Here is a 144179-nt window from a genome sequence, read left to right as displayed (position 1 = left end):
GGTTAGATGTAGCTAAATTGCATACTGGCTAGACACAGGCTAGCAATGACTGCTTCAAACACGTTATATCTGCAGTAGAATCCCCAGAGAGAGTCGTGCTGCAGCAAAGGAAGATGTACCAGGAGGGAAATATTGTTGGGAAGATCTGATGGACTGTTTTTTTTTACTTAAGCTTGAGGAAGATAAGTTGTAAATGATAAATCAGTAAGAGATCAGTGCATTTTGTGTGTGTGTGTGTGTGTGTGTGTGTGTATGTATGTGTGTGTGTGTGTGTGTGTGTGTGAGTGTATGTACTGTATGTGCAGTGCATTGCTATGTGTAAAGGCTTAATTGTTAGCTTGATGCTCAACCCATCATGGATGGAAAGCATGCAATGTGTCATTCAGATTTGAACCTGGGACTACTCCTTACGAGGTCCGTTGCAGATGCCACAACACCACCAGCCGGAATTGTGTACATATGCGTGGGTAGAAAATAAGCTGTAAATGGTAAATCAGTAAATGCTCATGTGCTTTGTATGTGTTTGTGTGTGTGGGGGGGGGGAGGGAGGATGACATGTATGTATGTGTGAGGGTGTGTGTATGGATGTATATGTGTTTGCATGTGTGTGTCTGTGTATCGATTAGTGTGTGTGTGTAGGTGTGTTGTGTTTGTGTGTGTGTGTGTGGTGTGTTTGAGTATGTGTGTGTATGTGTGACAGAGTGCCAGACAGAGAGAGAGTGAGTGATATGTGTATGGTTTGTGTTTGTGTGTGCGGGGAAGATGAATGGATGAATTCAGCTTTCAGCCTCATAAGGTGAAGATATCTGATTTTCTGAACACAGCCACATGTCTTGATTTTCATGAGGTGCTGGACTCCAAGGCTGTCTGGTCAAACAAGGTGCCCAGTGCTAGTTCTGGAAGTAGGGATGGTGTGCCAAGTTCACTGAAAGAGAACAAGAATAATCTGACAAGGACAAGGTTAAAGTTAGGTGAAAAACCTTCCTCCATCTAGCCTCATGGGTGAAAAGGTACAGACAGTCTCAGTGACAGCTCTGGAAGAGTGGGGTGCTTATTTCTCTCTGAGTCATAATGCCTGTGGCTATTGGTATTTGTATTGATTGGTGATTGACTGGTGATTATTCATTATTGCCACATCTACTGAGATACAGTGAAAGCTTTTGTCTGTACACTGTCGAACAGGTTATTCCATACATAGGTATACTGAGGTGGTGCCAAACAGATCATTCCATAAATAGATTAAACATTCAAAATTCAAAATTGTTTACTATCATTTCCTGTACTCGTGTAAAAAAGAACAAAATAATTGTTACTCCAGATCCGATGCATCACAAAGAAATAAAAGACACAATAAAAAAAAGATATAAATACATCAGTGAGCTTAAATACAGAGATTGATTGTAGGTCCATAAAGTGATGCTAAGTATAAAAGTGTCTGTACATTAGGTGACACTGACATTTATCATTAGGAAATGATAAAGTAGTGGTGATGGGAAGTGTTGCTCAGCCTTACTGCTTGGGGAAAGTAACTGTTTTTGAGGCTGCTAAATCTGGTATGGGTGCTACTTCCCTGATGGGAGTGGAACAGTCTATGAGCAGGGTGTGTGGAATCCTTCAGGGTGGGTACACTGAGCTAGTGAAAAACAATTGCAGAATACAGATTATGTTGCTGTGGTTTCAGAGAAAGTGTGTTGGAAGTAGACAAACTGTAAGTGGAGGTTGGTAGGTTCCTCATTAGTAAGGGCGTAAAAAGTTAAGGGAGAAGGCAAGAGAATGGGGTTGAGGGGGTAATAAATCAGCCATGATGGAATGGTGGAACAGACTTGATGGGGCAAATGGCCTAATTCTGTACCTATGTCTTAATGTCCCAAGGCCATATGAAATGTAATTTCAAGAACCTGGTAACAGTCCATTGAAGCTGATATTGAGCTTGGTCTCTGTCTCTGTCTGTCTGTCTGTCTGTCTGTCTGTCTCTCTCTCAAACACACACACACACACACACACACACATACACACACTCTAGGGCAGGCTGTCTGGACTCTTGACTTCTAAATTGTGGCCCTAGACTCCTTGACATTGGGCCTCTTACTTGGAAGAGCTGAAGCCTGAAATGATCAAGAACATTTATCAATCAATATCACTATACTAATTAAAATGCTTTATTCTTTTATGTGAGCTTGTTTTCACTTTGCTTTTAGTCCATTCTCTAATGATGTGGACATTGCATTCTAAACCAACATTCATCAGCCATTAATAATTGGCGGTGGTTTAACAGTGGGGAGCATGCTCTGTGGATACATCACTGCGCCGTCTGGAAACTAGTCTGCTCCAAGACTACAGTAAATTGCAGAGAGCTGTGAGTGCAGCCCTGTCCATCACACAAGCCAGTCTCCCCTCAATTGATTCTGGCTACACTTCCCTCTGCCTCAGGAAAGCAGACAACATAATCAAGGAGCCTTCTCATCAGACAGAAGATACAAAAGCCATGAACTGCCAGACTCAAGCACAGCTTTTATCCACTGTTATCAGACACTTCTTGGATAAACTTCTCATCTAGTACAAGATGAACTCTTGATCTCCCAATCTACCTCATTGTGGCCCTTGCACTTTATGTGTCTGTCTGCACTGTACTTTCTCTGCAACAGCAACACGATATTCTGCATTCTTTTTTGAAATTATTTTCTTTTTATTATGTCTATGTAATTATACATGACATGATTTACCTTGATGCTGTGTAGAAAAAAAGTTTGTTACTACATCTCAGTACATGTGACAATAATAAATCAATATTGATACCAATACCTACCAATGGATCCAGATTCCAGTACTGGCCAGACCAGGTGAGAGTAAAACCAGGGAGGTTTAAAAAAATCAGTGACTTCACATGATTAACACCTCAATGAAAAAAGAAAAAGATTATTAACTGAACTAATTTTCACTGCGTCCTCTGTTTGTCATCTATCTGGATGACTGGATTAGTTTTGTCCCTCCACAAGCATAAACTGACCAGCAGGAAATCTCTCCAGCTCAGCATTTCACATTTTATATTCTTTCATTCAGGTTCCGTCGCTTTGATGACTTCATTAACTATCAACCAAATACCATCACCATGGCAACTCTAATCTCACCCTGTTCCATTTATCCTATCCAAACCTCTCCAACCTGGCTGCAGTTGGAACTGCCTTGTTTTTTTCTCTTGCCTTGTTCTGATAAGTCTGCAACTTGAACTGTTAATTCTGCTTCTTCATCTTTAAATGCTTTCTGATTAATTCCAGCATTTTCTGGGTTTATCTTTGAATTGTTATTCAGGTATTATTGACCAACACACACACACACACACACAATCACACAGTACTGGTAGAAAACCTATCAGGTAATGGTTGACTACTGTGATGGTATTGGGTTTACTGACCACAACATTCTAAACTGAAACAGAGACCTTAAGCTCCATTGGATATAAATAGCCATGAGCACTTTCAATAAGGGGAGATTATACTGTAACTACTAAGCTTCAAAAGTTAGTTTACTTCCCTGTTTATTCTCCATGGTGAGATTAGCTGACAGTACTCACTATTTGAGCAGTGAAAAAAGACTTCCAGCTAACAAAATAGCTTAAAACACAGTTCATTTGTTTAAGTTCAAATGATATTGTTAAAACACTTTTAAAACTCACAGAGGATTTCTATCTTAAACATTTTCAAATGCTGTATTATATATCAGGATGCCAATGATTTTTGCGTAGTGCTATATTTGTCAAGGTGCAATGGAGAGCGAGTTTGTAAATCTGGCAGAGGCAAAGGATGTTGGGAATGGTGAAGGTGGCGTCCCGCAGAGGGGTGTGGGACAGGAGACAAAGAAGGAAAGCCAGGGGGAGGAGATGCTGAGGGTGAAGCCAGACTCAGTCTTGAGACACAAGGCAAGATCACTTGATTCCAAACAGCTGTTTATTGATCATTACAGAATGTCTCTCTGGTGCTTCCTGCTCTATCCCCTAACCCTTCCTCTTTTCCCAACAATAATTCCCATCTCCCTGCCCCCTTCCCACTATCAGACCACAATAGAAACCCATACCAAAATCAGATTTATCTTCGCTAACACATTGCATGATTTTTTGTTGCAGCAGTACAGTGCAATACATGATATCTCTACAGTGCTGTGCTAAAGTCTTAGGCACCCTATAAACAATATATGATTTTATATATTGTTTATATAGTACTGTATAAACACATCAATTATTGATATTCTAAAATATTATCCATCTGTTGTTCAACCTTCTTTGAACTAAGTAACTTAAGAGTCAGCTTGCCTATAAACCCAAATTAAACAGCCCATTGTCTTATCCTTCAAATTAATAAGTAATAAAGCAAATGTAGTGCTAGCATTGCACTCACAGACTCAGTGTCTGCAAAATATAGAGCTTGTTTGCAAAGCTATTCTATTGAGAATGTTTTTATCTTCAAGCTGATTACTGCTTTCAATTTAATTTTTAAGAACTGAAGACTGACTTCTAATTATGGCCAGAAACTAAACAAATTGTTAATTGGAAGTTTATTTACAACAATATGTGATCTTACAAGTAGCAGATACTATGTTTGGAAAACTGAGCTTAGCAAATTAAAAGCAAGGTTAGCAAACAACCAAGAGGTCTACTGGCCTGGAGTGAATATCCATCATAGTACTAGGCTTGTGAACTAATCAATGCACCAGACACCATACCATCCATTAGGCCTCCCCACCACACTCTCATGTCTATGAAAAGGACCTGAATGTACATCTTATTTCTGATAAGTTTCTGGTGGATGGAAAATTTGATATGATGCTCTTACTGACATTTTCATAATCCACAAGAGAAACAGGAGAATAAACAGCCTTTAAATATAATTACACCATCAACGGGGCTGGCATTAAACCAAAGCAGAAGTCCAGGAGAAACAGTTGTCAAAGTTAGCCTTTTTTCTGGCATATGCACAAGAAGCAATGTCAATGATTTACTTCTCACTTGTCATGCAGTTTTATTGATTGTTCAATACCATATATTCTCAGGGCTTTTAAAATTGGAAGACGATTTGGTATCATCTTCAAAGTTGAAAATTTAAACTGTGGTGCCGTGTAGATTAAGTGTGTAAAAAGAATTAAGATGTCCCATGGTAATTCTTTTCCCCATTTAATTGCATTGCAGCTCATAAAATGTAATTAAAATATTAATAAAAATAGTCAATGAGAAACACTCTCATCTATCACATACTAAGTGAGAAAGTGCAGAAATGGGAAAAATTAGGCAATCACGATGACAAACCACAGTTAAATCTTTATTTTCCTGTTTATAGAGGGGAATTATTAAATGATGGTAAACAGCACGAGACCATTTTACCCATCAGATGTATGCTAGCTCATTGAGAAATCAATTTGCGATCTCTTCTCCATTCCTCCACTTTCATCCTTACCGCTCATAATGAACCTACACTATCCACAACAGTGTATGGCTTGGAGATAACTTCCAGGTGGTAGTGTTATATGCTTTTGCTGCCCTTGGCAACACACACAAAATGCTGGAGGAACTCAGCAGATCAGGCAGCATCGTCAGAGGGAAATAAGCAGTAGATGCTTCAGGCTGAGACTCTTTATCAGCACTGGATCAGGTGGAGCCTCACCACCATCTTTTATAGCTGCACCCCATAACTTCTGAACTTCTATACTCAGTGCTCTGTGTCATAAGGATCAGTGAGCTGAAATATTTCTTCACCATCCTGTCTACTTACTTAATAAAGACCATTGTGCCAAAAGCCTTCTTCACCATTCTGTCTACCTGCTTAATGAAGACCAGTGCACCAAAAGTCTTCATCGTCCTGTCTACCCGCTTAATGAAGATCAGTATGCCAAAAGGCTTCTTCATCTTCCTCTCTACCTGTCTCATGAAGACAAGTGTGCTGAAAGCATTCTTGACCATCCTGTCTATCTGTGACGTTGCATTCAAGGAACAATGAGGTCCAAAGTCTCTCTGATTCATGGGGTTATCCTTCAAATGGTCCAAATTTTCAAAATGGGCTTAATGTTAACAAACCTTCATCTGGGGACTCCCTCCTCCTTCCGTTTGGTAGGTCATATATGATGGCAAAACATAGCATTAATGGCAAGACTCTTGGCGGTGTGCAGGATCAGAGGGATCTTGGGGTCCAAGTTCATAGGACACTTAAAGCTGCTACACAGGTTGACTCTGTGTTTAAGAAGGCATATGGTGCATTGGCCTTCATCAATCATAGGAACCAAGAGGTAATGTTGCAGCTATACAGGGAACCGGTCAGACACCACTTGGAGTACTGTGCTCAGTTCTGGTCGCCTCCCTACAAGAAGGATGTGGAAACCATAGAAAGGGTGCTGAGGAGATTTACAAGGATTGGGGAGCATGCCTTATGAGAATAGCTTGAGCGAACTTGGCCCTTTTTCCTTTGAGCGACGGAGGATGAGAGGTGACCTGATAGAGGTGTACAAGATAATGAGAGGCATTGATCTTGTGGATAGTCAGAGGTTTTTTCCCAAGGCTGAAATAGCTAGCAGGAGAGGGCATAGTTTTAAGGTGCTTGGAAGTAGGTACAGAGATGTCAGCAGTAGGTTTTTTACGCAGGGAGTGGTGAGTGTGTGGAATGGGCTGCCAGCGACGGTGGTGGAGATGGAAACGATAGGGTCTTTTAAGAGATTGCTGGATGGATACATGGAGCTTAGAAAAATAGAGGGCTATGGGTAAACCTAGGTAGTTCTAAGGTAGGGACATGTTTGGCACAGTTCTGTGGGCTGAGGAGCCTGTATTGTGCTGTAGGTTTTATATGTTTCTATGTTTCTCCGATGGTCCAGTCTCCTCTCCTACCGGATTCTTTCTTCTTACCTTTTCCAATTCTCACCTCCCAGCTTCTCACCACATCCCATAAGGCCAGAAGTCCATAAGACATAGGAGCAGAATTAGCCCATCTGGCCCACTGAGGCTGCTCCACTATTCAATGATGACTGATCCTTTTTCCCTTTCCTCAGCGTCATTCCCCAGCCTTTTTCTGTCATCTTTGATGCTGTGTCCATTCAAGAACCCATCAATCTCTGCCTTAAATACATCCAACGTCCTGGCCTCCACAGCTGCATGTGGTGACAATTTCCACAAATTAACCACCCTCTGGCTAAAAAAATGTCACCGCCTCTCTGTTTTTAATAGATGCCCCTCTATTCTGAGGCTGTGCCCTCTTGTTCTAGACTCCCCCACTACGGGAAACATCCTTTGTACATCTAGTCTGTCTAGCCATTTCAACCTACCTTCCCTTTCACCTGTCTTCACCTATCATCCTTCAGTTTGTACTCCCTCCCCGCTCACCACCTTCTTATTCTACCCAGTGTATTGACTGGGTGCAGCAGGGCCTGGTATGGAAACACCATTGAATGGAAAATCCTATAAAAGGTTGTGGATTCGGCCCAGTACATCACAGGTAAAGCCCTTCTAACTGTTAAGTGCATCTACATGAAATGCTGTCATAGAAAAGCATTATACATCATCAGAGATCCTCACTACCCAGGCCATGCGCTTTTCTCACTGTTGCCATCAGATAGAAGGTACAAGAGCCTCAGGACTTGCCCCATCAGGTTCAAGAGCAGTTACCACGCGTCAGCCATCGGGCTCCTGAATAAAACAGGATAACTACATTCACTTGCCCGATCACTGAGGAATTTCCCACAATCAATGATCTCACTTTAAGGACTCTTCATCTCATTATCTCATGTTCTCATAATTTATTGTGATTTATTTAAATTTGTATTTGTACAATTTTTTGTCTTCTGCACTCTGGTCGATCTTTTATTGATCCTATTACAGGTACTACCCTCTAAATTTGCTGAGTATACCCACGGGAAAATGAAACTCAGGGTTGTGTATGATGACATGTATGTACTTTGATAATAAAATTTACTTTGAACTTTAAACTTCCTTTCCAATCCTGAAAAAAGATCCCAGCCTGAAATGGTGACTCTTTATTCCTTTCCATGGATGCTTCCTGACCTGCTACGTTCTTCCAACATTTTAAATGCGATATTTTGAATGTTAGCTCTCTGTGCAGTTGGATTCCAAGAAGGAGGGGGTTAACAGAGGAGCAAACAGCTCTTTGTTTCATCCTAACAGGGAATTCTTAGTCTTTTCTTTCTCTCTGAAAAGGATGCTGCATATTGCACTGTCTGTTCCGTTCAGCTGAATTTATCTTCTGTGCCTCCCGCCACCAGTATGCACAGTGGACCCTGCCTTGTACAGAGCCTGAAGCCAATTATGTCATGCCATGGTTTGAAAACAGGGCTTCCTTGTAGCTCATTTTTGTCCATTCCAATAAGTCTCTGTGTTATTAAACGTGACTGTGTCTGGCTGAGATGGGGGTAGATCTGGGGAGGAGACTATCAGCTCCTCATCTACTCCTTGGGCCTTGTCAACAGCAAAACCATTGTTTGTGTGATGTTGGCCTATTGACTGCACAGGCAGGAGCTTGAGTGCAAATGATTTTCCACTCACTTAATCAGAATCAGAATCGTGCAATTTGCTTATTGACTGGAAAAAAATCAAAGCAATTTCGGACAGCTGTAGCACTCTTGGATTTTTTTTTACAGTTTGCTTAAATTAATACTTTTATCAGGTTTATTAACAGGTAAGAACATGGTTGTGGTCAGAGATTGATTCAGTAAGAGAAGGTTGTGATTATGGTGTCAAGTTGTGTCTTCACGTCCCATTCCAGATTCTTCAAACCCTGAATTGAGTCATAGTTTAATACAGCGTAAAAACAGGCCCTTCAGCCCAACCCACCCATGCTAACCAAGGTGCCCACCAAGTTGGTCCTATTTGCCAGAGTTTTCCCCACATCCTTCTGAAACCTTTTTGTCCATATACTTACTCAAATGCATGATCCTGATTATATGTGTGTCAGTCCTTTGACAAAGTGCCACACATAAGGCTGCTTAACCAAGTTAAGAGCCCATGGTATTACAGGAAAGTTACTGACATGGTTAGAGCATTGGCTGATTGGTAGGAAGCAGTAAGTTAGAATAAAAGGATCTGGTTGGCTGCCGGTGACTAGTGCTGTTCCACAAGGGTCGGTGTTGGGACCACTTCTTTTTATGCTGTATATAAATGATTTAGATGATAGATCAGATAGCTTTGTTGCCAAGTTTGCAGATGAATACAAAGATGGTTGGAGGGGCAGGTAGTGTTGAGGAAACAAGTTGGATGCAGAAGGATTTAGACAGATTAGGAGAATGGGCAAGAAAGTGGCAAATAAAATGCAATGTTAGAAAATGCATGATCATGCTCTTTGGTTGTAGAAATAAATGTGATGATGCAGAGGGACTTGGGAGTCCTTGTGCAGAACACCCTGAAGGTTAATTCGCAGATTGAGTCAGTGGTGAGGAAGGCAAATGTCATATTGGCATTCATTTCAAGAGGTCTAGAATACAAGAGCAAGGATGTGATTCTGAGCCTTTATAAGGCACTGGTGAGGGTCACCTTGAGTATTGTAAACAATTTTTGTCTCCTCGTCTTAGAAAAGATGTGCTAGCATTGGAGAGGTTCCAGAGGAGGTTCACAAGGATGATTCCAGGAATGAAAGGGTTATCATATGAGGAATGTTTTATGGCTCTGGGTCTGTACTTGCTGGAATTCAAGACTATGAGAGGGGAGTCTCATGAAAACCTTTCAAGTATTGAAAGGCCTAGAAGGAGTAGATGTGGAAAGGATGTTTCCCATGGTGGGAGAGTCTAGGACAAAAAGACAGAGCCTCAGGATAGAGGGGTGCCCTTTCAAAACAGAGATGCAGAGAAATTTATTTAGCGAAAGGGTGGTGAATTTGTGGAATTTGTTGCTACATGCAGCTGTGGAGGCCAGGTCGTTGGGTTTTAACGCAAAGATATATAGGTTCTTGATTGAACATGGCATCAAAGGTTATGGGGAGAAGGCCAGGAACTGGGGTTGAGGAGGAGATTGAAAAACAAGCATCAGCCATAATTGAATAGCTGAGCAGACTTGATGGGCCAGACGGCCTAATTCTGTTCTTATGTCTTATGGTCTTATGGAATTGTGGGAATGCTCCATTATTGTTGGGACCATACTCTGGATGTAGTGTAAACAGAGTTCTTGAGTGCTGCTTTCTATCATTGTCTGTAGCAGGAGGACAGCTCTGCCATCCCTGTCAATATTTATCACTCAACCAACCTTGTTAATGTATAACTTCTGGTGGTTACTACGTCACTGTTTGTGTGAGCTTACTGTGTATAAATCGGCAGCCATCTTTAAAGATTCAATGATTCCAAGTATATTTATTATCAAAGTATGTATGCAATATACAACCCTGAGATTCGTCACCCCACAAGCAGCCCCGAAACAAAAAAAAACACCATGGAACCTGCTCAAAGAAAAACATCAGCCACCCAATACACAACGAGAAAAGAACAAATCATTCAAATGGCAAAATGTGCGAAAAACATAGGTTATAAAAGATCAAACCACAGAGTCATTGAAGCAATCTAGCAATGTTCAGTTGAATTTAATGCTGTGTTGCTCGTTGACTGCAGGCCAGAGAGCCAGTCTTCCCTGATCAAAATTGCACAAAAGAGCAATTGATTAATCCTTGCCCAAGGCCCAGTACTCTGGCACCATCTTTCAGCAGCATCGAACAAAAGGAAGAGAGAGATCGGTCAAACATCTTCCTCTGGGAGCAGCAGACAAGAGCAAGAGCAAGATTGATTACATGCAGGCACCTTCCTTTAGCACTAAAGAGGGACAGAAAGACCGGTCAAATGCAGAAGAAGGTATTGAACACCCACTCACCCTCTGTTCTTGGCCTCTTACTTCAATCTTGCTCGATACTTTAATTGGCGAGATTGGTGAGAAATTGAAGTCAAACATGGGCTTGCGCCCAGCCTCCAGGCTTCTTGGCCTTCAAGCTGCACACTCCACTTGAAAACTCACCAAACTCCCTCAGAGACAGCAAAGTGCCGGATTGCTCAATCAGCCTGAAAGCATACCAGCAAAATGTAATTCACAGGTTTCAATAGTAGCAGAATCATAAGAAGAAGTAAAAGAACATTACAACAGCTACCATGGTTTCATAAAAATAATAGGCCTGTTAAGTATTGGACTCTGGACTTCATGAGACCTAGAAACAGGGAGGTGAGATGAGGCATTTTAATTCCTGGCCAGCATTACTGGGAAACTTAGTCTTTGATCTGTTCATATTTAGTGGAGAATAAGAAGCTAAACATTCTCTGGTACCACTCCCCAACTCATTCTTGGTTACATTGATATTGATGCTGCCTTTTGCAGCCGCTCAGAACTCATCATTGTTATTACCTTTTCTACCAACTAATATGTTTTGTAACTTCAAAAACATTAAACTAACTCAAGGGAAGACAAGAGAGACTGAGAATATGGGTCTAACTTTGTGTTTATTTTAACCGAGGTGTACACGTATCACATGGTAGCACATTGATGCATGCAATTCATGTATTCTTACCTATGATCTGTAATGAATTAGTTAAATGAAAAAGAATACTTAAACCAATATATAAATACAAGACTATGCAAATATAACTGGAATATTAAATGCAGAACAATAACTTCTACCCCTTTCTCAAGTTCACTTACACTCTTTGTGTCACTTCTCTCACTTTACTGGATACCTTTTTGTCTCCATCCCAAGAGACAAACATTTACTATTAACCAACTGATGCCCACTGCTACTCAGACTCTACCCTCCCACATGATGTCACTTGCAACAATATCATTCGTTTATCCCATTTTCTCCATCTTCACCGCATCTGCCCTTTAACAGGAAAAAGTGCAAAGACGACTTACGAGAATGTTTCTGGGACTCCAGGGCCTGAGTCATGTGGAGAGGTAGGGTCAGCTAGGACTTTATTCACTAGAGGGTAGGAGACTGAGAGATGACCTTATAGAGGTCTAAAAAATCATAAGGAGCGAAGATAGCAGGAATGCTGACCGTGTTTTTTCTTCGGGAAGGGACTCAAAAGCTAGAGGGCATAGACTTAAGGTGAGAGGGGAAAGACAGAAAAGGTACCTGAGGAATAATGGAGTATATAACTCTAGAGCCAATTCTATGGACCAAATGATTAGGAAAGGTTTAGAGGAACATGTCCAGCATGATCAAATTCACTCTAAAATTTGAGAAGGAGAAGCTAAAGACAGATGAATCAGTAGTACAGTAGAGGAAAGGGAATTGCAGAGGCATGGTAAAGAACACTGGCAGGAATGTTAGAAATAACTGGGAAAATTGTAGATTAGGAAAATCAGTTTGGTAATAGATCTCAATAGAGTGAATCTGTTGAATGCCTACGAGATGGCGTTTTAGAGCAGTTCGTCATTGAGCCTACTAGGGGATCAGTTATATTGGATTGGGCATTATGTATTGAAACAGAGGTGGTTAGGGAGCTTAAGGTAAAAGAACACTTAAGAACCAGTGATCACAATATGATTGAGTTCAACTTTAAATTTGATAGATACAATTTAATGCGGATAAATGTGAGGTAATCCACTTCGGTGGCAAAAATAGGAAAACAGATTATTATCTGAATGGTGGCCGATTAGGAAAAGGGCAGATGCAACGAGACCTGGGTGTCATTATACACCAGTCATTGAAAGTGGGCATGCAGGTACAGCAGGCGGTGAAAAAGGCGAATGGTATGCTGGCAAGAGGATTCGAGTACAGGAGCAGGGAGGTACTACTGCAGTTGTACAAGGCCTTGGTGAGACCACACCTGGAGTATTGTGTGCAGTTTTGGTCCCCTAACCTGAGGAAAGACATCCTTGCCATAGAGGGAGTACAAAGAAGGTTCACCAGACTGATTCCTGGGATGGCAGGACTTTCATATGAAGAAAGACTGGATGAACTAGGCTTGTACTCGTTGGAATTTAGAAGATTGAGGGGGGATCTGATTGAAACGTATAAGATCCTAAAGGGATTGGACAGGCTAGATGCAGGAAGATTGTTCCCGATGTTGGGGAAGTCCAGAACGAGGGGTCACAGTTTGAGGATAAAGGGGAAGCCTTTTAGGACCGAGATTAGGAAAAACTTCTTCACACAGAGAGTGGTGAATCTGTGGAATTCTCTGCCACAGGAAACAGTTGAGGCCAGTTCATTGGCTATATTTAAGAGGGAGTTAGATATGGCCCTTGTGGCTACAGGGGTCAGGGGGTATGGAGGGAAAGCTGGTGCAGGGTTCTGAGTTGGATGATCAGCCATGATCATAATAAATGGCGGTGCAGGCTCGAAGGGCCGAATGGCCTACTCCTGCACCTATTTTCTATGTTTCTATGTTTCTATAGGGAGAAAGTAAAGTCTGATGTAGCAGTATTTCAATATGATAAAGGAAATTACAGTGGTATGAGAGCGCAGCTGGCCGAAGTAAATTGCAAAGAGATGCTGGCAGGAATGACAAAAGAGCAGCAATGGCTTGAGTTTCAAGGAATTAAAAGAGGAAGGTGCAGGATAGATGTATTCGAAAAACAGAGAAATGATCAAATTGCAAAACAGTGCAACCATGGCTAATAAGGGAAGTCAAAGCTAATGTAAAAGCAGAAGAGAGGCCATACAACATAACAAAAATTAGTGGGAAGATGAAGGATTGGGAAACATTTAAAAACCTACAGAAAGCAACTAAAAGAATCATTAGGAGGGAAAGTCTGCTTTTGCATGAATTTAATCTATTCGATATACATATACTGTAATTGACTTATTTATTTATTTATTTTTACTTTTTTTTCTGCATTGAACTGCTGCTGCTAAGTTAACAAATTTCACGACACATGCGAATGAGAATAAACCTGATTCTGATTAAATAAACCTGAAGGGAAAGATAGAATACGGAAGTAAGCTGCCAATAATATCTAAGGGGATACCAAAAGTTTCATCAGACACATAAATGTAACAAATAACAAGCAGGATATTCAAAGGGGAATCACTTGATGTTGTGTACTTGGACTTTCAGAAGATCTTTAACAAGGTGCCACACATGAGGCTGCTTATCAAGCTACAAGCCCATAGTATTACAGAAAAGATTCTAGTATGGATAAAGCAGTGGCTGATTGGCAGAAGGCAAAGAGTGGGAATGAAGGGAGCCTTTTCTGGCTGGCTGCCGGTGATTGGCATTGTCCCACAGGGCTCTGTGTAGGACTGATTGCTTTACATTATATGCCATCAATTTGGATGATGGAGTTGTTGGCTCTGTTACAAACTTTGCAGACATATGAATAGAGGTGGAGGGGCAGATAGTTATAAGGAAGTAGGGAGTCTACAGAAGGACCTAGACTGAGTAGGAGAATGGGCAAAGAAATCATACATGGACTACCGTGTCAGGAAGTGTATGGGCATGCACTTTGGTAGATAAAATGAAAGGATTGACTACTTTCTAAATGGAGTGAAAATGAAAAATAAAAACTGAGGTGCAAATGGATTTAAGGTTAGTTTGCAGGTCGAGTCCATGGTGAGGAAGGCAAATGTGATGTTTGAATTCATTTTCACGAGGACTAGAATATAAAAGCAATGATATAATGTTGAGTCTTTATAAAGCACTACTGAGGCATTTGGAGTACCGTGAGCAGTTTTGTGCTACTTATCTTGGAAAGGATGTGCTGAAACTGGAGACAGTTCAAAGGAGCTTCACGCAGATTATTCCTGGATTGTTGAATGGCTTATCACAGTGTTTGACTGCTCTGGTCCTGTATTCACTAGAATTCAGAAGAATGAGGGGTGAGCTCATTGAAACCTATCAAATCGTGAGAGGCCTTGATAAAGTGGATGTGGAGAGGATGTTTCCTATGGTGGGAGAGTCTAAGTTCAGAGGACACAGCCATGATGAAATGGTGGAGCAGACTCGATTGGCCTAATGGCCTAATTTTACTCCTATATCTTATGGTCTAATATGGGCTCATCATGGGCAAATGTGACTAGCTTTGTTAGCATGAACAAGTGGGGCTGAAAGATCTTTTGCCATGCTGTATTATTCCAAGACTCGAAGTTGAGGACTTCATTCTAGGACATCTGAAATACTCTCCTTTTTCAAGAAACATATAGTAGCTTCTCTTCTACTGAACTTCTTACTGCTATATTGGGAATTCATTCATGGCAATGTGGAAATTCATTCATAGCAAATGGAGGATTCATTCATGGTACATAGGGTTTCATTCATGGTGATGTGGAGATTCATTCATGGCAATGTAAAGGATTCATTCATAGCAATGTGGAGAATTTATTTGTGGCAATGTGGGGATTTATTCATGTGTGTTCAGATTCATTCATTGCACGTGGGGATTAATCCATGGCAATGTGGAGGATTCATTCATGGCAATGTGGGGATTAATTCATGATATGTGGGAGGTTCATTAGGTACAGAGGAGATGTCAGGGGTAAGTTTTTTACGCAAAGAGTGGTGAGTGCGTGGAATGGGCTGTCGGCGACGGTGGTGGAGGCGGATGCGATAGGGTCTTTTAAGAGACTCCTGGATGGCTACATGGAGCTTAGAAAAATAGAGGGCTATGGGTAAAGCCTAGGTAGTTCTCAGGTAGGGACATGTTTGGCACAGTTTTGTGGGCCGAAGGGCCTGTATTGTGCTGTATGTCTTCTATGTTTCTATGTCAAAGTGGGGATTCACTCACGGGGTTGAGGATTCATTCATGGCAAAGTGGGGATTCATTCATGGCAATGTGGGGTTCATTCATGGCAACGTAAAGGATTAATTCGTTACATATTCAAAATAAAATATATTTTATTATCAAAGTACTTACAGTATATGTCACTATATACTCCATTGAGATTTGCTTTGTTGTGGTATACTCAATACATCTACACAGGATCAATGAAAGATCAACCAAAGTGCAGAAGACAACAAACTGTGCAAATGCAAATGTAAATAAATACCAATAAATATCGAGAGCATAAGATGAAGAGTCCTTGAAAGTGAACCCGCGAGTCAAGATGGATTCAGTCAATGAAAGACACCAGTGAGTTGGTCGCTGGTTTAAACTTTCAGTAGCCCAAAAAGGGTGAGTTGAGATCGATCCTGACTATTGATAAATGACTTTCAAAATTAAGAAGAAAGAAACTGAACCCATAGGCTGTGGGAACACTTCAATGATGGGGCAAGTGAAGTTGAGTGTAGTGATTCCCTTTGTAGGTGACTCTGGCAAGATACTGCCTATCCCAAGGTGTGCTGAGACAATGGCTACAGCCTGGGACTTAGCATGATTACCACATTGGTTAAACTGTGTTCTGTAATTTGGCATAAGAGAGTGGATTTCTGCAAAGTTAGGTTTGCTGCAGTTCTGAAGTCGTATATAGGCCTTTCAATAAGGTATATTGGTGGATCAGATGAATTTTTAGACTCCATTTATTTCTTCGTGGATGACATATTAATTTCAGGTTTATATAAATAAATTTGAATTCCTTACACATAGACCAGACAATGAAAAAATGACAAATTTCCTTTACTGAAGAGCATTTGTGAATTTCTATGACAGTCAGCCAATTTAATGGTTATTATTACTGATGCCAACTTTTTGTTCCCATTTTAACTATTGACTTGATATTCTATTTGTGAGATCATGCATCCCAATCAACAGTCCGGGACCACCAGAAAGCTGTCCATAATCCTAACCATTCTCCTATTAAGGCCGCTATGATAGCATTGTGGTTAGTGCAACACTATTACAGCTTGGGGTGTTCCAGACTTCGATTCCAGCACCATTTATGAGGAGTTCATTAATTCCCCCATTCTCCCCCATGAATCTTGTAAGTTTCCTCTGAGTGTTCCACTTTCCATCCACAGTCCAAAGATGTGCTGGTTGGTAGGTTAATTGGTCATTGTATGCTGTCCTGTGATTGGGCTAAAGTTAAATCAGGGGATGCTAGGCGGTGCAACTCGGGTTTATTCCATGCTGTGTCTCAGTAAATATATAAATAAACAGTCTATTTGCAGACAAGAGAATGTCTCCAGATTCTGGAAATCTAGCAACACACACGAAATGCTCCAGGAACTCAGCAGGCCAGGCAGCATCTATGGAAAAATGTACAGTCGACGTTTTGGGCCGAGTCCTGCCAAAGGGTCTTGGCCTGAAACGTCGACAGTACCTTTTCCCATAGATGCTGCCTGGCCTGCTGAGTTCCTCCAGCATTTTGAGTCTACTTGCAGGGTAGGTTTTGGGATGGTGCGGTTTGCTGGGTCAGAAGGGCCCGGTCCGCACTGTATGCCTAAATGAATAAAGTAAGTAAAGCTAAAAATATAAATTCCTCACACATGGAAGAGATAATACAAAAATGGCAAATTTCCTTCCTAGAAGAGTTGTGTGGTATCTCTAAATAATTAACTAAATATATAAATAAAGTTCTTGTAGATTTCTATGCCAATATACTTGTTTCATGGTTGTTAACACTGATGCCAATTTTAACTATTTACCTGAAATTTAATTTGCCAGATCATCCATCCAGTCAACATTCTGCGACAACCAGAAAATAGTCTGTAAGTCTAACTGCTACCCAATAGAGCAGTGTTTCCCAACCTGGGGTCTACATACCCCTCAGTTAATGGTAGTGGTGCATGGCATGAGAAAGCTTTGGGAACCCCTGCAATGGAGGGATGTGGAACATGTGCAGGCAGATGGAATACTTTAAATTACCATCATGGTCAGGGTAGGCATGATGGGCTTCACCTTTTCCATGCTGTGCTGTTCAACGTTCGATGTACCTCCCCCTCAGAGCAAGCTGCTGATGGTCAAGGAAAGGTAAACTGGCATTCCTAGTACATCATAAGCACACAAAGTTCTGCAGATGCTGGAAATCCAAAGCAACCTATACAAAATGCTGGAGGGTTTCAGCAGCTCAGGCTGCATCAATGGAAATTAATAAAATCATTCAACCTTTCAGGCTAAGGCTTTCATCAAGACTAGTAAGGAAGGGGGAAGAATGCAGAATGAGAAGTTGGGTGGAGGAGAAGGATGAAGTAAGAAGCTGGGAGGTGATATATAGAAAAGATAAAGGGCTGTAGAAGAAGGAATCTGGTAGCAGAGGAGATTGATTTCTCCACCTACCAGAAATGTTTCCTCCTTCCCCTTCTCACTTTTTCAATTCTCCACTTTTAGAGTCATAGAATCAGGGAACACTACATTCCCTTCTCCTCATCTGCCTATCACCTCCTCTGGTGTCCCTCTTCCTTCCCTCTCTCCCATCGTCCACTCTCCTTCTATCAGATTTCTTCATCTTCACTTCTTCAGCCCTTTACCTTTTCGTAGTCATAGTCATAGTCATACTTTATTGATCCCAGGGGAAATTGGTTTTCGTTAGTTGCACCATAAATAATTAAATAGTAATAAACCATAAATAATTAAATAGTAATACGTAAGTTATGCCAGGAAATAAGTCCAGGACCAGCCTATTGGCTCAGGGTGTCTGACCCTCCAAGGGAGGAGTTGTAAAGTTTGATGGCCACAGGCAGGAATGACTTCCTGTGACGCTCTGTGTTGCATCTCGGTGGAATGAATCTCTGACTGAATGTACTCCTGTGCCTAACCAATACATTATGTAGTGGATGGGAGACATTGTCCAAGATGGGATGCAACTTGGACAGCACCCTCTTTTCAGACACTACCGTCAGGGAGTCCAGTTCCATCCCCACAACATCACTGGCCTTATGAATGAGTTTGTTGATTCTGTTGGTGTCTGCTACCCTCAGCCTGCTGCCCCAGCACACAACAGAAAACATGATTGCCCTGGCCACCACAGACTCGTAGAACATCCTCAGCACCGTTCGACAGATGTTAAAGGACCTCAGTCTCCTCAGGAAATAGAGATGGCTCTGACCCTTCTTGTAGACAGCCTCAATGTTCCTTAACCAGTCCAGTTTATTGTCAATTCGTATCCCCAGGTATTTGTAATCCTCCACCATGTCCACACTGACCCCCTGGATGGAAACAGGGGTCACCAGTGCCTTAGTTCTCCTCAGGTCTACCACCAGCTCCTTAGTTTTTTCCACCTATCAACTCCTAGCTTCTTACTTCATTCCCTCTCTCTTCCTTGTACCTGGTTTCACCCATCACTTTCTAGCTTGTACTCCTTCCTGTCCCCTCATCTCCTTATTCTGGCTTCTTCCCCCTTTCATTCCTGTTCTCATGAAGGGTTATGGGCCAAAACATCAACTTCTCCATTGATGCTGCCTTACCTGCTGAGTTCCTCTTGCACTTTTTGAGTGTTCCCAGTACATTGCTTTTTCTGTCTCTGTCAAAGTGCCTGAATGTGCTTTACTGCCTACACAGTCATCTCCATGTGTAGTCATCACTGTAATTTATGCCGAAGTTTGTTTGAAAAATATTCCTGTGAAGTGCTAAAGGAAGTTTTACCACTTTAAAGGCTCTAAATAATTGTTTGTTTTATGTGGAGGGTTTTGTGATACTTATCTGTGTCGTGATAACACGTTGTATAAATAAGTCTTGATTTCCTGCCTTTGCTATTTCTGTGCATTCTCTTTGAGGCTAATGCACAAGACCAGCTGGTTGTATCATACCAGTGGCATTTTAGATAGTATGGCATTAATAATCACAGTGCAGGTGGTGCAGGCTATTAGCATATTAAATTACTGGTTGGATATTAAGAATAATTAGCTTGGCCTCATCTTCTTTGCACCTCTATTAAATATTCATAATGACAGTTCAGAATGATTTGCGCTGTCTCTGACATTTTGTGGAGTCATTGATATATATAGCGCAGAAACAAGTTCTGCAGCACAACTTGACCTGCTGACCAGGTTGCCTACCTGAGACCATCAGAACATAAGACCATAAAACACAGAAAAAGAATTATGTTTCTTTGTACAGGTTCTCACTCTCTAACGGTCCCCATTCCATTAGATATCAAGACCATAAAATGTGGGAGTAGATTTAGATTATTCAGCCCATTGACTCTGTTCTGCCATTCCATCATGGCTGATTTATTATCCCTCTCAACCCCATTCTCTTGCTTTCTCCCTGTAACTTTTGATGCCCTGACTAATCAAGAACCATCAACCTCCACTTCAAATGACTTGACCTGTCTGTGATAATGAATTTCATAGATTCACTACCCTGATCTAGTCCTTTTTTCCTGTATTTACACATATTCCTTGAAACGTCGACATACCTCCACTACTTCCTCTAGCAGCTCATTCTGTATACCCACTGCTCTCTGTGTGGAAAAAGTTGACCCTTTTAATCTTTCCCTTCTGACATTAAACCTATGCCCTTGAGCTTTATGCTCTTCCACATTGGTTATTCATCTTACCTGTGCATCTCCCACATAGTTTTATATAACTTTATAAGGTTATGCGTCAGACTCCTTTTATCCAGGGGAAAACCGTAGCCTAGCCTTATAACTCCTGATGTATTCCTAGTTTTGGTTGGCTGATGTGTGACAACATTGAACATGCAAGAAATTGGTGATGATCAGACTTGTGAGAGAACTGAGGATTTTCCCAGGAATTGATACCAGATACCAAAGCCTGAGAGTGGATCAAAAGTCCTGAAGTCAAAGACAGATGGCCAAAGGCTAGAGACTGGAGATGCGGAGGCCTGACCTGGAGATAGCTCTGTTTGTGTGGGATGAAGGGAGGGCAGAAAGGAACTTGTTTTGCTGTTGTTATTTTCTTGCTTGTTGCATTCTGTTTGGTTATATTCTGAATTGTTCTGCCAAGCCTTGTGGGCATGGAATGTTGGTACCCAGCATGTCCTTAGGTTGTGTTGCCTGTTATTGCAAATAACGCATTTCACTGTATGTTTCAAAGGGCATGTGATAAATAAATCTGATCGGAATCTGAATCTGGTTGCCAGTGGCTTTTCTCCCATGGTTATTGTCCTTTGGCAATCCTATTGTCCTGTTGTCTTAGTTTGAGGAATAGAAGCGATTCTTTGGGTACTTGTTGGGTATGGAAGCAGCTACATCGGCTGCAAGATTTTATATTGATGAGTTTTTTTAATGGGACTTTGGTGTGTTGGACGATAGGCTGTAAGATATAGGAGCAGAATTAGACCATTCGGCCCATTGAGTCTGCTCCACTATTCCATCATGGCTGATCCTAGAAACCACTCAACCCCATACACCCGCCTTCTTGCCATATCCATTGGTGCCCTGACCCATCAACTTCTGCCTTAAATATACCCAGGGACTTGGCCTCCACCACAGTCTGTGGCAGAGCATTCCACAGGGTCACCACTCTCTGGCTAAAAAAATTCTCCCTTACCTCTGTTATCAAAGGTCACCCCTTAATTCTGAGCCTGTGCCTCCTAGTTCTGGATACCCCCACCATAAGAAACATCCACCCTATCTAGTCCTTTCAACATTTGGTAGGTTTCAATGAGATCCCCACCGAGTGAGTACAGGCCCAAAGCTGCCAAACGCTCCTCACATGTTAACCCCTTCATTCCCAGAATCATTCCCGTGAACCTCACGAAGGTTCAGAAGAGAATGGTGTTGCTGTGATGTGAGGATTCTACATGATGTATAAATTGAGGCCTTGAGGCCTTGTGTTAGTCAGGGTCAATCATGGATGTGTGACTTAGCTGACTACATTCTTGATACGCAAACCAGCATGCAAGCCAGGGCAATACGATATGGAAGGCAAGCTATTGCCTATGCAACAGGATCCCTTCTCCTTGCATCTGATGAATCCAAAGGAACAGCAGGGACTGATACAGTTTGACACCAGCATCAATGCAGGAGTTGCCAGTCAGCATTGAACACAACGTTGGACTACCTTAGGGACTCCAGCTCCGGATTTTCCCTCAGGATTTACTTCTCTGAAGTCTTCCCCATGAGTGGGTATAATTGCAAGGCAGCAGACATTTGAGATCAGAACAATTATTGTTCAAAAATCAAAAATAAAATCAACTGTAAATGTTGGAAAGCTGAAATACAAACAGAAATACTGGGAGTCCTGACGAAGGGTCTCGGCCTGAAACGTCGACTGTACCTCTTCCTGGAGATGCTGCCTGGACTGCTGTGTTCACCAGCAACTTTGATGTGTGTTGCTAGAAATACTGGAAATGTACAATAGGTCAGGTCACATCTGTGAGAAGAGTAAGAGTTAAGTTTCTGGTTGAAGATTCTTCATCAGAACTGGGAAGAAACAAATATAAGCTGCAGGCTGCAGAAAGGAAGGTGACGTCGATAACAGGGTGAAATCATGTAGTCATGGTTTACAAGATGGTAAAGGTAAATGAGGTGAGTGAATTGGTGAAGTGAGGGAATCTAGGACCAGAGGTAACAGGCTCAAAAGAGAAGGACAGTCCTTTAGAACAGAGATGAGGAGGAATTTCTGTAGCCAAAGGGTGATGAATCTGTGGAATTCATTGTCGCGGATGACTATGGAGGCCAAGTTATTGGGTATATTTAAAGTAGAGGTTGACAGATTCTTGATTGGTAAGGGTATATCAAAGGTTACAAGGAGAAGGCAGGAGATTGGGATTGAGAGGAATAATAAATCATCCATGACAGAGTGAGTTGATGGGCTGAATGATCTAACTCTGCTCTTATTCTCATGGTCTCACGATCTTGTGGAATGGAAGCAGTTAGTAAGTGAGATCCTGAATGGAGAAACACAGACAAAATGATTATTTGTTTAGAAATACAGCAGGGTTATATGTCCCTACAGACTCAATGAGCCTGTGTCATCTAATTACACCCATGTGACCAATTAACTTAGTAACCAGTGCATCTTTGGAATGCGGGGGGATACCAGAGCACCCAGGGGAAACCCACATGGTCACGAGGAGAATGTACAAACTCCTTACAGGCAGCGGTGGAATTGAACCTGTATCACTGGCACTGTAATAGAACCATGCTAATCGCTACACTACAGTGTTGCCTCCTACTCCCTTGTGAAATACAGAGCAGGAAGACATACTCTTACCCGGCAGTTAAGGCTGGACATGTGCTTCACTACCGGTAAGACAAAAAAATGAAAAAGGATAAAAAAGCAAAAGAAATATTAGCTAATAGCACAGATTGACATCTGACCTGGAGACATGCAATTACAGAATTCAGTATTCATAGTACATAGAGCATAGAGCATTACAGCGCAGTACTGGCCCTTTGGCCCATAATATTGTGCTGATGTCATGGTTCCATTTGGTTGTTCCCCTTCAACGCTCCTTTCTCCCTGATTATGCCCTAATTTCAGCAATTAGATTTCCAATTGCTGCTAGTTTACTTAATTACGATACACCTGGTTTGCATCAGAGACTGTGAAATAAGTTTGATGGCGTCACTGCACAGGTTGCCAGTTTGTTGGCTATTCTTGTGTAATACTTTGTTCCCTCGTCTGCTTAGAACCATTAGTTCTAAGTTTAGTTCCAAGTTCTGCTCTAGTTTCAAGATAGTCCCTGTAGATCCCGTCTCCCTGTCAAGATTCCTCCGGTTTGCTGTTCTACGATCACATCTATGCCAGCATCGCCAACTCAGTCATCGTGCCGGTGTCCTGCACTTGGTTTCTCCTCAGTTGCCCTGTGCAACAGCTGACCTTTTAAGCTCCTCTATGATCTTCAGGCATTCCTTCCTCAGGAAGCAAAGACTGCATTGATGCACTGCAGGTGATAGTGAGTTTTATCATCATTGTCTGTCTACTTATATGGTGGCTTCCAAGGTTTGGGAAGTCATAGTCACAGAGTCAAAGGTTCAAGGGTTCAAAGGTCGAATTTAATGTCAGAGAAATGTACACAATATACATCCTGAAATGCTTTTTCTTCACAAACATCCATGAAAACAGAGGAGTGCCCCAAAGAATGAACGACAATTAAACGTGAGAACCCCAAAGTCCCCCCCGTTCCCACCCCCCTGCACGTAAGTGGCAGCGAGCAACAATCCCCCCTCCCCCTACCAGCAAAAAAAAAGTGCATCGATATTGTCACCAAGCCCAAGCGTGTGCTAAGCAATAGCAAAGACACAGACCAAATTTACCCCAAAGGCTTCGCATTTCATCTGATATTTGACAAACCACAGGTTCTCTCTCTCTCTGACAAGGGAGCGGGAGGTGTCCCCCATTTTCACAGCGACCAGAAGATATAACAACAACCCACTGGTTTACGATGTTAGAAGTCCGTTTTGTCGCTTTTTTCGAGCTCTGTGTCCGAAGATCACAGACCTTGGGTCTTTGGGCCCACAGTGAAAGATTTTCTGGCCTCCCTGACGACACACAAGTCTCTTGCCGTGACACTGACCCTCAATCCGCCTGTCTCCAGAGCTCCAGAGTTCGTAGGCTTTCAAACACGATCGAGACTCTCAGGCCAAACCCTTAGCATGCCGAATAGCGGCCAGTCGTGGAACCTCGAGAACAGGTCCTATTCCCACAAAGAACCGAAGCCTGCGTCTAACTCCAGGTCAGGGTCTTCAAAAGAACCCTGAAAGAGAAAAATAATGATATTAAAGGAGGAAATAGAGCTGTTTCCGAAGGTGCAAGTAAAGGAGTCACCGTTAGGCGCCATTATCCCTCCTAAGCTCATAGACAACAACAGCACAGAAGAAGAATCTTCAGACCTCGTCCGTGCACAACTATTATTTTGCTTAGACACATTGACCTACACCCGGACCATAGCCCTCCATTCCCCTACCATCCATGTATCTATCCAAATTTCTTGTGAACGTTGAAATCGAATCCACACCCAGAACATCCACTGGACCTACACTATCACCACCCTCAGAGTGAAGAAGTTTCCCTTCAGGTTTTTCTTAAACATTTTACCTTTCACCTTAACCTCCAGTTCTAGTTGTAATCTCATCCCACCTAAGTGGAAAAAACCTGCTTGCATTTACGCTATCTATATCCCTCATACTTGTGCATGCATATCTCTATCATATCTCCCCTTATTCTCCTATACCCCAGAGATTAAAGTCCTAACCTGTTCAAACTTTCCTCATAACTCAGGGCCTGAAGTCCTGACAACATCCTTGCAATTTTTCTTCTGCACTCTTTCAATTTTATTGGTATCTTTAAGAGACCAGACAACACACAATACTCTAAATTAGGCCTCAGCAATGTCTTATAAACTTCAACATAACATCACAACACTTGCACATAATACTTTGATTTATAAAGGCCAAAATGTCAAAAGCTGTCTTAGCAACTCCAGGCGGAATGGACCACATTTTCTAGAATCTAATTTTTAAAATTGAAATACAGCATGGAACAGACCTTCCAGCCCTTCAAGCCGTGCTACCCATCGATCTCCCAATTTAATCCTAGCCTAATCACAGGACAATTTACAATGACCAATTGACTTAGCAACCAGTACATCTTTGGACTGTGAGAAGAAACCTGTACACCTGGAGGAAGTCCACACGGTCACGGGGAGCACATACAAACTCCTTACAAGCAGCAGAGGGAATTGAACCTGGGTCGTCTTTATTGTAAACCGTTGTGCTAACCACTAAGCTACCGTGGACTTTTATTGCCACCAGCAGTGTGTAATGGACTATCTTGATGGAAGATACACTCTAAGCACATTAATACTTTTAATGCATCCATCTATTTTACAAAATATGAGAATGTAAAGATGCTTAATATTTTACTTGATCTGTGTCATCACATAAGTTCAAAGGTAAATATCCAGGAGGGCTTGATATTTTAAGAGGAAATTTCACTAATTAAATCAAAATAAACATCCATGTACAGTGCTGGAAAATGTTACAGGTTCTATCGGATAAATAGAGATCTTTTGTTTCAAGGTTTAGTTTCCAGCATCTGATCCCAGCGGATGTCTTGGAGATGCTGAAATTGTTTACTCCGAGGCCCCGGGGAGAAATTATGCAGCATCCTTGCAGGAATGGATGGGTTGAACCCTGAAAATGGAATGTGTGCATAATTTTGCTCCTGGGTCGACTTTTTTTTTTCTCAAGAGACTTTCCAAATCAACTCCAGTATGGCCTTGAATCTGCTTTGGCTCTTAATATTCTCCACTTTCCCAGAATGGACAGCTCAATGGCATCCATTATTTATACAGCGAGTATAAAGACAAAAAAAAATCTCATGACGCTTCACAAGCTTGCACGATGCCTGTGTGCAGGCACTGACACAAGAAGTTCATCTTCCATAGATGCAGACCATTTGGGCCATGCCATCATCTCACAGCTACCATTGGGCAGGAGGTACAGAAGCCTGAAGTCCCACAACACCAGGTTCAGGAACAGCTATGGGACATTAGAGTAGCGCAGTAGCAAAGCGGTTAGTGCATCACTTTACACTGCCAGCTGTAAGATCGGGGTTCAATTTCCAACATGGACTGTAAGGAGTTTGTACGTTCTCCCTAAGACCATGTACAGTAGGCTTCTCCAGTTTCCTCCCACATTTTAAAGATGCATGGGTTAGGGTGAGAAAGTTGTGGGCATGCAATGTTGGCGTTGGAGACATGGCAGCACTTCTGAGCTACCCAGCACAATCATCACTGATTTGGTTTGATCCACACATGCATTTCACTGCATGTTTCAATGTACATGTGACAAGTAAAGCTAATCTCTTTTTCTTTTCTTCCCATCAATGATTAGGTTCTTAAATCCTGTCATTACATTTTAGAACAGAGATGAGGAGGACTTTCTTTAGCCTGAGAGTGGTGAATCTGTGGAATTCATTTCCACAGGTAGCTGTGGAGGGTCAAGTCATTGGGTATATTTAAAACAGAGGTTGAGAAATTCTTGATTAGTCAAGAGATGGGAAGAAGGCAAGAAATTGGGGCTGAGAGGAGAAATGGATCAGCTATGATGAAATGATAGAACAGACTTTATGGGCTAAATGGCCTAATTTTGCCCCTATATATTATGGCCTTATTACCTAAGCAACTCTAATTTTGACCTCCGAAACCCCAGAGCCCATATCTTGCTCTATCACAGACTTCACTGCAATATAATGCCTTGATCTGCACATTTATCTTCATGGTCATGTATAAATTTTGTTCTGTGGATATCAAAATTGATATGCCTGTGTTGCTGCAGCAAACAAGTTTTTCAGAATCAAAATCAGAATCAGAAGCAGGCTTATTATCAATGGCATGTGTTGTGAAATAGCAGCAGCAGTATAATGTAAATGTGATGACATAGAAAGAAAGAAAAGTAAATAAGTAACATACATCAAAGTTGCTGGTGAACGCAGCAGGCCAGGCAGCATCTATAGGAAGAGGCGCAGTCGACGTTTCAGGCCGAGACCCTTCGTCAGGACTAACTGAAGGAAGAGTGAGTAAGGGATTTGAAAGCTGGAGGGGGAGGGGGAGATCCAAAATGATAGGAGAAGACAGGAGGGGGAGGGATAGAGCCGAGAGCTGGACAGGTGATAGGCAAAAGGGGATACGAGAGGATCATGGGACAGGAGGTCCAGGAAGAAAGACAAGGAGGGGGGGGTTGACCCAGAGGATGGGCAAGAGGTATATTCAGAGGGACAGAGGAGAAAAAGGAGAGTGAGAGAAAGAATGTGTGCATAAAAATGAGAAACAGATGGGGTACGAGGGGGAGGTGGGGCCTTAGCGGAAGTTAGAGAAGTCGATGTTCATGCCATCAGGTTGGAGGCTACCCAGACGGAATATAAGGTGTTGTTCCTCCAACCTGAGTGTGGCTTCATCTTTACAGTAGAGGAGGCCGTGGATAGACATGTCAGAATGCTTAGTACCTCCAACGGGATCCCACCACTAAGCACATCTTTCCCTCCCCCTCTCTCTCTGCATTCCGCAGGGATCGCTCCCTACACAACTCCCTTGTCCATTCGTCCCCCCCATCCCTCCCCACTGATCTCCCTCCTGGCACTTATCCGTGTAAGCGGAACAAGTGCTACACATGCCCTTACACTTCCTCCCTTACCACCATTCAGGGCCCCAAACAGTCCTTCCAGATGAGGCATCACTTCACCTGTGAGTCGACTGGGGTGATATACTGCGTCCAGTACTCCCGATGTGGCCTTTTATATATTGGTGAGACCCGACGCAGACTGGGAGACCGCTTTGCTGAACATCTACGCTCTGTCCGCCAGAGAAAGCAGGATCTCCCAGTGGCCACACATTTTAATTCCACATCTCATTCCCATTCTGACATGTCTATCCACGGCCTCCTCTACTGTAAAGATGAAGCCACACTCAGGTTGGAGGAACAACACCTTATATTCCGTCTGGGTAGCCTCCAACCTGATGGCATGAACATCGACTTCTCTAACTTCCGCTAAGGCCCCACCTCCCCCTCGTACCCCATCTGTTTCTCATTTTTATACACACATTCTTTCTCTTACTCTCCTTTTTCTCCCTCTGTCCCTCTGAATATACCTCTTGCCCATCCTCTGGGTCAACCCCCCCCCCGTCTTTCTTCCCGGACCTCCTGTCCCATGATCCTCTCGTATCCCCTTTTGCCTATCACCTGTCCAGCTCTCGGCTCTATCCCTCCCCCTCCTGTCTTCTCCTATCATTTTGCATCTCCCCCTCCCCCTCCAGCTTTCAAATCCCTTACTCACTCTTCCTTCAGTTAGTCCTGACGAAGGGTCTCAGCCTGAAACGTCGACTGCACCTCTTTCTATAGATGCTGCTTGGCCTGCTGCGTTCACCAGCAAATTTGATGTGTGTTGCTTGAATTTCCAGCATCTGCAGAATTCCTGTTGTTTGAAAGTAAATAAGTAAATCAATTTCAGTAGGTATATATTTATAGATTGAGTAGATTAAAATTAGTGCAAACATAGAAATAATATATATAAAAATGTGAGGTGGTGTTCATGGGTTCAATGTCCATTTAGAAATCATATGGCAGAGGGGAAGAAGCTGTTCCTGAATAGCTGAGTGTGTGCCTTCAGGTTTTTGTACCTTCTTCCTAATGGTAACAATGAGAAGAGGGCATGCGCTGGGTGATAGTGGGGGGGGGGAGGTCCTTAATAATGGAAGTTGCCTTTCTGAGGCATGGCTCCTTGAAGATGTCTTGAATACTGCGGAGGGCAGTACCCAAGATGGGGCTGACTAATGTAATGACTTCCTGCAGCTTCTCTCAGTCCTATGCAGTAGTGGTGGCCAAATGGTTAAGGCGTCGGTCTAGTGATCTGAAGGTCGCTAGTTCGAGTCTCAGCTGAAGCAGCGTGTTGTAGCCTTGAGCATGGCACTTAACCACACATTGCTCTGCGGTGACACCGGTGCCAAGCTGTATCGGCCCTAATGCCCTCGGACAACATCGATGGCATGGAGAGGGGAGGCTTGTGGCATGGGGCAACTGCTGGTCTTCAATATAACCTTGCCCAGGCCTGCACCCTGGAAACCTTCCAAGGCACAAATCCATGGTCTCACGAGACTAACGGATGCCTATATGCAGTAGCATCCCACACCCCATAATGGACAATGATGCAGCTCTCCATAGTTCATCTATAGAAGCTTTTGAGTGTTTTTGTTGACAATCTAAATCTCTTCAAACTCCTGATGAAATATAGCCTCTATCTTGTCTCCTTTACAGCTGCATCAATATGTTGGGACAAGGTTAGATCTTCAGAGATCTTGACACCCTGAATCTTGAAATTGCTCACTTTCTCCACTTCTGATCCCTCTGTGAGGATTGGTTCATGTTCCCTCATCTTACCCGTCCTGAAATCCACAGTCAGCTCTTCCGCCTTACTGACATTGAATGTAAGGTTCTTGCTGCGACACTACTCAACAAGCTGGTATATCTCACTCCTGTATGCACTTTCAACTCCATCTGAGATTCTACCAACAATAGTTGTACCATCAGCAAATTGAAAGATGATATTTAAGCAAAGCCTAGTCACGCAGTCATGGGTATAGACAGAGTAGAGCTGTGGGTTAAGCACACACATCTGAGGTGCACCAGTATTGATCATCAGCGAGATAGAGATGTTATCATCATCTGCTCAGATTGTGATCATCCAGTTAGGAAGTCGAGGATCCATTTGCAGAGGAAACTACAGAGGCCCAGCTTCTGTAACTTATCAATCAAGATTGTGGGAATAATGGTGTTAAATGCTGACCTATAGTCAGCGAACAGCATCCTGAAATAGGTATCTGTATTGTCCAGCCGATCTAAGACCGTATGAAGACCCATTGAGATGGTATCTGTCATAGACCTATAAAGGCGATAGGCAAATTGCAGTGGGTCCAGGTCCTTTCAGGGGAAGGAGTTCATTTTAGTCAAGACCAACTTCTCAAAGCATTTCATCACCGTAGATGTGAGTGATACTGAGCTATGGTCATTAAGGTAGTTCACATTACTCTTCTTAGACACTTGTATAATTGATGGCTTTTTGAAGCAAGTGGGAACTTCCAACTGTTGTAGTGAGAGGTTGAAAATGTCCTTGAATACTCCCACTAGTTGGTTGGCACAGGTTTTCAGAGCATTAACAGGCATTCCTTTGGGCTCTGCTGCCTTGCGAGTGTTCACCCTCCTTAAACACAGCCTAACATCGGCCTCTGAAGCAGAAATCACAGGGTCACTGGGTGCAGCAGGGGACTTGTTGCAGCCTTAGTTATATTCTCCATTTCAAAGTGAGAGTGGAGGCATGGAGCTCATCTGATAGTGAAGCATCGCTGCAATTCATGCATTGGGTTTTGCTTTGTCAGACGTAACGTCTTGCAAACCCTGCCAGAGATGACGAGCATCCCATGTCGCCTCCAACCTCGCTCAGATTTGTCTCTTTGCCTTTGAAATAGCCCTCCACAAGTCATATCTGGTTTTCTTGCACAGAACTGGATCACCAGACTTAAATGCCACAGATCTAGCCCTCAGCAGACAATGTACCTGCTGATGTTCATTGTGCATGTAACATACTGTATTTGTACATATGGCAATAAACGTTAGAACGTGCTGGCCAGTGTCACCAACATCTATTGAACCCAGAACCACCCATAATGCCGGTAGGATGTATCTTGTGCTGTTGCTGGTGTGAAACAACCCAGGAGAAATCGAAATTTAGTGTTGGATGGCCATCTCACATCCCAGAACATCAGAGAAAGACACCATAGAATGTCACCTCCAAAACACAGCAGTGAACAAATTCTAATCCATCGCAAATCCCTTACCTTCCAGTAAAGTGCTTTCAGGTCCTCATCGGAATACTAATCATGATAGTTCTTTCAAATATTTTATATTTTAAAATTTAGAAATACAACGCGGAATGTCCTTTCAGCCCTTTGAGGTGCACTGCACAGCAACCCATCTATTTAACCCTATTTAATCACATCAATCTTCAGTGATAAATTAACCTACTAACCAGCATGTCTTTGGACTGTGGGAAGAAACCCATGTGGCCACGGGGAGGACCATAGAAATTCCTTACAGACGGCGCCAGATCTAAACTCCAAATTCCAATGCCCCAAGCTGCAAAAGTGCTGTGTTAACTGTGATCCTACTGTGACACCCCTCTATTGGGTGCTGAATATTTATCTTGAACTGTCCAGCATAATCCCAGCCTTTGCTGGACAGGAGCAGGTCATGCAGGATAATAAAGACCACTTTTCAAATAGAAGTCCCAGATACCAGTGAATCCAGGAATCTCAGATGACAAATGTTGTAATTGCCTTCCTGCCTGCATAGTCAAACCATAATCCCTATTTCCATCTGCACTGTAAATTGAATATGCACACTTTAAACTTGATGTGACACAGCAACTTTAAACTTGCCATGGTTCCATGGCTGCAATTTGTTAACCATGCCAGAGCTCCAATCTTGTGCTCCCTTTAAATTCATCTGTTTCACTGTCAAATTTTGGCAGGCAGCAATCTTTGCAAGAAGTCATTTGCTGGTGAGGCAGTGTAAGGTTTAAAAAGAGCTCAGTGTCTTTCAGAATTTCCCCCCGACTGTAATCATAATGACCTGTTAAGCACTTGACAGGAGCCAATAAAAAAAAGCGAGTTGTAAGCAGATTGGCCATTGTTGGAGTGAGCCAGTATCAGAGTTGTCAGGCTCTGGTTCAACAAGCTTCAGTGATAAGAGGGGCAGGCAAGAACTTAAGCTTGGGAAGTTGGAGGTAGAAGGTTGGTAATTAAGGCAATGGAATGCTCCTCCTGTAGGATGTGTGATTGCAGTGTACTCTACCCAACGGTCTCCCTGCTGACTACATCTGCAGGAAGTACACCCACTGGAGCTAGACCTGGCTGTACACAAATCTCATAAATGAGATTTTTACTGAGGTGGTCACACCCAGAATGCAGGGTTCAGATAGTAGGTGGGTGATGACCAGGAGAATTAAGGGGAGTAGGTAGGTAGTGTAGGGTTCCCTGTGACCACAAGCATACTCCTTTGGCTACTGCTGGAAAGGATGACCTATCAGGGCACAGCAACAGCAGCCAGACTGGTGGCACTGTAGCCAGCTCTGAGGTTCAGCAAGGAAGTGTGAAAAGTGAGGCAGAGTGACAGTAATAGGAGACTCAATTGTTAGAAGGATGGACAGGAGATCAGTGGCAACGAAAAAGATACCAGGATTGTGTGTTGCCTCCCAGGGTCCAGGATGTCTCAGAACAGCTGCAGAAGATTCTCAAAAGGGAGGGTGGGCAACCAGAGGATGTGGTACGTATGACGCAGGTGGAAAGAGAGAAGAAGTCCTGTACAGTGTGTATAGAGAGTTAAGAAAGAGGATGAAGAGCAAGACCTCCAAGGTAATAATCTCTGGATTACTACCAGTAGCACGTGCTAGTCAGGGCAGGAATAGGATGATTTGGCAGATGACTGAGTGACCAAGCAACTGGTGCAGGGGATCATCCTGGGTCATTGGAATCTCTTCTAAAATCGATAGGTTGCACCTGAACCTGAGGGGGATCAATATTATTGTGGACAGCTTTGCTGAAGCTGTGGATGTGGGTTTAAACTAATTTGGCAGGCAGTTGGGAACTGAATGACAGGACTGAGGATGGGACAATGTAGTGTGTAGTGAGACTGTGAGGAAGGACAAGACAGATAATGGGGAATAACTGAAGTCAGGGTGGTGAGTTGAAGTGCTACATGGGGACAAAACAATAAAGGGTGATGAGTACAGTATTGAATATGTTATATTTGAATGCATGCAGTATGCAGAATAAGGTAGATAATCCTGTAGCGCAGTTAGAGATTGGTAGGTATGACATTGTGGGTATCACTGAGTCATGGCTGAAAGAAGATCATAAGACCATAAGAAAATGGAGCAGGTGGGACATTCGGCCCATCGAGTCTGCTCCACCATTCAGTCATGGGCTGATCCAATCCTTCCAGTCATCCCCCACTCCCCTGCTTCTCTCCATACCCTTTGATGCTCTGGCTAATCAAGAAGCTATCTGTCTCAGCCTTAAATGCACCCAATGACTTGGCCTCCACAGCCGCTCGTGGCAACAAAGTCCACAGATCTACCACCTTCTGACTAGAGTAATTTCTCCGCATCTCTGTTCAAAATGGACGTCCTTCAATCCTGAAGTTGTGCCCTCTTGTCCTGGATTCCCCTACCACAGGAAATAACTTTGCCATATTTAATCTGTTCAGGCCTTTTAACATTCAAAATATTTCTATGAGATCCTCCCTCATTCTCCTGAACTCCAGGGAATACAGCCCAAGAGCTGCCAGATGTTTCTCATAGATGATGTCCTGCCAGAAGTCATAGATTGGAGCTCAGCATCCAATGATACACACTATATTGAAAGGACAAATAGGTAGGCAGAGAGGGTATGGTGGCTCTGTTGGTAAAAAAATAAAATCAAATACTTAGAAAGAGGTGACAACGTGGGAAGATGTAGAATCTTTGTGGGTAGAGCTGAGAAACTGCGAGGGTAAAAAAACTCTAATGGGAGCTCTATACAGGCCCCTGAATAGTAGCCAGGATGTGGTATATAAATTACAACAGGAGATAGAAAAGGTAATTTAAAAAAACAATGTTACAATGGTCATGGGGGATTCCAATATCCAGGTTGATTGGAAAAATTAGGTTGTTACTGGATCCCAAGAGAAGAATTTGTCGAATGCGTACAAAGTGGCTGTTTCGAGCAGATTGTTGTGGAGCCCATTAGGAGAAGGGCAAACCTGGATTAGGTGTTGTCTAATAATCCAAATTTGATTAGGGAGCTTAAGGTGAATGAATCCTTGGGAGAAAGTGATCATAATATGGTAGAATTCACCCTGCAATTTGAGAGGGAGAAGATAAAGTCAGACGTATTAGCACTACGGTTGAGTAAAGGGAATTACAGAAGCATGTTCAAAGTTGACAGGAAGACCTGCTATCAGGGATGATGGCTGAATAACAATGACTGAAAATTCTGGGGGCAATTCAGAAATCACAGGACAGATACATCCCAAAGATGAAAAGTATTCTAAAGGGAGGATAAGGCAACTGTGCCTAACGAGGGAAATCAAAGAGAGCATGAAAGGAAAAGAGATGGCATATAATATTGCAAAACGTAATGGGAAGTTGGAAGATTAAAGAGATTTTAAAACTAGCAGAAAGCAACTAAAAAGCCATAAGGAGACGAAAGATGAAATTTAAAGGTAAGCTAGGCAATAATATAAAAGAGGATACCAAAAGATTTTTTTCAGATATGAAAAGAGAAAAGAGAATTGAGATTAGACATTGGACCGCTGGAGAATGACACTGGAGAGATAGTAATGTGGAACAAAGAAACAGCAGGCATAATTAATACGTATTTTGCATCCATCTTCACTTTCAAATGCACAGGCAGTATGCTAGAAATTCTAGAGCTCCAAGGGGCAGAAGTGAGTGTACTGTAGTCTCTATTACTAAGGAGAATGTGCTTGGGAAGCTGAAAGGTCTGAAGGTAGTCCATGTGGACCAGATGGACTACCCCAGAGTTCTGAAAGAGTTGGCTGAAGAGATTGTGGAGGCCTTAATAATGATCTTTCAAGAATCACTAGATTCTGGCATGGTTCCAGAGGAATGGAAAATTACAAATGTCATTTCACTCTTTAGGAAAGGAGGGAGGCAGAAGAAAGGAATTTATAGGCTAGATGAAGGGTCTTGGTCTGAAAAATCTATTATACTCTTTTTCATAGATGATGCCTGGCTTGCAGCATTCCTCCAGCATTTTGCGTGTGTGGCTTGGATTTTCAGCAGATTTTCTCTTGTTTTGTACAGGCCTGTTAGCCTGACTTCAGTGATAGAGAAGATGTTGGGGTCTATTAGTAAGTCTGAAGATATGGGGTACTTGGAGGCTCATTGAAGTTCAAAGTCAGCATAGTTTTCTGAATGCGAACTCTTGCATGACAAATCTGTTGGGATTCTTTGAGGAAATAACTGGCAGGATAAACAAAGGAGAGCCAGTTGATCTTGTTTACTTGGATTTTCAGAAGTCCTTTTACAAGGCGTTGCACATGAGGATGCTGAACAAGGTGAGAGCCCTTGGTATTACAGGAAAGGTACTAGCATGGATAGAAGATTAGCTGACTGGCAGGAGGCAAAGAGTGGGAATAAATGGGACCTATTCAGCCTGGGAGTCAGTCACTAGTAGTGTTCTGCAGGGGTCAGTATTGGGACCACTGCTTTTCTCATTAAATGTCAATGATTTGAATGATAGAGTTGATCGTATTATGGCCAAGTTTGTGGATGATACAAAGATAGCAGGTAGTGTAGAGGAAGCAGGGGATATGCAGAAGGACCTGTACAGATTGGGAAAACGGGCAAAGGCTAGTCAGATGGTATATTTTGTATGGTCATGCACTTTGGTTGAAGGAATATAGGTATAGACTATTTTCTAAACAGGGAGAAAATTTAAAGATCAGAGATGCAAAGGGATTTTGAGAGTTCTTGTGCAAGATTCCCTGCAGGTTAACTTGCAGGTTGAGTTCATGATAAGGAAGGCAAATGGAATGTGAGAATTCATTTTGAGAGGACCAGAATATAAGAGCAACGATGTAATACTAAAGTTTTATAAGGCATTTGTCAGTCTGCAGTTGGAGCATTGTGAGTAGTTTTGGTCACTTTAAATAAGAAAAGATGTGCTGGCATTGGAGAGGTTCACAAGAATAATTCTGGGAATGAAAGGGTTAATGTATAATGAGTTTTTTATTGCTTTGGGCCTGTACTCACTGGAATTTAGAAGAATGAGGGAGGGATCTCAAAAAAACCTATTGAATATTGAAAGACCCACTTAGCATGGATTTATAGAGAACGTTTCCTATAGTAGGTGAGTCTAGGACCAGAGGACACAGCCTCTGAATAGATGGAGATAAAGAGAGGAAGAATTTCTTGAATCTGTGGAATTCATTGCCACAGACAGCTGTAAAGGCCAAGTTTTTGAGCGTATTTAAAACGGAGGTTGATAGGTTCTTGATTAATCGTGGTGTAAAATGTTATGGGTAGAAGGCAGAAGAATGGGTTTGAGAAGGATAATACATTAGCCATGATGGAATGGTGGAGAAAACTTGATGGGCTGAATGGCCTAACTCTGTTCCTATGTCTTATAACCTTATGATTTGAAATGTATGATACTCCTCTAACATCTAAAAGAACACAGTCAGTGTCCACTTTATTTGATACACTTGTATACCTGCTTGTTAATGCAAATATTTAATCAGCCAATCATTTGGCAGTGATTCAATGCATAAAAAGCATGCAGACATGGCCAAGAAGTTTAGTTGCTGTTCAGACCAAACACCAGAATTTGGAACAAATGAGATCCAAGTGACTTTGTCTGTGGAATGATTGTTTGTGCCAGAGGGTGTGATTTGAGTATCTCAGAAACTGCTTATCTCCTGGGATTTTCACACAAAATGGTGTCTAAATGTTACAGAGAATGGTGTGAGAAACAAAATAAAATCTAGTGAGCAGCAAGTCTATGGGCAAAAGTGCCTTGTTAATGAGGCAGGTCAAAGGAGAATGGCCAGGGTCACAGTAATAAGCCAGTAACTCAAATAACCATGTGTTACAACAGTGTTGTGCAGAACACACAACATGTTGAACCTTGAAGTGGATGGGCTAATGCAGCAGAAGAACATAAGCATACTGTATACTCTATTGACCTTCTACCTCGGGATACTTTGAAGCACTAATCCAATTTCACTTAATTCCCTTAATAACTAAAGGTCTCTCAGTTCAAATTTCAAAATAAATTTATTATCAAAGTACACATATGTCACCATATGCAATCCCAAGGATCATTTTCATGCAGGCATACTCAATAAGTCTGTAGAATAATTGCAATAACACAATCAATGAAAAGACCTTTCAAAATGTTTAGTTTCAGATCTTTAGTATTTGGTTAGTTTGAATCGCAGTCCAATCCATAAATCTCAGAATTTCAATAACATCTCCAAGAGCATCAGGACCCAGTTGTCCCTCCAAGGACAGCAACCCAAACCAATGGCCCCTCCAAGGGCAGCGACATGAACCAACAGCCTCTCTGAGGGAAACATTGTGAACCAGGAGTCCCTCTGAGGGCAACAAATTGGACCAGCAGCCCCTCTGAGAGCAGTGATATGAGCCATTGTCCCCCTCCAAGGATGACACGAACCAGCATCCCAACCTGAAGACCCACACTCAACATTTTAGAAAAGCATCTTCTCCTCCACCAGCAGCTTTAATAATGGACAATGAATCCATGAACACTATTTCACTACTTTTCCCTCTTTTTATTTATACTTCTTATTGTAATTTATAGGTTTTTTTAGCCAGCACAGTTTTTTTTTAGGAACAATAATATATTATTTTTACTACCTTCACTCAGGGGGTCATGAGAGTGTTGAATGAGCTGCCAGCACAAGTGGTGCATTTGAGCTCAATGTCAACGTTTTACAGAAGTCTGGATAGGCACACGGATGGTAGGAGTATGGAGGGCTATGGTCCTGGTGCGGGTTGCTGGGAGCAGCCAGTTTAAATGGTTCAGCATGAATTAGATGGGCCAAAAGGCCCGTTTCTGTGCTGTGCTTTTCTGTGACTCTATATACTACAATGTACTGCTACTGCAAAACAACAAATTTCACAACATATGCCAGTGATAGTAAAGCTGATTCTGACTCTGATTCTCAAATCATCATGGTTTTTATTCTCTGAAGTCAAAATTGTATAGAGACAACAGTTTATCCTCTCATTATATGAGAAATGGGTTTCTCAGGAATCAATGTGAATAACTTTTACTGCTCTCCCTCTGTCACAAGTATATCCTACCTTAGGCATTCATAACTAGCATGTACAGTGGTATTCCAGATACATTTTCACCGGGGCCCTGTATAATTGGAGCAAGACATCTCAACTCTTGTACTCAAATCCCTTGCAAAAATGTGAACAAAGTTGTTAAGAAGACGTCTGGAGCATTGAGCCTATAAATGAGGATGTGATGTAAAAGTAGGGATCAAGGCAGAATGTTATAAATATCTGATTACGCCTCAGCTAGAGATTTGTGTCCATTTCTGAACATCACACCAGGAAAGCTGTAACATTGTAGAAATTATTTAAAGGAAATTCATGTGGCTGTTACCAGGGATGAGGAACCCTACAAGAAAGCAGCATCCATCATCAAGGACCCCCACCATATGGGCCATGCTCTCCTCTCACTGCTGCCATTGGGAAAGAGGTATAGGAGCTTTAACACCCATAACACCAGGTTCAGCAACAGCTGTTTCCCTTCAGCCATCAGGCCCCTGAGCCAGTATGGAAAATTTCAGTCAATACTGAACTGATTCCACAACCTATGGACTTGCTTACAAGGACACTACAACTCCTGTTCTCTGTATTATTTATTTATTTACTTACTTTTTTTAAAAATCGTTCACTTTTTATCTTCTTTTGCACAATTTTGTCAATCTTTGCTTGCAGTTTTTCATTGATTCTGTTATATTTCTTTATTTTACAATGAAAGGCTATAAGAAAATAAACTTTGGTGTAATATAAGGTGACAAAAATGTACTTTTATAGTAAATTTACTTTGAACTTTTTGACAGAGGTTCTTTGCATCCATTCTGGATATATAACAGCTCGGTATGGCAGCTACTCTGTACAGACCACTATAAACTCAGGGATTCATGGACACAGCTCAGCACGTTACAGAAACCGGAGTTCCTTCCACGGACTCTGTCTATACAGTACTGTGCAAAAGTCTTAAGCACGTATATACAGTTAAGGTGTCTAAGACTTTTGCACAGTACTGTATTTGTCGATGTGGAGCCGAGAGTGAGGCTGTAAATCTGGTGGGAGCAAAGGATGCGAGGAATGGCGAGGCAAGATAGAGTGTCAGAGGTGCGGATTGACGTGGGTGCAGTGGCACCCAGCCCAAAGACACCAGGCAATGTCACTTGATTCCAGACAATTAGTTTATTGATCATTACAGAACGTCCTTCTGGTGTTTCCCTCTCCCTTCCCTTTTTTCCAACAATAATTCCCCTCTCCCTGCCCCCATCCCACTCTCAGTCCACAATACAGACCCATATCAGAATCAGGTTTGTCATCACATATGTCATGATTTCTTTTGCAGCAGCAGACGGCAGTACAGTGCAATACATAAAGTTATCACAGCACTGTGCTAAAGTCTGAGGCACCCTAGCTGTATATATGTGCCCAAGACTTCTGCACAGTTCTTCTCGTGGCCTCATAAAGCAGTCAGCATGATCAATGACTCCACTCAACCCAGACATTCTCCCTTCTCTCCCATTCCATTGGGGAGAAGATACAGAAGCCTAAAAGCAAATACCACCAGACTCAAGAGCAGCTTCAACTTCACTGTTGTGAGACGACTGAATAGTTCCCCCTCATCTGGTTCCACCTACAAGTTGCCAGCTTGCCCTGATTCCCCTCACCCACCTTCTATTCTGGCTTCTTCCCCTTTTCTTTCCAGTCCTGATGAGAGGTCTCAGCTTCGAATGCTGATGGTTTACTCCTCTCCAGTGAGGTTGCATGACCTATTGAGTTCCTCCAGATTTGTGTGTTAGTTGCTCTGAATTTTCAGCATCTGCAGAATCCCTTGCATTCAGAAGTAGTTACCTGGTATGTGAGATGGACTCCTAACTACACAATTCTGCACTTTATTGTTTACCTGCACTGCCCTTTCTTTGTAGCTGTAACACTTTATTCTGCATTGTTAATGCTTTATCTTATCCTACATCAACACTTCTGCAATGATTTGATCTCAATGAGTAGTATGCAAACCAAGTTATACATTGTATTTCAGTGCACGTGACAATAATAAACCAGTTCAATTTTCAGACCTTCAAATAGTGAGGGACTCTACTAGAGAAAAAATGGGTCACACACAAAAGCAATGAGAATCAGGTTTATTATCAGTCTTATTTGACTTGAAACGCTGTTCTGTGGCAGTGGTAAAGTGAGACCTCTATCGGTAAGGGACGTTACATCCTAGCCGTCTAGATATGCAAGCCAAAGCGGTACAATATGGAAAGCAAGCTGTTGCCTATCCAGAAGGCGCACAGTCTCCACACATGTGAGGAACCCAAAGGAATGGCAGAGACTGATACAGTTTGGTACCAGCAGCATCACAGGAGTTGCCAGTCAGTGCTGAACTCAACATAGTACTGCCTTAGGGACTGTCACAACCACTGATTTGGCAGCGCAGTAGATACGGCAATTGCGCTTGTGAATTTGCACGTATCAAGCTAATTATTATTTAATCGTGATAGTATTTAACTCCATACTTGTTGTCGTAGTGCTTGTCAAAACTTGGATAGAGCATACCAACTCTTCGCTGCTGTGTTGCATTCGGCCTTCCCTGAGATATTGGACTTTCTAGTCAGCTGACTCTGAAGACTAGCGGTTCCATCCCCCATCAGGAAGGTCTCAAAGCTCTACGCTTCTTTTTGAATTCCAGACCTAATCAGTTCCCCTCTACCACCACTCTGCTCCGTCTAGCGGAATTAGTCCTTACTCTTAATAATTTCTCCTTTGGCTCCTCCCACTTCCTCCAAACTAAAGGTGTAGCTATGGGCACCCGTATGGGTCCTAGTTATGCCTGCCTTTTTGTTGGGTTTGTGGAACAATCTATGTTCCGTGCCTATTCTGGTATCTGTCCCCCACTTTTCCTTCGCTACATCGACGACTGCATTGGCGCTGCTTCCTGCACGCATGCAGAACTCGTTGACTTTATTAACTTTGCCTCCAACTTTCACCCTGCCCTCAAGTTTACCTGGTCTATTTCCGACACCTCCCTCCCCTTTCTAGATCTTTCTGTCTCTGTCTCTGGAGACAGCTTATCCACTGATGTCTACTATAAGCCTACTGACTCTCACAGCTATCTGGACTATTCCTCTTCTCACCCTGTCTCTTGCAAAAATGCCATCCCCTTCTCGCAATTCCTCCATCTCCGCCGCATCTGCTCTCAGGATGAGGCTTTTCATTCTAGGACGAGGGAGATGTCTTCCTTTTTTAAAGAAAGGGGCTTCCCTTCCTCCACTATCAACTCTGCTCTTAAACGCATCTCCCCCATTTCACGTACATCTGCTCTCACTCCAACCTCCCGCCACCCCACTAGGAATAGGGTTCCCCTGGTCCTCACCTACCACCCCACCAGCCTCCGGGTCCAACATATTATTCTCCGTAACTTCCGCCACCTCCAACGGGATCCCACCACTAAGCACATCTTTCCCTCCCCCCCCCCTGCATTCCGCAGGGATCGCTCCCTACACAACTCCCTTGTCCATTCGTCCCCCCCATCCCTCCCCACTGATCTCCCTCCTGGCACTTATCCGTGTAAGCGGAACAAGTGCTACACATGCCCTTACACTTCCTCCCTTACCACCATTCCGGGCCCCAAACAGTCCTTCCAGGTGAGGCAACACTTCACCTGTGAGTCGACTGGGGTGATATACTGCGTCCAGTGCTCCCAATGTGGCCTTTTATATATTGGCGAGACCCGACGCAGCTGGGAGACCACTTTGCTGAACATCTACGCTCTGTCCGCCAGAGAAAGCAGGATCTCCCAGTGGCCACACATTTTAATTCCACATCCCATTCCCATTCTGACATGTCTATCCACGGCCTCCTCTACTGTAAAGATGAAGCCACACTCAGGTTGGAGGAACAAACCTTATATTCCGTCTGGGTAGCCTCCAACCTGATGGCATGAACATCGACTTCTCTAACTTCCGCTAAGGCCCCACCTCCCCCTCGTACCCCATCTGTTACTCATTTTTATGCACACATTCTTTCTCTCACTCTCCTTTTTCTCCCTCTGTCCCTCTGAATATACCTCTTGCCCATCCTCTGGGTCCCCCCCCACCCCCGTCTTTCTTCCCGGACCTCCTGTCCCATGATCCTCTCGTATCCCTTTTGCCTATCACCTGTCCAGCTCTTGGCTCCATCCCTCCCCTCCTGTCTTCTGCTATCATTTTGGATCTCCTCCTCCCCCTCCAACTTTCAAATCCCTTACTCACTCTTCCTTCAGTTAGTCCTGACGAAGGGTCTCGGCCTGAAACGTCAACTGCACCTCTTCCTACAGATGCTGCTTGGCCTGCTGCGTTCACCAGCAACTTTGATGTGTGTTGCTGGTATTCGTTTAAAGTTTTGATGTTCTTTTCAGCCGCCGTGTAGGCTTCATTTTCCTTTTGGGAGTTTTAGTTAACGGCCCAGTTTGGCTGAGCGTTTATTGTTTATTTGCTCTTTAACACCATTTGCATTAAAGACTGTGAACTATCAACCTGCTTCATTGTCTCCCACTCCACACTTGGGCCATATCCAAACCTCAATAACAGGGACTCCAGCTCTAGATTTTTCCCTTGGGGTTTAATCCTGAAGCCTTCCCCATGAGCGGCTATAGTCGCACGGCAGTGGAGGTTTGAGATCAGAGTTTTCCTTCTCCTAGATGAGCTGCCAACCAAGGCTTAAAAGCCCCATCTGCCCAAAGCAAAAGTCTGGTTGAGACACACGGCGTTGGGAGCGTTCAATAGGTAGTGGGAGCTTGTCCCCATTACCACCCCTGGCTATAACAACCTGAAGGAAACAAGGCAGAGGTAGAGTGCAAAGATTGAAACTTATTATAAATTATAAAATATATAAATAACTGAAGATTCAGAAGTAAGGAGAAGATGAGGAGATGATTCCTTTCCTCAAAGCACTGTTAGGAAAGGGAATCGACAATAAGTTTAAAGAGTAACTGGCCTTGTGATTAGGGAAGAGTGAATGGAACATAGAACATAGAACAGTACAGCGAAGATAAAGGCCTTTTGTCCCACAATGTCAATACCGAGTACAATGGCAAATTAAAGTAAAACTCGTTTGTATGCATATAATTTATAACCCCTCCCTCCATCTCCTCCATATTGACTGTCTATGTAAGAGCCTCTTGAATGGCACAATTTAGTTTTCTTTTACCACTATTCCTGATTGCATTACTGCTCTCTCTGTAAAAGAATATTATCCTATATGTCTCCTTTAAACTTCCCCATTCTCAACTTAAATGCCTGTCCACTAGTTGAAATTTTCCACTCCAGATAAAAGATTGTGACTGTCAGAGTCAGAATCAGAATCAGATTTACTATCACTGCCATGTCGTGAAATTTTAAACACGAGGGTCTGCAGATGATGGAAATCCAAAGTAACACACACAAAATTCTGGAGGAACTCAGCAGCTCAGGCAGGATCTATGGAGATGAATAAACATTTCAGGCCAAGATCCTTCTTCGGGACTCCTGAAGAAGGGTCTTAGTCCTTTGCGTCCTGAAGAAGAGTCTCAGCCTGAAACATCAGCTGTTTATTCATTTTCATAAGTGCTGCCTGACCGTCTGAGCTCCTCCAGCATTTTTGCTACGAAATTTATTATTTTGCAGTAGAAGTACAGTGCAATATGTAAACAATCCTATAAGTTACAATAAGAAATTTTTAAAAATCTATAGTGTAGAAAGTGAGCAGGTGGTGAGAGAATGTCTATGGGCTCATATTCCATTCTGAAATCTGCTGGTGGAAGGAAAGATGCTGCTCCTAAAATGATGAATGTGGGTCTTCAGGTTTCTGTACCTCCTTCTTGACGCTATCGGTGCCTCACATAATTTTATAAACTTCTAGCGGGTAACCCCTCAGCCTCCAATGCTCCAGAGAACAACCTAAGTTTGTCCAACATTCCTTAGGGCTGATAGTCTCCAATTCAGGCAACATCCTAATGAACATCTTCTGTACCCCTTCCAAAGGCTCGACATCCTTCCTGTAATAGGGTGACCAGAAGTGTGCACAGATCATGCACGTTACTGCATGGCAATGTTAATGGTGTGCTGAATCAATCACAAATCCTCCTTCAAAGATCCAGCTAGTGAAGTAAAGGACAGAATGACTTCCTTCTGTGCTTGCAATCTGTGACAGATTCAAGAAGTAATGTGCCGACTTAACTAATTTCACAATGAGGGTGTCAAAGGGAAGCATTTAGCACTGAAGCTAAGTTCACCCAGTGTGACAGTCGAGCTTGTAAAGCTCCCAGTAACATGCAAATTGACATTAGTCAACTGTGAACTGACAGCTCTTATGAGGGCTTCCTGATTCCCTATCAGGTTGTGGTTGTTTGCTTTTACCTCAGGGCAGTGTGGTCATAGTCTCCTTCAGGAAGAGCAGTCAATTATCCCTAATACTACTGAAAAAAGACAGCACTTCCCATCAGTGCAATATTAGCAACTATGCCTCAGATTGAAACCTTTCAAATGATTTTCTTCAAGGTGGCCATCCCCTGACTTTAGGGAGCAGTCCTCTTGTTGAAGCCTGCATGGCATCATGTTTAGTCACAGGGTCATACTGCAGAGGAAGAGGTCCTTCAGCTCTATCAGTTCAGGCTGACCAAAATGCCAATCGAAGCTGGTCCCATTTGCCTGTGTTTGACACATATCCTTCTAAACCTTTCTGATCTACGTACCTGAGGATGCAAAATAGCCAATGACATATCTTAAATATGGTCACTCGCGTAATTCAGGCAAAGCCATAGCCAATGGGAACAGCAACTTGCTTATGAACAGATCGTCTGACTTTACTACTACTGTTGCTTGAGATTTATGTGCTGACTTCAACCAAATCTACGTCCTCAAAATAGCAGGCGGTTTCATTGCTTCATGTTCCAGCTTAACTGAAAGGCAGAAGTCTGTACATATGGTAGGTACTGCATCATCACACTAGATTTTATGCTACTGTTACCCCAGGTGGAGTCAAACCTACAACCTTCAGTCAGAGAGTCATAAAATGTCACTGAGTAATACAACATGGAAATAGGCCTTTTGGCCCTATTTTGGCCATACTGACCATGGTGATCACCAAGCTGGTCCCCTTTCCCTCTGTTTCAGAATCAGAAAAATCATATCAGGTTTAAAATCACTGGCATACATTGTGAAACTTGTTGAGTTTGTGGCAGCAGCACAGTGCAAACACAATAATAGAGAATAACATAACTGTGCATTACAGGGAGTAAATAGTTAAATTAAATTAGCAGTGCAAAAAAAAAAGATTAAAAGGTAGTGAGGTAGAGTTCATGAGTTCAATGTCCATTCAGAAATTGGATGGCAGAGGGGAAGAAGCTGTTCCTGAATCATTGAGTTTGCGTCGTCATATTTCTGTACCTCCTTTCTGAGGGTTGCAATGAGAATAAGGCATGACCTGAGTAATGGGAGTCCTTAAGATGTCCTGGATACTACCGAGGCCAGTGCTCTTGATGGAGCTTACTTCGATCCCATGCAGTCGACATCCCCCCCCCCCCACCATACCAGACAGTGATACAGCCAGTTAGAATGCCCTCCATGGTAAACTGTGGAATTAATTGAATGTTTTTGGAGACATACTAAATCTTTTCAAACTCCTAATGAAATATAGCTGCTGCTGTGCCTTCTTTGCAGCTGCATCAATAATCGGGTCCAGGTTAGATCCTCAGAGATATTGACACTCAGAAATATGAAATTATTCTCTCTTTCCACTCAGAATACTCTTAGAGGACGGGAATGTGTTCCCTCATCTCATATTTGCTTCATATCCCTCTAGAGCCCTTTTATCCATGTACTTTATACAAATACAGTATTTTCAAAATGTTATTGTTTCCTTATATTTAAGATGTATGCATGCATTGTAAATATCTGTTTTGCACAGACTGGTACAGGACTCCCGTGGTCTTGTGCAATGACAATAAAGTTATATTCTGTTTTATTCTATTCTATTCAACATGTCCCAACCACTTTTTCTAGCAGCTTGTTCCCGATTTGCACCATACTCAATGAGAAGTTCCCTTTCAGGTTCCTTTCAAATCTTTCCCCTCTTACCTTAAATCTACACTCTCTAGTTTGTACCTCTCTTCCCTGGGAATTAGACTTTGTACCCTTGATCTAGGTTATCATGATATTATATACTCTCTATAAGGTCACCCTTGAAACTTCTACATTTGAAGGAGTAAAGTCCTTGCCTGAGTAAACATTCGTTTTAACTCAGGCCCTTGAAACTCAGTGTATAAACAATTCAATAAGACATGGCAAATAGAATTGCAGATCTTTGCAAAGACCGGACATCTTTTCAGTCATTGAACATCTGCACTCCATTCGCCAAAAGTAGAATATTATGGTGGCCAAACATTTTAATTTTGATTCTCATTCTGACATGTCAATTCATGGCCTCCTCATGTACCATGATGAGGCCACCCTCATGGTGGAGGAGCAACAGGTTAATTTCTGTCTGGGTGGCCTCCAACCCGATGGCATGAAAATTGATATCTCCTTACAGTAAGCAACATTTTCCCTCCCCCCCACACTCCTTCTTCTGTTCCTTACTCTGAGCTGGTGGTAGACCTGAGGAGAGCTAAGGTACTGGTGACCCCTGTTTCCATCCAGGGGGTCAGTGTGGACATGGTGGAGGATCACAAATACCTGGAGATACGAATTGACAATAAACCGGACTGGTCAAAGAACACTGAGGCTGTCTACAAGAAGGGTCAGAGCCGTCTCTATTTCCTGAGGAGACTGAGGTCCTTTAACATCTGCCAGACGATGCTGAGGATGTTCTATGAGTCTGTGGTGGCCAGTGCGATCATGTTTGCTGTTGTGTGCTGGGGCAGCAGGCTGAGGGTAGCAGACACCAACAGAATCAACAAACTCATTCGTAAGGCCAGTGATGTTGTGGGGATGGAACTGAACTCTCTCACGGTGGTGTCTGAAAAGAGGATGCTGTCTAAGTTGCATGCCATCTTGGACAATGATTCCCATCCACTACATAATGTACTGGTTGGGCACAGGAGTACATTCAGCCAGAGACTCATTCCACCGAGACGCAACACAGAGCATCATAGGAAGTCATTCCTGCCTGTGGCCATCAAACTTTACAACTCCTCCCTTGGAGGGTCAGACACCCTGAGCCAATAGGCTGGTCCTGGACTTATTTCATAATTTACTGGCATAATTTACATATTACTATTTAACTATTTATGATTTTATTACTATTTATTATTTATGGTGCAACTGTAATGAAAACCATTTTCCCCCGGGATCAATAAAGTATGACTATGACTTTCTTTTTCTTTTTAAATCTTTTTATTGAATAAGTATACAAAAAGGTAAGCCATATAGGCACTAATACACTGTTAGAATATAATAAAATTACAGAAGATATTAATACAAAAAAAATACTACAAACAATGTAATTTAAACATAATGTACCAGGGTAACATAATAGTATACTAATTTTTATATATATATCAATAGAGAAAAGGAAAAAAAAAACCCCCAAAAAACCCACCGTGAAAACTAAACTAAAAGCAAAGCAAAGCAATGGGCTAATTTGAAACCAAACAGAGTTAAAAAACTTAAAATCACGTCCTCAATCCCGACCTCCATTAAAAACAGTAAAAAAAAACAAGAAGGGTATATATTACATTAAATGAAAATATTGAATAAAAGATCTCCAGGTCTGTTCATATTTAAATGAGGAGTCATAAAGATTGCTTCTAATTTTCTCCAAATTCAAGCATAATATCGTCTGAGAAAACCAAAAAAAGGTAGTTGGAGCATTAAGCTCTTTCCAATGTTGTAAGATACATCTTTTCGCCATTAAAGTAAGAAATGCAATCATTCTACGGGCTGAAGGGGAAAGATTACTGGAAATTTTAGGTAGTCCAAAGATAGCAGTAATAGGGTGAGGAGAGATATCTATATTCAATACATTGGAGATAATATTAAAAATGTCTCTCCAAAAGGTTTCCAGAGTAGGGCAAGACCAAAACATATGAGTTAAAGAGGCTATCTGCCCCAGACATCTATCACAGAAAGGATTAATATGAGAGTAAAAGCGCGCTAATTTATCTTTGGACATATGTGCTCTATGAACAACTTTAAATTGAATTAGGGAATGTTTAGCACAGATAGAGGAAGTATTGACTAATTGTAAAATCTGCCCCCAGTCATCCACGGAAATGATAAACCCCAATTCCTGTTCCCAATCTACCCTAATCTTATCAAATGGAGCTTTCCTAAGTTTCATAATAATATTATAAATCATAGCCGATGCACCTTTCTGACATGGATTAAAGTTAATTATAGTATCTAAAATGTATGTAGGAGGAAGCATTGGAAAGGAAGAAAGTATAGTACTTAGGAAATTTCTAACTTGTAGATATCTAAAAAAATGTATTCTTGATAAATTATATTTATTAGATAATTGTCCAAAAGACATAAGGGAACCATCTAAAAATAAATCCAAAAACTGTGAAATACCCTTAGTCTTCCAAATTTGAAAAGCACGATCCGTAAAAGAGGGAGGAAAAAATATGTTACCTAAAATAGGAATCGCTAACCCAAATTGATTAAGATCAAAAAATTTTCTGAATTGAAACCAAGTACGTAAGGTATATTTAACTATCGGGTTAGGCACCTGTTTAAGGCGTTTCAAATCAAAAGGAAGAGAGGAACCTAAAATAGAGCCAAGTGTATAACCCTGAACAGATTATAATTCCAATGCTACCCATTTAGGAATGGATACTATATCCTGGTCAAGTAACCAGAATTTAATATGTCGAATATTAATTGCCCAATAATAAAATCTAAAGTTAGGTAATGCTAAGCCTCCATCTCTGTTAGCTTTCTGTAAATGTATTTTACCCAGTCTCGGGTTTTTATTTTGCCAAATAAATGAAGAAATTTTAGAGTCGACTTTGTCAAAAAAAGATTTTGGAACAAAGATTGGTAATGCCTGAAATATATATAAAAATTTTGGCAAAAGAAACATCTTAACTGCATTAATACGACCATTCAAAGTTAAATATGAAGGAAACCATTTAGATGAAAGTTGAATAATATGGTCTATTAATGGTAAAAAGTTAATCTTAAATAAATCTTTGTATTTACAAGTAATTTTAATCCCAAGATATGAAAAATAATTATTAATCAATTTAAATGGAAAGTTATGATATAAGGGAAGTTGTTTATTAATCAGGAAAAGTTCACTCTTACTAAGATTTAATTTATAACCTGAAAAAAGACCAAATTGGGCTAATAGCTCTAAAACAGCCAGGATGGATTTTTGGGAATTAGAAATATATAAAAGTAAGTCATCAGCATAGAGTGATATTTTATGGGACTTTAAGCCCCGAGTTATCCCAGTAATATTTGGAGATTCTCGAATGGCAATTGCAAGAGCTTCTAATGCAATATCAAATAATAAAGGACTAAGAAGACAACCTTGTCGAGTACCTCAAAAAAGAGGGAAAAAAGGTGAACTTAAAGAGTTAGTACGGACTGAGGCCACAGGAGAATGATATAACAGTTTAATCCAGGATATAAATTTCGAGCTAAAATTAAACATTTCAAGCACCTTAAATAAATAAGGCCATTCTACTCTATCAAAAGCTTTCTCAGCATCTAAAGAGATAACACACTCAGGAACATGTTGTGAGGGAGTATAAACAATATTTAACAGTGTGCGAATATTATAAAAAGAGTAACGACCTTTAATAAAACCCGTTTGGTCTTCCGAAATAATAGAAGGAAGTACTTTTTCTAATCTATTTGCTAATAACGTAGAAAAAACTTTAGAATCAACATTTAATAAAGATATTGGTCTATAAGATGCACATTGAGCAGGATCTTTATCCTTCTTTAATATTAGAGAGATTGACGTTCTATTGAAAGATTCAGGAAGTTTACCAAGTTTTAATGAAGCCTCAAAAACCCTACAGAACCAAGGGATTAATGAAGGAGCGAAACATTTATAAAATTCTACGGTAAACCCATCAGAGCCAGGAGCTTTCCCCAAATTCATAGGGAAAATAACATTCTTAATCTCATCCGTGGTAATGGGAGTATCTAACATAGAAGACATATCCTGTGAAATCTCAGGGAAGTCTAGATTATCTAAAAAATCATTCATATATTTAGAATCTCGAGGAGACTCTGATTGATATAAGGAAGAATAAAAATCACAGAAGGTTTGATTAATCCCCACATGATCAAGTATCAGTCGGTCATTTTGGTTATAAATCTGATTAATTTGAGATTTAGCATAATTAGACTTCAGTTGATTAGCCAACAGTTTGCCAATTTTGTCACTGTGTACATAAAATTCACTTCTTGTTTTCTTTAATTGGTTTACAATCGAGGACGAAAGTAATAAACTGTGTTCCATTTGAAGTTCAGTTCTTTGTTTATATAACTCCTCAGAAGGAGCTATAACATATTTCTTATCAATTTCCTTAATCTTGTCCACAATTACCAACTCCTCCTGCTTCAGCTTCTTCCTCAAAGCAGCAGAATACGAGATAATCTGACCATGAATATAAGCTTTAAAAGTATCCCAAAGAATGCTCACAGAAATATCCTCTGTATAGTTAATTGTAAAAAAAAGATCAATCTGTTCATTCATAAAGTTAACAAAGTCCGAGTCCTGAAGCAACAGCGAATTAAAACGCCATTGTCTATTATTTTGTGTATTGGCCTGAATTTTAATAGAAAGCTTAAGTGGAGCATGATCCGAAATGGTTATAGAGTCATAATCACATTTAATCACTGAAGAAATAAGACGAGAATCAATAAAGAAATAATCAATTCTTGAATAGGAATGGTGAACATGTGAAAAAAAAGAAAAATCTTTTTCCTGAGGATGCAAAAAACGCCAAATGTCCGTCGACCCAGAATCAGAAAGGAATGAATTAATCAAAGTTGCACATTTATTAGGTAAGGTCCGTAGAGGAGCCGAACGGTCCAAAGCTGGAGACAAACAGGTATTAAGATCTCCGCCCCACATCAATGAAAACTCATTCAAATTCAGGAACTGATTAAATAATGATTTATAAAATTCCGGACAGTCCATATTAGGAGCATAGACATTAACCAAAACTACCTTTTTATTAAATAGTAGACCACTAACCAATAGAAATCTACCATTCGGATCAGAAATAACATCATGTTGTATAAAAGTAACTGAGGAGTCTATAAAAATAGAGACACCTCGAATGTTAGCATTGGAGTTTGAATGAAACTGTTGTTCCTTCCAGAATTTAAAAAAACATAGTCTGTCCCCCCTCAGCACATGGGTCTCTTGTAAAAATAAAATTTCTGCTTTAAGTCTCCGGAACACTTTAAAAACTTTTTTCCTTTTAATACGATGATTAAGACCATTAGTATTCCAGGAGACAAAATTAATAATAGACTCCATAAACCCTAAAGTCAACCCGCAACAAGGAGGATTGACGATAGGCTTGACCCACGAACCCGGAAAGGGAACAGAACATACAAGAGATACCGGGAAGAAGAACGCAACCAATACTTCAATAATGTACATAGCCCAAGAAGAAGGAAACTAAAATGTGAAGCCCCTCCCACCACCCCCCACCCCATGAACCCAAGGCTAAATCTAACGCAGACCAGCCCGAAAGAAGCAAGCACTAAAACTACCCCCATGACTTCCAGTATACGCTCCCTAAAAAAAGTGTAAATATAAAAAAGATCAGCTGATTATAAAACAGTAAAAGAATAAAAAAAAGATAATTCAATTAAAATAAACACATAATATAACAGAGTAAAAGCCAGAAAATATAAAAAAACGCAATAAACCCCAGACCCATGAGTAAACAAAACAAAAAAAAATGAGATTATTAACATAGACTAGTTATAAAAACCTACAAAACAAAATAGATTTAAAAAAACTACAAAATTTAAGGCCACAAAGGAAATACGTAAAATGACGGTGAGGAAATAACCACCCAGAATCCCCTGGGAAAAAGAAAGAAATGATGCAGTTAAAAAGAAAGTTTAGCAACCATATTAAATAATCAAAAATAAACTTTTCTGCCCATATAGGGCAAAAAAAAATTAAGACCGACAAATTCACAACCTCCGATCAACGGAGATAGTTAAAAATTACGATTAAGATGTTGAAGGTGAAAATTGATCCAGATAACTCTGGGCATCCGATGGAGATTCAAAAAAATGGAGGGCTCCATCCAACGTACGAATCCTTAAACGTGCAGGGTAAAGCAGTGCTGGTTTTAAATCTATCTTGTAGAGTTCAGACATCACAGATCTGTAACGAACCCATTGATCCCGGATTGGTTTACTGAAATCCTCCACGAATCGGAACTTAAGATCCAGAAAATCAATGTAACCTTTAGATCGAACGAAACAAAACAGTTTCTCCTTGTCTTGAAAGTAATGAAAACGTAAAATGACATGTCGAGGTTTATCTGACCTAGGCGAGTGTGATGGAACTCTGTGAACACGATCCAATAATGGTGGTTGGTCAGGAGATACAGTAGGAAATGCATCTTTTAAAAGTTGAGAAAAATACTTCATAGGGTTATCAGATTCGACAGCTTCATGCACCCCAATCATTCGAAGATTCTGCCGTCGCATTCTGGATTCTAAGTCAGAGTTTTTAAAGGTCAGAAAGTCGAGTTTCTTCTTCATTACATTAATTGTTTCTTCGATTTTCTCCATCTTGAGCTCACTTTGTTGTGTGGATTTTTGAAGATCAGATATAGCCGACCGATGTTCCGTAATAGATATTTGTATCTTCTCGATTGAATCGGCAATTTTCTGGAAACTAGTTGAAATTTCCTCATGAATTAGCTCCGATATAGCTTTCAAAGTCACCGGTGGTTCAGTTGGAGGGAAATCGATACCTTTCGGTCTACCCGGAGGTTTGCCGTCCTTCCCGTTTTTTCCATTCTTAGACATAGCAGACCTTAAACGCATCCAATTATCGAAGAGCCCAATTTGTTTCAAAGTATTGTAAAAGTTGATGCCTTAATGGTTAATTAAAATATAGCTGATCATAAGAAGAAAACTCAGAGGTAATGGAGCGAGTCAAGAACGCGACTTCACTCCATGAGCGCTACCGGAAGTCGATAAAGTATGACTATGACTTTCATCTTATCACCTGATATCACCACTGCCTGCTCCTCTCCTCTTTCCCTTTCTCCTATGAACCATTCTCCTCTCCTATCAGATTTCTTCCTCTCATGTCCTTTACCTTACCTACCCACCTGGCTGCAGCTATCACCTTCTATCTATCCTCCTTCCCCTCCCCCCACCTTTTTATTCTGATGTCTTCCCCCTTCTTTTCCAGTACGGAAGAAGCGTCTCAGCCCCAAACTGTTTGTTCATTTCCATAAATGCTGCTTGACCTGCTGATTTCTTCCAGCATTTTGTGTGTGTTGCTCTGGATTTCCAGCATCTGCAGAATTTCTCTTGTTTCAGGTTTTTATTCAGTAGTTTATTAGCTGGTATGCTAATAAACTTCATCAGGAGTTTGAGGAGATCTGGGATGTCACCAACAACATTAGCAAACTTCTACAGATATACAATGCAGAACATTCTGACTGGTTACATCACCGTTTGGCAAGGAAGATGCAATGTGCAGGATTGCAAGAGGCCACAGGAGAGTTACCTTGGGTAAGGTGTCAAACCTGCTTAGCCCCCAGACAAGATCATGTGAAGCCATGGGTGGGTGGTGGCATGAGCAGCTGGTGCAAATAACAATCCTGGTTATGTGACCACTGACACCAGGCAGACAATCTCTGAAGAGAATCGGTAATAGCTCATGTCACCCATCTTGTAAAGACACTGCCCAGGAAGAAAGCGATGGAAAACCATTTCAGTAGAAAGGACTGCCAAGAGCAATCATGGTCAAAGACAATGATCACATGAGACATGTGACACACCATGTAATGACGATGTTTGCTAATGCCTCTGTTGAATCTGTCCAACCACATATCAATTAAATATTAAAGCACACATGCTGGAGGTGGTTTTAGTTGGTATATTCACATTGCAAGGAGGGTGAGGGAAAGAGAAGGATGTGCATATGTAGACAACAGATCATTGTAGTGCTAAGTGGAGTCATTGCTCTGAAAGAAATAGATCCCTACATTGCACTTCCTCCCCTTTAGATTAATGCAATAGAAAGTGTATATGTACAAAACATTTAACTTCCCTTTCACGAACCATATTCAAATAAACATGCTTTCACAATATCAGCTCGTAACTAACTTCACAGTTCTAAAGATTCAGTCTTCTGTGTGGCGCTCTGTTTCTTTCAGGGCAGCACCTCTGGATCTGTGGCTCAGGTGTGACAGGTGTTTTGTCAGTGAGAATGTTCTCGTAGCACATCTGGACCTGCAGAGTGGCATTAGGTTTGGTAGGTGACTTGTCTAACATTCTCAGTTGCCAGTGTCACATTGCTGTCAGTGACATGATCATCACTGAGAGGCTAGTCCGGTGGCTATAATGTGCCGAATACAATCTTGTTGGATACAATCGACTCCGATGTCTTCTTCAGTTGGGCATCCAGTATCTGGTCCAGATGACATCACTATGTCTGATCGCCAGCGTCCACTGTGTACATCAGTGGTCCGGTTCCTGTTGTCTCTCTTACCGGGTGTCCACTTGTTTTCTTGGTAATAGCACGCAAGGACTTCCTGTCAAACTTTAAAGCCTCTTACTGACTTACTTGACAACTGGTTGAACTGTTCATTCTGTAGATGTGGTTTCAGGAGGTCTATGCAAGAACTCAGATTCCTGCTCATGAACAGCATTGCAGGTGTTAGGTTCATCGTTGCATGAGCAGAGTTCTGATGTCCTCCTTGTCCATCACTTTAATGGACTTCTTGAATGTTTGGATAAACCACTAAGCTAATCCATTTATTGTTGGGTGATGAAGAGCTGACTTGAAATGTCTGATGCCATTTTTTTTCATGAACAGTCTGAATTCTTCTGACATGTTTGTGGTCCATTATCATTCATGTCTCTGGTGAGAATAGTCCTCAGAGCAGAGACAGTCTTTTCTGATGTGGTTGACTTCATTGATATAACCTCCAGTCACTTTGAGTGAGCATCCCACAGCGATCAGAAACACAGAGTCCATGAATGACCCAGCAAAGTCTTTGCCATGGTGATGAAGGCCATTCCCAATGGTGCCTATGAAGGTGCATTTTGAACTTTTTGGCATCCTGAACATCTTTTGGCCAAGTCTACAATCTGTTTACCTGCTCCTGGCCATCACCCCTACCTCTAGGTGAGACTCTTCATCTTGACTGTGTCCATTTGTCCTTCATGCAGATTTTCTAACATGCTGGTGTGCAGTATTCTCCATGGATTGTCACCTTGTCGTGGTGGAGAAGCTTGTGTGGTCCTGTGATCCCGAGAGCAATGCCGTCTGGAGCTATGCTCCTAGTAGGGTCACCCATGGCGGTAAGGTCGAGGGTGAGGTCCCTGACAAAGAACAATCCAACCAAGACCTCAACAGTGAAACAAGCGGATTAAGTTACTTCAAACTCAATAGCTGTGAAGGCAGATGAAGGCTGCAACAAATCCATCAGCTCCAATTGTCGTGGTTTCCATGAGATTGGAATCAGTTGGTTGATTTGTGAAGTACCGTGTGCTTCTTGGAGTGCAACATCAAGTACACGTTAAACAAATATGTGCACAGGCATCTTCACTCTGTAGGCCACTTCTTCAGAATGAAGACCATCATCCTCGACCTCAAGGGATAGCTACGAGGATGACAATGACGATGGTGTGCAGTTTAGCAGGAGCCACAACACGAGAGCCACACATCAACATTCCTTGATAGTTGGTCTCATTTCACTGGGAACTCTAGAAACATAGGGTTACCATGAGCTGGCCATCCTTGCATGGTGAGGCCATAGGCTTTCAATAATGTCGGGTCATTCCTTGTAATCCTTTCTCTTTTGATTCTTGAACTAGTCCTCCAAAGCTATGTGGAACACTTCTGCTCAGCAACAGTATGAAAACTTCTCTTCTTCAGTTGCCAACAGTGGAAGACTTGACAAGCCGTCTGCGTTACTGTGTTGTTTGGTATGCTTGAACTCTATATCATAAGAGTGGGTTCCAAGGAAAAATGCCCAATGTTGTAAGCAGGTAGCAGTCATCATTGGGATTTCCTTCCTGGTATTGAAAACAGACTCAAGGGCTAGTGATCTGTCACTAATGTAAACTTTTGTCTGTAGAGGTAGTGATGGAATTTTTTAATTCCCTATACCAGGCTAAGGTCAATCTGTGCGTAGTTGTGTTTTGCACTCATCAGTGATCTTGAAGCAAACACAATGAGACATTTATGTCCATCTTTCATAGTGTGTGACAATATGGCTCCATAAAGGGATACATCACATGCCAGTCTGATGGGCAGGGATGGGTCATAATAGGTAAGCACTTTATCTGATGTTATTAGTCTCTTTGTTTCCTTGAATTCTCTTTCACATTTTTCTAACCATTCCCACTTTGCTCCTGTCTGCACCAGTGTGTTCAATGGAGGCAGCACTATAGCAATGTTTGGGAGCAACTGGAGATAGAAGTGGGTGCCCTTAGCACTCTTCTCTTGGGACCTAAGTAAGACTTTCTTGCAAAGACAAGTCCGCAATATGAGATTTCATTCTTGAAAAACTCACATTTCTCTCTCTTTGCACACAAGCCATACTCACTCAGCCTATTAAGCATTTTACCAAAGTTCTGGAGGTGCTCTACATGAGTTTTGCCAGTCATGATGATGTCATCAAGATAACATTGTGTTCCTGGGATATCTTGGAGTGCTAGTCTATTGCTCTTTGCAAAAAGCTGATGCAGCACCAAAGACAAGACAATTATACTGGAACAATGACTTTAGAGTGTTGATTGTGAGGGACTTCCTGCTTGACTCCATTTGCAGTTAGGCTTGTGACAAGTCAGTCTTTGAAAACCTCTCCCCACCTACCAAAGATGCCAAAATGTCTTCTAGTCATGGCAGGAAATACTGCATAGTATGCAGCACCAGGTTGTTGCTCCCTTTGAAATCCCCACATGGGCGAATGGCTTCGGCCTTCCTTTTCTGTCTCTGGGACAATGGGCAGGGCCCAATTGCCCTACTTAATCTCGGAGAGAATTTCAGGACTCCAGGGTCTGAAATTCAGCATCCACTTTAGGATGTAGTGCATAAAGCACTGGGTGCACTTTATGGAATCCTGGTGTTCCTACTTCATCCAGTACTATTCTGTCCTTCATGGCTTGGAGTTCATCAATTCCCTTCTCAAACACTTTCTCATCAGCTTTAAGCAGCTATGCCAGTTGTCAGTTGACGTCACATTGAGAACTTTGATAGCGTGCCAATCTAGTTGAATTTTTCTCCACCATTCATATCAGAAAAGTGCTGGCTCTCCACTTTTCAACACTTAAAGCTCTAACTGTTGTGTTTGACCTCCATACATCATATTCATTTTCAGTTTGCCTTTGGGAGACACTTCTTCAACTGCAGGTCTTCTCACTGTGGTCTTTTCTGATGGTAGCTTAGAAAACAGTCTGTTGTAGTGATCCTCTGAAATTATGTACAAAACTGACCCTGTATCCAGGCTTCATTTTCAGTTTTACATAAGATTAATCTATTATGATCCATATGATTTTATGATTTGCTATGCAATTCTAGGCACGACAGCTCACCTTTGTCAGACTCTGTGTTGTCTGATTCTGTTTCACATTCAGTCACTTCAAACATTTGCTTAGTTTTGTGTTTAAAACTTTTCACTCTGTGTGTTTTTCTATTTGGTTGTGCTTTATATCTAACTCGTACAATTTCTCTATGTGATTTTGTTTATGACACTTTCTTCTTTGAACCATCAGTCATTTGCATCATGGGAGGATTTGCCACGTCAGTAACATATTTGGCTTTTTGTACAAATCAGGAATGATTTGTGCATTTTACATTCTAACCTCTTTTTATTTAGTTCTGCTGTATCCTTTGCTGCAGTCTCTGACGATATTGCAATGGTCAATACCCATTCTAAGGTTAGGTCTCTTTCAGATAGTAGCCCCTTAATGCATCAGAAAGTCCATCTCTTAAGTCACACCACTGGGAAAGTTTGTGCAGTTCTTCAATGTATTTAGAAATGCTTTAATCCTTTGATTGGTTCCTCATGTAAAACCTAAATCTCTCAGCTACTGCCAGTGATTTAGGGCTCAAGTGATTTTGTGAAATTGTAACAATTTTGTCGACCCTCTTATTTGCTGGCTTTTCAGGGGTTACTAAGTTGCGTAAGAGATTGTATGTTCCAGCACCCATTAAACCAAACAGTGCGAGGGTTTTTGCTTATCCACGTCATTCATCTTACAATACAGTTCAAACTTCCCGCTCTTGCAACTCCCAGTATTCATTAACACAATCAAATTACTCAACTTTCCCGACTAAAGCATCACCACTTTGCTTTCACTTTAAGTTTGCTAGTTGTGTGTCTTTCTCTGTGTACTGGGATGGCTGATTCCTTGATTCCTGTGATTCCTATGTACTTGATTCTTGTGTACTTGATTTCTTGTGTACTTGATTCCTGGGATGGCAGGACTTTCAGATGATGAAAGACTGGATCGACTAGGCTTATACTCGTTGGAATTTAGAAGACTGAGGGGGGATCTTATTGAAACGTATAAAATCCTAAAGGGATTGGACAGGCTAGATGCAGGAAGATTGTTCCCGATGTTGGGGAAGTCCAGAACGAGAGGTCACAGTTTGAGAATAAAGGGGAAGCCTTTTAGGACCGAGATTAGGAAAAACTTCTTCACACAGAGAGTGGTGAATCTGTGGAATTCTCTGCCTTAGGAAACAGTTGAGGCCAGTTCATTGGCTATATTTAAGAGGGAGTTAGATATGGCCCTTGTGGCTAAAGAGATCAGGGGGTATGGAGGGAAGGTAAGCACAGGGTTCTGAGTTGGATGATCAGCCATGATCATACTGAATGGCGGTGCAGGCTCGAAGGGCCGAATGGCCTACTCCTGCACCTATCTTCTATGTTTCTATGTTTTTTACTATGCTGTGTACTCCAATGTCCTTTTACTAGCGTCCATGACATTTTCTCCATACTGTTTAATTCTTTCCTCTTACAGTCTCATCCCATAATTGTCCCTTAACTATTGGTGCAGTTGGTGATATTCTCTGAACTTCAGTTCCGTATCCATCACCAATTTGTTCTGTCTGAGCAAGTATGTATCAATTAAATAAAAGCACGCACATGGGAGATAGCTTTAACAGGTATTTTCACATTGCAGCGAGAGAGAGAGAGCAACGCATATGCATAGACAGCAGGTCAATGCGCATGCACAGTCAACAGATCATACATAGTGCTAAGGGGAGTCATTACTCTAAAATAAATATTCACACATTACAGTCACAAAACAACACATTTCACTATATATATATCATTGATAAAAAACCTGATTCTGATTCTAATTCTGGTATAAAGATCTTACTGGTAAGGTAGGTAGTTATCAATGCAAAAGATTCTGCAGATGCAGGAAATCCAAAATAACACACACAATATTCTGGAGGAATACAACACATCAGACAGCACCTATGGAGATAAATAAACTCTTGGCTTTTCAAGCCAAAATCTTAAATTTGGTCTTGATGAAAGGTCATGGTCTGAAATGTTGATTATTTATTCTTCGTAGGTGCTGACTAAATTGAAAAAGTCCTCCAACATCTTTTGGTGGAAAATATTCTCCACTCCAGAGGAAAATAAAGCAATACCCATTGTTCACAAGTGGAATCATGTCAAAATTGTAATCAAACACCATTTTTGACGCAATCTGTTGAGACTCTCCTTCAGCTGATCAATTTTCCAATCCTATGTGTCCATCCTGCTTCCTCAATAAAGTACTTCCAGTTAGTCTGTATAATTTATTAATGAGACCTCATTTCCTTAGGAGCATAACACTGCTGAACTCCTTTGGGAGACTGGTTACCACCCTCACTTGCGTGTGTCAGTTCTTTCTACAAACACCAGTTTTATTAATGAGGCAAGCAATTTTCCATTATGTATGCAGCTAACATGAAAGCCTCAAAATCTTATCAGCAAATAGAAATTCTACTTATTGTCCTCGGTGTGAAGCTTCCATTCTTGTACTGTAGATAATGGATATCCACTGTAAGCTTTTAAAATTGTTGGCCCAACATCCCAGCTCATGCTCCCTTCTCCCTTACCCCTCACTGATTTAGGATAGGTGTTAACTGAGTTTGAGGAGACTTGGTCAATAAAGACACTCTCAAATTTCTATAGGTGTACTGTGGAGAGCATTCAAACTGTTTGCATCACCCTCTGGTATGGAGGGGCCACTGCACAGGATCAGAAAAAGCTGCAGAAAGTTGTAAACTCAACCTTGTCCATTGTGAGCACTGGCCTCCCCAGCATCCACGACACCTTCAAAAGGCAATGACTCAAAAAGGCAGCATCCAACATAAAGGAATCTCACCATCTGGGACATGCCCTCTTCTCATTGCTACCATCAAGGACAAGATACAGGAGCCTCAATATTTCAGGAACGGCTTCTTCCCCTCTGCCATCAGATATCTGAATGGACAACCCACAAACTCTATTTTTTCCTGTCTTTTTGCACTACTTTATTTAATTTAATTTTTTATATATGCATTGTAATTTATAGCTTTTATCATTATGCATTGTGATGTACTGCTGCCAGAAAACAGCAAATTTTATGACGTATGACAGTGATATTAAACCTGACTTAATTTTTTTTGTTTGATTTTTTGAGCTGGTGTTCAGTGATAGAAATCTCCTCTCTGTGTAAACAGTTTTTGGGTTCAAGCCACCACTTTGTAAACTTACACACGAAAGCAATACTGACAAACTGGTCTATTGTGGAAGTGGCTTGTTATTGGCAGTTATACCCAGGCTCAGAACAAGAGTCAGATTTGTTATCACTGAGATGCCATCAACATTGTTATTATGGCATCAGTACTGTGAATGTCAGGGAAAAAATTATTCCAAGTTAGAAATTTAAAAAGTATCTAAGTACTGCAGAAGAGGATTAACATGGAGAGTTCATGGGTTCACAGACTGTTCATAAATATGATGGGAAAGGGTAAGAAAATAGTTCCTAAAATGTTGAGTCTTCAGGCTCCTCTACTATGTTTCCTTTTGTTCATCCCAGGTAAGGCATTCATGCCAAAAGTTTTCTGTAAAATAGTTAAGGTATCAGTTTTTAATGCATCTTAAAGAACAGCATCATTGAAGCTGACAGTCTGATTGCCACTGCTTTGCTCTTGCTGGGAATTCCACCTGCAACGCTATGCTGTAGGCATTTCATTTTAGCAGTTCTGTAAGAGCAATTTGTTCTGCTTACAGCCTGTTTGGGTTTGAGCTGAGATAAGGGGCTTTGTTATTCAATTTAAGAATGTGGCATCAGCCAATCAGATTGGTGGAATTGGGCGAAGGCTCTACAGAAGGCTGTGCAGAGAGGTTTTGCGAGGAGTACTGGTGTGGATCGAAATCTTTTCTGGCGGGAGCTGGGAGAAGACAGGAGGGAAGGTGGCTGAGGATGCTATCCCTGTTGCACAAGGTGCTTTGTGCAGATGAATGGCTTCAAGGAGGAAGAACCAATACTCCCGTGGGAGAGCCCGTTTTTTTGAGGTCTTGAGCGGCATGCAGATGATGGTGTGTTCTTTCATGTGGATTGAGTGTCCAGCTCGTGAGTTACAGACAAATTCAAGATGGACTCCAACTTATGTGCACATCTGAGTGTTTAATTATAATGGGCCCCATCTGTTTTTTGCTTTCTTTTCTTTAATAACTCTTTGGTTAAGTTAACATACATGAATATGCTTTCTTTATAATTGTATACAGTGTACAATCTGTTATTTCTTGCCAACGGGCAATTGCAGGGGGGCAGTAAATCACACAGCATTCACACAAACTGGGGTTTGGGTGGGCAAGACATTCCAAACTGAAGGGTTTGGCGGGACCAAAGTCGTATACACCCTAGACGTACGGAGCCTGAAAAAGTTGAGTTGCTCACTGCGGAGTCCAGTGACTGTTAGAGATGCCCAGTGAAAAGAGATTCACTACATTACAAAAATAACATTCTTCATGTACATACTCTGCTTTCTGTAAGGAACTTTAACCTCTGAATATCATCAGACTTGTCAATTCTTGATAGTGATTTCCATTGCTTAGGGTTATGGGCTGATGTCATTTCAAATATAACCTGCAGATGGGCTCCAATATTTCAGTAAGTAATTGCTCTTGTAATAATTAAGAGAATGGATAAATTCTCATTCAAGTAATAAAGTTTCACACAAGAGATGATCTTGCAACAGTCAAATGTCAAACTGCATTTACAGTGAATGAGATAATCGAGTTACATCAATGTAATAACTGAGCAGCTTATGAATTTTATGCCAAAAAAAGTGGCCATTTGACTCATCATGCCCCTTTCAGTTCTTGGCCAGACTATTTCCCAAATGGTCCAACTGCTTTAGTTTCACACCTGAAGCACTTATTTCTTAAGGAACACAGAAGTCTCTACTTTTATTATTTAAATTCAGAATCAGAATCTGATTTATTATCAATACAATAAAATATATTACTAATTACAACAAAATTTTTAAAAATTAAATAAATACAGCAAAAGTCGTGAGGTAGTGTTCATGAGCTATTTCTAAAACATTGAATGTGTTTCTTCAGGCTCTTGTACCTCCTCCCTGATGGTGCGAATGAGAAGAGGGTGGTGGGGTCCTTAATGATGATTGCCAACTTTTTAAGGCATTGCATTTTCAAGATGTCTTTGATGATGGGGAGGTTAGTGCCCATAATGGTGTCGGCTAAGCCTACAGCCATCTGGAGCTCTTTTGGGTCCTTTGCAGCAGTCTCTCCACACCAGGGTGTAATGCAACTAGTTAGAATGCTCTGTCTCCTAGATACATCTGTAGAAAATTGTGAGAGTATTTGTTGACAAACCAAATCTCTGCTACTTCCTAATCAAATATAACTACTAGCACGCCTGCTTGATAATTGCATCGGTATGTTGGGCCCAGGAAAGAGCTTTGGAGATGTTGTCACCCAAGAACTTGAAACTGCTGATCCCTCAGTGAGCACTGCTGTGTGTTTATTTGAGGTTTGTGAGTTCAAGCTCATAATGTTCTAAAGACATAATGCTTTAAAAATAATTAAATATAAGTATATCAGAGTATTTGCATACATAAAGTCCCACAATCAACAAGGAAATAATTGATTATTTGTTGATCAATATTCATCAAATACCTGAGGAAATCTATTAGACCTCCTAATAGTTGTCTTTTGGAAAGATACCATCTCCAGAAATCTGCAACAGGAATGTTATTGATAGCCTAGATTATGTGTTCTGATCTCTGGACTGACATCAGATCTATGCACTTTGTTCATAGAAAGGCTCACAGGAGGGGGTGTCTGTGGCACAGACACCAAGATGGTAAGGTGATTGCAAGCATCAAGTCTTGGGGCCAACATTTTTCCAACTGTGGAGGTGGGAATAATGCCATTGCCCAAGTACAGGAAGAACAAAATGTTTTTGTATTCTGGACAATGATCATCCATGAGATATTAGCAGACCAAATGCCCATTCACTTTAGTGTTGCTTGTTATAACTGGAACAAGGACAAGGGTTAATGTAAGAGGAATATTTGATTGTTCTGGGCCTGTACTCACTAGAGTTTAGAATAATGAGGGGGAATCTCATTGAAACCTACTGAACATTCAAAGTGCAATATAGAGTGGAGAAGACGATTCCAATAGTAGGAGAGCCTAGACCCATGGACACAGCCTCAGAATACAAAGATGACTCTTCAGAAGAGAGAACAGAAGGGATTTCCATAGCCAGAGGAAGGTTAATCCATGGAATTTGTTGACATAGACAAGTGAGGAGGACGACCACCACTTTCACTGGCAGTGATTTCCAGATGTCGATCACTCATTATGAAGGACAAGTCATTGGGTATATTTAAAGAAAAGTTTGAAAGATTCTTGATTAGTAAGGACATCAAAGGTTCCAGAGAGAAGCCAGGAGAATGGGATTCAGAGGAAAAATAGATCAGCCAGGATTGAATGGCAGAGCAGACTCAATAGACCAAATATCCAATTCTGCTCCAACATCCTCTGGTCTTATAACTGTCATTTAAAAGCAAACGTGCTTAGCATTGATAGGCATCAGCATGCAGATAATTAAATCAATGCATCCTTACCTTAAACAGACCAACATATATACAAACAAATCATTGTCTTCTACTTACAATGCAGTAACTGGGTGTTTTGGATATCTGTAGTGATCCACATTTTCAATATGATATACAAAAAAAAGGACTGAAATGCATGAACAGAGAAATCAGTGCTAATTTTACAAAAATTAGCAAGGCTATTGTATATAAGACCATGAGGTATAGGAGCAGAATTAGGTCAAATGGACCATTGAGTCTGCTCCGCCATTTCATCACAGCTGATCCAATTTTCCTCTCAGCCCCAACCTTCTGCCTTCTCCCCATATCCTTTCAAGCCCTGACCAATCAAGAATCTATCAACCTCTGCCTTAAATATATTTGGCCTATGGCAAAGAATCCCACAGATTTACCACTCTGGCTAATGAAATTCCTCCTCATCTCTATTCTAAAAGGACACCCCTCTATTCTGAAGCTGTATCCTCAGGTCCTAGACTCCCTCACCATAGGAAACATCCTCTCCACATCCAATCTATCAAGGCCTTTCACCATTTGAAAGGTTTCAATTAGGTTACTCCTCATTCTTCTAAATTCCAGTCAATACAGGCACAGTGCCATCAAACGCTCTTCTTATGACAACTTGTTTTAATCCTGGAATCATTTTCCTGAACCTCTTTTGAACCCTCTCCAGTTTCAAAACATCCTTTCTAAGATAAGGGGCAAAACCTGCTGATGATACTCTAAGTGATACTTCACGAGTGTTTTATAAAGTTTCAATATTACATACGTGATTTTATATTCTAGCTCTCTTGAAATGAATGCTAACATTGCATTTGCCGTCCTCACCACAGATTCAACCTGCAAGTTAACCATTGGGCAAGCCTGCATAAGAATTCCTAAGTCCCTTTGCACCTCAGTTTTTGTTTTGTATTTTCTCTCCATTTAGAAAATAGACAATCCTTTCATTTCTTCTACCAAAGTGCATGACCATATAATTCCCAACACTGTATTCCATCTGCCATTTCTTTACCCTTTCTCCTAATCTGTTTAACTTCATTTGTAACTTCTCTACTTTCTCAAAATGACATGCCCCTACACATATCTTCATATTGTCTGCAAATCTTTCAACAAAGCTATCAATTTCATCATCCAAATCATTGACATATAATTTAAAAAGAGTTGGTCCCAACACAGACCCCTGTGGAAAACCACTAGTCACCGGCAGCCTGTCAGAAAAGTTTCTCTTTATTCCCACGCTTTGTCTCCTGCCAATCACCCACTGCCTTATCAATACTAGAACCTTTCCTGCAATATCATGAGCTCGTAGCTTGTTAAGCAGCCTCATATGTGGTACCTTGTCAAAGGCCTTCTGAAAATCCAAGTACCCAACATCATGTGATTCTCCTTTGAATGTGCTGCTTGTTATTTCTTCAAAGAATTCCAACAGATTTGTCAGGCAAGATTTTCCCTTGAGAAATCCATGCTGGCTATAACCTATTTTATCATGTACCTCCAAGTACTCTGAGACCTCATTATTTTATAATTAATTCCAACACCTTCCCAACCACTGAGGTCAGATTAACTGGCCTAGAGTTTCCTTTCTACAGCCTCTCTTCCTTCTTGAAGAGTGGAGTGACCTTTGTATTCTCCAGTCTTCCGGAACCATTCCAGAATCTAGTGATTCTTGAAAGATCATTACTAATGCCTCCACGATCTCTTCAGTCACCTCTTCAAAACTCTGGGGTGTACACCATCTGGCCCAGGTGACTTATCTACCTTCAGACCTTTCAAATTCTCCTGCCACCCAGAACTTCCACTACACTGCTCGTGTCCTCCACAGTGAAGATTGATGCAAAATACTTAATCCATTTGTCCACCATTTTATTGTTCCCCCATTACTATCTCTCTAGCATCATTTTCCAGTGCCTCTTTCACACTTTATGTACCTGAGGAAACTTTTAGTATCCACTTTAATATTATTGGCTAACTTACTGTCATATTCCATTTTTATCTTAATGACTTTTTTAGTTGCTTTCTGTTGGTATTTGCAAGTTTCCCAACATTCTAACTTTCCAGTAATTTTTGCTAATTGTATGCTCTCTCATTGAATTTTCTGTTGGCTTTGACTTCTCTTGTTAACCATGGTTGTGGCATCTTTTCTTCAGAATACTTCTTTCACTTGGGGACGAGGGAAGAGAAAATGGCGGCGCGACGCAGCACACGCAGCCATTCCAAATGAATATCGTATGTGTAACTAGGGGGCTGTGCACAGTGCAAATTTGATGGAGACAGCCGTGAGAAGTGCAGAGGAACATCTGGAGTAACTTCTGAAATGCCTGCTTCACTGCCGTTGCTACTGTGCGATCGAGAATCTCCGGAGACGAAGGCCCCAAATCCTCGGCTTTGCGTATCACCTGTTGCCGGGGCCGGGGTCGAAGCACTCGGCAGAGATGGTGCTCGGTGTCAAGTAGGTGGTCGGAGGCTCGGAGATTTTCGGATGGACTCGGAGTCGGACTGTGGTCGGATGCTTCCAGGATGCTGCACTGGCAAGTTGGCGGTGCTGGAGGTTTACCGTCTGCGTGAGATGATGGGACTTTCGACAGAATTTGAGACTTTTACTGTGCCATGGTCTGTTCTTATCAAATTATGGTCTTGCTTTGCACTGTTGTAAATATATGTTATAATTATGTGGTTTTTGTTAGTTTTTAAGTCGGTTTGTCATGTGTTTTTTTTGTGATATCATTCTGGAAAAACGTTTTATCATTTCTTAATGCATGTATTACTAAATGACAATAAAAGGGGACTGCGTGTCCTCATAATCATAATCATAATCATATGATATATATACTGTGCCTTCAAAATTGCTTCCAGAAATTCCAGCCATTAATGCTCTGCTGTCATCCCTGGCAGTGTTCTTTCCCATTCAATTCTGGCCTTCTCCTCTCTCATGCCTCTGTAATTCCCTTTACTCCACTGTAATACTGATGCACCTGAATTTGGCCTCTCCTTCTCAAATTTCAAAGTGAATTCAATGATATTATAATCTTTTTCCCCTGAGGGTTCTTTTATCTTAAGCTCTCTAATCAATTCTGGTTCTTTGCATAACACTCAGTCCAGATTAGCTGATTATCTTAGTGTGCTCAACCATGAGGTGCTCTAAGAAGCCATCTCATAGGCACCCTAGAAATTCACCCTCCTGTAATCCAGCACCAACCTGATTTTTCCAATCTACCTGCATATTGAAGTCCCCCATGACCATTGTAATGGGCTGGCAGGTGGCGCAGTGATATCAGTGCCAATCAGCGAAGGCTCCCGAGTTCAAATCCAAGCCGAGCCACCCCCTGAGCACACTTTCCATCTGTGCCGGGTTGAGCGTCGAGCTAGCCACTCAGCCTTGTAAAAAAAAACAAGGATCGGGTCAGGAACGTTCATATCGTGACCCGGTTAATCCTAAAGGAGACCAATCCTGACACCACGTGCCAGACAAGAATGGCTGACTGTTTGGTGTGACACGCTGGGAAGGACTATTGTCATACTGCCCTTTTAGCATGCATTTTCTATCCCCCGTTGTAATTTATATGCCACATCCTTATGACCGTTTGGGGTTCTGTATACCATTAGGGTCTTTTTATCCTTGCAGTTTCTTAGCTCTATCAACAAAGGTTCAATACCTTCCGGCACTATGTCACGTCTTTCTAATGATTTTATTTTACTTTTTAGCAACAGAGCAACTTCACCCCATCAGTCTGTCCATTCGATACAACGTGAATTAGTCATAGTCATAGTCATCCTTTATTGATCCCGGGGTAAATTGTTTTTCATAACAGTTGCACCATAAATAATTAAATAGTAATAAAACCATAAATAGTTAAATAGTAATATGTAAATTATGCCAGGAAATAAGTCCAGGACCAGCCTATTGGCTCAGGGTGTCTAACCCTCCAAGGGAGTAGTTGTAAAGTTTGATGGCCACAGGCAGGAATGACTTCCTATGACACTCTGTGTTGCATCTCGGTGGAATGAGTCTCTGGCTGAATGTACTCCTGTGCCCAACCAATACATTATGTAGTGGATGGGAGACATTGTCCAAGATGGCATGCAACTTTTAGGCACCACCGTCAGAGAGTCCAGTTCCATCCTCACAACATCACTGGCCTTACGAATTAGTTTGTTGATTCTATTGGTGTCTGCTACCCTCAGCCTACTGCCCCAGCACGCAATAGCATACATGATTGCACTGGCCACCACAGATTCGTAGAACATCCTCAGCATCGTCCGACAGATGTTGAAGGACCTCAGTCTCCTCAGGAAATAGAGACGGCTCTGACCCTTCTTGTAGACAGCCTCAGTGTTCTTTGACCAGTCCAATTTGTTGTCAATTCGTATCCCCAGGTATTTGTGATCCTCCACCATGTCCACACTGACCCCCTGGATGGAAACTGGGGTCGCCAGTACCTGAGCTCTCCTCAGGTCTACCACCAGCTCCTTAGTCTTTTTCACATTAAGCTGCAGATAATTCTGCTCACACCATGTGACAAAGTTTCCTACCGTAGCCCTGTACTCAGCCTCATCTTGGATAGTAAACTCTCAGGTATAATTTTCTTTCACCCATGATTCAGTGATGCCTACAATATCATGCCTGACAACCTGCATATGTGCTGCAAGTCCATTTACCTTATTCTGTATAATGTGTGCATTCAAATATAGCACCTTCAATCCTGTATTCAAACTTTTCAATTTTGTTCACCTTTTACATTAACTCATCCTCCTGACTGCAATTTTGCCCTATCAATAGCCTCTTCTCACTACACATTGCCTCTGTTTGTAAACCAGCTACCTCATCCTTAGCACTTTTATCCACTTCTCCTGCGATACTTCTTGCATTGCTGTGACGAAGGCCCGTCACTGATTACGGACGGCACATGGCACACTCGGTAAAACACTCATCCCCAGCAGTAATAGTGACTGGGTCTGAAACAGAGCTGCTGTATGGATCTGTCTCGTATAGAGGCAGCAGCAACCTGTACAGGTGTGCTGATGGTGGAGGATACCATCTTTAACTGGATAATTGAGTTAATTAGCTTTTGGTTGGTCTAGGGGGAGGGGCTTAGCAGTTATAAGCCTCAGGTTACCAAGGATTTAGAGTTAGTTTTCTTTTGTGTTTAGTTTGAGGGTGGCTATATATATTGTTTTTTTCTAGTTTTAGTCTTGTTTTGAGGTAAACAAAAACACCTCAATCTAGTTTTGCAACTCAAGTGACTCTTGTTATTTTTCTTAAACAATTGACCCACAGTTTTTTGTGACAATTGTACTTCAGGACACTAGTCATACCATGCTCAACCTTTTGATTCCTAACTTTGTCTGAGGTCTTACCAACATCTGCCACGGCAATCTCTCCTCTAACTGTTTGGGTGTTCTGGTTTCCATCCTCCCTGCTGCTCTAGTTTAAACCCCACTGAGCAGCATTAACAAGCCTTCCCACCAGTATATTAGTCCCCCTCCAGTTCAGGTACAAACTGTCCCTTCTGTACAAGGCCCACCTTCCCTGGGATAGAGCCCAATGATCCAAAAATGCTATGCCCTCTCTCCTACACCAACTATGTATTAAACTATATAATCTTCCTAGTTCTAGCGTCACTAGCATGTGGCATAGGTAGCAATCCTGAGATTACAACCTTGGAGGTCATACCCTTTAACTTAGCACCTAACTCCCGAAGTGGAACCTTGTTACTCATCCTACCTATGCCATTGGTACTTACATAGACCACGACTTCTGACTGTTCACTTTATGCTGAGGATTCAATTGGGATATCCTGGAATGTAGTACTTGAGAGACAACATACCATCTGGGAATCTTTTTCTCACCCTCAAAATCTTCTGTCCGTTCCCCTAATGAATCCCCAAAAATAATGGCATCCAAAATTATTCAGAGTGACCAGTCCTGGATCCTCAATTCTGGACCCATTATCAGAAATCCACTCCATTAATACCAAGCCATCTTCTTGCAGTTATCATAAGGCAGGAGGTACACAAGCCTGAAGCCCACACCAGACTACACTTGGAGTAATGGCAACAGGTTTAGGCCCCTTATCTCAGCAAAGATGTGTTGTCATTGGAGCGAGTCCAGAGAAGGTTCATGAGGATGATTCTAGGAATGAAGGGGTTAACATATGAGGAGCGTTTGGCAGCTTTGGGACTGTACTCACTGGAATTTAGAATGATGCGCCGGGGGTGGGGGGGGGGACCTCATTAAAGCCTAACAAATGTTGAAAGGACTAGATAAAGTGGATATGGAGAGAGGACCTTTTCTCTGGTAGGGGTATCCAGAACTAGAGGGCACTGCCTCAAAACTGAGGGATGACCCTTTAGAACAGAGGAAGGAGGAATCTTGTTTAGCCATAGTGTGGTGACTCTGTGGAACGTTCTGTCACAGACTGCGGTTGAGGCCGTCCATGGGTATATTTAAAGCGCAAATTGATAGATTACAGATTATTCGGGGCATCGAGGGATATAGTGAGAGGGCAGGTGTATGCAGTTGGGATCCAAGATAAGCCATGATGAAATGGTGGAGTAGATTCGATGGGCTTAATGGCCCAATTCTGCTCCTATGTCTTAATGGTCTTATAACTGAAGCCCTCCAATTTAAGCAACATTCTGCTGCACTCTCTCCAGTACTTCCCTACTGTAGTGTGGTAACCAAAATTACATGCAATAACCAGTTCTTTGTCAAATTGCAGCATGGTATCTCAGCTTTTATGATCTGTACAGGACTTATGAAGGTTGTATGTCTTGAGACATTTTCACCACCGTACCTGCCTGTGTTGCTACTTTCAAGGAACTATGGATTTGAACCCGAAGGTTAATCTGTTCATCAACACTCCTTAGTTCTGTACCATTTACTGTCAATATTCTACCCCTTTTTTGACCTCCCAAAATACATTGCCCCACACTCGTTGAGACTGATTTCCATCTGTCAGTACTCCACCCAGCTTTCCATTCTCTTTGTCCCTCTGACTTGATATTTGATTACACTCATGAGAAATATTAAATTACATTCTAACTAGCACCTATATCTAGCACTTGGGTGCCATGGTGGCATAGTGGTTACGGTGACACTACTACAGCTCGGGCCATCAGAGTTTGGAGTTCAACTCCAGCATTCTTTGTAAGAAATTTGTATATTCTTGTCATGTGCACATGGGTTTCCTCCAGGTGCTCCAGGTTTTTTTTTCCACAGTCCAAAGAAGTTAAGGTTCAAGATTCAAGTACATTACCAAATTATACAAAACTTGAGATTTGCCTGCTCGCAGGTGACCACAAAGCAAGAAACTCAAAAGAACCCAATTAGAGAAAAAAATAAATAAAAGACCAAAACTCGACGTGCAGGAGCAAGAAAAAAATATACAGATCATGGCAACAATTGAAGCAAATAACAACATTCTGAACCAAAATTGAGTCCTCAGATCTGAACCCCAGAGCAGCCCAAAGTTGGTCCAAAGTCTCACTTATGGCTTCTTCATATTAGCAGGCATGGAAGACAGCAGCCACAGCTGACTTCATAGCCTCACCACCACGGAGAGTGGAGTAACCATCACGGTGAACAAGTGAAATCAGCTCTTGCTCCGGATACCAACACACTGTCTTTTCAGTCTATCTAGGCTGGTGTTTAAATTGACCAAACAATGGGCGGCGAAAGTCACCTGTGCCCTGGAGAGAGGAGTGACCATTGCAGAAAACAAATGAAATCAGCTTTCGCCTCCAATCCATTTAAAATTGTCTAAACAGCAAATTATGCCTCACAATAGAACCCGGCTGCAGGACAAAGCTCTGGGGCTGGACCATGCCACCCATCGACTTGCTCTGGGCCCAGATTTAGCTGCCCAGCCCAAAGCCGTTCTCAAGCTTTTCAAATCAGCTTGGTGCCCTTACACCTGGGGCAGTTGTATGGGCACCAAATCCCCTCTGCACAAGCCCCAACTTCTCCTTTCAACAGCCAGAACAATCCACCCTCACACCTGGACCAGTCGTGTGGGCTTCGAACCTCTGTCTGCAATGATTCTGGAACACACCGTCTCGGCTCATCCTTCGCCAATTGCTTGCCTCTTCACTGTTTGTGGTAATACTTTAACACCAATTACCTCAGAAAAGGTGTTTCAGTGATGTTTTTCAGCGGATTTCTTGTCTTTTTAACTATTGGAGAGCTGTTACGTGCGTTTGGTAGCATCGTCTTAACCGGAAGGTTAATTGGTCATTGTAAATTATCCTGTGATTAGGCATGGGTTAAATCGGTGGATTGCTGGGCGGCGTGGATCGGTAAGCAGGAAAGGTTTATTCCACACATTATCTCTAAATAAAAAATAAAATGAAATAAAATAAAATTAATAAAATTAAAGAGTATGCAAAAATGGCTGTTCTCATATTTTATATTTTATCCCTATTTTCTTATAGCATAGAAGACTTTTCAGCCAATGCTTAGATTAAGCCAATTCCCCCACTAATTTGGTTGTAACCTATTCTCTCTCACATGCTAATCAAGTCCCCCCCAAACACACTCTGGGACATTTACAATGGATATGTAACTTACCAACTGGGATGTTGGAGAAACTGGAACAGCTGGAGGAAATCTACTGGGTTCAGGTTAAGTTCAAGTTCAAGTTTATTATCATTGGCATACATACATAGGGTATAAGTGGAACGAATATTAATTTTTGCAGCAGCAGCAACACAGTAAATTACAAATATGACAAATGTAAGTTGACATAAACTTAAGTTAACATAAATTATACATAAATTACATGACAAAATAGACATAATCATGTTACTGCAAGTTGAGGATAGATATGAAGAAATGCAGTCTGAGTTAGTGTTAAGGTTTTGCAGACCAGTTAAGAACTTGATGGTAATAGTGAAGAAACTACTGTTGAAATTTGTGGGTCTTCAGGCTCTTTTACCTGCTGCCTGGTGTAGCATTGTGAAGAGGGCATGGCTTGGATGGTGGGGCCAATGATGATGGATGTCCCCTTCCTGAGACATCATCTCTTGACGATGTCATTGATAGTGGGGAGAGATGAAGCCATGGTTCTTTCAAGTGTGAGGGGATCCAGGAATGCCCTTATTAACTGTTTGAAGAAAGACAGAGAGGGACATTCATCATTGATGGTTTGCTTGGAAAGGAGTGAGAGAGACGAAGATTAAAAGTTGGACTGTCACTTTAAGGCATTGGAAGTAACTTTGGATTTCTACTGAGTTTGGAGTTGGAGACAGCACCAAGTAGCTCGGAAGTTACTATGGTGACCAAAGGCAGATTGCTGATGTTACTTTCAAGGACTTGTTGCCTGCTTGTGCACTTCTTTACAGACAAAGGAAGGAGAGACTCTTTGAATGGCAGGTGATGCTCAGCCTGGTGAAATAAATAGGAGGTCAGATGATACAGACCTCAGACACATGATCTGGACACTGAATGAGCTTTGTTGTGCCCGCAGAGAAAGTGGGTTTTGGAGGATCGATCAGGCGGATTGATCCAAATTGCTATTCAAGTTTGAGGAGAAGGGGTTGACTGGCGGGGAGTTGTCTATGTGTCCACCCTTGCCGGGGTGATAGCTCCACCACAGGAAAACCGGTCCCCCTGGTTAAAGTCACAGTCGGTGACTTGTAAAGGATTTCGGAGGACGACGAGAAGATCGACGGCACCAGCTCACCTGAAGACTCGACTCACTCTCTCTCTCTCTCTCTTCATCACTATTCAACTAAATACCACAAACTGAACTGAACTTTACTCAACATCGTAAGACTGTATCTTTTTACCCCTAGACTGAAAGAAGCTTGGTTTTCATACCTATATATATATATATTCCACACTTACTTCTATATATAATCATTGCTAACCTGATTGATTTATCTACATTTATATTACTGTATTGTGTAGTTACTAATAAATATTAGTAGTTTATAGCAATAAGAGACTCCAAAGTGGTTTCTATTTCTGCTGGTTTCTTTATCCTCGTCAGGGGTACGTGACACAAGGAAGACATGTACACTGTACACAGAGAGTACTGAAGATTAGGGTTAAATCTCAGTTACCAGAGCTGTCGAGCAGCAACACTATCTATAGTATCACTTGAGAATGAAATGATGCTCATTTTCTGTATGTTGTTTTCTCGAGATATTGACTAAGAAAGTCCAACATTTCCTGTTCTTACTTGAGACTTCTGTCACTCTTGAGTCATGGATAAAGATGAAAATTAAGTTTCAGTTTTGGATCTCACACCACTGCCCCCTATTGCGGTGATACAGTAAGTAGAGCTGTTGACTTAAAGACCAAGAAAACGCTTTCAGAAAGCCTTTGATAAAGTCCCACATAGGAGATAAGCAGGCAAAATTAGGGCACGTGGTATTGGGGGCAGAGTACTGACATGGATTGAAAATTGGCTGGCTGACAGAAAACAAAGAGTAGCGATTAATGGGTCCCTTTTGAAATGGCAGTCGGTGACCAGTGGGGTACCACAGGGTTCAGTGCTGGGACCGCAGCTGTTTACAATATACATTAATGATTTAGATGAAAGGATTAAAAGTAACATTAGTAAATTTGCAGATGACACAAGGCTGGGTGGCAGTGTGAAATGTGAGGAGGATGTTATGAGAATGCAGGGTGAATTGGACAGGCTGGGTGAGTGGGCGGATGCATGCCAGATGCAGTTTAATATGGATAAATGTGAGGTTATCCACTTTGGTGGTAAGAACAGGAAGGCAGATTATTATCTAAATGGAGTCAACATAGGAAAAGCAGAAGTACAACAAGATCTTGTACGTCAGTCACTGAAAGCAAGCAGGCAGTGAAGAAAGCTAATGGCATGCTGGCCTTCATAACAAGGGGAATTGAGTATAAGAGCAAAGAAGTCCTTCTGCAGCTGTACAGGGCCCTGGTGAGACCACACCTGGAGTACTGTGTGCAGTTTTGGTCTCCAAATTTGAGGAAGGACATTCTTGCTATTGAGGGAGTGCAGCATAGGTTCACAAGGTTAATTCCCGGGATGGCGGGACTGTCATATGTTGAAAGATTGGAGCGACTAGGCTTGTATACACTGGAATTTAGAGGGATGAGAGGGGATCTGTTTGAAACATATAAGATTATTAAGGGATTGGACACGCTGGAGGCAGGAGGCATGTTCCCGCTGATGGGTGAGTCCAGAACCAGAGGCCACAGTTTAACAGTAAAGGGTAGGCCATTTAGAACGGAGTTGAGGAAAAACTTTTTCACCCAGAGAGTGGTGGATATGTGGAATGCTCTGCCCCAGAAGGCAATGGAGGCCAAGTCTCTGGATATTTTCAAGAAAGAGATGGATAGAGCTCTTAAAGATAGCAGAATCAAAGGTTATGGGGATAAGGCAGGCACTGAATACTGATTGTGTTGTTGGGCATGACCACAGTGAATGGCGGTGCTGGCTCGAAGGGCCGAATTGCCTACTCCTGCACCTATTGTCTATTGTCTATTACAAGAACCTAAATCCAAAAGTTCAGAGTTCAATCCTGAACTCTGGAGACAAAGGAGATGACAGATGCTGGAATCTGGAGCAACACACAAAAATGATGCTGGAGGAACTCAGTGGGGAGGGCAGCATCTCGGGAGGGAAATGGGCAATCGACATTTTAGTTTGAGACCTTTCGCGTGGACTGAAAGACTGAGGGGAGATGGCCAGTATTAAAAGATGGAGGGAAGGGTTGGAGCGAGAGCTGGTGGGTGTCAGGTGGATTGTCGTTCTGGTTGAATGATCACAAAATTCTCGTACTTCTGCTGACTGCTCTTTTGTCCCCTTTCTCTTTTCCCTCTTTTCTCTCTCCTCCTGATTCAACTATTTTCCATTACCATATCTCCTCTCCAACCTCTCCATCTGCCCATCACCTACACACTCCCCCTACATGTTCCCCTCCACTCCTCCCTGCTTTTATCCCATACTCTATCTTCCTCTCTCTCATATTCCATATTCTTCAGCCTTCTGTTATGAGCACTTAGCACCTCCCAGTTTCTAACACCATTCCCACGTTCCCTCCTCCCTCTATCACCCCCTCACCTCGATCCATCTCTCACCTGCCAGCTCTAGCTCTATGCCTTCCCCCCATCTTTTTATACAGGCTATATCCCTTTTATCATTTAGTCCAGGTAAAGGTTCTTGTTATGTTTTGTAACTTCAAAACATCAAACAAATTCAAAAGAAGACATGGGAGTCTGAAATGAGAGTCTAACTTCATGTTAAAGTGAGGCGCGCTCATATCACATGGTAGTGCAATGACATATGCAGTCCATGTATTTATACATATAAGCTGTAATGATTTAAACAGGAATGCTTAACTCAAAAATCAAAGTTCAGAGTATATTTATTATCAAAGTATGTATACATTATACAACCTTGAGATTTGTCTCCTTACAGGACCAAGCAAGAAACCTAAAAGAACCCATTAAAAAAAAACATCAAACACTTATCACACAGAGAGGGAGAAAAAAAACAAATCAAGCAAAAAGCAAGCAAACAGCATTCGGAACATAAGTTAGTCCATGGACACAGAGCCCTGAGCAGACGGAGCAGGTTCGTAGCCTCAGACTCAGTTCATCTTAATCAACCATTATATTTATTACTCAAATAACACTGAAATATTAAATATGTAACAGTTCTCAACATGAAACATCAGCTGTTCATTTCTGTATTCCCGTTGTGTTTTCTGTGTTGCTGACTCCTCAGGCATTTTCTGTTGTCTCTGTGACCATGTGGGCTTCCTTTAGGTACTCCAGCCAGAGATGTAGAGTTGACATGTTAATCGTTCCCTGTATATTGTCCATTGTATGCAGATGGCAACTGAGAAGTTGTCAGAAGTATTGTGAACTGAAGAGTTCAATGGACTGAAAGGTCTGGATATATACATATATATTTTGTGTGGTTGTATTTTACAGCTAGTCTGCATGTGCTTGTTGTCTTGTGTGTACGGGGTCTGGGCCTCAGGCCACAGTGTTGCCTCGGTGGGGCATCAGAGCTGATGTGCTCCACCAGGGGCAGTGTGGCGCAGCATCCGGCCCGGAGCTGGTGCTAACTCCACTATGCCACCCCCCACCCCCCTGGTGTTTGCTCGCTGGGGGATAACCTCTGTCGTGGTTGACTGCAGATTGCTGGCGAGTTTTGGATTCTTTTATTGTGCGATTGTGATACGATTTGTGCTCGCTCTCTGGTGTGTGCTTTGTTCTGTGTGTGACTGTTGGTACTATGTTTTCCACCTTGAGCCCAGAGTAACGCTGTTCTGTTTGGCTGCATTCATGAATATTTATGTATTATTGAATGACAGTTAAACTTGAATTGTTTTGAATTGAATAATATGAATAAGATGAGCAAATAAGAGTGCAGTTACAACCTCGGCTCTCAGAAAGTAACACAAAGGAGTCAGACCAAAACAAGAATTACAAACAAGTTAAGGTAACGGGTCAAATGGGTGATGTGTGGAATGGTAGTGCAGGCTGCAGATGGGAGAGAGAGAGAGAGTGCATTTAGAAGACTTCTTCCTCTTTTGGATGTATATATCCTGTGTCATCCAAATTGCTTCCAGAAATTCAAGCTACTGCTGTCTGCTGTCATCCCTGCTAGTGTTCTTTTCCAATCAATTTTGGTCGTCTCCTCTCTCATACCTCTGTAGTTTCCTTTTATTCCATTGTAATACTGATACATCTGACTTTAGCTCCTTCTTAAATGTCAGTGTGAATTCTATCATATTATAATCACTTTTCCTGTGGGTTCTTTTGCCTGAAGCTCTCTAATCAGTTCTGGTTCATTGGACAACACCCATTCCAGAATAGCTGGTCCCTTAGTGGACTCAGCCACTAGCTGCTCTAAAAATCCATCTCATAGGTATTCTAGAAATTACCCCTCTTAGAATGCTGCACTAATCTGATTTTTCCAATCTACCTGCATATTTAACTCCCTCATGACAAATGTAACAGTGCCCTTATGGCATCCATTTTCTATCTCCCATTTTAACTTGTAGACCACATCCTAACTGCAGTTTGGGGGTCTGTATATTCCTACCATCAGGGTCTTTTTACCTTTGCAGTTCCTTAGCTCTATCCACAACAACTCAACACCTTCTGATCCTATGTCACCTCTTTCTAATGATTTAATTTCATTGTTTACCAACAGAGCCCTTCCTTTTGTCACAATGTATATCCTCCGACATTAAACTCCCAGCTACAATCTTCTTTCAGCCATGATTCAGTGATGCTCACATCATACTTGCCAATCTGTAACTGTGGTACAAGTTCATCAACCTTATTCCATATACTACACACATTCAAATATAATACCTTTAGTCCTCTATTCACCTTTTTATTTTTGACTTTTATGTTGAAACTCATGCTGCTGACTCCAATTCTTCCCTGCCTTCAACCTCTCCTTTCTAGGAGTCTCACTACACATTGCCTTCACAAGACGGAATCACTTGGCCAAACCCCGTTGGATCTATATCACCTTTGGCCATAAAGGTGTCACAGAGAGCAATATCAGGGAGATTGTCAGAGCACTCGCCTTTGCTTTGATCTTTCTAGCAACACAAGTGAGTAGTAACACAAACAGGAAATGTGTCTGGGAAAGTCAGTTCAAGCTCATCATCCCAGACGAGCCCCCACTATGTTACAACCTCAGGTCTCAGAAAGTAACACAAAGGAGTCAGGCCACAACAGGAATTACAAACAAGAGATATTTATTAAATTAATGTTAAAGTAATGGGAAAAAAGGGTGATGTATGATATGGTAGTGCTGGCTGCAGAAAGGGAAAGCGAGAGTGGAAGTGGGAGTGGCCTTGTTTTTAAGCAGTTCCCAATAGGTACTGGCAATGGAAGGGTAATTGCAGGTGTCCCAGCGAACTGAAACACAGATCAGGAAATATACAGGACATAACAGTGCTTAATGGTCAGAATCAACTCTGTGGGCTGAATGGCCCATTTCAATGCTGTATGATGCTGTGACTCACCAGAATACATTAACAGCAAAGATAACATTGTGTATTTTACACAATAAATTTCATTTTGAATCATTTATGCTTTTACTTTTATTGTAAATTAAAATTTAAAGAGAAGCTGGGAGGTATAAAACACTTCCATGCTCTAAATCACTTTATGAATCAATAGACCTATTAGCAAGTTCATAATAGCCAGTGTCATTTTATTTATGGATTTTGTTTTGCCCAAAGGGGAGTGTCAGTGGTCAGAAAGTACAAATACTGTTGAAGGTTTGCCTGTCTTTGGACCAGCTAATCTATTTCAGAACTTATCATTCCTACAATGGCCATTCAGAATCAGCTTTATTTTCACTAGCATATGTCATGAAATGTGTTGTTTTGAGGCAGCTATGTAAGACTTAACAAAGTACTATAAATTGCAATAATAAAAAACAGTACAAAAGGGAAATGCTGATGTCGTGTTTCATGGGTTCATAGCCTGTTCAGAAATCTGATAGCAGAGGGGAAAAGCTGTTCCTAAAATTTAGAGTGTGGGTCTTCAGGCTCCTATACCTCCTCCTTCTTACTCTGCTCATTCCAGTACCTATCAGATGCTTTTTCTATATTGTTACTTCAACTGACTACCATCTTCTTTGGCAGCTCAATAAAACCATAGCATTGCATCATGGCTCTTATATTCTAGTCCACTTGAAATGAATGCTAACATTACATTTGACTTCCTTAACACTGACTCAACCTTTATCTTAACCTTTGGAGAATCCTACACAAGGCCTCCCAAGTGCTTTTTCACCTCTGATTTTTGATTTTTCTCTCCATTTAGCCTTTATTCCTTCTACCAAAATGCATGACTATACACTTCCCTACACTATATTCCATCGGCCACTTCTTTGCCTTTCTCTCAATCTGTCCAAGTCCTCTGCAGACTCCCTGCTTCTCAAACACTACCTGCCCTTTCACCTATCTTTGTAACATCTGCAGACCTGGGCAGAAAGCCATCAATTCCATCATCCAAATCACTGACGTATAACATGAACTGAAGCGGTCCTAATAGTGACCCCAGTGGAACACCACTTGTCCCTGGCAGCCAACCAGAATCATTCCTCCAGTATTTTCTATGTGTTGCTACAGGTTTCCAGCATCTGCATGAATCTCTTGTGTCAATGAATACATCTCCTTTTGCATGAATTAGTTCCTGCCAAATTCTTCTTCAGAGCTCTTTATTTTTGATCCATGTCATTGTGGTGAAGGTTACAGTGGGAGAAGTCACTCATTCTGTGTCTGTAACCGGCATCTTAGTCCAGCTGGTGGATCTTCCTTTAATTTCATTCCTTATTCATGAGCTGGAAAGGGAGGGAGAGTAGAAGAGGGGGAGGTGCAGTCTCGCCACCAGCATGCACTAATGCATTTGGAGCTAATAGTGTAACCTAGTCTCTGCCAAGTGCACTCAATTTCAATGTGTCTGCAGCTGGCAAGCAACCTGGAGACAATTGATTGATTTGTGTGCATTAGCCCTAATTGCATCTCCTGGCAAGAGGCGGGCAATGCAGTCACCCTGAAGCTCTCAGTAACAGTCCTCATGCAGACAACTTGGCACCACATTCTGATATTACGCACCAAGGCAAAGATCAGAATCCTGACCAGTGCAACCTTGCAGCAATTAGGGCAGGAACCATTATTAGGATAGAAGTCCTTGGAGTGCACTATCAGTGTCCATTGCTGGGGCTCTGTTTGCTTAAATGGAACATTGAAGTTTGCCCATACTTGGAGATTACAGAAGTGGTGTAAGGGTGTTGAGAGGTCCCTTTCCCCGGTGTTTGTGGGCCGTGATTGCTTCTGAAGTGCTCAGCAGTTTTCATCCCTGAAGTCAAGTGGTTAGTTTCAATCGCAGTCTTGACACAGAGAAAGGAAGGATGACAGACATCCTCTCTCTCCCTCCTTCCCCAGAGGGAGTTAGGGAACGGGGTGGTGTTTCAATGCAGTCTCATCATCCTGTGGTTACCATTGCTGGTGCTAGCTCTTTAATGTGAGATTTATTTAATTACTTGAAATTAAATTCCACAGCAGGATTCAAACCCCAGACATGATTGAATTAACTGCTGTGTTATCAACTCCTCACTAATTAGAGTATTGTGCAATCCTAGCCCCGTACAAGCACTCAAATTACTCAGTATTTTACTGTTGTCATCTTTGCATTCAGATGCTCTGTGCCCTTGACCTTCACTTCCTTCCAATTCTATACTGGTATTTCATGCCGGACTTTAGTGTAATCCCCATCCTCCACACTCAATCTTCAGCAGTTATCCTCAACCCAAAAACAGGAATATTCCCCAAACTCCTCCTCTCCTCAACTGCACGCCTTCAAAGGCTTTGTTTAACCCTACCTATCATATCAATCCTTTTAGTGTAATAGAGTTGTACATCACTGAAACAGGCCACTCTGCCAACTTGTCCACTCCAACCAAAATGCCAAACTGATTGAGTACAGATGAAGGGTCTCAGCCAGAAATGTTGTCTGTTTATTCCTCTTCATAGATGCTACCTGACCAGCTGAGTTCCTCCAGCATCCTGCATGTGTTACTCCAGTCCAATCTGCTTACATTTGGTCCATTTCCCTATCATCCTTTCCCACCCAAGAACTTGTTTAAATATCTTTTAAATATTGTAATTGCTTTCCACCTCAATCAATTCCTCTGACGACTCTTTCCATATATATACTTCCCTCTGTGTGAAAATATCGGTCCCTTTTATAACTTTTCCCTCACTTCAAACTGCAAGTTTTGAAATTCCCTACTCTGGGGAAGAGTTGTATCTCTGGTGAAGAGGCTTGCCATGTCCATTCTAGGAAAGCTCACTCTCTATTAGTTCCCAGCGGACACACAGCACTCACCTGTGGTATCAAGTAGCTGCTGGCATGAAATGGCTGCGACACCCCAGTACACCATTTTGACAGGTGGGCTGAATCCAAATGAGCATAGCCAGTGAGATACCCCAGTGAGATAACGATATGCCTGTCATAGGGTGGCTAATGTTGTCCCTCTCTTCAAGAAGGAAGGAAAAGAGAAAACAGGGAGTTATAGACCGGTTAGCCTGTCGTCGGTGGTGGGAAAGATGCTGGAGTCAATTATAAAAGATGAAATTACGACACATCTGGATAGCAGTAACTGGATCGGTCTGAGTCAGCATGGATTTACGAAGGGGAAATTGTGCTTGACTAATCTTCTGGAATTTTTTGAGGATGTAACTATGAAAATGGACAAGAGAGAGCCTGTGGATGTAGTGTACCTGGACTTTCAGAAAGCCTTTGATAAAGTCCCACATAGGAGATTAGTAGGCAAAATTAGGGCACATGGTATTGGGGGCAGAGTACTGACATGGATTGAAAATTGGCTGGCTGACAGAAAACAAAGAGTAGCGATTAATGGGTCCCTTTCGGAATGACAGGCGGTGACCAGTGGGGTACCGCAGGGTTCAGTGCTGGGACCGCAGCTGTTTACAATATATATTAATGATTTAGATGAGGGAGTTAAAAGTGACATTAGCAAATTTGCTGATGACACAAAGCTGGGTGGCAGTGTGAAATGTGAAGAGGATGTTATGAGAATGCAGGGTGACTTGGACAGGCTGGGTGAGTGGACAGATGCATGGCAGATGCAGTTTAATGTGGATAAATGTGAGGTTATCCACTTTAGTGGTAAGAACAGGATGGCAGATTATTATCTAAATGGAATCAAATTAGGAAAAGGGGAAATACAACGAGATTGAGGTGTTCTTGTACATCAGTCACTGAAAGCAAGCATGAAAGTACAGCAGGCAGTGAATAAAGCTAATGGTATGCTGGCCTTCATAACAAGGGGAATTGAGTATAAGAGCAAAGAGGTCCCTTTGCAGCTGTACAGGGCCCTGGTGAGACCACACCTGGAGTACTGTGTCTCCAAATTTGAGGAAGGACATTCCTGCTATTGAGGGAGTGCAGCGCAGGTTCACAAGATTAATTCCCGGGATGGCGGGACTGTCATATGTCGCAAGATTGGAGCGACTGGGCTTGTATACTCTGGAATTTAGAAGGCTGAGAGGGGATCTTGTTGAAGCATATAAGATTATTAAGGGATTGGACACAGTGGAGGCAGGAAGCATGTTCCCACTGATGGGTGAGTCCAGAACCAAAGGCCACAGTTTAAGAATAAGGGGTAGGCCATTTAGAATGGAGTTGAGGAAAAACTTTTTCACCTAGAGAGTGGTGGATGTATGGAATGCTCTGCCCCAGAAGGCAGTGGAGGTCAAGTCTCTGGATGCTTTCAAGAAAGAGATGGATAGAGCTCTTAAAGATAGCGGAATCAAAGGTTATGGGGATAAGGCAGGAACTGGATACTGATTGTGGATGATCAGCCATGATCACAGTGAATGGTGCTGCTGGCTCAAAGGGCCGAATGGCCTACTCCTGCACCTATTGTCTATTGTCTATAGTATGCAGTAGACTGGGTGGATGAAATCTACAGTGAGAGCCAATAACCGGGAGGGTGGTTCTGCAACATCTTGTGGAGAACGAAGGGCCTGACAAGGCACGGAACAAGTCCTGGTCATCCACTGCTGTCAAGCAAGACTCCAGTTTGTGCCAACTACTTATACCACTGGACTTGGACAGCTGATGTAGAGAAAGTGGAACTGGCCCAGTGCAATAGCATCTCCACTTCAATAACTCTCCCCTACTTATTCCTTCATTAAGTTCACATCATTTAAGAACTGGATAAATTTAACTGCCATTCTCAGATACAACAGACAATAAATCAATCACAGAGGTGAAGAGACAGTGTCTTTTCACCTCATCTATCCCCCTTGTGATCTGTAATATCTACATTAGACATAGTAGAAAATTAGGCCATTCAGCCTACCAAGTCTGTTCTGACATTCCACCATAGCTGATTTATTATCTCTCACAACCCACAAGAACTTAAGGAGACCATCAGGAGCAAAATTAGGACATTTGGTCCATCTAGTCTGCTATAAGGTTATCCCTCATCCTCCAACACTCCAGGACAAACAGTAGTCCCAGCCTGCCCAGTCCGTCCTGAGAACTTAAACACTTCATTCGCAGCAACAGTCCTGCAAATATGTTCTGCACTCTTTCCATTTTTGATTTCTCTTCATACGTGAAGAGAAAATGCTGGGTCTGATATGCCATAGTGATGTTTTATTATTCCTGGAACTGGTGGATGAGTGATGCACGAATAGTGGTCCAGTGGTTAAGTTATTTCATTTGTAATCTGAAAGGTCTTAAACAATGACCTTGAAATATGAATTCAAACCCCCTGATGGCAACTGCGGAATTTAAATTAAATTAATCTGGAATGAAAAGGTTGGTTTGACCATAGAGCTATTGGATTATCATATTTAAAACCCAGCTGATTTACTAATGTATTCTTATGAAGGAGATTTGCTGTCTTTACCCATTCTGGCCTAGCTGAGCCTTTAGATCCACATCACCATTGTTGGCTAATCTGGGAAATGTTCTCCCTGCATCTAAAATTGAAAGTTCAAAGTAAGTTTATTATCAAAGTACATATATGTCACCATATACAATCCCGAGATTTATTATCTTGCAGGCATTCATTGTAAATACAAAGAAATATGATAGAATCAATGAAACACACACTACAAATATAGACAAATACTCAATGTGCAAAAGACAACGAACAGTATAAAGCTGCCCTCGATCCAGGACTTACACGCATCTAGAGTAAGGAAGCAAGCAAGCAGCATCATTGTAGACCCATCACACCCTGGACATCACCTGATCCAACTCCTTCCTTCTGGTAGGCGCTTTAGATCACCGTATGCCAGGACAAATAGTTTCTTCCCGTATGCCATCAGTCTTATGAACACTTGAATTTTAGTTTATTATGAATCAAGTCCACCTGTACATACACAGGTATACCTCATTGCATATAGTTCACAATTATTTGCACTATTGTTTCATTTGCGTTTTGATTCTGTACAGTGAGAGCTCAGGGAAATCAGCATCAAATTCCCTGTATGTGTCCACATACTTGGCAATAATAAAGGATTCTGATTCTGAAATGCAAAAAAAGAGAAAAAAGTAATAGTAATAAAATATAAGCAACAAATATCAAGAATGTGAGTTGCAGTCATAGAGTCACAGAAAATTACAGTATGAAACTGGCCCTTCAGCCCATCCAGCCTGTGCTGAACCTTTTAAACTGCCTCGTCACATGGAACTGCTCCTGGACCATATCCTTCCATACCCCTCTTACTTATGTACTGATCCAGACTTACTTTAAACGTTGATATTGAAATCGCAGGAAACACTTGCACTAGAAGCTCATTCCACACTCTCACCAATCTCTGAGTGAAGAAGTTTTCCCTCATGCTTCCCTGAAATATTGCAACTTTCACCCTTAAACCATGACCTCAGTTGTAGTCTCATCCAACTTCAGTCCCCAAAAGTGAGTCCACATGTTGTCCATAGGTTGTGGAACCAGTTCAGTTCTGGGATGAGTGTAGTTAGCCCCTTGGTTCAAGAGCCTGATAGTTGAGAGGTAATAACTTTCCCTGAACCTGGTGTTGTGGAGATTCAGTCTCCTGTTTCTCCTTTCTGATGGGGCAGTGAGAAGAAAACATGCCCTTAATGACAGGTGCTACTTTCCTGTGACAGCACTCTTTCTACATGTGCTCAGTGGTGGGGAGTGTTTTACCTGTGACAGACTTGACTGGATCCATTAATTTCTGTGGGCTTTTCCATTCAAGGGCATTGGTGTTTCCATACCAGGCCATAATGCAACCAGGCAGGATACTCTCCACCATGCATCTATAGAAATTTGTCAAACCTCTCAAGAAAGCTAAAATTTTCTTTTAGGTTTGAATTTGGGTTTCAGGTGCTTGGCCCACTGCTCTACTCACTTCATACTTAAGATTGCATGGCTAAGTACAGTTCCAATGCCTTATTTCAGTTTGCTGATGATATCACTGTTCTTGGCCGAATTGGCACATTGGAGGCAGACTGAAAATTTGTTCAAATGGTGCCACAATAACCTCTCATTCAACATCAGCAAAAACAAACAGCTGACTATTGACAACAGGAAGAAGCCAGAGGTCCATGAACCAGTCATCATTAGGAGTTCAGAAGTGCAGAGGGTTATTAGTTTTAATTTCCTTGATATTAACATATCAATGGGTCTGCCCTGGGACCAGCACATAAGTGTTATCTCAGAGAAAGCATGACAGTGCCTTGGCTTTCTTAGAAGATCCAATAAGTTTGCCATGTCATCTAAAACTTTGACAAACTTCTATAGATGCACAGTAGAGTGTATCCTAACAGGTTGCATCATAGCTTAGTATGGAAACACCAATGACCAAGAAAGGAAAAGGCTACAGAAAGTGATGGATGCAGCCCAGTCCATCAGAGGCAAAGCCCTCGTCGCCATAGAAGACATTTTGCATGGAACACTGCCACAAGGAAGCAGCTTTCTGGAACTTGTCTTCGCCGCCAGCTTATACCACACAGTTTCCAGATTCCATAGCCATCTGTCACTTTCACCAATCCACTTCCCAGCTCTTTACTTCATCCCTCCTGCTCCAGGTTTCATCTATCACCTGGTGGTTCTCCCTCCCCTCCCCCCACCTTTTAAATCTACGATTCACCTTTTTTTCACCAGTCCTGCCGAAGGGTTTTGGCCCAAAATGTTGACTGTACTTTTTTCTACAGATGCTGCTGGCCTGCTGAGTTCTTCCACCATTTTGTGTGTGTGTTGCTGTGGATTTCCAGTCTCTTGAGTTTATTGCTGAACGTTGTCCTTTTTTGTTGCACATCACAGCTTGACCATCACACCACAGCAATTTCCTCATATATGTAAAGGAACATGGTGAATAAAGTTGAACTTTGTTCCTTGATGAGTGGATGGCATAAGCATCTCAGAGGCTTTGAAGCCTACTTCTCACATTCACAGAGCTTTGGATCTCATGTTATTACAAATCTGAATTGCACCTTCTTCTTCATGTGGGGCTTGACAACTGAAGACCTGGAGCACATTATGGTACAAGTATCTTGTGTCATCAGGAAGATGATACAATCAATTAACACTTTGACCTTTACTTATTCAAATTAGATATTAATTATTCCAGTAAATTAATATTTGTAATTTTGAAATATCTCTAACACTGCACACCCAAATGAAATTAAAGTATAATTATATTATTTTATATTTTTCTCTACAAACTGAAAAATTTGAAGTTATCGTCTTTAACAATGTTTCTTGAAATATATGCGTAAAATTCAGGCAATTTGCTAGAGGTCTTTAATGGGTGAGTAGTTTGGAGTTTTTAATTTGTTCTAACATTATCATTTTGTTTTAATAATGACTGAACTATTCCCATTGGAACAATTCCCAGAGCATCCGGTCCACTTTTTAAAAATGTGACACCTTCCACCTTGTGAATAAGAGGACACAAGATAGTTTAATTACTGAGTGTCTTCTAATTATTGCCAACATCTGTGTTGGAGCCACAGAGAAAGTGCCTTGCTCTACTACACAATCTCTCTGTGGAATCAGTCCAGTGAGAGTAAAATAGTCCAAAAAAGACAAAGCCAGTTAGCTCCACCATGAGCACGAGCCTCCCCAGAATCCAGGATATCTTCAAGGAGCAGTGCCTCAAAAAGTCAGCATCCATCATTAAGGGACCCCCATCACCCAGGATATGCACTTTTCTCATTGCTACCATCAGGGAGGACGTACAGAAGCAAAGGCACACACTCAGTGATTCAGGAACAGCTTCTTCCCCTCTACCATCTGATGTCTAAATGGGCATTAAACCTGCAAACACTACCTCACTACATTTTTTTTCTCTTTTTGCACTAGGTATTGAATTTAACTTCTATATACAGTATATATATATTTCTTACTGTAATTTACAGATTTTAAAATTATTATGTATTTCAATGTACAGCTGCTGCATAACAACAAATTTCATTATATATTCCAATGATATTAAAGCTGATTCCGACTGTGATTTTTTACACGGTAAGAGCCCCATCTCTGGGATTCCTTTCCAATTATCATTTCATATTGACAGTATTGGCTATTTTCTTCATCATTATGGAATCTCTTTGGCTAATCACATCGTGAAAGTATGGGTCCATAATGCCTTATCCAAAATCCTTGGGGTCAGTTGCATTTCAGAATTCAGACCATCTCCCTCCCCCCGCCCCCACCGATACCAAAAACACGTATGCTCAAGTCCCTTATTTAACCTGTCTCAGTGTGGTGGACTTGAGGACCCGGCGGCACACCAAACCTACGCATATCCTCTGGTATACTTTAAATCATCTCTGGATTACTAATAATACCTAATACAATATAAATGCTATGTAAATAATTGTTATACTATATTGTTTAGGGAATAATGACAAGAAGAAATTTTATTTCCAACAAAAACATTCAATAAAACATAAAAATATACAGCTTCAAATGAACCGAATCAAACACATGGCAAATGACCTATTGGAATAAATGTAGAACATCACTGTCACTGTCACTATAAAACTTCAGTCACTTGTCTTTCTGTTTATTTAAATCATATACAGTGGTAGTTCCGACACTATTTTCTTCAGTAAGACACCGCACAGACACACCATGATCAAGCTTCTGCAATAACTCCACTTTCTGTGTTATTGATACTGATAGATGCTTCCTTCTCTTTTTCTCATTGTTACCCATAGGGGTATCTGCAGCTCTTTTTGACATTTTCATGTGAAATAAAACACAAAGTCAATAGTGAACACAAAATATCAGCGAACAGCAAATGAATGTGTAACCAGTACAAGCGCTGAGCCACATCCGACGTCTGGCAGCCTCTGCTAGTGCTGCCACGTCACACCTGAGTGACGTCAGCTGTTGGCGAAAAAAACTTTGGTTTTCAGAGCTTTTTGGATTTCAGAATTTCGAATAAAGGAATGTGCACCTGTACCACCTTTGTACTGATTGCAAAAGTTCATGAATTGGTCTCTCCATCACCTTGGCAAGGGCAATTGGAGAAAGACAAAATGCAATAACCATTCAAGAGACATCAACATCATATAAAGTAAAACTGAAGTCATTTTATAATGCAATGAAACATAGGAAGAAGAGAAATGAGTCCCTCAGACATATCCCATCATTTAATAAGATTATGGCTGTTCCGATTGCAACCTCAAATCAAATATTGACTTGACAGAGGAGTGCAAGATGATAAGAGGCATAGATCAAGTGGACAGCCAGAGACTTTTTCTCAGAGCAGAAATATCTGATACCTGGGGGCAAAATTTTAAGGTGACTTCAGGAAAGTGTAGGGGAATGATGTCAGAGGTAATTAGTAATGATCTTTCAAAAATCATTAGATTTGCAAATAGATTAGTAAATTGCAAATGTCACTCCACTTTTCAAGATGGGAGAGAGGCTTAAGAAAGGAAATTATAGGTCTGATATCCTGACCCCAGCGGTTGGGAAGATGGAGTCAATTGTTAAGGATGTGGGGTACTTGGAGACAAATGATAAAATAGGTCACAGTCAGCATAATTTCTTTAAGGGAAAATTATGCCAGAAGAATCTGTTGGAATTCTTTGAAGAAATAAGAAGCAGGATGGACGAACGGAGAATCAGTGGATGATGGGTACTTGGTCTTCCAGAAGGCCTTTGACAAGGTGCCACACATGAAGCTACCAAGCAGCATTAGAGCTCAGGGTATTACAGGAAAGATACTAGCATGAATATAGAATTGACTGATTGGCGGGAAGGCAAAGAGTGGAAATATAGAGGGACATCCATTTAGAACAGAGGTGAGGAGGAATTTCTTTAGCCAGAGTGTGGTGAGTCAGTGGAAATCATTTTCACAGGTGGCTGTGGAGTCCAGGTTACTGAGGGAGTTTAAGGTGGAGGTTGATAACTTCTTGATGAGTCAGGGTGTAAAAGGTTATGGGGCGAAGGCAGGAAAATTGGGTTGAGAGGGAAATGAATCAGCCATGAAGAAATGGCAGAACAGACTTGACAGGCCGAATGGCCTAATACTGCTCTTATGTCTTACGCAGTTTTAGTTTACACAGAGTGGTGTGTGTAAGGAATGTGCTGCTAAGGCTGGTGATAGAAGGAAATACATTAGGGACATTTAAGCAACTCTTAGAAAGGCACAGGGATGGCAGAAAAATAGCTGGTGATATAGGAGGGAAGGTTTAGATTGATCTTAGAGTAGGTTAAAATATCAGCATATGGTCATGAACTGAAGGGCCTGTACTGTGCTGTACAGCTCTGAGTTTCAGGTTTTACGTTCAAGCAACAATTAAGGTCCACTCCGTGACATCAAGAAGCCAGTTGACTCAGCCTTAAAAAATATTCAGAGACTCTGCTTCCAATGTCCTTTGGGAAAGAGAATACCAAAGAATCAAAATCAGAATCAGGTTTAATATCACTGGCATATGTCATGAAACCTGTTAACTTTTTGGCAGTAGTACAATGCAATACATGATAAATTTAGAAAAAAAGCCTGGATTACAGTAATTATATATAATATTAAAGGCATCCATTAGTCTTGCGAGACCGTGGATCTGCACCTGGAAAGTCTTCACTCTCCAGGGCACAGGCCTGGGCAAGGTTGTATGGAAGACCAGCAGTTGCCCATGCTGCAAGTCTTCCCTCTCCACGACAGCAATGTTGTCCAAGGGAAGGGCATTAGGACCCATACAGCTTGGCACCGGTGTCGTTGCAGAGCAATGTGTGATTAAGTGCCTTGCTCAAGGACACAACACGTTCCCTCGGCAGGAGCTTGAACTCACGACCTTCAGGTCGCTAGTGCAATGCCTTAACCACTTGGCCACGTGCCAACACTATATATATGTATATTAAATAGTTAAATTAAAATAAGCAGTGCAAAAACAGAAATAAAAAAGATAGTGAGGTATTTTCATGGTCTCAATGTTCGTTTAGAAATCCGAAGGCAGAGGGGAAGAAATTATTCTTGAATCATTGAGGGTGTGCCTTTAGGCTTTTGTATCTACCTCTTGATGGCAGAAATGAGAAGAGGGCACCTGCAGGGTTGTGGGGATTCTTGATGATGGATGCCGCCTTTCTGGGACGCACTGGTCCTTGAAGAGATCTTGGATATGACAGAGGCTTTTACCCATGGTGGAGACGACCAACTTTACCACTCTCTGCAGATAACTTCAATCCTGTGAAGTAGAAACCCCTTCCCCAAATCAAACGGTGATGCAGACAGTTAGAATGTCTGTACAAGTTTTTGAGTGTTTTAGGTGATAAACCACAACTCCTCAAATTCTTACTGATATATAGCTGCTGTCTTGCCTCTTTTATTGCTGCATCGATATACTGGAACCTTGTTAGATGCTCAGAGATATTAACACCCAGGAAGTAGACACTGTTCACCCTCTCCACTTGGGATCCCCGTATGAGGATGGGTTTATACTCTCTCACCTTACTCTTTCTGAAGTCCACAATCACCTAATTGGTTTTACTGACATTGAGTGCAAGGTTTTTGCTGCAGCACCATTAAACTAGCCGATACATCTCACTCTCGTATGACCTTTTGTCACCATCTGAAATTCAGCCCACAATAGTTGTATCATCAGCAAATTTACAGATGGCATTTCAGCTATAACTAGCACACAGTCATGGGTATAGAGAGAGTGGAGTAGTGGGATAAGCACACATGCCTGAGGTGCACTAGTGTTGATCGTCAGCAAGGTGGAGGTGTTATTATCAATCCTCACAGACTGAAGGAGTTACAAATGGAGATACAGAGGCTCAAATTCTGTAGCTTTTTGATCAGGACTGTAGGACTGATGTTGTTAAATGCTCAGCTATAGTCAACGAAAAGCATCCTGAAATAGATACTTGTATTGTCCAGGTGATCCGAGGCTGTGTGGAGAGCCACTGAGATCGCATCCACCGTAGACCTATTGTGGTGTTACGCAAATTGCAGTGGGTACAGGTCCTTGCTGAGGCAGGAGTTGATTCTAGCCACAACCAACCTCTCAAAGCATTGCATCGTCGTAGATGTGAGAGCTACTGGACAATAGTCATTAACACAGCGTGCGCTGCTCTTCTTGGGCACTGGTATAATTGTTGCCCTTTTGAAGCGGGGGGAGCTTCGGACCGTAGCAGTGAGAGATAGAAAATGTTTTTGTATATACCTGCGAGTTGGTTGGCACAAATATTCAGAGCCATACCAAGTCGTCTATCAGCTTGCGGGCGTTCAATCTCCTGAAAAACAGCCTGCCATCAGCCTCCAAGACAGACATCACAGGGTTACCACATGCAGCAGGGATCCTCACAGGTTTCAAAGGGAGCACAAAAGATGTTGAGCTCATCTGGTAGTGAATCATCACTGCCATTCACGGTGTTGGATTTTGCTTTGTGAGAAGCAATAGCCTTCCAACCCTTCCAGAGTTGCCATACTTCCAACCTTGCTCGGAATTGTTTCTTAGCTCTTGAAATAGCTCTCCACAAGTCATACCTGGATTTCTTGTACAGACCTCAGAAGAGAAATGAAAAAAATAACCATTTCATCTGTGCATTCCTTAGTTGACCTCTTTTTTTTGAAGGCTGGTTATCTAATAAAGATGTGTCCTTTACTGAAGGAAATTATTTGAAGGTTATGGGAAGAAAGTGGGAGAATGCAGTTGGAAAAATAGTCAGCTATAATTGAAACTACAGAGCCTACTAGATGGGCTGAATATCCTAATTCTGCTCCTATATCTTACTTTTTGTGATCAGTTTTCTTTGTTTCAGCATGGTTTGCATAAATTGGCTGGCATTGCTCATGTTTACAATTTTGCAGCACTTTTAGTGCCAAAGAACTTTGAGACTTCCTGAAAAAGGTAGGAAAGAAATTATGGGAATGCATCATTATTTTTGAAATTCCAAAGAGAATAATGCACTGAGTCCAATACCTCACAAGCACATCCTTCCTCACCATTATAAGTATCTACAAGAGGTCCTACCTCAAGAAGGTAAGATCCAGACATTCATCATTGAAGATCTCTACCATCTGGGCCACATAAACTTCTTTCAGTTACCATCAGGCAGGAGGTACAGAAACCTGAAGTTCTACAACATCAGGTTCACAACTATTTCCTTTCACCCATTTGGATCCTGAACCAATCAGCATGACTCTAATTACTACACAAGTATATCAACACTATGACCACTTTCACTAGAATGGACTTAGTGTACTTTGTTCTAATTGTGTTGCTTCTTGTATGATTTTGGTAACCCATGCTTAATACATGATTTTCATGTTGATGTTGTGGTTCTGAAGCTCTGTGCCTGTGATGCTACTACACATAAGATTTTCATTGCACCTGTGTACACATGGATGTGCATATGACAATAACCTTGACATTGAGACAGACAAAGGCAGCAGGCACAGGGTAATGTCACAATGTGCAAGTTCATCTCTAAGTCACACACTATCTTGCTTGAGAAAAATATTGTCCACCCTTTTTTAGATGCTGGATTCAAATCTTGGAACTACTTCCCCAGGAAATTATTTTAGTATAAAGATAAATACTGTCCCTGCCATAACTGAATTTAAGAAAAAACCCTGCTCTCTCTATGAGTTAATATGACAAAGCCAGGCAGAAGACAAAACCATAAGGAGGTGCATACAGAGTGAAGAGTCTAAATCAAAGTCAAGACAATTTATTATTAAAGTACGTGCATGTTACCATATACTACCTTGAGGCTCATTTTCTTCAAATTTCAAAGTTCAAAGTAAATTTTATTATCAAAGTAAGTATACGTCACTATATACAACCCTGAGATTCACATTCTTGTGGGAATTCTCAGCAAACCTTTAGAATAATGAAAGATCAACCAGAAGACAAGAAACTGTACAAATCCAAATATAAAAAAATAGAAATAAGTAATGAGAACATGAGATAATGAGATAAAGATCCCTTAAAGTGAGATCATTGGTTGTGGAAACTGTTCAATGATAGGAAAAGTTAGTGTAGCTATCCCCTTGTATTCAAGAGCCTGATGGATGAGAGGTTGTAATTGTTCTTGAGCTGGTGGTGCACGTCCTGAGGCATTTGAACCTCTTCTCTGTTGGTAGCAATGAGAAGTGAGCATGACTAGGTATTCACAGGAAAATATAGAAATACAATAGAACTTATGAAAAAACTTGACTGATCGTTTTCACGGATGCTGCCCGACCTGCTGAGTTCCTCCAGCGTGTTGTGCGCATTATCTTGAATCTTGAACTTGGTGTTGTGGGACCTAAGACTCATATGCCTCCTGCCCACTGGTAGTAGTGTGAAGAGAGCATGGCCCAGATGGCGAACAACCATTGCAATTGTAATATTCCTCATTGAATATTATTTGGTAATTATCAGTACGAGTTTAAAGAAATCTGTAATTGGCCAACTTTAAATAGTGTTTCCCTAGCTTTGATGTATTGAAAACTAAAACATCTCAGGCAGTTTTCTGGATTCTCAAAGTCACACACTTGAAATGTTATCCCTCTTTCTCTAAAGATGCAGCCAGACTAGCTAAGTGTTTCTCTTCCAAGTTAACAAAACCACGACTGTATATAGCAGAGACCGTGGGGGCAGAAAGAGTAGCAGGGAGTAGCCTTTAAGCACAGTCCGGTGTTGTGGTTCTCATCTCGTGATCCATATAGTGCAAGGATGTGGCCAATATTTATGTGAACAGCCAATGAAATTTTACCTAGCTCCCTCGTTTAAAACGTGTCTGGTTGAGAGTTGACAGTGTAGAAATAAGAGGCATGAGAAAATATTGATTTGTATTGTATTACTGTCAAGTAAAAGATACAATGCATTTATTAAATGGATACACTGGCAGAAAATGGGTGCAGCCTACATAACATTGAGAGTTGCAGGCCTGAACCACAGTGATAAAAAGGTTTGAAGGTGCCCGTCTTGGGGCACAGAGGTTGGGGAGTGTAGACTTGAATCGATATCGGGCAGTAGATATGAAGTGACAACAGGCTCCAGTGAAAACAGAAAATAGGCTGTGAATTGCCACAGGATTTTTTTTTAAATATATGAATGTCCTTTACAGGGATGATATAGAGATGAATCCACTTGTGAATAGGACAAGGACTCAAACCACCATATCACATTATCCTTGATAAATCTGTGGAGGCAGATGACATAAACATTTTGCACCATTGGGTCTATGGCAACCATAAATCAACCATTTTATACAAATACCATATTAATACTATTTTTTAAATTCTTATTTTAACATCAATTCCCTCTAGGTTCTACCATTCACACCCCACCCCCCTAATATTAGAGGTAGTTTACAGCAGCCTATTAACCTACCAAACTTTAAATCTTTGGGATACGGGAGGGGAAATCAGAGCACCTGGAGGAAACCCACACTGTCGCTGTGAGAATTTAAAACCTCAGCATATTTCTACAGATGTACCGTGGAGATGATTCTAACTGGCTGCATCAAATCTGGAATGGGGGGCAGGAGTGGCACTGCACAGGATTGAAATAAATTGCCGAAAGTTCTGAACTCAGTCAGCTCCATCATGGGAACTTATTAAATATATATATTTATTGATATTTGGAGTTTTTTAAATATTAGTTATTGCAGTGTACTGTTGCCACAGAACAACAAATTTCACAACATATATCGGTGATATTAAACCTGATTCTGATTCTGACTCTGAAAAGTTTACACCCAAGCTCAGGATTGGATCTCGATCTTTGGTGCTACAAATTAACAAATCTGAGCCGTGCCTCTGTGTTTCCGATCATGAACTTGGGAGAAACTTGTTTATCATAAAGGGAGAATTTAAAAGACGAAGTGAAGAAGATGAGGAATGGGGTGGGGTGAAGGACTGGATAACTCAATGAGTCTATGAAATAGTACTGATGTGAATCCAACATGGATATAGGGGCTGAATCGCCTTTTCCAGTGCAATGAGATACAATGGCAGTCTCTACACAAAGATACTGGAGAAAGTCAATGCATCAGGCAGCATCTGCAGTCCCTTGTGCCTCTAGCGGTTCTATAATTTCATTCTTTGCCTCCTTTCTTGGGTGGTGGGAAAGAGATACGTCTCTACCAAAGGAGGTGTAAGGTGCTCCTTCTCTCTACTTGCTGCACGTCCTGCTTGGGCAAGGTGTAGCACCTGCTTATCCCCCTGAGCAGTGTCAGTAAAAGCCAAGGGAGCAGGTGGTGGACGGTCATAAGAGCAGCTGGTGCAGTTCACAAGTCCTGGTTATGCCACCACTGATGCCAGGCAGACAATCGCTGAAGCATATTGATAATGCTGGGGGTCACCCATCTTGTAAAGACATTACACACTTGCAAAAATTTGCCAATATTAATGGTCATGGAAAGACCTACGTTACACGACACCACGCATAATGAACGATGATCCTCTTTCTAAGATACTGAAAACTGCATTTTAGCAGAGTCCCAGAGACAGAAATCAACTTTATTATCTTTATGAAGGCAGTCGGCCTGAAATATTGACTGTTAATTCCTTTCCATAGTTGCTGTCTGACCTATTTAGTTCCTCCATCATTTTGTGTGTGTTACTCTGGATTTCCAGCAACTGCAGAATCACTTGTGTTTATGTCCACTGTGTGGATGGGTGATGAGCAGAAGGAGTGGTTGAAGTTTGGGAGAGAAATAGGGTGATGGGGGAGTGGGGTTGGTGTTAGAGTAGGAAGAATGGGGTAAATCAGAAGGAGGTATTAAAAGGACAGAGGGGGAGCAATTTACAAGAACAGAGAATTCAACATTCATTCCGTCATGTTGCAGAACACACAGGGGGGATATGAGGAGCTGGTCCTCTGGTTTGCGTTTGGCCTCATTTTGGCTGCGGAAGAGGCGAAAGACAGACTGGGTGGTGTGAGAACACAGAACAATGCAGCACATTACAAGCCCTTCAGTGATGTGCAGACTCTGAAATCAACTCAGTTCCTCTCTCCCATATAGCCCGTCATTATTCTGTCATCCACGTGCTTATGTGATTTCCAGTATCTGGAGAACCTCTTGTGTTAATCACTGTTACACCCGTTGTCTTTCCAACAGTCTCCTCCTGACACCCTGTCCACAAGTTTGTAGCTACACTGGAAGCAATTTGTCGCACGTAAAAATTGTTATAGGTAAGGCTGTATCAAAGGCATAGTCATTATCCAAAGATCCAAAACAACATATAATATTTATTTATGTAGTGATACAGCAGGCTTTTCTGACCCTTCAAAGCATAATACTCTAGCATCCCCTGACAACCCCAATTAGCCCTAAGCTAATCACAGGACAATTTACAATGAGCAGTTAACCTCCCCAGTAGACTTTTGGACTGTGGGAGTAAACCAGAGCTTCTAAAGTAAACCCAAGCATTCCAAGGGGAGATTGTTGCAGAGCTGAGCTGGAATTGAACTCCAAGCTGTATTAATGTTGCAGCCACCGCTACAGTGCTGTGGTGCTCAGCACCTACCTTTTAGCTGGTCACAGGTTTCCCTGTATTCAGAACAGTTTCATTGATGAAATTAAGAGAAAGCTGGCACAAGAAACAAAACATACAAACCAATAATGGGTTGTACTCTCTTGATTTTGTCTTGGGTTACATAGTCTAGAAATTTGTTAAAAAACATTCGCCTTGCTATTTGATCAATTTCACTCACTCTAATTAGAATATAAGTGGCTGGGACTTTATTCACTGGAGCACAGGAGAAGGAGGGTAGATCTTATAGTAGAGGCTCCTCTACTTCTTGAAGAGACTGAGGTCCTTTGGAGTATGCAGGCCTCTCCTTCACATCTTCTACCAAGTCTGTTGTTGTCAACACAATCTTCTATGCAGTGGTGTGCTAGGGCAATGGCATCAACACGGTAATGCTAACAGGCTCAATAAACTGATTAGAAAGGCTGCCCTGCTATAGAAGTAAAACTGGACACACTGGAGACTGTGGCAGAACAATCATTGTATCCACATAAGGAAATAAAACTTTTCAAAGTAACATGCTTGGTACATGTTCAAAAAATTCAAAGTCAAAGTACAATTTATTATCAAAGTTCATACATGTCAACATATCCAACCCTGAGATTAATTTTCATGCAGACTTTCACAGTAAATACAAAGAAACAAAAAAAAGCAATAAATATTGAGGACATGAGATGGAGTCCTTGAAACTGAGTTGATAGGTTGTGGGAACATTTCAATGTGAGGCAAGTGAAGCTGAATGAAGTTATCCCCTCTGCTTTAGGGGCCTGATGCTGAGGGGGTAATAACTGTTTCTGAACTTGGCAGTGTAGATCGTAATGCTCCTGTGCTCTTTCCTGATGGTTGAGGGGTAGTAACTGTTTCTGAACCTAGTGGTGTGGCAATAATAAATGAACCACCACCCTTCTCATCCATCCCGTGATGACTTGCTGGGAAAACTAGGAAAACTTTTCCGCTCTGCTGGTTATTTTTTATGGATGTAACTCTGCCCTAATAACACCAAATTTCCGGATTGAAGGAGCAAAAAGGAAGCAGACTTTCTGGTGCAACTCAATGTGTTGAGCAGCATTTGCAAAGGCAAAGGGATGGTTGACAATTTGTGTCAAGACTGCATGTTGAAAAATTAATCATCATCTGTCTGCCTCCACAGATGCTACTGCACTCACTGAGTTCCTCCATCAATTTTTTTATGCATCTAATTCCAACATTTTCATAAGACATTGAACATTACAACATCAGTTCAAGCTTTCACCCACAAAGTTGTGCCAAACTTTTAACTGACTCTTAGATCAATTAATCCTTCTTTTCTCCATAACTCTCTATTTTTCTATCATTCATGTGCCTACTGAAGATTTTCATAAATGTCTCTAATGCATCTGCCTCTATCACTATCCCAGCAGGACGTTCAATGCACCAACCAATCTCTGTGTGAAGATCTTACCTTTTGTTACATAGGCACTGAGCAAGAATGACAACGGGGTACAAGGATTAAATGTATCTACTGAATCATGTTAGTAATGGTAGACACTAGGCAACTCACAGTGACAAACCGGGTCCACTGAGACAAAAACATGTGCACTCGAAAGCTGTGCACAGAAGAGAGTAGTATTGTAGTAGGCCCAGTCAATTCATCACACTGCCAATCAGCTGTATGCCACATTCCAAATATCCATCTGATATGATACACCTTTGTCCACCCCCCTCTGTGATCTGTAGTCCCTTGTATCTCCAAGGCAGTTTCATTCTAACGATTATATCAAAGCCCGAATGATATTCAACCCCAAAATCATAATTTATCAAGTTGAAGATTTGCGGGACAATAGAAGAAACAAGTTGAAAGCAAGCTCCAGCAGCTAACTCATATTTCAACCCCTGAAGGAGGCCATTCAGCCCATCACATCCATGCCTATCAAAGGAGCGCTATCAGGGTCCATCCCATTTCCTTGGGCCAATCCCATTTCCTAGACCCCATCTCATTGCTCTGCAGGTTATAACTCTTCTGGATACTTTCTCAAAAATGGAGAACGTGTCATCTGTCCTACACCTGGTCAAGCAAGGTGTTCCAGATCTTTGGAGACTGCTCCAGGTTCCAGAATCTGCAACAGATAATTGGCTGGAGGACCTCAGTGGGTTGAGCAGCATTTGTTCAGAGGGGGAAGGAATTGCGGTTCATATTTTGGTTCAAAACCTTGCATCACAACCCTGCCTATTGATATAAGGTTTTGATCCAAAACATCAGCATTTCACCACCTCCCCCCTTCAACCCAACAGATGCTGCTTAATTTATTTTTTTTAATACAGAGATACACCACAGTAATAGGCCCTTCCAGCCCAACAAGACAAAGCTAGCTGTGACCAATTAACCAAAGCCACATTTTGGAATGTAGGAGCACCCAGAGGAAACCCATGCAGTTACAGGGAGAACGTACAAACTCCTTTCAGAAAGCAGCAGGAATTGAACCCAGGTCACTGGTGCTATAATAGTTCTGTACTAACTATTGTGCTTCACCCACTGAGTTCCTCCATCAGATTGCATTGGAACACAAGAGCTTCCTTTTCACTGAGTAAAAACTCCTCATTGAGCATTCTCTTAAGAGAAATGGATTATTTCTCTATTTGAGGCTCCATTAGCTTCATTCATCCCAATTAAATCTCCCTTGAGTCTCCCTCACTCTGAAAACAGAGTATGATGGCTTCAGCAATGTTTGCATAAATAGTGAGATCATAAACTTAACGAATAGCCCCAACCTGAAATGGTACCAGCTGTTGGGTGGAACTGTGCTGTCTTCCTGTCTTCATTTTTAATCTCTCTTCCACGGAAGAATGAGTTATTAACCGCATAATGCAGGACATAAAATAATTAGTGGCATATTGCAAGACATCGGAGAGAAGATGGATGAGTGCTTTACGATGGATATATCACTGAGGAAGCATGCCCTCACCACCAACTCATCTGAGACAAACAAGCAACCACTTACACTAATCCTTCACTCATCCTACTTTGGTGTATACGCTCATCAAAGGAGTTATTAAGGCATCCCTTACCTCTGCCAGCCTGCCAGTCACCCATGGGCCAGGTGTAGTACCTGCTTAGCTCCCCGATCAGGATCACGTGAAGCTATGGGAGCAGGTGATGGATGGTCGTATGAGCAGCTTGTGCAAATCACAAGTCCTGGTTACATGACTACAGATGCCAGGCAGACAATCTCTGAAGAGCATTGATAATGGCTGGGGTCACCCATCTTGTAAAGACACTGCCCAGTGGAAGGCAATGGTGAACCACTTCTACAGGAAAAGTTACCAAGGACAATCATGATCGCCTATATTATACGACACAGCACAGTATGAACGAGCAAATAATGTTACCAACCCATGTCATCGGCACAGGAGAGGGTCCAGAGGAATTCACAAGAATGATTTTAGGAATGAAAGGATAAATCTATGAAGAGCGTTTGAAAGTTCTGGGCCTGTACTTGTGGGTATTTAGTAGAATGAGGAGTGATAACATTAAAACCTATTGAATATTGAAAGGTCTAGATAGACTGGATGTTGAGAGGATTTTTCCTATAATGGGTGAGTCCAGGACCACAGAGCACAGCCTCAGCATAAAGGGACACCTAATTAGAACAGAGATGAGAAGGAACTTCTCTAGCCACAGGGCAGAGAATCTGTGGAATTCATTGTCACTGACAGTTGTGAAGGCCAAGTAATTGGGTACATTTAAAGCAGAGGTTGAGAAGTTCTTAATTACTAATGTCATTGAAGATTACAAGGAGAAGGCAGGTGAATGGGGTTGAGAGGGATAATAAATTAGCCCTGTTGCAATGGTGGAACAGAGTTGATGTGCTGAATGGCTTAATTCTACTAGAATGTCTTATGGTCTTATGGTCTTTGGGATATAGGCAGAAATCACCCTGTCACAGGGAGAATGTGCAAATTTCATACAAACAGAAGCAGGGTCAGGATTGAATCTCAGAGAATGGAGTTGTGAGCAAGCATTTCTCCTCCGTGCCCATGAATTTGTGCCCAAGTGATGCTGGAGACCAAGGATACAGAAGACAGACAGGGTCAAAGATCCATCAATGCTGAAATCACTCGGCATGGAAGTGGCAATGAGCAGAGTTATGTTGAAAAGCAAGTTGTCCTGATAGAGATCCACTGCCAATTATGCCATTTTTCTGATTATTTGTTATTAAAGCAATCCCTTGTCTGTATGTGATATTGCCTGTGCCATTGCAGTGAACTTTGAGGCCCTCAGTTGTTCAGAGTTGACCATCAATGTTGCATTCCACCTGTCTACATGATATGCAAGCCAAAACACAAGCCAGGATGGTACAATATGGAGAGAAACCTGTTGCCCATACAACAACCTCCTCCTCCATGCAGTTAATGAATCCAAAGGAACATCAGAGACTGATACAGTTTAGAAGCAGTGCTGTCGCTGGAGATGCCAGTCAGCATTGAACTAAACGTCGGACTACCTTATGGACTCCCGGATTTTTCCTTGGGATTTGCTCCCAAAGTCATCTTCATGCATAAGTATAGTCGCAAGGCAGCGGAGGTTTGAGATCAGAGTTATCCTTCTCCTAGTTGAGCTGCCAACCACAGCTGACGAGCCCTATCTGCCCAAACCGAGTGGCTTTAAGGCGCCAGTAACCTGACTTTTCACCTTCTCCTGTCAGTAGAAACAGTTCCGCCAGGTTTGGCAGTTCAACCATGCGTGAAGTCGAGGAGCTGGACTTGGTGGTTTGAGTCTATTTGAGACGAACGTCACTGGGAGCATTCAATAGTTAGTGGGAGCTTATCCCCACTAAACCCTCCCTCCGCCACCCACCAGCTATGAAAACCTTAAGAAACCAAAGAAGCTTTATCTAGGAAACAAGTAAACATGATCTGCTCATCATCTAAACTCAAAGTCAAATCTATTGCCATATGTACAGGTACATAGAACATAGAACATTACATCACAGTACAGGCCCTTCAGCCCAAATAGTTGTGCTAACATTTTAACCTATTCTAACATAAATCTAACCCTTCCCTCCTACATAATCTTCCCTTTTCAATCATCCACGAACCTATCTTAGAGTTTCTTAAATGTCCCTTATGTATCTGCTTGTACCACCACCCATGGAAGTGTGCTCCAAATACCTGCGACTCATTCTGTAAAGAAATTACCTTTGATATCCACCCCCCCTAACTTTTTCCAGTCACCGTAAAATTATGTCATAGAAACATAGAAACATAGAAAATAGGTGCAGGAGTAGGCCATTCGGCCCTTCGAGCCTGCACCGCCATTTATTATGATCATGGCTGATCATCCAACTCAGAACCCAGCCTTCCCTCCATACCCCCTGACCCCTGTAGCCACAAGGGCCATATCTAACTTCCTTTTAAACATAGCTAATGAACTGGCCTCAACAGTTTGCTGTGGCAGAGAATTCCACAGATTCACCACTCTCTGTGTGAAGAAGTTTTTCCTAACCTCGGTCCTAAAAGGCTTCCCCTCTATCCTCAAACTGTGACCCCTCGTTCTAGACCTCCCCAACATCGGGAACAATCTTCCTGCATCTAGCCTGTCCAATCCCTTTAGGATCTTATACGTTTCAATCAGATCCCCCCTCAATCTTCTAAATTCCAACGAGTACAAGCCCAGTTCATCCAGTCTTTCTTCATATGAAAGACCTGCCATCCCAGGAATCAATCTGGTGAACCTTCTTTGTACTCCCTCTATGGCAAAGATGTCTTTCCTCAGATTAGGGGACCAAAACTGCACACAATACTCCAGGTGTGGTCTCACCAAGGCCTTGTACAACTGCAGTAGTACCTCCCTGCTCCTGTACTCGAATCCTCTCGCTATAAATGCCAGCATACCGTTCGCCTTTTTCACCGCCTGCTGTACCTGCATGCCCACTTTCAATGACTGGTGTATAATGACACCCAGGTCTCGTTGCACCTCCCCTTTTCCTAATCGGCCACCATTCAGATAATAATCTGTTTTCCTATTTTTGCCACCAAAGTGGATAACTTCACATTTATCCACATTAAATTGCATCTGCCATGAGTTTGCCCACTCACCCAACCTATCCAAGTCACCCTGCATCCTCTTAGCATCCTCCTCACTGCTAACACTGCCACCCAGCTTCGTGTCATCCGCAAACTTGGAGATGCTGCATTTAATTCCCTCATCCAAGTCATTAATATATATTGTAAACAACTGGGGTCCCAGCACTGAGCCTTGCGGTACCCCACTAGTCACCGCCTGCCATTCTGAAAAGGTCCCGTTTATTCCCACTCTTTGCTTCCTGTCTGCTAACCAATTCTCCACCCACACCAATACCTTACCCCAAATACCGTGTGCTTTAAGTTTGCACACTAATCTCCTATGTGGGACCTTGTCAAAAGCCTTTTGAAAATCCAAATATACCACATCCACTGGTTCTCCCCTATCCACTCTACTAGTTACATCCTCAAAAAATTCTATGAGATTCGTCAGACATGATTTTCCTTTCACAAATCCATGCTGACTTTGTCCGATCATTTCACCGCTTTCCAAATGTGCTGTTATCACATCCTTGATAACTGACTCCAGCAGTTTCCCCACCACCGACGTTAGGCTAACCGGCCTATAATTCCCCGGTTTCTCTCTCCCTCCTTTTTTAAAAAGTGGGGTTACATTAGCCACCCTCCAATCCTCAGGAACTAGTCCAGAATCTAACGAGTTTTGAAAAATTATCACTAATGCATCCACTATTTCTTGGGCCACTTCCTTAAGCACTCTGGGATGCAGACCATCTGGCCCTGGGGATTTATCTGCCTTCAATCCCTTCAATTTACCTAACACCACTTCCCTACTAACATCCCATTATATAACGTCCCTTTATATAAGCCAGTTCCACCCTGAAAAAAACTTTCTGGCTGTCCAAAGTTCAAAGTTCAAAGTTCAAAGTTAGACCATAAGACATAGGAGCAGATCTGCCATTCAATCATGGCTGACTTATTACCTCTCTCAACTCCATTCTCCTGTCTTCATCCGGTAACCTTTGATGCCATGACGAGTACAGAATCTCTCAACCTCTGTTTTAAATATATCCAATGGCTTGTCCTCCACAACTGTCTGTGGCTAAAAAAATCACATATTCACCACCCTCTGGTAGAGGAATTTCCTCATTATCGCTGTTCTGAAGGGATATACTTCTATCCTGAGACTGTGCATTATGGTTCTAGACTCCCCGACTTTTGAAAACATCCTCTCCACATCCATTCTATCTCAGCCTTTTAAGTCTAAAATTTCTTATGTCTCCATGATCAGGCTGTTTTTTTTCATTTTGCTATTTGTGGGAGCTTGCTGTGTACAAATTGCTACCCATGTCATTGTCACAGTGGCATTATTTAAATAGCTGTAGAGCACTGAGACATTAGGCTATGAAAATTCTCCATGTTTTATTGTTTTCTAAATACACGGAAGTACAATTTTAAACAAGCATATTATAAAATAAAAGAATATTTAAAGAAACATAATTACATTGAAGAGAAAAACATAATAAAAAACCACAAGCCAAATAGAACAGCATATTTGTTGAAAGTAAATTGGTATGAAATGAAAATCTAATACAAATATTAAAGGATAGTGTTGAAGTTGATTTTTTAAATTCTGTTTAATATTTCATAAGTCAAATCTAAGTAAGTTTGGAGGTCAAGTGGAATGATAAACATTTTACACACCAAGGATTTTAGATGAAGTTATTTCTTATTCCCTGAACTGCAGAGAGGAGAAATTCTTAATCACCAGGAGGAAAGTCATGGATTGACCTTTATCCACATCCCTACGAAACATTTGACTACGTGGTTTATACATTCACTGTAGAAGACACTAGCAGTATGGTAGAAGTTCCAACTGTCTGGGGTCATGAAGTGTGTGAAGTTACCATAACTAGGGAGAAGTTTCTTGGGAAACTGAAAGGCCTGAAGGTAGATAAATCACATGGACCAGATGGTATACACCCCAAGGTTCTGAAAGACATGGCTAAAGAGATTTGTGGAGGCAGTAGTAATGATATTTCAAGAATTGTCAGATTCTGAAATTTTTCTGGAAGACTAGAAAATTGCAAAGGCCTCTCCACTCTTGAAGAAGGGAGAGAGGCAGAAGAAGTTTGTCTTACCTTAGAGGTTGGGAAGATGTTGGAGTCGATTATTAAGGATGAGATCTTGGAGGCACATGATAAAATAAGTCATAGTAAGCACAGTTTCCTCAAGGGAAAATCTTGACTCACTGATCTGTTGGAATTGCTTGAAGAAATAGCAAGCAGTATAGACAAATGAGAATTGGTTAATGTTTTACACTTGGATTTCCGGAAGGCCTTTGATAAGGTTCCATGCATGAGGCTACTTAACATGGTATTACAAAGAAGATTCTAGCATGGATAAAGCAGTGGCTGATTGTCAGGAGGAAGAGTGGGAATTAAGCGAACCTTTCTGGCTGTCTGTCGGTGATGAATGTTGCTCCACAGGGGTCTGTGTTGGGACCAATTTTTTTAATGGCATATGTCAATGATTTGGATGGTGGAATTGATGGCTTTGTTGTCAACTTTGCAGATGATATGAAGATAGCTGGAGTGACAGTGAAAGCTCTAGTTCTGAGGAAGTAGAGAGGCTACAGAAGGACTTAGACAGATTTGTAGAATGGGCCAAAAATTGGCAGATAGAATACACTGTCAAGAAGTGTATGGTCATGCACTTTGATAGAAGAAATGAAAGGGTTGAATATTTTCTAAATGGAGAGAAAATACAAAAAAACTGAGGCACAAGGGAACTTGGGAGACCTTGTGTAGGGTTCTTTAGAGGTTCATTTGCAGTTTCAGTCTTATAATCCAAGAGGACTACGTCAAGCTTGGCAGTCTTTTGGCTTTTTATTGTCACATGTATAAGATGCAGAGGAGTATGGGGTGTCTAGGGAGGGGTAGCACCTATGGTGAAGGGGCTAAGGGGCTTATCGTGTCCATTGTGAGGGCTGTTTTGGGCCCCACCAGTCACTCGGCTCTCACCTATGGCTCCAAGTAGCTGTTTGTATGCAACAGTGGCCACACCCTGGTACGTCACTTCAATGGTTGGGCTAAACAAGGTGGAGTTAGGTAACAGGCCTCAAATCCCAGTGAAATAGGAATCTTCCTTTCCTAGTATGCAAAGACAGCTCCGGTGGACTGTGTGGATGAGATCAACAGTGTAAGTTGTCCTGTAACACTTCCTGGAGGGTGAGGGGCATAACAAGGCATGGAAGAAGTCATGGTGATCTACTGCAAACAAGGAAGACCACAATTTGCAATGACTGTTCATACCACTGACCCGGACCTGTGAGGTCAAGAGAGTGGAACCGCCCCAGCCCAACAACTTTTCTACTTTAAAAATGTTCTGCACAGCCATCCTCCCATTGTTGGACATGCTAGACAACCAACATACAGTGATACAGTGAAAAGCGTGTCTTGCATTCTGTTTATAAAGATCAGAACATTACATACTGCATTGAGCTAGAATAAAGCAAAACAATAACAATGCAGAATAAAGCGTAAAAGCTGCAGAAAAAGTGCAGTACAAGTATACTGCAGGGCCTGAGAAGCTTATTCCTAACTCTTCACCTTTCTAACACAGCAGCATGACTTTTCCAGTGGGTTAGAGTCATAGGTGATACGTTTAAACTTCTAACAATTATTCCTTCCTCAGCTTCTGGTTATGCAGAATTAAATACTGAGGTCTTATTGTCCTTTAATCAACATAAGACAATTCTTTTGCCTGTTACACCGCTAGTGTTTAGGGCAGCAATGAAGGTCCTTCATCTCTGGCGGCATTCATAGCTTCTTTCAACAGCTTGCTATTGGAATACTGTCAGTCATGCAAGTCTCGGCTGGAGACTCGGGAACAGTGTCGCACACAGCTGTAGAAAAATTCTTTGTTGCTGTTTCGGCGATAGTTTTGCATACCTAGTCAGGGTTGGTTACCCTGAGCTGAACCCCCGAACTGGAAGAGCGGTGGACTACTCAGTCTGCCTCTACTCTTTGACCTTCTTGCCATAGGTGATCCTACCAAGAGCCTAAGCATAAAACCCTGACTTCAGTCAGCATAGCTCTCTGGGTCATTGAGGAACTCAAGCCTCTAACCCACAACACGGTTGGGGTCTTCTTGGAAGAATGTAAGGAATGTAAGGGTTATGTTAATTGACCTGTATCAAACCAGACATAACTGGATGGATTATTTGTAACATTGTGACTGAGCTCAAGGAAGCTTGAAGACCAGACTGATTTTGTGACCTAGGACATCAAACACAGGCAGAGTTAATCAATCAATAGATGAGATAGTTGTGTACTCAGTGAGCTGCTCTTTACAACATTAATTTTGGGTGTCTAATTTTAGACCATCTTTGTTTTGCTTTGTCCCAGAACAAGTATATTAAATACATCACATTCAAATAATGTCAAATGGTAGAAAAACAGTATAAATGTTAGAAAGCATTGGGGATTGTTAGGAATGACAAGAAGAATGGCAGACAGACAGGGTGACAGAAACATGAATGAGAGTTCATCCCTCAACCTTTGGTTTCTGTGATAGATTACTTTATTGTCTACTAATCATTGGTATGTCTTTTAGTTTGTAAAAATTGCATCTGTGTTTGGAAATCCTTTGTACTTTATAAATCTTTTGTAATTCAGAAATATTTTATAAATCAGAAATCCTTTGTGAGTTTTAAATGTGTGTTAAGAACCATTTGTTTAAAATTAAAGGTATATCATTAAAAATAATATCATATGTGTTTAGACTATTTCATGAGAGGCGAGAGGAGGTTAGTTCACAACAGGGGGATGGGAACTAGTGCAGAGAGACAGAGGGGAGTAAAGTGAGGGTAGAAGCAAAAAGTAGTAAAGAGAAAAGTAAAAGTGGCAGGCCGACAAATCCAGGGCAAGCATCAAAAAGGGCCACTTTTCAACATAATTGTATAAGGGCTAAGAGAGTTGTAAAAGAGCGCCTGAAGGAGCATTCAAGGAGCATTCGTAACAAGGTGGATGAATTGAAAGTGCAGATTGTTATTAATGATTATGATATAGTTGGGATCACAGAGACATGGCTCCAGGGTGACCAAGGATGGGAGTTCAACGTTCAGGGATATTCAATATTCAGGAGGGATAGACATGAAAGAAAAGGAGGTGGGGTGGCGTTGCTGGTTAAAGATGAGATTGATGCAATAGAAAGGAAGGACATAAGCCAGGAAGATGTGGAATCGATATGGGTAGAGCTGCATAACACTAAGGGGCAGAAAACGCTGGTGGGAGTTGTGTACAGGCCACCTAACAGTAGTAGTGAGGTCGGAGATGGTATTAAACAGGAAATTAGAAATGTGTGCAATAAAGGAACAGCAGTTATAATGGGTGACTTCAATCTACATGTAGATTGGGTGAACCAAATTGGTAAAGGTGCTGAGGAAGAGGATTTCTTGGAATGTATGCGGGATGGTTTTTTGAACCAACATGTCGAGGAACCAACTGGAGAGCAGGCTATTCTGGACTGGGTTTTGAGCAATGAGGAAGGGTTAATTAGCAATCTTGTCGTGAGAGTCCCCTTGGGTAAGAGTGACCATAATATGGTGGAATTCTTCATTAAGATGGAGAGTGACATAGTTAATTCAGAAACAAAGGTTCTGAACTTAAAGAGGGGTAACTTTGAAGGTATGAGTCGTGAATTAGCTAAGATAGACTGGCAAATGACATTTAAAGGATTGACGGTGGATATGCAATGGCAAGCATTTAAAGATTGCATGGATGAACTACAACAATTGTTCATCCCAGTTTGGCAAAAGAATAAATCAAGGAAGGTAGTGCACCCGTGGCTGACAAGAGAAATTAGGGATAGTATCAATTCCAAAGAAGAAGCATACAAATTAGCCAGAAAAAGTGGCTCACCTGAGGACTGGGAGAAATTCAGAGTTCAGCAGAGGAGGACAAAGGGCTTAATTAGGAAGGGGAAAAAAGATTATGAGAGAAAACTGGCAGGGAACATAAAAACTGACTGTAAAAGCTTTTATACATATGTAAAAAGGAAAAGACTGGTAAAGACAAATGTAGGTCCCCTACAGACAGAAACAGGTGAATTGATTATGGGGAGCAAGGACATGGCAGACCAATTGAATAATTACTTTGGTTCTGTCTTCACTAAGGAGGACATAAATAATCTTCCAGAAATAGTAGGGGAAAGAGGGTCCAGTGAGATGGAGGAACTGAGCAAAATACATGTTAGTAGGGAAGTGGTGTTAGGTAAATTGAAGGGATTAAAGGCAGATAAATCCCCAGGGCCAGATGGTCTGCATCCCAGAGTGCTTAAGGAAGTAGCCCAAGAAATAGTGGATGCATTAGTGATAATTTTTCAAAACTCGTTAGATTCTGGACTAGTTCCTGAGGATTGGAGGGTGGCTAATGTAACCCCACTTTTTAAAAAAGGAGGGAGAGAGAAACCGGGGAATTATAAACTGGTTAGCCTAACGTCGGTGGTGGGGAAACTGCTGGAGTCAGTAATCAAAGATGTGATAACAGCACATTTGGAAAGCGGTGAAATGATCGGACAAAGTCAGCATGGATTTGTGAAAGGAAAATCATGTCTGACGAATCTCATAGAATTTTTTGAGGATGTAACTAGTAGAGTGGATAGGGGAGAACCAGTGGATGTGGTATATTTGGATTTTCAAAAGGCTTTTGACAAGGTCCCACACAGGAGATTAGTGTGCAAACTTAAAGCACACGGTATTTGGGGTAAGGTATTGGTGTGGGTGGAGAATTGGTTAGCAGACAGGAAGTAAAGAGTGGGAATAAACGGGACCTTTTCTGAATGGCAGGCAGTGACTAGTGGGGTACTGCAAGGCTCAGTGCTGGGACCCCAGTTGTTTACAATATATATTAATGACTTGGATGAGGGAATTAAATGCAGCATCTCCAAGTTTGCGGATGACACGAAGCTGGGCGGCAGTGTTAGCTGTGAGGAGGATGCTAAGAGGACGCAGGGTGACTTGGATAGGTTAGGTGAGTGGGCAAATTCATGGCAGATGCAATTTAATGTGGATAAATGTGAAGTTATCCACTTTGGTGGCAAAAATAGGAAAACAGATTATTATCCGCCTCTTCCTGTAGATGCTGCTTGGCCTGCTGCGTTCACCAGCAACTTTGATGTATGTTGCTTGAATTTCCAGCATCTGCAGAATTCCTGTTGTTTGCGTTATTATCTGAATGGTGGCCGATTAGGAAAAGGGGAGGTGCAACGAGACCTGGGTGTCATTATACACCAGTCATTGAAAGTGGGCATGCAGGTACAGCAGGCGGTGAAAAAGGCGAATGGTATGCTGGCATTTATAGCAAGAGGATTTGAGTACAGGAGCAGGGAGGTACTACTGCAGTTGTACAAGGCCTTGGTGAGACCACACCTGGAGTATTGTGTGCAGTTTTGGTCTCCTAATCTGAGGAAAGACATCCTTGCCATAGAGGGAGTACAAAGAAGGTTCACCAGATTGATTCCTGGGATGGCAGGACTTTCATATGAAGAAAGACTGGATGAATTAGGCTTGTACGCGTTGGAATTTAGAAGATTGAGGGGGGATCTGATTGAAACGTATAAAATCCTAAAGGGATTGGACAGGCTAGATGCAGGAAGATTGTTCCCGATGTTGGGGAAGTCCAGAACGAGGGGTCACAGTTTGAGGAGAAAGGGGAAGCCTTTTAGGACTGAGATTAGGAAAAACTTCTTCACACAGAGAGTGGTGAATCTGTGGAATTCTCTGCCACAGGCAACAGTTGAGGCCGGTTCATTGGCTATATTTAAGAGGGAGTTAGATATGGCCCTTGTGGCTACGGGGATCAGGGGGTATGGAGGGAAGGCTGGTGCAGGGTTCTGAGTTGGATGATCAACCATGATCATAATAAATGGCGGTGCAGGCTCGAAGGGCCGAATGGCCTACTCCTGCACCTATTTTCTATGTTTCTATGTTTCTATGAGCTGGAAATATCTCCTCCTTGGGAGGGTGGAGGAACCCCCCATTCAAACAGTGGGTATTGGCAGCTAGACCTCAGCGAAGTGGTTAGACAGAGAAGTAAGTTAGTTATTGGAGAGTAGGTAGATACCATGTAGCCTATCTATAGTGAGGGTACCCGTAGATACAGTACTATGCAAAAGTAGTAGGCATGTATATACTGCTAGGGTGTCTAAAACGTTTTCACAGTACTCTAGTAATTTTATGCATTGTAGTGCACTACTGCCACACAAAAAAATATTCTGGACACATGTGAGTGATGTTAAACCTGATTCTGATATGGGCCGCCCATCGTGGACTGAGAGTGGGAAGGGGCAGGTAGAGAGGGATATTGGTTGGGAAGAGGGCAGGGTGCGAGAAGCACCAGAGAGATTTTCTGTAATGACCAGTATACCAATTGTTTGGAATTAAATGACTTTGCCTCATGTCTCAGGGCTGGGTGTGTCTGCACCCACACCACCCCTCATTCCTGGTACTCCTTCTCTGCCACCTGTCCCAAACCCCTCCCACGGTGCTTCATCCTCGCCCTTCAAGCATCCTTTGCTCCCGCCAGATTTACAGACTTGCTCTATGCTTCACATTAGGTGCCCTCGCTATGTATAAGTGGCTAAGACTTTGGCACAGTACTGTATCTGCATCAGATGAGGCTTAAAATTTCCTTTTGAATGGAGGGCTTTGTAGACAGTGAACCAAATACCATCACACAGGTAAATGATAAAGTGCAAGATCATACTGAAGTTGATTGTCCAGTTGAGAGTGGGATAGAAGCTGTCCCTGAGCCTTCGGACTTTTATATCTTCTGCCCGATGCGAGAAGGGAGAAGAGAGAATGTCTGGGATATGTCGAGACTCTGATTATACTGGCTGCTTTACTGGGGCAGCAGGAAGTATAGAGTCCACAGAGGGGAGGTTGGTCCTTGTGTTGTGTTGACCTGCGTCCACAACTCTCAGCTGTTTCTTGCGGTCACGTGCAGAGCAGTTGCCAGGGAATAGCAAAACTGAACAAAAATGTGAGGAAATTGAGAGAAAGTGAAACAAATGATTTACTGATTTGGTGTGTCTATTACATGAGGAGAGCTTGCAGGAATGATAAATCATTAATAACTCTTCTTCTCTCGTTTGGCAGACGCACCAGTAACTAATTTCCTCTATTTGCATTAAGAGTTTTAAGGATGTGATTATGATTTAAAACATGATGAACTTCGTGACACAACATTGGTTTCCTATGATTTCTATCAGTAGGCTGTGACCGATAAAACCACTTAAATCAAGTTACTTATTCATGGCACAGCAGATCTATTAAATAATACTTACAAAACAAACATTTTACTCATTAACTTGTCGGGTATAGGTAATGTGTGCATTTAGAAGATATAACAAGATGTACCACATAAACTGTCACATTACTGGACTTGCAGGAGTGGTATCGTAAATATCCTGAGAAAACCTTTTCCTTTTTAATTCAATGATAAGCGGAAAAGACTTATACTCACCAGCCACTTTATTCTGTACTTCCTGTACCCAATTAAGACGCCACTGAGTGTCTGTCATGGTCTTCTTCTGCAGTAACCCACTTCAAGGTTTGATGTATTATGCACTTAGAGATGCTCTTCTGCACACCACTGTTGTAACGTATGGTAATTTGAGTTATTGTCAACTTCCTGTCAGCTTGAACCAGTTTGGACATTCTCCTCGGACCTCTCTCATTAACAAGATATTTTTGTTCACGGAGCTGCCACTTACTAGAATTTTTTTTTGTACCATTCTTTGTCAACTTTAGAGTCTGCTGTAAATGAAAATCTAGGAGATCAGTAGTTCCAGAAATACTCAAACCACCTTGTCTGGCACCAACAATCATTCCACGGTCAATATCACTTTGATCACATTTTTCCCCATTCTGATATTTGGTCTGAACAACAAATGAACCTCTTGACCATGTCAGCATCCTTTTATGCATTGAGTTGCTGCCATATGATTGACTGATAGGATATTTGTATTAACAATTAGTGTACAGATGTACCTAATAAAGTGGCCACTGACTGTATTTCTCGCACACAAAATGCTGGAGGAACACACCAGGTCAGACAGCATCTATGGAAAAAAAATAAAGAGTCGATGCTTTGGGCTGAGACTCTTCATCAGGAAGAGGGAATGAAGCCAGAATCAGAAGGTGGGTGAGGGAGAAGTGATAGGGGAGATCAGCTGAGGGGGAAGGTAGGTGGATGAAGGTGGGGGGGGGGTGGTGAAGCAAGAAGCTGGGAGGTGATAGGTGGAAAAAACAAAGGGCTGAAGAAGGAAGAATATGATAGGAGTGGAGAGAGGACCATGTAAGAAAGGGAAGGAGATGAGGCATCAGGGGGTGGTGACTTATTTCTTCAGCTATTTTCACAACTTTATTATAGCCAAAGAACTTGTAAAGAATAGTCTCTGATCTAATGTATGAAATGCAACAGTTCATTTACACAGAAGTTACAATCAAACAGGAGATAAGAGACTGTAGATGGTAGGAATCTGGAGCAACAGTGGAGGAACTCAGCAGGTCAAACAGCATCAGTTGCTATCTAACACACTGAGTTTCTTCAATATCTTGTTTGTTAACAAGCAAATGATCGGTTTTTGTCAGGGCTAATTATGTTTCTGCCTCAATGTTGGTAATAACTTCTGAAGTAGCAATGGGAGTAATCTTTTAATCTCTCTGGAAAGACTGCTGAAATCTAGTTCAGAATCTCACCTGGAAGATGAAATATCAAACCTAGACTTAACATACATGATTTTAGACAGGGATTTGAACCCAACTATTCTCAACCTCATTAGACAAATGAGGGATTTATGAATTATTCATGTCAAAAGTAATATTTTCAAAGTCTATACAGTTTAACCTCTGACAACCCATCAGCCAAATTTTCTTCTTTCTTCCTTCATCATTGTTCTAGACTGGAGAAAAAAACATTCACTTGAAGTAGTGTAGCATGCAGAACAAAGTGTTGCATTATATTTCAGTACCTGGGACGCAACATAGATCACATCTCAACTAGACACACAGTATTCTATATTATACAACTACTATACGGACATCCGCAACATAGCAAAGCTTAAATTATAACATTTAGGCCTATAGATTTAATCACCGTGGAGGATTTCTTACTTTTGTGGGATAAGGAGGGGAGGAGAAGATGACGGTGCGAGGTAGCGCACGTGGCCACTCCGAAATGATACCGTATTTGTAAGTAGGTACTGTGCACAATCCTGATTTGATGGATACAGCCGTGAGAAGCACGGAGGAACATCTGGAGTAACTTCTGAAATGCCTGCTTTGCTGTCGCTGCTACTGTGTGATCGAGAATCTCCGGAGGGGAAGGCCCCAAATCCTTGGCTTTGCCTATTGTCTGTTGCCGGGGCCGGGGTCGAAGCGCTCGGCAGAGATGGTGCTCGGTGCTCGGTGTCGGAGGCTCGAAGTTTTTGGATGGACTCAAGAGTCGGCTGTGGTCGGGTGCTTCCAGGGTGCTGCATCAGCAAGTTTGCGGCGCTGGAGGTTCATGGCAGGGAGAGTTTTCTTCCTTCTATCATCTGCGTGAGATGATAGGACTTTCGAGAGACCTTGAGACTTTTTGTTTACTCTGCCCATGGTCTGTTCTTCATCAAATTACGGTATTGCTTTGCACTGTTGTAACTATATGTTGTAATTATGTGGTTTTTGTCAGGTTTCCTTTAGTCTTGGTTTGTCTTGTGTTTCTGTGATATCATTCTGGAGGAACAAATTGTATCATTTCTTAATGTGTGCATTACTAGATGACAATAAAAGAGGGCTGTGTGGCCTCATAACCTAATCTAATCTAACATCTTTCCTAACAGGGTGGATCACTTTGGTTGGCAGGTGAGACTTGTGGCTGTGAAACAATCTCAGGTTCTAGGTCCTCCTCCTTGGTCGTTGCAAGAGTTGACTCTGGAACTGCAGGAAATCAATCTGACAGCTCTGAATACCTTTCCTCTGGATGTTGGCATCCTGAACAGTGCATGGCAAGCTGCTCGATCTGCTGACCTATCCCAGGCCAGCAAACAAAGCCTTCAGCCAATGCTGTAATCTTAACCATACCTAAATGTCTGGAAAATACCTCCTACAAGACTTTCGCTCTCAGTTTGTATAATACAACAACTCTCAATTCCCACACAAGGCAACCTTGGTCAGGGGGATCTGGGATTTCTGCTGCACAATCCAGCCATTTTGGGTGCCCATGTAGACCTGAGATATTGTGAGGTCTTCTCTGGTTTCCCTTTGGATCATCTCTGCCCTAATAGGGAGACATTTGATTTGCATTAGGAAGAATACCGCAATAATAACAGCAGTATCGTCTTTTGTAAATTTTTCAGGTATTTCCTTTTCCAAGAGCAAACAGGACAATTTTTCAGCATTTCCATGATTAGTCGTCCTATTGACTTCAATGTTGTAATTGTGTCCTCTAAGAAATAGAGCCCATCTCTACATTCATGCTGCTGTTGTTAGTGGAACACCTTCTGTGGAGTGATAATGGACACTAGTGACTGATGAGCAGTAATGAGGGTAAAACCGCTCTCATACAAGTAATAGTTGAAATGTTTTACACCACAAACCAGACTCAAGATCTCTCTGTCAATCAGTGCATGATTTTCCTCTGCAGTGGTAAGGGAATGAGATGCTAAGGCAATAGAGCATTACTTCTAACTCATGTGATATGACTGCACCTATACTATCAGGTGAGGCATCACAGGCAAGCTTCACTGGATGTCGTGAATCATGTTCAAAGTTCAAAGTAAAATTTATTATCAGAGTGCATACATGTTACCACATACAACCCTGAGATGCTTTTTCTGAGGGCATACTTAGCAAGTCTCACAGCGTCTAATATCTCCATTTCTTTTCTCTTTTGGAAAGCCACCACACACTACTTTGTCCATTGCCATTCCTTCCCAACCTGTATAATAAGTTGAAGGGTGGAGCAGAACAGCCTGGTTTGGCAGGAACCTGTTATAGTAATTGACAAATCCTAAGAAGGACGACAACTGTAACACATCCATTTGGCCTTGGAGCATACACCACTGCTCAAATTTTCTCTGCACACTGGTGTAATCCTTGTGTGTCAATAGTGTGATTACAGTAAGTGATGCTTGGTTTAAAGAATTCACACTTTCTGTGTTGTGCTCTGAGTGTATAATCCTCTAATCTATTTAACATTGTCTTGAGGTTTTGGAGATGCCCTTTGTCATTCTGTTCAGTAACAAGGACGTCATTCAGGTAACACTGAATGCCTGGGCATCCTTGCAGCACCTGGCCCATAGCTTTCTGCCAAAGTGCAGGTGCAAATACTTCTCCAAAAATAAGCTTGTGAAAGTGTTAAAGCTCTTTGTTAGTGTTTATGGTGAGAAACACTTTGGACACTTCTTCTATCTCCATCTATAGCTAGACCTCAGTGAAAGCCATTTTGCTAAAGTGTTCTCCTCCAGAAAGGTTTGCAAACATATCCCCTGTCCTGGGCAGAGGGTATTGAACTACTTCTAGTACTGGCTTTATGATGGTCTTAAAATCACAGATCCTGAAAGACCCATTCTTTTTGGCAACTGGGACAACTGTCATTGCCAGTGAATTTCACTTAACCATGGAAAGAATTCCTTCAGCCTCCTTACGATCTAGCTCATTGGCTATTTTATCACAGATGCTATAAGGAACCAGATGGATTTTGTAAAACTTGGATGTGGCATTTTCATTTAAAACAATTTTACCCTTGATATGTTTGAGTTTTTCAGTGATATCCCTGAACACTGCTGTGGCATCATCCAGTACCTTTCTTAATTCGCTTTTCACTGTTACAATTGTCATTCCCACAGGAGTTAGCTTTTCTCCAGTATAGGTTCTTAGTCGGATATCTGCAGGCTTCAGTACAGTTCAGCTCAAACTTATTTTGTGGAATGACTGAAACAGCTAAGCCAGTGAGTATTTCCATTTTACTTAATTTGCTATTCAATTCTGGTGTAAGCCTTATTGCTAATCTATTGTTAGGTTTCAGCTTGTAAATTCCCAGGCTACCCAGTCCTGTGTCAATATCATGAAGATTAGTGCTCTTTTTGAAACTGCAGCTTGACTTTTTAGCTTTTTCTATTCCCTGTGCAATCCATTTACTTTAGTCTGCCCATCATGCTCTTTGTATGTGTCCTACTTTGTTGCATTTTCTGCAGGTTTCACCTTTACATCTTCATTGGCCTGGTGTATGTGAGCCCCTACCTCAATGGTAATATAATTTGTCAGCCAGGTAGTTTTACGTTTAGATGTTGCAATTTCGTTCATTCCTACTTTTGTTCTTGACTGCAACTCTCTCTGTGGTTTCCATTGATACAGTGATTCCAACTGCACTTTTAAATGTGAGTTACGAACCATTTTGAATGTTTTCTTGTAATATTCCACAATCTATATATAATTAGTGCATCATTAAGCCTATCACAAAATTGCCAATGCTGAGATGACATCTTCATTTCAGCTATGTATGCTGAAATGGACTTCCCTTCCTTTTGATTCTATTACCGAAACCTGCAATATGAATCACAATCTGGTTTAATATCGCTAACAGTTGTGAAATTTGTTGTCCTTGTGGCAGCAGTACAATGCAATAAAAAGTGAATTTCAATAAGTGTACGTATATAAAATAGTTGTGCAAAAACAGAAATTAGAAAGTACTGAGGAACTGTTCATGGGTTCAATATCCTTTCGGAAATCTGGGGACAGAGGGCAGGATATGCATAGATCTTATTTCTACCATTACGGAGGTGGTACACTTTGAAACTCTGAATCATTGAGAGTGTACCACCTCCATAATGGTAGAAATAAGATCTATGCATATCCTGGGTAATGAGGGTCATTAATGATGGATGCTACCTTTTTTGGAGGATCGCTCCTTGAAGATGTTCTGGATACTATGGAGACTAGACACCATGATAGAGCTGACTAACTTTACAACTCTCTGCAGCTTAGTTTGATCTGTGCGGTAGCCCCCACCTCCTCCCACCCCCATACCTGAGAGCGATGTTACATCTGTAGAAACTCGCGATTACCTTTGGGGACATGCAAAATCTCCTCAGGCTTCTAATGAAATGGCTCCAGGGTGACCAGGGATGGGAGCTCAACGTTCAGGGATATTCAATATTCAGGAGGGATAGACACGAAGGAAGGGGAGGTGGGGTGGCGTTGCTGGTTAAAAAAGAGATTAACGCAATAGAAAGGAAGGACATAAGCCGGGAAGATGTGGAATCGATATGGGTAGAGCTGCGTAACACTAAGGGGCAGAAGACGCTGGTGGGAGTTGTGTACAGGCCACCTAACAGTAGTAGTGAGGTCGGAGATGGTATTAAACAGGAAATTAGAAATGTGTGCAATAAAGGAACAGCAGTTATAATGGGTGACTTCAATCTACATGTAGACTGGGTGAACCAAATTGGTAAAGGTGCTGAGGAAGAGGATTTCTTGGAATGTATGCGGGATGGTTTTTTGAACCAACATGTCGAGGAACCGACTAGAGAGCAGGCTATTCTGGACTGGGTTTTGAGCAATGAGGAAGGGTTAATTAGCGATCTTGTCGTGAGAGGCCCCTTGGGTAAGAGTGACCATAATATGGTGGAATTCTTCATTAACATGGAGAGTGACGTAGTTAATTCAGAAACAAAGGTTCTGAACTTAAAGAGGGGTAACTTTGAAGGTATGAGACATGAATTAGCTAAGATAGACTGGCAAATGACACTTCAAGGATTGACGGTGGATATGCAATGGCAGGCATTTAAAGGTTGCATGGATGAACTACAACAATTGTTCATCCCAGTTTGGCAAAAGAATAAATCAAGGAAGGTAGTGCACCCGTGGCTGACAAGAGAAATTAGGGATAGTATCAATTCCAAAGAAGTAGCATACAAATTAGCCAGAGAAAGTGGCTCACCTGAGGACTGGGAGAAATTCAGAGTTCAGCAGAGGAGGACAAAGGGCTTAATTAGGAAGGGGAAAAAAGATTATGAGAGAAAACTGGCAGAGAACATAAAAACGGACTGTAAAAGCTTTTATAGATATGTAAAAAGGAAAAGACTGATAAAGACAAATGTAGGTCCCCTGCAAACAGAAACAGGTGAATTGATTATGGGGAGCAAGGACATGGCAGACCAATTGAATAATTACTTTGGTTCTGTCTTCACTAAGGAGGACATAAATAATCTTCCAGAAATAGTAAGGGACAGAGGGTCCAGTGAGATGGAGGAACTGAGCGAAATACATGTTAGTAGGGAAGTGGTGTTAGGTAAATTGAAGGGATTGAAGGCAGATAAATCCCCAGGGCCAGATGGTCTGCATCCCAGAGTGCTTAAGGAAGTGGCCCAAGAAATAGTGGATGCATTAGTGATAATTTTTCAAAACTCGTTAGATTCTGGACTAGTTCCTGAGGATTGGAGGGTGGCTAATGTAACCCCACTTTTTAAAAAAGGAGGGAGAGAGAAACCGGGGAATTATAGGCCGGTTAGCCTAATGTCGGTGGTGGGGAAACTGCTGGAGTCAGTTATCAAGGATGTGATAACAGCACATTTGGAAAGCGGTGAAATGATCGGACAAAGTCAGCATGGATTTGTGAAAGGAAAATCATGTCTGACGAATCTCATAGAATTTTTTGAGGATGTAACTAGTAGAGTGGATAGGGGAGAACCAGTGGATGTGGTATATTTGGATTTTCAAAAGGCTTTTGACAAGGTCCCACATAGGAGATTAGTGTGCAAACTTAAAGCACACGGTATTGGGGGTAAGGTATTGGTGTGGGTGGAGAATTGGTTAGCAGACAGGAAGCAAAGAGTGGGAATAAACGGGACCTTTTCAGAATGGCAGGCGGTGACTAGTGGGGTACCGCAAGGCTCAGTGCTGGGACCCCAGTTGTTTACAATATATATTAATGACTTGGATGAGGGAATTAAATGCAGCATCTCCAAGTTTGCGGATGACACGAAGCTGGGTGGCAGTGTTAGCAGTGAGGAGGATGCTAAGAGGATGCAGGGTGACTTGGATAGGTTGGGTGAGTGGGCAAACTCATGGCAGATGCAATTTAATGTGGATAAATGTGAAGTTATCCACTTTGGTGGCAAAAATAGGAAAACAGATTATTATCTGAATGGTGGCCGATTAGGAAAAGGGGAGGTGCAACGAGACCTGGGTGTCATTATACACCAGTCATTGAAAGTGGGCATGCAGGTACAGCAGGCGGTGAAAAAGGCGAACGGTATGCTGGCATTTATAGCGAGAGGATTCGAGTACAGGAGCAGGGAGGTACTACTGCAGTTGTACAAGGCCTTGGTGAGACCACACCTGGAGTATTGTGTGCAGTTTTGGTCCCCTAATCTGAGGAAAGACATCTTTGCCATAGAGGGAGTACAAAGAAGGTTCACCAGATTGATTCCTGGGATGGCAGGTCTTTCATATGAAGAAAGACTGGATGAACTGGGCTTGTACTCGTTGGAATTTAGAAGATTGAGGGGGGATCTGATTGAAACGTATAAGATCCTAAAGGGATTGGACAGGCTAGATGCAGGAAGATTGTTCCCGATGTTGGGGAGGTCTAGAACGAGGGGTCACAGTTTGAGGATAGAGGGGAAGCCTTTTAGGACCGAGGTTAGGAAAAACTTCTTCACACAGAGAGTGGTGAATCTGTGGAATTCTCTGCCACAGCAAACTGTTGAGGCCAGTTCATTAGCTATGTTTAAAAGGAAGTTAGATATGGCCCTTGTGGCTACAGGGGTCAGGGGGTATGGAGGGAAGGCTGGGTTCTGAGTTGGATGATCAGCCATGATCATAATAAATGGCGGTGCAGGCTCGAAGGGCCGAATGGCCTACTCCTGCACCTATTTTCTATGTTTCTATGTTTCTATGAAATCAAAAATGATTTTAATTACAAATGCTCCTGGACGACTTTCACAATATCAGCAAGCTCATCTAAGCTGGGTTGGTTGGTCCATTTCATTTTCTAAGCAAAATGTATGCACTTCCACCCAATGCACTCAGCAAAACTGGCACTCGTTTCTCATTGCCTATTTCATTTACTTTAAAATATTGCTCAAAACCCTCAACTTAAGATATCCAATTATCTCTAATGCAATCAAGAAGGGAGAGAGGCAGAAGAAAGGACATTATAAGCCAGTTATTATGACCTCAGTTGTTGGGAAGATGTTGGAGTTAATTGTTAAGGATGTGGTTTCAGGGTACTTGGAGGCACATGATAAAATAAGCCATAATCAACATGGCTTCCTCAAAGGAAGATCTTGCCTGAATATCTGATGGAATTCCTGGAAGAAATAACAAGAAGGATAGACAAAGGAGATCAGTTGATGTTCTGTATTAGGGTTTTCAGAAGTACTTCGACAAGGTGCCACACATGAGGCTGCTTAACAAGCTACAAGCCCATGGTATTACAGGGAAAATTCTAGAATAAATAAAGCAGTGGCTGACTGGCAGAGGGAAAAGAGTGAGAATAAAAGGAGCCTTTTCTGGTTGGCTCTTGTGACTGGTGATGTTCCATACAGGTCTGTGTTGGGACAGATTCTTTTTACGTTATATGTTAATGATTTGGATGATGGAATTGATGGTTTGTTGCAAAATTTGCAGATGAAAAGAAGTTAGGTGGAGGTGCAGGTAGTTTCAAAGAAGTAGAGAGGCTATAGAAGGACTTAGATTAAGAGAATGGGCCAATAAATGGTGATGGTATACAGTGTTGGGAAGTGTATGGCCATGCATTTTGATAGAAGAAGTTAAAGTTGAATACTTTCTAAATGGAGAGAAAATGCAAAAAAAAACTGAGGCACCAAGGAACTTGGGAGTCCTTGTGTAGGATTCACTATAGGTTAATTTGCAGGTTGAGTCTGTGGTGAGGAAAGCAAATGCAATGTTAGCATTAATTTCAAGAGGACTAGAATATAAAAGCAAGGAAGTAATGTTTATAAAGCACTGGTGAATCATCATTTGGAGTATTGTGAGCAGTTTTGTGCCCCTTAGAAAAGATATGAAGTTTTTCTGGCCAGGGTTCAAAGGAGGATCACAAAAATTATTTTAAGCTTGAATGGCTTGTCAGATGAAAAATGTTTGATGGGACTGGGCCTGTATGATCTAGAATTCATAAGAATGAGGAGTGACCTCATTAAATGGTTAAAGGTGAAAGGCCCTGATAGAGTGAATGTGGAGAGGATATTTCCTATGGTGGGAGAGTTTGAGACCAGAAGACGCAGTCTCAGAATAGACAACTGTCCTTTTAGAATGGAGATGAGGAGGAATTTCTTTAGCCAGAGAGTGGTAAATTTGTGGAATTCTTTACCACAGGCAGTTGTGGAGGCCAAGTCTTTATGCATACTTAAGGCAGAGTTTGATAGATTTTTGATTGGTCAGGGCATGAAAGGATATGGGGAGAAGGCAGGAGACTGGGGCTGAGAGGATTAACTGATTGAAGGACGTCCATTTAGAACAAAGATGCAGTGAATTTACTTTAGTCAGAGGGTGGTAAATCTGTGGAATTTGTTGCCACGAGTGGCTGTAGAGGCCAAATCATTGGGTGCGTTTAAGACAGAGATAGCTAAGTTCTTGATTAGCCAGGGCATCTAAGGGTATGGGGTGAAAGCAGGGGACTGGGGATGACTGGAAGAATTGGATCAGCCCATGATTGAATGGCAGAGCAGCCTCGATGGGCTGAATGGCCTACTCCTGCTCGTATATCTTATGGTCTTATGGATCAGCCATGATGAAATGGTGGAGTACACTCAAATGGCCAAATGCCCTAATTCTGCTGCTATGTCTTATGGTCTTATGGTCTAATGTCTATCTTTCCAAAGCAGCCAGCTATTTCTCTTTTTTATAATTTATTATTATCATCATCTGGTATTCACTGTTAATATACCCGTGAATTTTGTGCTTTTGCTGCACTTTTTTTGAAAGAGTCTAACATCTCTTTTCCCTTTGCTGCGCATCAAAAGATAAGTATGCACCTTGGGTTCATTTGAAACTTCTCATCGCCACTGTTATGTTTTGTAACTCCAAATCATAAAACTAATTGAAAACAAAAACATGGAGCTGCGAATGTGTATCTTCATTTTGTTATTACTTTAAGCAAGGCACACATGTATGATATGGTGGTGTCATGACATATGCCAATCATGTACTTATACATATAACCCATAATGAATTACGTAAACAACAACAAATGCTTAATTAAATGCTATATTTACAATATTATTGAAATATTAAATACACAAATACACAGGCTTCTCCTGTGCAAAGAGTGGTAATAGATATTGTGTATTTAATATATGACAGATGAGTGTTTCTGGGTTCGAATCCAGCTCTCTCTTTGCATGCTTCCCACCTGAAGCACCTTCAATAATTCCAAAAGACTGAAGTAGGGTAAATACTGAACGGCTTTTATTCGCAGTAAAACGTGACCTCCATGCTGAGTGTCTGCCCCTGGTCTGAGGGGGAGGAGCAGGGCAAAATCGCCTTTATTCAGGGTCTGTGGGAGGAGACACAGGGGCAGTCAGCAGAGGGGTGTGTCCAGACAGTTAACCCAGTTACAACATATATATATGGTTTACCACATTCACCCCTCCTTTTTTGTTTAAAAGAGTCCCGCGGAGTGAAGTGACTGACAATATTTAAAACAGTATATTTACAGGTTAAGTCTATCAGGCGGTCGAGTCCGTCGCTGTGATCTACGTAGCACCGGCGGTGATTGCACCGGTGATGGCGGTTGTGCTGGCTCCGGCCTGACTTCAGGTGCCAGCACGTTAGACGTCGGTAATCCCTCATGCATGTGCGTCGCGCCCGGTATGGGAGTGTCGTGTGGTGTCTATGTAGGGCTTGGATTGCGCAGTGTCTGGTGGATATACTTATCGGTGGATACGGGGTTAATAGTCACCACGGAGTGTTCAGGGAAGGGGCCTGGTGCTCCTGTGGGCGCCAGGTCGCGGATGGAGACCGTGTCCTCTCGCCCATCAGGTAAAACCACATAGGCATACTGGGGGTTCACATGAAGTAAGTGAACCCTCTCGACCATCGGGGAGTATTTATTGCTCCTCGCATGTTTCCGGAGCAGCACTGGCCCCGGGGACGTCAGACAAGTTGGTAGGGTGATTCCAGTGGTCGACTTTCTGGGAAAAGGAAAGAGCCGCTCATGGGGGGTGGCATTGGTGGCTGTGCATAACAGGGAGCGGATGGAGTGGAGTGCCTCGGGAAGGACCTCCTGCCAGCGGGAGACTGGCAGTCCCTTTGACCTGAGGGCTAAGAGTGTGGCTTTCCACACTGTGGCATTCTCCTTCTCCACCTGTCCATTCCCCCGGGGATTATAGCTCGTGGTCCTACTGGTTGCAATTCCCCTAGCCAGTAGATATTGGCGCAGCTCGTCACTCATAAACGAGGACCCTCTGTCACTGTGGATATAGCATGGGTATCCGAACAGAGTGAAGAGCTTGTGCAGGGCTTTTATAACTGACGTGGTAGTGGTGTCGGGGCAGGGGAGGGCGAAGGGGAACCGCGAGTACTCGTCAATTACGTTAAGAAAGTACACATTGCGGTCGATGGAGGGAAGGGGGCCCTTAAAGTCAACACTCAGTCGCTCAAAGGGGCGGGTGGCCTTGATGAGTGGTGCCTTTTCGGGTCGGTAGAAGTGCGGTTTGCACTCTGCGCAGACTTGGCAGTCCCTGGTCATCATCCTGATCTCCTCAAGGGAGTAAGGCAGGTTCCGGGCTTTCACGAAGTGGAAAAGCCGGGTGACTCCCGGGTAGCAAAGGTCTACATGTAGGGCGTATAGCTGATCGATCTGCGCGCTGGCGCATGTTCCCCGGGATAGGGCATCGGAGGGCTAGTTGAGCTTCCCAGGCCTGTACATGATGTCATAGTTGAAGGTGGAGAGTTCGATTGAAAGCTTTGGCCGCTTGGAGAAAATTTTGGAGGCTGCGGTTGTGATCCTGCCGGTCGTGACCACAGATGGTGATGTTATCTAGATATGGGAACATGGCCTTCAGTTGGCACTGGTTGACCATCTGGTCCATTTCCCTCTGGAAGACAGATACACCATTCGTGACACCGAAGGGGATGCGCAGGAAGTGATAAAGCCTGCCGTCCGCCTCGAAGGTGGTGTAAGGGCGGTCCTCCCGGTGGATGGGGAGCTGATGGTAAGTGGGTTTTTGGTCTATAGTCGAGTGCACCTTGTACTGTGCTATCTGATTGACCATATCCGCGATACGGGGTAGAGGGTACGCGTCGAGCTGCGTGAACCTATTGATGGTCTAGCTATAGTCCACGACCATCCTATTCTTCTCCCCGTTCCGAACAACGACCACCTGCGCCCTCCAAGGACTTGTGCTTGCCTCAATGACCCCCTCCCTGAGCAGCCGCTGCACCTCCGACTTAATGAAAGCTCTGTCCCCCGCGCTGTACCTCCTGCTTTTAGTTGCCACGGGTTTACAGTCGGGGGTCAGGTTGGTGAACAGCGGTGGGGGAGGGATCCTGAGGGTGGAGAGGCCGCAAGTGGTGTCGGTAGTGTGGCAGTTGGCATGATGTTGGGTGGGATGTGCGGGATGGTGTGTGTGTGTGTGGTCAGTAGCAGGGTATGTGACGTATTCCTACAATACTGGGGATTTATGACAGTAATTGGTGGGAGGGGCCCATCATACTCCATTGTCACGCTTTTCAGGTGGCTCTGGAAGTCGAGCCCCCAATAGCACAGGGGCACACAGTTGGGGCATGACCAGTAACGCAAAATCTCGATATTCTGTGCCCTGCACCACTAGTGTTGCTACGCAACCCCCCTGAATGTCTGTTGTATGTGACCCGGAAGCCATGGTGACCCTCTGACTTACTGGCTGTATCACGAGTCCGCAATGCTGCACCGTGTCCGGGTGGATAAAACTCTCCGTGCTGCCTCCATCAAACAGGCAGCTTGTCCTGTGCCCCTCCACCAGGATGTCCATCATTGACCTTGTGAGCTGGTGGGGAGCACTTTGGTCGAGGGTCACGGAAGCCAGAGTTGAGTTGCTGTCTTGGTCCGGCATGGTGGGGTGCCCCGTGAGCACCCGTTGGTCGTAGGCGGTGGGAGGTGGCGCCGACCAAGATGGCCGCCCCCATGTCTCGCACATGGTGGCGGCGTGTAGGGAAGATAGCGGCAGTCAAGATGGCGACCCACATGTCTCACACGCGGCACTGCTCGATCCCGCTCGCGGTTTGGACTTACAGACCTTGGCGAAGTGGACATTCTTTCCGCAGCTGGAGCAGGTAGCTTCTCGGGCTGGGCAGCGTTTCCGGGGGTGCTTCTCAAGTCTGCAGAAGTAGCACTTCGCAGACTCACGACTGGCAGCAGCCAAGGTCGATTCGCCGGTGGGTTGCGGGGTCTACGGCCCCCACGAGGCCATCGGTAGGATCGCGTGCCTGGAGAGCCTCAGAGTTGTGCAGAGCAGCCTCCAGCGTATTGGCCAGCTCAATCGCCGAACGTAAGGTAAGATCAGCTTTTTCCAACAGCTGCTGGCGCACATACACTGACCTGGTCCTTGTGACGAAGGCATCACTCACTAGGAGTTCTGCATGTTGTCCTGCCATCAGTTTTTGGCAATTGCAGGCTCGCACGAATGTCTGTAGGGCCCGGACAAAATCAGCACTTGATTCCCAGGCCGCTGGTGCCGAGTCGCTAAACGATGTCGCGTGTAGACGCTGTTTATCGGCCGCAGGTATTGTTGTAGCCATTGTAGCTTGGCTGGTCTTTGATCAGCGAGTAGACCCGTGGACTGACCCTGGAGAGTAGAACTCCGCCCTTCGCTATGGGGTCGGTCGCTTTAATCTCCTCTAGGTATGATTCAAAGCAGGCCAGCCAGAATTCAAAAGCGTTTCCAGCTTCAGGTGTTTACAGATCGAGATCTAACTTGTCGGGTCAATGGGCATGTACCACGCTTTAAAATTTACTGTGAATAAAATGGAAGCGCCTTCAATAATTCCAAAAGACTGAAGTAGGGTAAATACCAAAAGGCTTTAATTCGCAGTAAAATGTGACCTTCATTCTGAATGTCTACCCCTGGTCTGAGGGGGAGGAGCAGGGCAAAATTCCCTTTATTCAGAGATCTCTGGGAGCAGCCACAGGGGTAGTCAGCAGAGGGGTGTGTCGAGACAGTTAACCCAGTTACAACATATATATATATATATATATATATATATATATATATATATATATATATATATATGGTTTACCACACCGTCTGGGCTGGGTGGAACATAGAGCTAGCATCTCCGTTTCATAAAAAAAAACAGACTAAAAGAAACGGTAAGGGTGCTACCTGATGTGCTGCAAGATGCAGAGAAGAATAATGAATCAAACTATACACACAAAATGCTGGAGGAACTCAGTGAGCCGGGCAACATCTATGGAGTAGAGTAAACAGTCGATATTTCAGGCCAGGACCCTTCATCAGGACCTACAGACTTTCTTATACTGGTGTTATTGTCAATGCTCCCATGTGCTCTTATGTCTTATGGTCTTAATTGCCTCAACCACTTCCTCTGGCAGATCATCCCATAAACAGACCACCTATTGATTAAAAACGTTAAAAAGTTATTCATTTGACTCAATTTCATCTACTTCAATCAAAGTAGAGAATCCACAGCCAGAGTTTAGCCTGAGTAATAAATGCTTGGCTAGCATCCTATGAATAAATAAAATAAAATCTTCCTATTTCTCCTGGGATTACAGGGAAGCAAAAGCATCGTAATGCTGTTCAAAGGGTACTCTGACATTTATACACAAGCTTGCCTATTTTGTATATGATGCAATGACATTAGGTCTTGCTCTTACTCTATTTTTTATGGAGCAGGTCTGGTTGAAGAATAAATCTCCTCCCAGCAATCGTGGAGAAATCAACTCTTCTCCATGAACCTGTATTCATTTCAAATGTCAAGTAGAGACCAGGAAGTTCAAATATAGAGTAAGGCAATAAAACTTCAGCATAAAGCCGTCATATAGTTGGGATAGGCCATGCAATGAAAAGTTTAACTTGTGCTCTTCCAAACCATTCAAAAAAAAATCAGTCCGGAAGAACTCCGCCACAGACGGTTCCGAGCACAGCTGTGAGAAGAGGAGGGTTGGGCATGGGGCTAGCAATCCCATCCTGTGAAGATCCAGTGCTATAGAATCACCACCACATGTGCTGAAGATCTCATCCCTGGGAGAGGGGAATATTTATCTGGAAGACTAATAGATGGGTTACACTCATGTCCAGGTCAGAGGACTCCGGTGAGCTGCTGTTGGTGGCTTATGCCCCAGTAGGAGTGATAGGCTTAAGAAGAAGAAGTTCAGAAGAAGTTTACCTGGACACTGTCTGGATTAGAGGGCTATAGCAGAAGACTGGACAAACTTGGGTTGTTTTCTCTGGAATGGTGGAGGCTGTGTGGAGATTTGAAAGAGGTTTATAGAGGCAGAGACAGAGCAACCAGAATTGGAATTTCTAATTTCAGGGATAAAATTTCTAATACCAGAGTGCATTTACGGTGAGAGGGGGTCAGTCCGATGAAATGTGAGGGCATGTTCACAGAGAGTGGTGAATGACTCAAATATGCTGCTATGGTGGTGATAGAAGCAGGTATATTAGGAATTTTTAAGAGATGTTTAGATAGGCACATGAATGTGAGGAAAATATAACGTAAGGACATTGTGTAGACAGGAGAGAGTAGTTTAGTTGGCCATTTGATTACTAATTTTTTTTGGTTTGGCACAAGACTGTGAGCCGAAGGGCTTGTTCCTGTGCAGTACTCTTCTACGTTCTAACCCTCATCGATGGTGATATGATGGCTGTGGCCTGCAGTAAGTCCACCTTCTACATGAAGCACTGTTACACTTTAATTTCAATGACATCCTTCAGTGATTTATGGTATAAATAGTCATTGCATTAAGTCCAATGCATAATACATGAAGAGATTGAATGGTTTAAGTTTTCTAAAAAATGATTAAAACTGAATCCGTTTGTTCCCAAAAGTGTCCCAGATTTCCAATGGGATTTCTCGTCTAGCTTCAACCTCGTTTATGCAAGAAAGGTTAATGAGTTGTATTCGTTAACTGTGTCCTCTTTAATTGAATGTGTTATATTTTGTTAATGGGATGCATTTTGATAAGGTAGAACAGATGAAGACCTTATTAAAATAAATCACTCTAACCTTCCCCAGTGGTTCAGTTGACTGAAGTGTACAGGCTACAAGTTCGAAGGATCAATTTCCGATATGCATTGATGTAGCTGGACATCAGCAATACCTACTTATGTTTAGGATGGTGGGGAATATTGGTAGCTTGCGTTGAGGTGTTTGATATTGCAGTGTTTAGCCAAGCTTGGCAGTTAGCTTGTTCAGGGATTGCTTCCATCTATATAGCCTCCCCCAGCACCCGCTACCCCCGTTCACTTGCTTTGTTCCTGATTGGCTACCCCTTCAGCTGGTCTTTGAATTCTATTGGCTCACATTTCTTTTGCTCTTAGGGGTTTGTAGATGGTGTCTATATCGATATGCTTGTTTATGGGGTTGTCAGAAAAGAACCACGTTGCTGATCTCAGTATATGAATCCTGAAAAGGACGCCATTTCAACCGGGACACCGCAGAGGTTTCAGCACAGACAAACATGAAGCAGGCATGAGAATTTTTAGAAGCATAGTGCTTTTTCTGATAACTTCTTAAACAAACATATCGAAATAGACAACATTTACGAACCCGTAAGAACCAAAGAACCGTGAGCCAATAGAACTCAAAGGTCAACTGAGGGGGTAGCCGGTCAGAACTGAGGCAAGCGAGCAGGGTGTATACGTATAATAATGCGAGCACTCCCAGAGAAAAACACCAACAACTGCGCACTGAGGATGTCACCTCAAGTAGTGATGAAACGTCTGTAAGCTAATTGCCAACCTCGGCAAACACTGCACATCAAACTCTATAATGCGTAAACTGTAACATGCTAAGTCCTCTTAAAATGTTACATTGGAGTGGTAGCAGACAAAGTATGATACAGAACCAGACGATGTATACTGTGACAGATGAAGTAAGATTGTCTTCAGATTGCCTGTGAAAGCATAAAACCAGAGACCAGAACTGTACAGCACTGGAAAAGGCCCTTCCACCCACGATGAACTAATTGAACTTCTGATACCTGTTCCAATCTATGTGCTCATAGTCAATATGCACAAAATGCTGGAGGAACTCAGCAGGCCAGGCAGCGTCTATGGGAAAAAGTACAGTCGATGTTTTAGGCTGAGACCCTTTGGCAGGACTAAACAAAAAAAAGATGAGGAGTAGATTTATTAAGTGGCTGGAGGGGTAAGAGAAACACAAGGTGATGGGTGAAGCCAGGAGGGGGAGGGTTGAAGTAAAGAGCTGGGAAGTTGATTGGTGAAGGAGGCACAGGGCTGGAGAACATTGCCCTCAACTGCATCTCCTCCATTTCACGCACATCTGCTCTTACCCCATCCTCCCACCACCCTACCAGGGATAGGGTTCCTCTTGTCCACACCTACCACCCCACCAGCCTTCGAGTCCAGCACATAACTCAACGAAATTTCAGCCACTTCCAAGGGGATTCCACTACGAAGCACATCTTTCCCTTGCCCCGACTTTCTGCTTTCCGCAGGGATCGCTCCCTACTGACTCCCTTGTCCATTCATCCCTCCCCACTGATCTCCCTCCTGGCACCTATCCTTGCAAACAAGACAGGTGCTACACCTGCCCATACACCTCCTCCTTCACTAACATTCAGGGCCCTAAAGAGTCTTTCCAGGTTAGGGGATATATCACCTGTGAGTCTGTTGGGGTCGTACACTGTATCCGGTGCTCCTGGTGTGTCCACTTGTATATCGCTGAGGCCCGACATAGATTGGGAGACCGCTTTGCCGAGCACCTATGCTCTGTCTACCAGAAGGAGCGGGATCTCCCAGTGGCCCCCCCATTTTAATTATACTTCCTATTCCCATTCCGATATGTCAATTCATGACCTCCTCTACTGTCATGATGAGGCCATACTCAGGGCGGAGGAACAACACCTTACATTTCATCTTGGTAGCCTCCAATCTGATGGCATGAACATTGATTTCTCAAACTTCTGGTAATGGAAACCCCCCCACCTCAACATTCCTCATCCCCTCTTCCCTCTCTCACCTTATCTCACTGCCTGACCATCGCCTTCCTCTGTTGCTCCTTCCCCTTTTTCTTTCTTTCTTGGCCTTCTGTCCTCTCCTATCAGACCACCCCCTTCTCCAGCCTTGTACCTCTTTCACCAAACAACTTCCCAGCTCTTCACTTCATGCCTCCCCCTCCTGGTTGCACATGTGACCTTATGTTTCTCTCTCCCCTCCACCCACTTTTAAATCTACTCCTCATCTTTTTTTCTCCAGTTCTGCTGAAAGGTCTTGGCCCAAAACGTCGACTGTACTTTTTTTCCATGGATGCTGCCTGGCCTGCTGAGTGTGTTGCTTGGATTTCCAGCATCTGCAGATTTTCTCTTGTTCGTAGTCAATATTCTTCCATTCTCTGCATATTTATGTGTCCGTTGAAGAGCCTCGTAAACTCCTCTGTAGTACCTGTCTCTGCTATCATCTCATTCCAGATGCACATAATGTGTAAAAAAAAACTACCCTACATATCTTCTTAGAAGTTACCCCTCTCATCTTAAATGCACACCCTCAAATATTAGGCACTTAACACTGGGCAAAAAAGATACCAGCTATTGTACCATATCACCAATCATCACAGTGCCTCCCTCACCCAAACAGGTCAGTCACCTGAAGGATTACAATGGCTTGCCACCATCTACATGGGGATATGTTGGGCAACTAATGTTGCCCTTGCAATTAAGGCTGAGAAGGCTGAATGAATAATGAGGATCTTTACCCCCTTTGCCTTTTTGACCAGAAATTCAGCTGCTCATAATACACAAAGGCAAAGCTGAGTTTATTGTCAAATGCATAAGTACATGTTTGCACAGGCGGAATGAAAAAGCTTGCATGTAGCAGCAGCCTCACAGGCACAAAGTATCAGATACAGAACATTCACAAGAAAACATAAATTATACAAAATTGTACAAGAAAGAGCATACATAATTAGAAGGAAATATACAAAGTCTATTGAAGTGCAAAGTGGGCATAGTGATAGTGAGATAATGATTAGAGTTGCGCAGTTTGGTTCAAGAATTTAATAGTTTAAGGGCTTGATATAGAAGCACCAATGTCTTTGAAAGGAGAATCCTACAAAGAATTCATTTCAGCACATCACAGGTAAAGCCCCCCGCCCCGCAACCATTGAGCTAGATCTACATAAAATGCTGTCATAGGAAAGCAGCATCCATCATCAAAGATCCCCACCACTCAGGCTATGCTCTCCTCTCACTGCTGCCATCAAGAAGGTACAAGAGCCTCAGGACTCACACCACCAGGTTCAAGAACAGTTACTACCCTTCAACCATCAGAATCCTGAATAACAGGGGATAACTACACTCACATTACCCATTATTGAGAAGTTCCCACAACCAATTGAAACCCATTTTTGCTGGGTGTCTCTAGAGATGCGGCTCATTGGACCCTCACTATCAGCCACCAGACTCTGCAGTGAGAAAACTACTTTTTTCGGACTCCGCATGGCTAAGGTCGATATGACTTGGGTCCCACTAAACCCAGGAGGGTGGGATGTCTCAAACACTTGAACCATGATCTGTGTGAATACTATCCCCACACAAACGCCCATCGACAAGAAATAGCAGACAGTACACTGCGTATGAATATAAATAAAGTACATTTATGAATGTTAACCTAACCAAAGAGTTATTAAAACAAAGAAAGAAAAAAATCAAAAATAAGCCCATTATAATTAAACAGCCAAATGTGCACATAAGTTGGAGCTCGTCTCAAAGTTGTTTTTTTAACTCACACACTGTACCCACAGTCTGTTCAAAGCGCGCAGCACCTTACGAATGTCGCTCAAAATCCACCTTGAACAAACGGGCTCCCCAAGAGGAGTACTGATTCTTCTTCCTTGAAGCCATTCATCTGCACCTTGTGCAACAGGGACAGCATCCTCAACCATCTTCCCTCCTGTCTCCTCCCAGCTCCTGCCTAAAAGACCTTGACCCACACCAGTGCCTGTCACAAAAACCTCTCCACCCAGCGTTCTCTAGAACCTTCTCCTAATTCCACTATTCTGACTGGCTGACACAACGTTTCTAAATTGAACAGCATAGCTCCTTATCTTTAGCTCAAACCCAAACCTGCTAAAAGCAGAACAGACCGCTCTTACAGAAATGCTAAAATGAAATACTTACAGCATAGCAGCAAAAATCTTAACCAGGGCGTTACATAATGACTTTACTTTAAGGACTGTTTATCTTATGTTCTCATTATTTATTGCTTTTAATTTATATTTCCATTTGCACAGTTTGTTGTCTTCTGTACCCTAGTTCATCTTTCACTGATCCGGCTATAATTACTATTCTATAGATTTGCTGATTATGCAGGAAAATGAATCTCGAGATTTTATATGGTGACATATTGTGCATGTACTTTGATAATAAATTTACTTTAGAAGTAACTGCTCCTGATCCTGGTGGTGTGAGATTTCAGGCTTCTGTGCTCCTGCCTGGTGACTGCAAGAAGATGGCAGGGCACATGAAGCATCCTGAGTAAAATGGTAGTATAGCTGCTGTTCCTGGTTTCCAATTTAAACCTTCCCAATCTGCAACCTGTGACTTCAGTCTTAATCACCTTGACAACAGTTCTTGATCATCTTAAATCAATGGAACCATTCCAACATCAATATTTGTGTCCATTTTGTAGGAGACCCAGTTTAGTTTTCCTTGCTTTTAAATTCTCAACTCCTTAACCCTGGGCTAAACATTGAACTGTTGTCCCTTCATTCTCACTCAAACCCTGGCATTTTGACCTCTTTGGATCAAATATGACATATTACAGCCACAGAATTGATATTGGTAGGGCATAGAGTACAATAAATCGCACAAAAATGCATTCACACATTATATGCATGCAGACTAAAGTTCCATATAAAAGGATTGAAGTCAAATCAATCGACTGTATATATATATATTCTCCCAGTTCCTGCCAAAAAGACCTTGACTCATGCCAGTGTCCATCATATATATGCACCCAGAAGAAACTTAATCAGCCATGGGGAGAAGGTACAAAATCCTTAAAGGCACTGCCAGGAATTGAACCCCAATCACTGGTGCTGTAAAGTGTTACATTAACTGCGATGACTACAAAAAGTAGTGGATGCAGACCACTCCATCATGGGTAAAGCCGTCCCCACCATTGAGCACAGGGAACAATGTTGCAGGAAAGCAACATCCATCATCAAGGACCCCACCATCCTGGCCATGCTCTCTTCTCACTGCTGCCGTCAGGAAGGAGGTACAGGAGCCTCTGGACCCACATCACCAGGTTCAGGAATAATTATTATCCCTCAACCTTCAGGTTCTTGAACCACGGGGGGCAACTTCACTTGTCCCATCACTGAACTGTTCTCACAACCTAAGGACTCACTTTCAAGGATCCTTCATTTCATAATCTTGATATTTATTGTTTTTTTTTGTATTTGCAGTTTGTTGTCTTTTGCACGTGAGTTCTTTCTCCACCTTGTGTGTGGCTTTTCATTGATTTGTGGAGTTTCTTTATATCTACTGTGAATGCCAAGAAGAAAACAAATCTCAGGATTGTATATGGTGACAAATATATACTTTGATAATAAATCTACCATGCCACCCTTTGAAGTGCAAACTTGAGTGCAAATTAATGAAATGTTTCAAGGCTTTGGTAATGTTGTGTGCACTTATCAACTCTGCTGCAAAGGAAAGGTATATTTGATTTGGAGTCAGTCCAATGTGGATTCACTAGATTGATTCCTTGTCTTGGTAAAGTACCCTCTGAGGAGAAATTAAGTAAAATTGGCCTAATGTCATAGAAGTTTGAAAAAATGGGAGGAGGTGATCTCATTGAGAGATTAGGAGTTGACAGGGATTGATTGGATTAAAGATAAACATCATTTTATTAGCATTGGTGTTATAAACAAGTTCAAGGGAAGACATGGGAGACCGAAATATGTGAGTCTAGCTTTATGCTTTACGTCAAGGGAGCTGCGCACGTATCCCGTGGTGTCAGGAAGTATGTGATTCATGTATTTATACATATAACTCGTAATAAATTATTTGAACAAATAAGAATGCTTAATCAACCAATATATACAAGATTACTCAAATATTATTTAAATATTAAATACATCACATTCCACTCTGCTTAACTATAAACTCCAACTCAATGGAGAATGCATCTCAACTATATAGATAGTATACAATATAATGCAATAACTATATACAGACATCCACAGCATCGTAAGTTTTAAATTGTTCGATTCAAACCTAAAGATAGAATTGCTATGGAGGTTATCTTACTCTTGTGGTATAACGTCTTTCCTGACAAGCGTTTGCTTCTACTTTCACAAATTGCTTGTAGAAGTATAGACCACATAGCTCAATTCGCCTTGTTGGTTGTTGTATTTCAGTGTGCAATTTTCATTGCCGCAACAGTTATCTTTTCTCCAGTACAAGTTCTTAGTTGGATATCTGCAGGCGTCAGTTTAGAATCTTTGAAATACCATTCAAGCTTATTTTGTAGAATGACTGAATCAGTTGACCCAGTGACCAATTCCATTTTAATTAATTTGCTATTCATTTCTGGTGCAAGCTTTATTGCTTGTCTACTGTTAGCTTTCTCATTCTAAATTTCAAATCTTATAATGATGATAATAATCTCATCATTATAAGATTTTTCATCAACAGCATGCAGTTTAGTGCTCTTTTCGAAACTGCTACTTGATTTTTTTTTAATTTTCTTATCCATTTTTTCCATTTACTTCTGTCTACCGACGTGCTCTTTGTATATATCCTACTTTGTTGCATTTTCTGCAGGTTTTGCCTTTAAATCTGCACTGGTCTAGTGTATGTGAGTCCCTGCCACATTGGTGACACAATTTGTTTGACCAGGCCAGTTTCTTTTTGGTGCTGCAACTTTGTTCAGGCTCCCTTTCATTCCTGACTGCAGCACAATTATGTCTCAGTCTGCCGTTTCCATTGATCCAGCAATTTCAACTGCTTTTAAGTGGAAGCTGTTCTTCAGTTAGGAGCCATTTTTGAATGCTATCTTGTAAGATTCCGCAAACTAAATGATCTCTCAGTGCATTATTAAGCCCATTACCGAACTGATAGTGCGCAACTCCTTCAATTCAGCTGTGTTTGCTGAAATTGATGCTCCTTCTTTTTCTTTCCACTTATGAAACATAAAGTGTTCTACTATCAACAATGGCTTTGTTTGTAAATGAACTGGAGGTACGATGGATTGAAGACGTAGAGTGAACAAGTGCTAGAGTGAGTGAACAGGTGGTAGAGTAAGGAACCGTACATGGAAATTTAATCTGAAGGTGTATTTGAGGAAGTAATACTATATCTTCAAATACTAGAGGGCAAAGTTTTAAGGAGAAGGGAGAAAGAGTTAAAGTAGATGTTAAGCTATAATTGGTTAGGCCTGGGGTCAAGATCTGGTTCAAACATGTGATCTACTAGGCCTGAAGGTCAAACTTGTGATCAGCTAGACCTGAGGTCAAAGTCCAAAGATCAGACCTATGATCAGAGAGTAATGGGGTTGACACCTAGATGCTCATGAAGTCCAGAGTACAAAGCCGAAGGTCAAAGAACAAAGTTGGCATGTCTGGCAGTTGAGACCTGAGAGTCAAACATGTAACGATCAAATCGCAAAGGTTTAAACTCAGAGGTCAAAGTCCAAAGTTGGAGGCCCAATGTCTAAGGGCCTTAGTACCCAGTGCCAAGGTCTGGAGCCCCAAAGGAGGTGCTTTCAGTGCGTGTGTGTGTGTGTGTGTGTGTGTGTGTGTGTGTGTGTGAGAGAGAGAGAGTAGAAAGTGGGTGGGAGGGTGGGTAAAGGGTTTGTTTTGCTTTAGTGTTGTTATTTTTGGTGCTGCTTCAGTCATTCTGTTGAACATAGTGGGCATGATATGTTGCCGCTGGAATGTGTGCTGACACTTGGTGGGCAGTCCCCAACGCATCTGCAGGAATCCGATACCTTCAAGGGAAGTTCTTATATGGACAGAGAATGATAGGTGCCTGGAACACACTGCTGGTGGAAATGGATATAATAGTGGTGCTTAAGAAGCGTTCGGACTGGCACATGAACATAAAGGACATGGAGAGTTCTGAGTCATGTACAAGCAGCTAGATTTAATGTGGTATCAGGGTCAGCAGAGATATTGTGGGCCAAGAAGCCTATTCTTGTTCTATGTTTCAGAGACAGACAGAGGTCGGGAAGGTAACAAAATGTTCTGTGATAGGCTGGCCATCCAGTGAAAAGATGAGGTGATATTTTTGATCTTACATTGAACTTCAAAGAAGCTTAAGACAGTAATCTGAACTTGGGGGGGTTGAACTATAAGCAGAAACTTGATAGTCTGGGATTTTTCTTTGGAAGAAGGCTGAGGTTTATAAAATCATCAGTGTTATAGATGAGGTGAATGACCATAAGACCATAAGGTATAGGAACAGGATTAGGCCATTCAGCCATTGCGTCTGCTCCACCATTCGATCATAGCTGATTTATTATTCCATTCTCCTGCTTTATCTCTGTAACCTTGAGCACCATTACTAAATAATAACCTATCAATCTCCATTTTAAATCCACCCAGTGAATTGGTCTCCACAATGAATTACACAGATTCGCCACCCTCTGGCTGCAGAAAGGGTCACAGTCATTTTCACCTCCCTCCCCCAACGTAGGAGTGTCTAAAACTAGAAGACCTATATTAAAGGTGAGAAGGACTACATGTAAAAGTGACTGGAAGGTCAAATTTTCCCAGACAGTGGGTATGTGGAATAATCTGCCAGAGGAAGTGGTAGAGGTGGGCACAGTCATAAGGCATTTGGACAGGTACATGGATAGGAAAGGTTTAGAGCAGGGGTTCCCAAGCTGGTCTCCACAGAGTATGGGACAAATGCAGGAAAGTGGGACTGGCTTAAGTAGACATCTTGGTTAGCATGGACAATATGGACCAGAACAACACACATGAAATGCTGGAGGAACTCAGCAGGTCAGGCAACATCTATGAGAGGAAAAATAGTCGACATTTTAGGCCAAGACACTTCTTTGGAACTAGGGACAAAGGGGAAAGTCACCAGAATAAAAAAGTGGGGGAAAGGAAAGGAAAGGAAGGTGAGAAGTGAAGCCAGGTGGGTGAGAAAGGTCAAGGGCTAGAAAAGAAAAAATCTGATAGGAGAGGAGAGTGGACCATAGCAGAGAGGGAAGTGAGGTGGGATCCAGGAGGAAGTAATAGGCAGGTGAGAAGAAATCAAAGGTTGTCTTCCAGCTAGCCTCTTTCCTTTCCCCCACCTTTTTTATTCTGGCATCTTTCCCTTTCCTTCTCAGTCCTGAAGGCTCTTGGCCTGAAACATCAACTGTTTATTCACTTTCATAGATGCTGCCTGACCTGTTGAGTTCCTCCAGCATTATGTCTGCATTGCTTTGGATTTGCAACGTCGTGCAGATTTTCTCAAGCCTGTTTTCATGTTACATGAATGACTCTAAGTGAGATGGAGAATTATATTGACATGCAATTGGAAGCTCTTGGTCACCCTTGAAATGTTCCCTAGACTGTTCATCCAATCTATGTTTAGTCTCTAGTATAGTATTGACCTCCTCCTGAATAAAAAGTGAATATTAAACTGCATATAGCGTGCCTAATTGTCTTTGTTACAGCTGGAATTGACAGTTTCACTCTTGGATGGCCTTTCTTGTTTTGCTTCCAATAGAGCTGAAATTATCTAAAGCACCGTTTGCCTTTTCGATTCACCATTCTTCTAGCAGTAAACTAAATGAAAACTGATGAAATAGAGTAGTAGAACGTTCGGCTCCTCTGAGGTTCTCTGGGATCCAGTGAGATCTAAATATTATTTTACCAGTTGCATTACAGCTCGGTAAGGCAACCGCTCTGCCGGTGACCGGAAGGAACTGCTGTGAGTCGCGGACACAGCTCAGCATATCTGGGCAAACAGCCTCGCCTCCATGGGCTCTGGCTATCCTTCTCGCTGCCTAAGTAAAGCAGCCAGAATAATCAAAGATCCCACTCGCCCTTGACATTCTTTCTTCTCCTCCCTCCCATCAGGCAGAAGATTCAAAAGCCTGAAAACGTGTACCACCAGGCTCAGCGATAGCTTCTATACTGCAGTGATCAGATTATTGACTGCTTCCTTAGTAACTTAGATACCCTTTTGACCTCAATCTACCTTGTAATGTTCGTGCACCCTACTGTTTGCCTACATTGCACCTTCTGTATCTGTAATACTTTATTCTGCACTGTTATAGTCTTACTTTGAATGACCTCAATATACTTGCAATGAAATAATCTGTACAGATGGCAATGCATGAATGTTTCTCACTGTACCTTGGCACGTGACAATGATCAACTAACTTACTACATTCTCGCACTAATCTAATATCCATTGATTCCATTTATATATCAAAATCAACTTGTCATTGAAATACTGAGTGATTGAGTATTCTAAGGCCTCTTTGGTAGGGATTTCGAAAGAATCACTTGAAGAAAGTTCTTTTTAACTAATGCTTGAATGGTCAGCTATTTATTTTAGTTTCAACGTATTTATTATCGCATGTACAATGAAATATTCTTCATTTTGATAACAATCAAACATTTTGTTTGCAATTCTAAATTCCTCTGTATTATTATTTCAGAAGACCTGTCTTAAGTGTAATTTGAAAGAAAGCATGACAGTGCCTTTACTTTCTTAGAAGTTTGCAAAGATTCAGAATAACGTTTCAAATTTTGACAAACATTGAACAAAAATGAAGAAAGGTATTGATCGTGGAGGTATCCAGAGGCTTTTACCCAGGGCTGAAATGGCTAACATAGAGGGGCCTAGTTTTAAGATGCTTGAAAATAGGTACTGAGGGGATGTCAGGGTTAAGTTTTTCACACAGAGAGTGGTGGGTGTGTGGAATGCACTGCTGGCGGCGGTGGTGGAAGTAGATACAATAGGTTCTTTTAAGATAGGTACATAGAGCTTGGGAAAATAGAGGGCTATGCACTAGGGAAATTCTAGGCAGTCTCTAGAGTAGGTTACATGGTCGGCACAACACGGTGGGCCAAAGGGACTGTAATGTGCTATAAAATTCTACGTTCTATGTTGTCTTGTAGATGTGTAGTGGATAGCACTGTATATTGCCTGGTTGCATTGTAGCCTGGTCTTGAAACACCAATGTCCTTGAATGGAAAATCTTACAAGAAGTAGTGGATATGGCCCAGTTCATTACAGGTAAAGCCTTCCCCACCACTGAACACATGTACACGAATATCTCAGCATCCATCATCGGAGTCCCACACCACCCAGGACATGCTCTCTTCTCATTGCTGCCATTAGGAAGAAGGTACTGGAGCCCCAGGACTCTCACTACCAAGTTCAGAAACAGCTATTACCCTTCAGACATCAGGTTGTTTAAGCAATGTGGATAGCTTCACTCAGCTTCACTTGTCCCATCATTAAAATGTTCCCGCAACCTATGGACCCATTTCAAGGACTCTTCATATCACATGTTCTCAATACTTACTGCTTATTTATTTAGTCATAGTCATAGTCATAGTCATACTTTATTGATCCCGGGGGAAATTGGTTTTCATTACAGTTGCACCATAAATAATAAATAGTAATAGAACCATAAATAGTTAAATAGTAATATGTAAATTATGCCAGTAAATTATGAAATAAGTCCAGGACCAGCCTATTGGCTCAGGGTGTCTGACCCTCCAAGGGAGGAGTTGTAAAGTTTGATGGCCACAGGCAGGAATGACTTCCTATGACGCTCTGTGTTGCATCTCGGTGGAATGAGTCTCTGGCTGAATGTACTCCTGTGCCCAACCAGTACATTATGTAGTGGATAGGGGACATTGTCCAAGGTGGCATGCAACTTGGACAGCATCCTCTTTTCAGACACCACCATCAGAGAGTCCAGTTCCATCCCCATAACATCACTGGCCTTACGAATGAGTTTGTTGATTCTGTTGGTGTCTGCTATCCTCAGCCTGCTGCCCCAGCACACAACAGCAAACATGATAGCACTGGCCATCACAGACTCATAGAACGTCCTCAGCATCGTCCGGCAGATGTTAAAGGACCTCAGTCTCCTCAGGAAATAGGGATGGCGCTGACCCTTCTTGTAGACAGCCTCAGTGTTCTTTGACCAGTCCAGTTTATTGTCAATTCGTATCCCCAGGTATTTGTAATCCTCCACCATGTCCACACTGACCCCCTGGATGGAAACAGGCGTCAGCAGTACCTGAGCTCTCCTCAGGTCTACCACCAGCTCCTTAGTCTTTTTCACATTAAGCTGCAGATAATTCTGCTCACACCATGTGACAAAGTTTCCTACCGTAGCCCTGTACTCAGTCTCATCTCTCTCGCTGATATATCCAACTATGGCAGAGTCATCCGAAAACTTCTGAAGATGACAAGACTCTGTGCAGTAGTTGAAGTGTTTATTGTTGCTCTTTCTTTCTTTTTGTATTTCCACTGTTTGTTGTGCTTTGCACACTGGTTGAACACCCAGTTTGTTGAAATGCTCCATTGTTCCTGTTATGGTTATTAGTTTATTATGGATTTATTGAGTATGCCCACAAAAAATGAATCTGAAATCTGTATATGGAGACATATATGCACTTTGATAGAAAATTAGCTTTGAACTTTGAATTTTTGGACTTTGAACAACCATCAACCTGAGCATGTGCTGGGGGCAGCCCACAGGCATAACCATACCAACATAGCAGAGTCATAATGTTCAGCAGAGCAACGCGCAGCCAGCATCCAAACAGAAGCAGCAGCATAATAAATCCCATTCCCATCCAGACTGTGGCGCTTGGTTTAGCTCAACAAGGGGAAACATCAGCTCAGTCCAATGTTTTTTTTTAATATAACTCTGCCCACAACAACCCAGTTGACTGATTAATCCTCTGAATAGGCCAAGCTGGTCACTCAATCCAAGGGACAATTAGTGATGTGAAATGTGATGTCCTGGAGGTGAGTCAAATCTTGTGAGAAACCCCTCATTGAAGAAAGCAAATGCATTTCTTGAGATAGCCTGCTCTTCTGGGTTCCTTTCGCACTGTAATGAGGTGCCAGTACTTGTGGCTAACTCACCCTGTATCGACAGGATAAAAGCATGCCTACCATCTTTGCTCAGCACATAGGCCCTGCAGAAAACAAATACACCAATTGTCAGCAAGAGCAAACTTGTAGCAGTAATTACTTTTATATCACTCTCTGACCTCGTCCTTCCATTTATTTGCTAACTCATCTGATTCTGCTCACTTGTGAGACATCCGCGTTTCTCCAATTCTGGCCCCCTTGTCCATTCTAGAATTTAATCACTGCACTGTGAGTGGATCTGTGTTCAACTGGCTGACCATCAGGATCTGTATTTATTTTTTATCGTTAGATATACAGCATAGTAACAGGCCCTTCACGCCAAATGAGCCTGTGCTGTGCAACTGCAATTCTAGAATGGACAAGGGGGCCAGAATTGGAGAAATGCAGATGTCTCACAAGTGAGCAGAATCAGATGAGTTAGCAAATAAATGGAAGGACGAGGTCAGAGGGTGATGTGACCAATTAACCAACTAACCCAAACATCCTCAGAATGTGAGAGGGAACTGGAGCACCTGAAAGAGACACAAGTGGCCACAGAGAGAATGTATAAGCTCCTTACAGACAGTGGCAGAAGATGAACCTGGGTTGCTTATGCTGGAATAGCATTATGCACTGTGCTACCATACCACTCTGTAGTTCCTCCAAGGTTTCCAATTCTCAACTACATCTCACTCGTGTTTCAGTACCTTCCTTAACAGCTGTCTCTTAGCTTTTGGTCATCTGTCTATAAAATATCATGTGGATCAAGGTCATTAGCAAAGCATGAGTTGCAGTGGGATGCTCTTCCCAAAGATGTTATATAGCAATAAATCTTTTCCAAGGATCATAACCTTGTGGTGATGGAGAGTCTTGTGAGTTCCTGAGATTCCGAGAGCGATGCTGTCAGGGGTTTGGCTGTCTGCTGCTTAGCTCCTGTTAGGGTCAGCCACAGCGGTAACATCAAGCGGGAGGATCCAGACAAAGAGTGATCCTGCAAAGACCTCAACATGGATC

This window comes from Mobula hypostoma, chromosome 14 (assembly GCF_963921235.1).
Source record: "Mobula hypostoma chromosome 14, sMobHyp1.1, whole genome shotgun sequence".
In the NCBI taxonomy this organism is placed as follows: Eukaryota; Metazoa; Chordata; class Chondrichthyes; order Myliobatiformes; family Myliobatidae; genus Mobula; species Mobula hypostoma.
The sequence above is the reverse complement of the archived record's forward strand: the minus strand, read 5'-3'. Positions refer to the sequence as shown.